Source organism: Chionomys nivalis, chromosome 15 (genome assembly GCF_950005125.1).
Source record: "Chionomys nivalis chromosome 15, mChiNiv1.1, whole genome shotgun sequence".
Taxonomy (NCBI): Eukaryota; Metazoa; Chordata; class Mammalia; order Rodentia; family Cricetidae; genus Chionomys; species Chionomys nivalis.
Window position 1 is genome coordinate 46,132,558 of NC_080100.1, and position 144,179 is coordinate 46,276,736.

Sequence of the window (144,179 nt, forward strand, 5' to 3'; positions counted from 1 at the left end):
GAACACTGCAGGGCTTTTATATGCAAAAAGATGACCAGGTTCACAGCAGCAGAAACAAAGTGTGGCTAGGTCAAAGGGCATTTGCTGGTCGCCTATGAAGATAAACCTCACGGCAATGGCAAACTTCAGAACCAAGCACCAGCAGAACCAGGATGGCTCCAGGACTCTGCTCAGCAGGCCCTAATCTGCCTTCATGCCAATCTACCCAAAAGTAGAAATCCTACGTGAGACAGAGGCTGAATGGTCGGGCTTAGTTCTGATATTTGTCTCTTGATCAGGGAAAAGCAGGGAACCTAACTTGCACGGAGAATAAGACTATTTGTGATGGAGGAGTGTTTATGTTCCTGGGAGGAACTGGGATAAAATTACTCCTGGTGGGGCGGATGTATGATAAACTATGGTAGACTCAGAGATACTCACTACAATTTCCAGGGTTCCCTTCACTACATTTCTGGCTTACTATCAAGTTCTACCTTTTTGCTTAGAATTAAGTGTTGATTGTATTACTTTTATTGACGTGTTTGCTTCTGGGAAAAGGTGTTACAAGTGAGAGACCCGAAGTTTATGAGTACTTCCTTTATCAGAGTTCCCTTTTATCTTTTCCTTATTAAATATGTTCCTTCAAGACCTCATAAGTGACCTTTGACTTGTGTTAGAAACTTACCCTGAACTGTGATAGTCCCTCCAGCCTCTCTTCTCATGACCCTGGTCGCTTAAATTTGGACATCAACAAGAAAGATTAATATGTATACACAGTGGCGCTTTGTCCTTAAAGTTCCTATTAGAATTGGAGATGAACGTGCTTCTCTTGGCCCAAATGCTTTTGTTTCCATGTGAGTTTGTAGACACATGGTGACTGACTTAGGCCAAGATGTGCTTTCTAAACAGCTCCCAACAGACATTATCCTAAACTGACCAGGTTTAGGTTAACTGCAGGCAACATCAGCATAGAACACCAGTGCACACATAGCTACTGAAGGGATAAAGGGAATGATCAGAACCATTGATTCAAAGTCAAATAGGACTTAGTGGGAATGGTTGTAGAAAGCATGGGATTAATGGAAGAATATGTTATCAGGAAAGAACAAATTACTTGAAAATTTTCCTATTTTTTAAAAAAAAATTTTTATGTGTAGGGGTGTTTTGCCTGCAAGTATGCCTGTGGACTATGTAAGCATTTGGGGTCACAGAGGCCAGAAGAGAGCATTAGATCCCCTGGAACTGGCTGTAAGCCACCATGTCAATGCTGGGAATTGAACTCAGGCCCTCTGGAAAACTGGCAGTGCTCTTAACTGATAATCCACTCAAGGCCCACATTTTCCTACCAATGAGTTTTCTCATATCATCTTTGAGCGCTACTGTTTTACAAATCAGAACTGCAAGAGTATTTTTTCAAGCTTTCTGATTTCCAGGTACTAGTTTGAAGATGAGGCAGAGCACACAAATAGTCCCAAATTTAGGAGTCTTCAGCCCCACAAAGGCTAAACCACAGTGTCAGGGTGGGTTGAGTCTCTTGACACGGGGATTTGTCACTAGAGTGACATCTTATGTGGTCATATGAGACTTGCTCATCATTTAGTTTTCATTCTCAGCCATCTATAACAAAGTTACAAGATCCGATCCTGTCCAAGCAGGAGACCAACAATGGGGTCCCGGTCTTTGGCATTCACTAGGCAAAATAGTTTCTAACTGCTGGGTGCAGTCAGACTTTTCTTTTGGACCTCCAACTCACAAATAACAACACAGAGACTTACTATTACTTATGAAAGCTTGGCCTTAGCTTAGGCTTTTCCCCAATTAGCTTTTAAATAAACCTGCTTTTATTAATCTACATTCTGCTGTGTGGCTCAGTTACCTCTCCTCTGTACCATTTGTCCAACTTCTTTAATGTGTGTCTGGCATCTCTCACCTTCATCCCCAGTTCCTTTCTCTGCCTGGAAGTCCCAGCTAGTCTCCCCTGCCTACCTATTAGCTATTCATCTCTTTATTAAACCAATGACAGTGACACATCTTCACACAGTGTAAACAAATATCTTGCAACAGCCAAGCTATGGGTACATAGAAAGCTGAGGGTAAAATACAGTTTAAGAGAGTGCCAAGTGTCATTGTGGGAGAATCTATGATCCAGGGATTCAAGAACAACATAAGAGTAGAAAAGACAGAAATAAGGAAATGCCATTTCTGCCATGAGCAGGACTGGGGGCTTCAGTGCCTTCTCATGATCATCAGGTCATAACTAGGTCAGCCTTGGTTAGAGGTACCAGGTAATTTACATAAGAACCACTGTTTCCAAACAAAGAAACAGTCTCCACATTCTTTATCTGCAGCAGAGTAAATCTCAGTAAGCAGTGCTCTCTAGAGCAGAAGTGGAAGTCAATGGCATGGTCTGCCTTAACACATGCCCAAATCAGTAGCCATCTTGAACATTTTTATAAGTTGGTACTGGGATATCTTGAACATTTTTATAAGTTGGTACTGGGATATTGGGGGTTCATTTAAAGGGAGATTTAGGTGGACTGTGCACTTAATTTAAGATGGCTTAACACTTGCTAGAAATTAGATCAGATGCCAGAGAGAGACCAGGGCCTCTAATTCACCTTCTGTACCTCTGTTTTCCACAACAGAATTCTTTACTTCAGCCATGAGTAAGGCATGCTGGGAAGGATGGAGAGAAGGCCCCGAAAAGGTGTTTTTTTGGGGGGAGGGGGGCTGGGATGGAGGATAGAACAAATGAACCCATTGTCATATTACCTGACCCCAGTTAATATAAAAATAGATACAAATTATTCCGAGAGGATGCATTCAGTTTCCAGGCTGCATTTCTACTTTTACCTATGCTATTGGAAACTAATGAGAAGAGTGGTGAAGAGGACACTGAAATGGGAGTGAGATCACTCCACTTGGTTGAGGAAAGGGGAGAGGGACTAAGCGCTGTGTGCTTCTAAAAGGGATATGGGGAAAGAGTGCCAGGCTCATTCTCCATGCTCCAGGTGGAGTTAAAGCTCATTCTCCATTCTCAGAGTGGAGGAGTTAAAGCTCATTCTCCACGTTCAGAGAAGAATTACTGAGGGAAGACAGACTGCAATCAACCCACAGGGGGATGACAGAGCCAGGCCGCAGACTCTTCTTTCCAGGGGCTGAGCAATTAGAAGAGATGGACCTTCTCTAAGATGGCTCTGTTGCAGCTTCACCCATCCTCAAGAATGCTTGCACTACCCCCTGGTGTGGGAGGTCCATCTGTCTGTGTGTTGCTTTTCTTGATTAATGAATAAAGAAGCTGCTTTGGCCTGTTGATAGGGCAGAACTTAGGTAGGCAGGGAAAATGGAACTGAATGCTGGAAGGAAGAAGGGCAGAAGGAAAGGAACACCATGGATGTCCCCTAGACCTGTTCCCAACACACCAGGTAGAGTGTGGATATAGGGTTGGTGAAGACAAGTGATAGTGTGCATGGTGTCATTAGGGGTGGAGTTTGAGGTTTCAAATGTCCAAGCCAGGCCCAGTGGCTCTCTCTTCTGTTGCCTTCAGATTCAGCTGTAGAACTCTCAGCTGCCACGTCTACCTGCCTGCTGCCATGCTTCCATCATGAAGATAATGGACTGAGCCTCTGGAACTGTGAGGAAGCTCCAGTTAAATGCTCTCTTTTATGAGAGTTGCCATGGTCATAGCGTGTCCTCAAAGCAATAGAACACTGACTAAGACACTCTGTGAGCGTCCATTCCATGAGTAAGCAAGAGCGTCTTTATTGTTTTCTGAGTGGGCTATTCCGCATAGTCTTTCCACATCGAGTGTAGTAGGAAGTGTCTCACTGAATGGACCTAGTGTGCTAGTCAGCCTCCTTTCTCGAACCTGAGGTGATCTAAAAGCTAAAGACACTTTGGCCCATTGTTCTGGAGCTTTCCATCCAAGGCTGATTGGCACTGTCGGCAAGGCAGCACTTCATAGTGGCAGTGTTATATCAGCCAAACCAACATGGCTGACACTTCCAGGTTCCAGGGTCATGCATGTGCGGACAAGCCCTCAGGCGTGACCTACATGCAGTCACATGAGCCCTTGTGTGCATGCGTTAGTTCTGCCATCTGCGTATGACGTAGCCCCATCATCCCCCTGTGCGCATGCGCTAGGCAGTCTTTAAAAGCTGGATGTGCCATTTTCAGCTCGCTCTCTCTGCACACCGACTTCACCAGGTAATTTCATGCAGTACATGGCTAAACTATTTACCACACAGATGGGATGGGGAAAAAAAATGAGAGGTTTGGAGTCCTGTTGTCCCTTTCAATAATATGCCTTATCATGACCTAAGTTATCTCATTAAGTTCCATCACTGGAAAGCGCCGTTTCCTCATGGTCCTTGGGCGAGGACTAAACCATTTACATGCAGGCCTTATAGGAAACATTCCAGATCTAAACTATAGCAGGTAGGCATCATGATTCATTTAGAAAATTGCCCATGGATAGACAGATTACTTTGGTATTTCAAAGTATGCTTCAAAGTACATGTGTGTACACATGCATCTGTGTGAATACATGTGTATAGGTATGTATCTGTGTGTCAGTGTGTCTAAAAGCATTCAAGAAGTCCCTAGAATTAGAATCGTAAGTAGTAGGCTTTCCATCTATGATCTAGTACTAATGTCTAGGAGTTAGCACATCTTTTACCCACCGTCTACCTAACCCTGCTTCTCAACTAAGTCCTGAGACTTCACTACCAGTTTTCTAGACAATTTAGTGTACTCATCCAACCGAAGCTCAGAGAAAACACCTAAAGACAGTCCAAGTAAGTGACGTGACATTAGACTAGCTCCGTTTCAACTTTCCATCACTGCTGTGCCACACAGACATCAGGTCAGTAAAAGTGCCCCAACACTTGCTGGGGTAGGACACAGGTCTGATCTTCACTCTTCAGAGGTCCTTCCTCCCACTTCGTGCAGCAATGGGTAACCTTGTAGTGACATCACGACACAATATGAACAGAAGACATTGAGTGACACCTGCCTCTTATGGTCATACAATCCCGAGTGGGTTTTGTTTGTTTCAATAAAAATGTCACATGTGTGCTTCTCTGTGTCCAGCATTCAAGTGACATTCGAACTGCTTTGACCATAGCCAACAATAAGAAGAACTTTGGCAATGTCATCCATCTCCACTTCCGCATATCCAAAACCAAACATCACCAAGAGCACTTGGCCTATGGTATTTTCTGGTATTTTCTACTGTAGTCTATTTTGTTTTGTAAAAATGTTGCTCTCAACCCACTTGATTTCATGGTCCTTTAACGAGTCATGGATTGCTTCAAAAAACATTGCTATTTATGCCACCCACGGGCCTGACATATAATCCAGGTGTTTGACTATGTAATGAAAACCTTAAAAAGCTTCCACCATCTGCCTGCTAAATTTGTTCTTCCTTTAAAAGTTTAGAGTTCTCCGCCAGAGTTTACCGAGTGTAGTGGAGGCAACATCTACCTGAGACTTTCTCCCTCCTCGCTGCAGCACTGTGCTGGGAGGATCAGCAAGGGCATCTGGCGCTGCCATTCTGCTTGATTGTCTGTCACAGCTGGGGAGATGCGTGTCCGCAGATGCCCTTTGATGCATCTCAAAGGGAAGGAATGAATGCGAATTGGAGCCAGCCCAGCCAGAAATCCTTCTCCCACAGCTGATGGGGCTCAGGACAGAAGAAGGCTTGTGTTGCCATCACTCAGAACAGTGATCCGCTGCAGGGAGAGGCCTGCTGCTCAGAGTGAGAGGAGAAGGCAAGAAAGAGCTGCGGGTAGACCCGTATGGATTCTCCCTTCTGAGGCATCCAGTCCTTAGACTGAGTGGCTCGTGGGTTTTCAGCCCCTCTAGTTTTTTTTTTAGAATGATACAAATTTCCTGGCAATGAATAGAGGTGTTGGTTATACACTATTGTGTGAGTATGCATGATGCCAGTGAACTTTTCATTAAAAATGCTCAAAAAGGTAAACGATATAGTATATGTAATTTAATACAAATGCGTGGTAACACTTAGGATTAAAGTAATTATTCTCCCAGTATTGTATCACCAGTACTTCCAATTGTCTCCTGATGGTACATCTTCCACAGCACGGATCCTAGAAAACAGATGTGTCAATTTTGCCTGGCTACTTAGTTGACTTAGAATACCTGCCTTTTGGCAGTCCTGACCCAGCCACAGAAGAAGCAAGATGTGACTGCCTCGCCAAATAAGGTACTGAGCCACATGGCTAACACAGATATGAATAATGGGCTAATATAAGTTGTAAGAGTTAATAAGAAGCCTGAGCTAATGGGCCAATCAGTTTATAACAACAACAAAAAAGTACCTTTCCCAACAATTTAGGTGAGTTGGGAGCTGCTCAGGTCAACTCCTTCCTGTTGAGCTAGGCCTTCGGATAGGGTGTTAGTACCAATGTCTGACTTCTCAAACATGGTATTGTTTTTCCTTACGGAGTTGGGAGATGGGAGCTATCTCTTGGCTCACTGAACCCATCTTCTATAATATTGAAATGATCGGTGGGAAGCAGGCAACCCCTGCTTCATGTCAGCCTCCCATTGTTCCTACTGAGTTGATAGAGATTTTGTTGAAAGCCTATCTCTTACACTATGCTCAGCCCTTTGGTCAATCACTGGATTTTTGAATGAAACATCTGTGCAAATTTTTCCCTATTTTATTTGATGTCTCAGGAGGAGCAGTGTTTCTAGATTCCTCATACTAGTGTTCTGGGATGTTTACCGAAACCCCACACAGTTTAAATTCTCCATGCTGATGGGCTAAGGATATAGCAGGGTGCTTGCTTAGCCCTGAATCTGAGCCTAGCACCACGTGACATGGGCATGGTAAAGCGTGACTGTAAGTGTCAGCACTCATGGGGTAGACATGGAATGATCAGGTATGCAAGGCCATTCTTGGCTTTATTTCAAAGTTCGAGGCCCACCTGAGCTACAACAGACCCTGTATCAAAAATTACCACTATGAAAGGAGGTGCATTTTTGAGTAGCAGCATTTTGTGTACATCCTCTTGAAGATTTCCGGGTAAGTCCGTACACCAGTCTGTTAGTGTTCTCGAAATGCCCCAGGGAGACTCAGGGAGAGTGGCTGTGGCCAAGGTCCAATTGCTCTAAAACCTGGCCCAGCCCTTTGCCCGGCGAGCTGACTTCTGGAGGAAAGCAAAACATTTGAGTATAAACCTGAGATGGAAAGTTCAGAGTTCCTTCAGCTCAGTGGGGAGATGGGCAGTGGGAGACACCCAAGCCCTTGACAATCCAGGAAATTATCTGCATCTTCAGGTGGGGGCTTTGGGTGATTGCTGAGGGACTCGGCCTCCGTCAGCTGTGCTCTTTTCAGAGAACAGCATTGTCACTTGAGGAATGTTTACTGAACATGCCCTAGGAAGTGGCACTGTCACAAGCTGTTTCTAAAGTTCTGCATAACCTTGCCTTGAGTTTTGCTTTTCCTTCCCAGAAGGAATTTTCCACTGCCAAAGAATTCATATTTCTTATATTTTCAATTGGTTTTGAAAATGTCAGAAATGGCAATTGACTCGAATCTGTATGTACACCGTCTTGCAAAATGACAGCTGGGTGCTTTACATATTATTCTGACTTGAATAACCTGCCAGTCCAAGTGAAGCCATTTTCTTCATTAGACTTGCTCCAGGTTGGAAGGGAAGCTCTCCGTAGACCATGAGTGATGCGGTTGTCTCCGCAAGTCTAGAATGACGGATGGGCTTTCCCTCATCCATCCCTGCGTCTGCTGCAAGGTTGGAGACTGATTTCACTCTTCCCACTTTCTAGAGGAGGAAACAAAATTATTTGTCAGCTTACTACGAGGGATCACTGGCCTGGAAGGAATAGCCTTGCGGTTTTTCCATATGCCTCTTAATGTATCTCTTTTCCTTCCGAAGACCATTCGTTCATTAAGATCCACTATGCGAAAAGACTCACTGCATATGCCAAGCATCATTTAGAAAGGGTTCTTAGGTACGATGCCAGAACAGCCCCCCCACCCCCATGGCCTCTACCATTTATGGATAATTCGGCCAACCCCTCACCCTGTCACCTGCTTTGAAACAAGGGGCATTGTGAGTAACAAGGACTTCAGCTCGGATGACTTGTTTGAGTCAAGCTCAGAGTGTGTTCTTGCATTTCTTTCATCGTGGGATAAAGATGGAGGGTGGAGGGTGGGGAGGTCTTAGAGATGAAGGGCAAACTGAGGTCTTTGATTCCAGGCCATGGCTCCTTCTCCTTCCCTGACAGAAATCTAATTTGACCCGTGTTTCCCTGTGCAAGTCACTTTGGTGCGGCATGACAATACAGCAGATACACAAGGACTTTTCCCACATGGCACTACAAACACAGCCACCCTCTCCGGGGAACAGAAGAGAAATCTTTGGGCTTCCACTTCCCCTCCATTTGTTTGAAGGATCAAGAGAACACAGCCCTCTTTCAACAAAAATTAAAAAGGAAAATCATGAAAAGAGCCAACCTCTTTTTTCCTCTCTTTTCCCTTAATATATTGTTGCATCCAGGGAAGAGGAAGCCCTGAGCGTCACTGATACTGGGCCCCCAGGGACCCCTTACGGGTCACACCCCGGCTACCACAGGGCCTGTCTTCCTCTGCTTGCACAGGGAGTTAGTAGTAATGGGTGTGGAGCTTGCTCTTGGCGCTGCACTGATGTGAAACAAAGAAGAAAAAAGAAGGAAGAAAAAGAAATGGGTGTGTGTGTGTGTGTATGTGTAGCATATATAATGTGTGATGTATGGTGTGTGTGATGTGTCGTGTGTGTGATATGATGTGTGTGTGTGTGTGGATGTGTGGGGTGTGGATGTGTATGTGGGGTATATCTTATATGTGATATATGCTGTGTGTTTGGTGTGTGATGTGTGTGTGGTGTGTGTGATATGTGTATGGGTGTGTTTATATGTGAGGGGTTGTATGTGGGGAGTGTGTGATGTGTGATATATGGTGTGTATGTGATGTGTGTGTATGTGTGGTGTGTGTGTAGTATTGTGATGTGTGATCTGTGTGAGTATAGTATGTATGATGTGTGATTTGTATGTGTAGTGTGTGATCTATGTGAGTATAGTGTGTGTGTGTGTGTGTGTGTGTGGTGTGACCGTGCTTCACATAAAGCAGCTGTGAACACACCTAGGTTTCCCCAGGGCAGAGTCCATGATGTATCAGATGTGAGGCCCTGGGGACGGAGAATGAGCTCTGGAGAATCTTTAGCTATATCCTGCTGTTCTCCACAGTCTGGGTCAGAACTGTGTGTTCCTTAAGGGTGGGGACAAATTTCTTCCACATGTTTTTGCTTTTGTTTCTTCTTAAAGTACCATCAGGATGTCCAGGGACAATTGTCTCTGTGACTTATACCATAACAGCATTGCATTTATTCCTCACCTTACTAAGGTGTAAGTCAACATCTCTGCATAGTTGGGCTTGCAGAACAGATTGGTTTTTGTAATGAAAATGAATTTGGGCAGTGAATTCTTCTGGAAGAATGGTAGTTCCTTCTCATGTGCTTGCTTTCCCAGCTGGATCAGGCGTAGTTAGTAGTTGAGAGTCATGGAATGGAAAGGACTCTTCCCAGCCCCTTAGGGTCTTAGGGTCTAGCTTCTGCACCCTGGCCTTGTGGCTTCTCCAACTCTATGCCCAGCCATTTCTGCCCAGCACTGTGCCTGTGCGATTCTTGCCTGCTTTAGATTCCACCAACTGAAATCTAGAAGAAAACAGAGAACAGATGGACTTAATTCTGCACAGTGCGGTGCTTACTTAGTAAGTGTGCCTTCTGCCCACCAAGGAAATAGCATGGGCACCAAGAGAACTACAGACTAATCAATCCCTTTCATTATTATGACAGAACTTTATATCAAGGGACATTTTTACATTTTATTTTGTATGTGTATGTATGTGTACACGTGCGTGCACATGCATGCATGCTTGTATGTGTGAAGGCTGTTCTTCAGGTGCCATGCAATTTGGTTTTGAGATAGGGCTTGTTATTTGTCTAGTTTGGAGCTTGCCAAATTGCCTAATCTGGCTGGTCAGCAATCACAGGGGTCCCACCCCTCACCACCTCTCCTGCTGCAGGCTTATATAAGCTACATCTAGACACTCACCCCCAGGCCTGCCCCATCCATGAGCTCTGGACCATCAAACTTTGGTATTCATGTTTGCAAGACAAGCCCTTTACCAGCTGACACATCACCCCTGACTACTTTTGGTTTTCGCTATTAAATTCTCCTTGAATATAGTAAGTCAAAGAATCGCCCTAACTCTTCCATCCCCCCTCCCCCTGCCTCTCTCTCAGCTGCTATTGAACTCTCATCATCTTGCCTTAGCCTCCTGAGTCCTGGGATTACAGATATGTGCCATTATATTTATTTTTTAATTCTTGGTTATCACCTTATTGTAATATCGTCTCTCACAGGATATTAAAGCTGCCTCTAGAATATCTCCCAGCATCCTTCTGGCTATCTTTCAAATAGTTCTCTTATGTGATAGCTAAAATGAGTTTCAAAAATATGAATATTACATTCTTTGCTCAACGACTTTTTATATCATCCTCACCTTGTATTCCTGACCCTTTCCTGTGGCCATGTCTTTCCTCTGCCATGTTGCTTTATACTATAGGACCTTTGCCTATGTGGTAGACACCACCTAGAAAGCCCTTTTGTCCTTGTTCCGATGGCTACCTTTCGTCCTTCAGGTTTCAAGTTAAATGGCATTGATTCAGAAGTACAGATGTGGAACTATAAGCCAAATAAAGCCCTCCCATGCTCAAGTTGCTTTGTCACTGTGGTGGTTTGAATAAGAATGGCCCCATAGGCTCAGGTATTTGAATGCTTAGTCACCAGGAAGTTGCACTATTTGAAAGGATTAGAAGGATAGGAGGTGTGGACTTATTGGAGGAAGTGCATCAATGGGGGAGGACTTTGAGGTTTCGAAAGTCCATGCCAATCCCAGAGCCTCCCTCCCCCCTACAGATCAGGGTGTAGCTCTCAGCTACTGCTCCAAAATCTGCCTGCATATAGTAGTTCTCCCTGGCCATGAGGATAATGGACTAAATCTCTGAAACTGTAAGCAAGCCCCAATTAAATGCCTTCTTTTGTAAGTGCTTTTGGTCATGGTGTCTCTTCACAGCTAAAGAATACTAACCAAGACAGCCATGGTATTTTGACACAGAAATAAGAAATGTAACTAATACAGAAAACTTTTGTCAAGAAGTGGGGCTGGCCAGGCAGTAGTGACATACGCCTTTAATCCCAGCACTTGAGAGGCAGAGGCACCCGGCACAGCACCTGCCATGTAATAGAGAGTGCCGCACATTTACCTGTTCTTTTAAAGGGCAGCTCCTTGAAACAGGTGCTAACCTGTGCTAACGTGGCTTTGTGGGCTCCCTGGAGAGGAGGAAGAAATGGCCTCTTGGTTTTCTGGCCATGCTGTTGGTCATTATCATGCCTAATTCTTTCACAGGATAACCTGTGAGCCAGGATGCTCTAGCGTCCTGGTCTAAGCCCTTCAACCCACACAGTAGTAACCCAAGTAAGGTGTAACTCCTAGTCCTGAGCTACAGATGAAGAAACTAACACACTCTGAGGCTCATGGTCTTGTCCAGGTTGCAGAGGTTTGAAGCTGGAAGTCCAAACCAAGCAGCCTGGTCGAGAACTAGAGGTCTGTTCTGAGTACTCTGATTCTGGAGTCTTCTGCCCCTTGTCTCGATTTTATTTTATTTATTATTTTTGGATTCAGATTGAGATAATCTCACCTCTTAATTCCATGAACCTGGAATGGGGCAAAACAATGCGTGCAGTCATCCGTCTGCACACGGGCTGACGTTCATGCTTCTTTTCCAAAGCCTTGGGGCAGGAGACTCTCAAGCCCTTCCTCCAGACAGTCGGCTTAATGACGGGAGTCAGCTAATGACAGTAGCAGCTTCCTTCCCAATTTTCAAGTAGTTGCAAATAAGTAACACAGTTCTTTCCGACATGTTTTTATTTGCTTAAATTAACAAAATATAGGTTACACGCCATTTCCAGGTAGACTGCCTGGAAACAGGAAGCAATATTCACAACTTAGGGCGCTGGACCCTCGGAGGCTTAGTTTTTAACTGGCAAGCCAAAATTCTGTATAAAAAGCAACATTTGGTGTAATGTTGTGAAGGATTTCAAATGTTAGCTTGGTTACATTTTGTTTCAGCAAAGTAGACAGAGGTCATAATTCAAAACACAATGTAATATTTTATTGTCTGTCTTTGGGACTCAATAAATACAATATGCACATTGAGCTTTCTCCTGCGGCTACATATATCCAGATAGACCCGTTAACCCCCTTTGGCTTAGGAAAAGTTGACTCCAGTGTCAGGGCCAAAGGAATATCCAGGTTTTTTTTTTGTTTGTTTGTTTGTTTGTTTTTTTAGAATGAAAGAGAAATACAAAAGCAATACAGAGGACCATCATAAACCTGAACGAAAAGGATAAGAGGCAAATGTGCCACTTGTCTGGACTGTTAGTTGGTTCAAAGTGGCAATGGTCAAAAGCCTGGAAAGTATTCTGCTCTGATCCATTTCCAGAATTCTACAACGCGACAAAGAGCATGGTTTTGCAGTGCTGGTGACCTTGGATGATGTTATTCTTTGGTTCTCCAAGGAGGGCCCCATGAGCCCTACTTCAGCTTTCTATCTGATTAATCACGTCATGGATCAAGGTTGGTCACACCTCTTCCAAAGTCAGGAAACTGACCAAACATACTGGGGTGCCTCTGAGAAGTAAGGGACCGAAGTTGGTGGCTACCTTGGGCTAATAGTCGTAAAGGGGGGCTACTGCCTCTTCCACACATGAAACCTGGGGTGGCTTCACTTTTGCGTCGTGGTTGGGTTGGTTAAAGCCTACTAAGTCTTTTATACCTGGAAATAGAATTTAGAGCCAGGATTAGCGTAGGCTGTTCTATATTGTGGTTACTTTCCCGAGATCTCTCTTTTCCCTTCAGGAAATCTTACTGAGGATGCTAACACCACACAGAGGAAGCCTGCTGGAGTGACAGGACCTAGGGGCCAGGTATCTCTTCCCTTGCAGCTCTGGAGGGCCCTGTGATGAGACCTCCCACTCTCCAAAACATGCTCGTAAACCACCATTCTGGTTCTCTCTCTCTCTCTCTCTCTCTCTCTCTCTCTCTCTCTCTCTCTCTCTCTCTCTCTCTCTCTCTCTCTCACACACACACACACACACACACACTGATTCCTCAAACAGACCTACAGGGTTTGTTTGGGATAGACTAGATTCTGCTCCTCCACATTCTCCTGGTTCCTTCTGTTCCAACAGGACATCCTCAGAAAGCACCTGGAAGTATGTGGAACTGTGAGAAGGCACAGAACCTAGTAGGTCCTCAACTCTTGGTTCCTGAATGAAGCTTCCTTGGCACTTTTACCAAAGGCACCTAAAAGTTTCATTCATAGCACGTGGAAGGAATCTGGCCAATCTGAAGACCTGCAACAGCTCTGTGTCCAGAGTGGTGCTTGTGGCCGTAGAAGCGCAGGGCATTCTCTCCATCATCCATCCTTTTGCAGGTGTTGTGCCCTCGGGATATGCACAGGTGGAGTAGGAAACGTCTAAAGCTTTTGTGTTTCACAGCGGCAGTCATGACATAGGAAGGAATTTTAGGATGTTGGCAGGAGACATGGGTGGGAGGTTCTCCGAGTACAGGAGTGAAAAGATGAGGGTCATGGAGAAGCAGCTTGGCTGATGGGGAAAGCCGCATCCGGTTGGAGCTAGACTGGATCTTCTACAGGAATGTGCTGGGCACTTTGGGAGGAGAGGCAGCAATGCAGTCACTAGATCCTGGCTTTGCCAAGAACGTTGGCACTCCCAACCAAGAGGCAGGCTTTCCACGAGCACAGCCTGGCACCTGCCATGACTCAGCGACATGAACGCAATGTCCTGTTGGTGCTGCTTCCCACAGTGGCAGGGTCTAAGAAGGCCCAGATGATAGGTCGACACAGCCGTCATGAAGCTCGCAAGTCCTGCAACAGCAGTTCAAGCCCCTGGGCAAGAACGAGAGTCAACATGTATCTTCCCACACGCTGGGGGCTACAAACATCACAGGCCTTGTCTTCAGGTGCACATACGCAAAATGTATGTCCAAAGTGTGTGCATGTGCATGCGTGTGTCCTTGGGAGGGTGACAGAATAAGAACAAAGGCAAAAGTCAACATCGTGGTTATAGGTCTCCTGTCCTCTCCAGAGAGTCTGAAGTCAAGATCAGAAATATGTAAGGACAGCGGGAAGGCACCCCAGCAGACACAGAACTGGGGGATGTGAGAACTCTGTGCTTCTTAAGAGGCACCTAGAGGTGATCTGGAAACTCCCAGTGCTGGGGGGGTGGCACTCCAGATGTGTTAAAGCCAGAACCTAACAGGGCGAGGCCCCACCATGGGTGGATTTTGCTTCTTTTTTCTTTCCTTCCTTCCTTCCTTCCTTCCTTCCTTCCTTCCTTCCTTCCTTCCTTCCTTCCTTCCTTTCTTTCTTTCTTTCTTTCTTTCTTTCTTTCTTGAGAAGGTTTTCCTTTGTAGCCCAGTCTGATTTCAAACATGAGGCGACCCTCCTGCCTCAGTCTCCCATGCTCTGGGATTACAGCTGTGAGCTCCCATGCCTCACTACATCAGTGTTTTCTAGAGGTTCTTCTGGATGAGTTTCACATGTAGCGAGCTCTGAGATCATAGCTCAGGTCCTGCTTGTAGCATTAGTGGGTGATCATTCTTTAGCCTAAATAAGTGGAGCTTGTTTTAGGGAGAAGTCCTGAACCCTATTTCGTAGCCCAAGCCCCACCGCTCACTGTGGCAACTCGCCTTTCAGTTGCTCCTTGGATCATGAGGCCTTGGAACAAGGTGGCAATGGTCTCTGTGAGGAAGCTCTTCTTGAGACAGGGATTTGGTCTGAAGACTTGGGACCACCAAGCATTGTCCAGACATCTACGGGGGTGCTCCAAATCTCCCACTGACCAGTGAAGCTGAGGCAGAACAGAGCAACCAGCTAGGCATCTAAGAGCTCAGTCGAAATGATTACCTTCTTCTGAAGCCCTAACTCACATCTGCAGGAACTCCTTGAGAACAGCCTTCCCTAAAGCCCATCTCTTGCATCATTGCCCGTGTTTCTACTATTTAATAGAGGCTATTATTATATACAACTGCTAATATTTTTGTCTATGATACTGTAACCTTCAAATATGCGACTAAAGAGGTACTGCTAAGGTAACATGAGCACCACAGTTCTGCAACTAGAAAGACATTTTACCCTACTGCATGTTAGAAGAAAACCGTTTCTAAAAGCACCTTGAGGTTCAGCTTGCAGTTAGGTATCTAGAGGAGAGCTCTGTTCATCATGTGGGTGGTGTGTAAAATAACACCGAGGGGCCCCTGCACCTGTATGAAATTGCCAAGTGCCCAAGGAACGACCTGAGAAGCTTTTATGTCACCTGCACATTTAGTCTGAGCCATTTGTAAAGACTGGTGCCACTCGCCTGTCCCCAGCAAACGACAATTCGTGCAGAAAGCTATATTTGAACTGCCTAGATCTCATTTTCCAAATGTAATTTCAAAGCCGTCCACTTAGACACCCAAAAGGACTGCTTGTTTTTCCATTTTCCTCTCCAGTAATTCTTTTAAACCCTCATCTCTGTGCTTGAAGTATAAGTAATCGGAAAAAGGGGGGCCCTGCCCACCGCTTTGCAACAGCCTGCTGCCCAGGGGCTCGTCTGTGATGGCACAGTCTATGTCTCTGCCTTCGTGGTCCTCGCCACTCTCCTCCAGCTGCTCTTCCAGAGCATCCTCGTCTCTGCGTCCTTCCCCGGGGCCCCGGAAGGTCTGCTCCTGTTTGGTGGACAGATCCTCAGGCATGCAGGGTTGCTGGCTCTCCTGGGCCAGGCTGGGGCTGTAGGACTCCGCCTCATAGCTGTTGCTCTCGTCCCCATCCTCCTCCTCTTCCTCCTCCTGGCAGAGGTAGCTCCGTGTGCTGTCCACGTCGGACTGGAACACTGGCCCCTTTGCGTTGCGCTTTTGGGAAAGGTCAAATGGCTCCTCCTGCTCCAGGTTCCTCAGGACAGCAGTGGACTGTGCCAGGACGAGTCGTCCCCTGCCCAGACCTGCAGGACCAAAGCAGAATTTACGTGCCTGAGTAAAGCAGTGCCCATGGCTTTTCATGCATCCTGGTTGTCCATTTTATAAACAGAGCAAAGCAGGGGAGGGGGCAGAGCTTGATCCCATTAAGTACACGGTAGGAGAAGATCATAATCCGTGCAACCCTTTAAGGCAAACCTGGCAACGTATGCCCTGACTTAGCAATGCCTCTACTGAGAATTTAAAATATTAAAAAGTGAGGGGGGGGAGGAGCACCATGTATGCATGGATTTTTTTCATTATACTGAATATATAAAAAAATGAGATTCTAAGTTTTGGTTAAGCATATAAACCATACAATGAGTTATGTCTGTGTGACACAGAAGGCTACTAAGGATCATACATGTATTCTCTAGATATTTTAAGTCTTTGTGGCATTCTCTTCCCTATTTTCCTTCTCAAAAATGGAAGGATGTAGGCTCAGATCTCAAAACTGGATGAACTCTGAAGTGGTTACTGCGTTTCCTCTTCACCCCTTATGCATTTCTCATTTTATTTTCACAGATGGCATTAAGATGACAGCAAATAAAGAAAGCAACAACAAAGAGAGTTCATCCTCAAACAAAGACAAACAAACCTAAGCTCTTCCACGTGGTACCAAAAAGGCTGCTCCAAGCCCGTGGTCCCTATGCAGAGAGTAGAAGTTCTCTGAGGAGCTCACAAAGTCCCTGTTTGGAATCACAGATGTCCCTGTACTGGGCAGGGTGATGTTCGGGTACCTAGAAAGATGGGCTTCCTGATCAACAGAGGGCATAATGGTGTAGTGGGAGCTGCAGTGGGCTGTGTTCCTGTCACCCCAGCTCCTGGTCGCCTGGCTAGCTTATGCCCCAAAATAACGATACACAAACTGTATTCTTTTAAACACTGCTTGGCCCATTAGCTCTAGCCCTTACTGGCTAATTCTCATATCCCGATCAACCCATCTCTAATAATCTGTGTAGCACTAGTCTTACTGGGAAAGATTCAGCATGTCTGACCTGGCAGCTGGCTGCATTGCGTCTGCTCTGGAGAGGAGCAGCATCGCATCTGTCTCTCAGAGGAGCTGCCCTGCATCTGCCCGGGAGAGGGGAGCATGGCGTCTGAGCTCACTTCCTCTTCCTCCCAGCATTCTGTTCTGTTTACTCCACCCACTTATGTTCTAACCTATGAGGGCCAAGCAGTTTCTTTATTTTTTAACCAATGACCTTCCTCCATCATAATGGTTCATGTCATCTCGGGTTCAAGGCCCCAGACTATGGTGACCCAAACCAGACTGTGAGACGCAGCAGGGACACTGAGAGTTTGAGAAATAGGAAGGGAAGTCTCTAGGATGTAGCAGGTGGCATGCTGGGGTTGGAGACATTCCTCTTCTGGTTATTATCTCTCTGCTCAGGTATTAGTTAGACTCTGGACTGGCCTGAAAATGCTCCATCAGAGAGATGGATCTGGGGCCGCGCTTGAGTGGACAGAAGGGAAACATGGCCCACAGCAAACGTACTTCTGCTGGGCAGAGTATGAGGACCCGCATTATTTTCATCGTTGTTTGTTTTTTAAAAAATGGAAGAAAAATCCCATGTCATCTAGCAGTATGAGGAGAAGATCTAACAGAGAATGAGCTGGAAAGGTTGGGGTTCAAATCCTGACTCTGGTTCTTTTTCCTTGAACAACTTTGGAAGTCTCAGATTCCTAACGTGCAAAATGGAAATAACAGATATTCTGCAGCTAAGAGTGACTTGGAGGATTTAAAGAGATAAAGCACTCCATGGAGTCTGCGAGACAAAGGGACCAAAAACCGTACCTCCGGCATCATTACTGTGTTCCCGAGTTGCCTCTGTGACCCTCACTCACACCCGCTCTGCTGTGGCCATTAAAACACATCCCCTGTTTAGGACAAGAATCACCCCAGCCCCCCCACCAAAGTGCCCCCATAAAAGCACATCCCTCTTCTATGTAGGCAGGGCTTCCAACCAGGGTGGGGGGAGTACCTTGGGCATGAAGGCCTCGCTCCATCACTCCATGCTTGACCTTCATGTGGCGTGTCAGGTTCCCCTTCAGAGTGAACTTGCTTGGGCAGTAGAGGCACTTGAAGGGCTTGCTGTCGGAGTGCAGGTGCATGTGGCCCATCAGGTTGTGCATGCGGTTGAATTCTTTCCCACACAGCTGTTGGGGACAGAGACCAGGACACAGTGATCTTTCCGAAAACTTATGTTCTCGTTTGGGGGCGGGGACGGACCTGGAGAGCAGCGGCCACACCTGCTTGGTGCTATGACTACTGCCAAAGGCAATGCCCCTTGGCCGTCAGGGAGAAGCCAGGTGCTGCTCAGGCTCCAAAGTGGAGCAGGTGGACTGGATTTCCGAGACACAGGTGTCCAGTATCTCTAAACTCAAGGACCAGAGCTCAAAGCTTGTAAATTAAAGCTTGTTTTGTTTTGTGGAGGAGGGTCATGTAGTCCAGGCTGACCTCGAACTCACTATATGGCTAATTAAAAGAAACAGAAATCCAAGAAAGGAGTTATCTTTTCTCTGGGTAGAGATTTTAAGAAGTGAGATGTTTTTTCTGAGCAAGCATTAAAAATCATGTATCTGTGTGTATGTCTGAGTGTAAATGTGCCTATGTGCACCTAAGTGCACACATGTGACCAGGCAGCTGTGAGCCACCCAGCATGGGACCGTACATGATGGATCTCAAGAGCGAATCTGACAGTCTAAACAGAAAGAAGGGCACAGCAGTGACTCTGGGGCACCTGATATCCCTTTGCTTCAAGAGAACAATGTTTGGGAGCTCCAGCCCTTCCTCGGTTGTGCTATGTGGAAGACAAAGAAGGATTCTGTGTCTGTGCTTAAACTAGTGTGTTATCTGATGGCAGAGCAGTCCCCTCTGTCCTCAGCCTCTGACGGGCAGTGGAGTGGTGACAGTAATATGTGTTGAGAGACGCCACAAGGAAGATGTGCGGTCCGGCAACCCCTGGGGCTCACGTAGGCTTTCTTTTCTTGTTGAGAGAGACCTTCAAGACTAATGTGGAAGATTCTAATCTGATTTTCCATTACCAATGACACTATTTTCTTTAGGGAAGGGCAGGGAAGCTAACCTTGGAAGAATGGGTGGAGCTGGCAAGACTGACCTTGGAAGGCTAGGCAAAAGAATGCTGGGTATAAGAGGACCCAGCTTGGGGTTGCACAGCAGGTCCAAATAATCTACATACAGATTATTAGTGGCTGTCTTAGTATTCTTGAATGGTTTGTATTTGAAGATTTGAAGACCATTTCTCCCCTTTGATTCCTTGCCAGTAAGAATGAATTTGGTGTCGTAGGCAGACCTCTAAACTCAGAGTAACTGAAAACCACACACATTAGAAAACGGGGACCCCCAAAATCTGGGATGCAGCTTGGCGGTGTAGTGCTTGCATAGCATGTGAACTCCAGCATGAAGTGAGAAGGCAAGAACAAAAAAAATGACACCCCAAGAAGAGGAAAGGATGAGAAAACAGATCTAATCCCAGCTTCCACTAGAGAAGCCATGTGAGGGGTCGATTCTTCCGTTATCCCCACTAGACAGAATTCATGAAGACACTGAGATGTACTCAGCCTTGCATGTCTCAAGGTTTTTTGGTTTTGTTTTTGTAAATTTATAATTATTAGCTTAGTTAACCCACTTCTCTATATAACTAAGGAATAAAACTTCAGATCTAAAGACCCACGTTACATTTTAAGGAAAAGAAACACCTCTTATGTTTTGTGGGACAATTCCTGAGTATTTGTAGGTGTGTCCCTGGTGCGATTGCTGGGACCAGTGCTTAGTCAATACTGAAAGTACGCTTCCCGGGGTTTGCGGAGGCTCTGCTGCCATTGCCTTGGGTGTGCTTGACATGCGACAGGTCCTCAGTTAGAAAGTGGGACATGTTGCAGGAGAAGAACTTAAATAAGAGAAAACCTCTAGTGGGAGAGAGAAGCAGAAAGCTGGAAGCTCGGCCCAACACTGGGCAAGTCCAGACACAGACAAGTCGGATGCTCTGCTCAAAAGCAGACAGACATCATTGAGAGGATAGGATGAAGATCTTCCGAACTAGCTTCTGTGGTCGAGACATTCCTCTTCTGGTTATTATCTCTCTGCTCAGGTATTAGTTAGACTCTGGACTGGCCTGAAAATGCTCCATCAGAGAGATGGATCTGGGGCCGCGCTTAGCTGGTAAAGTGCTTGCTGTCCAAGCCTGAGATCCCGAGCCAAGTGCTGAGTGTGGTGGTAAGCCTCACTACACTAGTGTGGAGGAGGGAGAGATGGGCGGGTCCCTGGGGGCTCACTGGACAACCTAAGCTGACTAGTGATCCTTAGGTCCCCGGGGGGGAGGGGGGAGACAGAGAGAGAGAGAGACCAACAGAGAGAGAGAGACAGAGAGAGACTGATGACTCCTGGAAATGACATTTGAGGTTGATCTATGGCCTACACATGAACACACACACACACATACAAGTAGTTTAGGCCTTTCTTGAAGGATGTGTGGTGAGTTCTGCCTTGGCACAAGTATCAGGCATCTTCACGAATATTTGTAGACACTTCAGCCTACTTTCCAGCATGGGTGAGGGACCTGCTGCTGCTGGGGTGAGGACCAACTGCTTATGGCTGTCATACCCATCATACCTGGAACATGGGGCCAGAAAGGGCCCTGCAATCTGTCTGCCCCAAGGTCTCACCCGTCAATCCTCAAAGGACCCACTTATCAATTTCCCTCGCCACAAGTCTACACTCAGAGGTGTGTATTCATTATAATGGCCACCTCCGGGGGTTCTGCAGCTTCTTCTTTATGTTCACTTGGCACAAGCTAGAGTTATCTGAAAGGAGGAAGCCTCAATTGAGAAAATGCCTCCATAAGATCTGACCATAGGACGACTTCATGATTAGTGGTTGATGGGGGAGGGCCCAGCCAATTGTGGGTGGTGGTCCTGGATTCTATAAGAAAGCAGGATGAGCAAGCCAGGGGGAAAAAGCCAGTAAGCAGCCTTCTATGACCTCTGCATCAGCTCCTGCCTCCAGGTTCCTGCCCTGATTTCCCTCTGTGATGGGCTGTTATCTAGAAGTGTAAACTGAAAAAGAAACCCTTTTCCTCCAAGTTGCTTTGGTCATAGTGTTTTGTCATAGCAATAGTAACCCTAACTAAGACAGATAAGCTGCCCTTTTGATCCTTTCTGAAAATTAGTGAATTATTCTGCTGCAGATTTTCTGCCTCAGTTCATTTAATATGAAACTTCTTGGGACATTTTAGTGCTACATGGGGATGTTATATTTATATTGGACTTTAAAATTATATTGTCAGAGCTCTGTGAGTTCAAAACCAGCCTTGTCTACATAATAAGCTCCAAGACAGCCAGGACTACATAGAGAGACCCTGTCTCAAAACATAAAACAAAACAAGACATTATATTATCCTTCAAAGTAATCCCAGTGGTCTAAAGGAAAGTACACCGTGGGGCATGACCGGTCAGCTCTATCCTGTCTGATTGGTAAAGGAAACTAGTTTTTGTCCTGTTGGCAAGCTTAATTTTTTATAATCAAGTTACCCCTGTATGACTGATGGTAGCTACTGGGTGTCACAGTAAAGATAAGTGGAAGCAAGTCAACTCTGAGGTCCCAAATGTGGCCCAGGCAGTTTTCAATTCAAAGGTCACTTCAATTTCCTTTGTAACCAAGCTCGCTATCAGGCACAGAGCTGCAAACATAATACCTTTAATGAGTAGCTAAGCATTAGGCTGGGCGAATATATAAACAAGTCAGGAAATATCATCACCCCATACGAAATCTTAAAATACAGCCGTTACTGCTCCTCCTCATCTCCCCACGAGCCGACGCACACATCGGTTTGTAAACTGCAACCCTCAGTGTCAGACAGGTGGAGTCGGTTCACATCTCACTCAGCTTCTTCCTCCACCTCTGACCCCCACCAATCCCTGTGGTCCTCATCCGGAACACTTGCTCCTCCATTGTTCCCGGAAGAGTGTCCTCACATGACTATGCCCAAGTGTAGAGAGCCACACCTCTTAGACAGTGAAGAGGGGTTAGAGAAAGAGCCTGGGGTCTGCTACTGATGGAGTCCTGGGATGTCCTCGCTGCTGGGGAGGGGCATTAGATTGGAAGGAGGAAGAGTGTCAAGGGAACGACAAAACTCATTTTTTTTTCTTCTGAGAAAAATCAGTAGCTGAAGTGAAGGCTTCCCTTAATCTTGAGTTGAAAATCTAAGTGCCTTTCCAAGCCGGGACTGGGTGGATGACCGAACAAGGTCTGCATCAACGTGAGAGAGCCCTTGGTGCAGGTGCTGCTGGAGGGTTGGAGACTCGACTTCCATCCCCCAGACGTGAGCCACCCAGCAAGGGTGCTGTCCTTTTCAAACATCAAAGGAACGGAAAGGGAATCTTCTGGCTAAATCCCTGCCAGGTGACCTGGGACTGAATAGAAGCTCAGCCCAAGATCCATGGGTGGAAAGCAAAGATTCACGATAGACCACAAGCTTTCGGAGAGTCCACCAGATGGCTCTCTGATGTCCAGGATGCCCTTGAAACAGCTGCCACATGTCCTCGTTGCTTCAGCCTCCTCGCTCTGGCCTCCTGGTGCTCTTCCCATCTGCCCACCCCGCGATACAGGGCCTGAGTTACTTGCTTCCCATGAGCCCCTGAGGCAGCAGCTGCCACCCAGGTCAGCTGTGGGCAGAGATGGAACAATGACAGTAGCAGCCACTTGGCTGAGTCCAGAGGCCCAAAAGGCCAAGCAGCGCTGGACCTGGCTCCAGTTGCCTGAGGTGAGCTTCAGAGAGACAAGATGCCCCAGGAAGCTTTTTGCTATCCTGAGAGGAAAGGTCAGAGAGCTCCAGCCGGTCCAAGAGAATGGCCTCGGCTCGGCTGCCCTTCCTGTACATTCTTCTCCTACTCCCTCTTTAATAAGAAGGGTGTTCCTTTCCTCAAAGGGAGAGGGAGGGAGGGAGGGAGAGAGAGACTGTAAACTGTCCAAAAGGACCGTGAGAAAACAGGAAACTCCGAAAAGTACAAGAGAAAGCAAGATGAAATCTATTTGTAGACGGGCCTCTGGGGACATGCTAGGCATTGTTAAACAGGCAGTTCATACAGCTATATCCTTCCTTCTGCCTAGGAGGAGGGCTGTGCTGCCAAAAGGCCGCTATCTGGTCACTGCCTTAACCCCCTCCAGGCCAGCCTGAAAACCCTGACCCTGGGGGCACTGAGTCCCTGCAAACTGCCCAGCCTGCTCTCTCTCCTTCCGGTGCAGTCCGTTTGGGAGAGGAAGAATAGAGACCCCCCTTCCGAGGCGACAGCACCCTTCTGCTCCACTCCCAGGCCTCTGCTGTAGAAAAGTCTGTAGATGGCCCAGTGATTCATAACTTAGGCAGCTCCGGGCTTCACCCATCTCAAAAGAGAATTTGTCCCGGAAATTCTGGATGGAAGCTTTTCCTGGACAGGCTTCCCAAAGACGGCAGCTGGTTCTTTGCTATTATGGAGTGCAGCCACCACAAGGATAGTATCCAAATCAAGGCCTGTGTGCTTATGCAGAATGTGGGAAGCATATTCGTGAACATAGCTTAAGTCTACAGGCTGGCTCGCTGGACTAACTCCAGCTGGCTCCCAGGAGCAAGGAGTCTAGAAGTCGAGCCAATAGCAAGAGTCCAGAAGGGCAGTCATAAATAAATATATGACATATAAGTGTGTGTGTGTGTGTGTGTGTGTGTGTGTGAAGAAACACAGAATGGAAAACTTCCCTCTCCACTAATTTTCCACCCTGTTGTTAATGCTCAATTCTACAGCCAGCGAATATTTCTGCTCACGGGGGACAGCTGTTTCCAGTGAGAACGCATCTGCGCTACAACAGGAGGAAGGATTTATGTTGAGGAGGGTGTTTTAATGGTGAAGATCCCAAGAAATTAGACTTTATTACTAAAAGAATCTTCCTCATTATGAATTTGGGGGGAGTGGCAGTAGAGCCAGCTCCCTGCTGACGTGAAGCAAGCCGCGTCGTTTTCTTTCCCCAGCATGTCAATCATTGGAAGAGACTAACTATCCTCTGTTATGACTATCAAACTTGGGTGTAACTGCCTAAGCTCGTTCCCCATCATCGCCAATGTGGCTGACCAGACATTTGTCTCAGCTGCTTGTGAAGTGCATAGCAATGAACAAGTGCCCCCAACCCCCCTACCCTCCCAGCCCCTGTCTCACATCTAACCCTGCTGGTCCCGTACAGCCTTCACCCAGGGCCAGATTTCCATCCCGCTCAAAGCAGATAGGAAGCAAAGTCCACAGGACATCTCAAGACCACCCTGCCCTTCCAAGATGTGAACCAATCGGGGCCTTGGACTTTACAGATCTCTCTACCCTGTGGTTTTCATGCACATGGAGGAACCTGCATGACATGCAACCCATACATGCCAGGAAAGTCTGTTGAAATAACGAAGAGTGATAGTACCAAGGGCTAGCTCAAAGGATGCCATTATAAGGAAGTGGGAAGGAGAAGAAAGAGAACCTGGTAGACCGTTTCTGGAGCTTCCAGGAAGAAAGGGCTTGGTCAAGGTGACCTACAGGGCTTGCTATTTCAGAAATGTCTAAGCATTGGGGCAGGGCCAGCTAAGTATGATGAGAATGCCTTTTATCTTCTGAATTGTTTTGCCTAATAACAGACAACACTCTCTAGGTGAGGAGCTGTAGTCCAGCCTTCTGAGAGAACCTAAACACCAGGTAGAAGGGCCACCCCACCTCCTGTTCTCCCTGTAGTGGGTAAACTATCTCTCATGTCAAAGCTGGGAGTTCACTTTGCTACGGAATCTGGTGACATGGGCCAGACATCAAGAGCCTAAGCAACGCGAAAGAAGAGGTAAAATGGAGTTTCTGAGCCACACAGCTGACTATCCATGCTCTTGGGACCAAGTATGATGTGTCACTGTGGAGGAGGAGAAGGGTGTAGTCATCTGTGAACGGAGGCCGAGAACACGTAGCAAGGGTGGCTCACTGTAGCACTAGGCCCGGAGGACACTGCTCTGGGCACTTTCTGCACCCTGGTTCCACAGAGAACTTTCTAGATGCTTGTGTACTTCAGGTCCAAGAGATCTTGCAGATCTTCGCGAGTAGCAAAGCAGAACTGGTCCAGGAATGTCCCTAGATCCCACACTGCTTAGACTGGCTCTGCCCTGACTGCCACTCCAGGCTCTCCCCTAGACTGTACGTCTGCACTGACTTACCCCTTCCATCTCAGGGGCTACCACCCTCCCAGACAGATTTTCTCCGTGACCTATCTCTTCATCTCAGGGGTTTCCCCCGAGACTGTATCTCTGCTCTGACCTACTCCCCTCCATCTCAGGGGTTCCCCCAGACAATATCTCTGCCCTGACCTACCCCCAATTATATCTCTGTCCCAGTCTGCCCCTCCATCTCAGGGAGGAATCTCTCTCTGAGGGATCAGAGGAGATACAGTATAGATGGGGGGATGGCCGAACTGAGTGGGTGTGTGTTTCTTTAGGGAAGAAACTAAGAGGTAGCTCCCTTTATAAAATAACAATCGTAAGATAATTAACGTGATTCGTGCTTGACATCCAAGCAGAAGAGAACCTACCTGCTCCTCCACCATAGGAGACAGAAAATGTTGGCAGGGAGAGCAACTGTCAATGAGGAAGCACCAAGGAGGTCGACAGGTGAGAAGGAAAGTGGGGGAGTGTCAGAAGCGAGAGAGAAGAGGTCCCTGTGGAGTTCCATGACTAGGAACTGCTCACAGGCGTCTTCGTCAGGAGGGTCCTCAGTGTGAGTTAATGCTTTACTTGCTCGTGAAATTACTCGTCCTCTGCAAAGAAGCCTTTTGTTCCATTCCTCACTGGGCCCTGAAAGCGATGCCCCCCTCTGACACTCTACTTTCTCCTCCTTTAGCTCATATGCTCAAGATGGACATAATGTGACTTTCAAACAACAGAAAGCTTGGAGGAAAGAAGGGGAAACAGAAGCGGGTGGCAGGAAAGGGAGTGGGGGGAGAAGGCCCCTCTCTAGACAATGTCCACAAGGCCTAGGGAAGCTCTGGTTCCTGACCCCTCACCCTGCCGAGAAGCTGCCAACACAGGAAAGAAGCCAACTTCACAGGGGGTTCCTTCAAGTGGGGGCCACGCTACCGAGGGATGAAAGCAGCTACCCCTCCTGGAAGGAGGGAATCCAATTGCAGGGATACGGATTTGCAAAATGAGTCACCCACACTCCGGACAACACACAGTAACAGAAAAGGAAAACTTGGATTTCACACAGACAAAGACAACTGTCTGAATGCAGGAGTCCTTCTTTCCCGCTGCTCTCTCTTCCTGAGTGGAATGGTACCCACCCCTCCAGTTCCCCAACTACCTAGGCCTAAGAAATCCTCTTGAAACAGCCCTGGGAAGCCATGGTCTCGTAAGATCTCATGCATCCTCTCAGCTGATATAATAAGAATGAACCAAAGTAGTCTGATACAGGTGTTCTACAAAGAAATGTAGACCCTGGGTCACGTGGTACTTAGGGATAAAGGAAAAATACTGTAGAAGCTGAGCTCACAGTTATTCCTCAGTCCACACAAGTATTTCTCGGGTCCTTTGAAGGACTAGCCTTGGATCCTTTACTACGCTTTCAGGATAATTGGAATTGGCACATAGTAACTACACATATAGGCTGGATATAGTATGATATTTAGATTCATATGTTGAACACATGGTAAGCAGATCAAGATCACTGGTCTTGATATTGGGGTTGCTCAAAATTTTTCTTTTGGAGAAATACTCAATAAAGTCTTGATAGCTTATCACCTTGCTGTACTGGGGAACTCCAGACCACATTCTTCCCGCCTAACTGTATTTCTGCACCCCTACTAACATCTGTCTCCTTTCCTTCCTTCCCTCCCTGGCCTCCAGCAACCACTGTCTCAGCTCTGTTTCTATGATGCCAACTTAGCTCTTACATGTGAGCAAGGAAACACAATATTTGGCTCTCTGCGCCTGGCTTATTGCACTTCACACCGTGTCCTCCATTTCAGCCTCCCATTCACGCTTGACACAGATCAGGGTTTTGGACCCCTTCTCTTCACCTCATTCTTTGATGCGCCCATAGGTTGGTTCCCCGTTTTAGCTGTTGAGATAGTTGTACAGCTATCTTCAGAACTAGTAATGTAACCACTGAGTATATCCAGAGAGAAGGAAGTCAGCACCCCAGAGTCGTCCTTGGGATGTCTGCTTTCACATTATAAGGGTTTAGCCCAAGTGTGAAGACAGGAGGAGGGGAGGCAAGAAAGGGACGGGATGGGAACGGGGGAATATTAGATTTTCAGATTCCTTTCTGTGCCTACCCATGGCCTTACTATGAAAACAGGGCCTGCCTGATTTTTCCACTCTAGACCAGTAGTGCCCCCCGCCATCACCTTCCTCCTCTTCCAAGTCATTCTCTTACGTGCTTTGTACACTCAGACTTTTCATGACTGTCTTGTCTACTCCTTCCCCAGCCCAAGCACTAATGCCACAGTGACATAAACAGGACCAGCTAACAACTGCTGTGATCACATGTGGCAGAAACAGGGGCAACATGATGGATGCAACTTGGACTTGGCCACAGACCTGCTCTGAGCCTCAGTCACACCACTGAAGAAACAGAGCAGAAGGCTCCCAGGAGCTTGCCTGTCCGACATTTGCATAGCCCCGCCCCCGAGTCCTCCCTTCTTCCCACCTTGCATTTGAAAGGCTTCACGTCAGAGTGGACGATCATGTGCGCCTTGAGCGTCTGCTTCTGTACGAAGCTCTTGTAGCAGAGGTGGCACTGGTAGGCGCGGATGTTGGTGTGGATCAGCACGTGTCTCTTCATGTTGGCCAGCAGGGTGAACTCACGCCCGCAGATCCCACATTTGTGCTCTTTCACGCCCTGTGGGGAGGCGAGATTCAGAACAGTGAGTGCTGCCTGCTGCCTGCCAGGCTTTCATGAGTGCTATAGATGGTTCCTCTTCCACACATAAATCCACAGGAAACTTGGAGACAGAAGTGAAGTTCCAAACGACACAACTTTAGTCATGTTAAGTTGTGATTTCCTGGGAAAGTGTTGAGATGAGATAATCTACCTTTTTTTCCCCCTGAACATCATAAATTAGCTCAGCACTAGAAGAAAAGAAAACTACTATTGTTTTTCACTGTTGATGGAGCCAATTCTACAGCATCAGATTGGGGGATTAATGTGATTTGGGTAAGAGCACTGTAGAATGATACGTGAAATGAGTCTATAATCTGGCTTTCATGATGATGAAAAAAATCTAAACTGATATTATCATTTCCCAGAAGGAAGCCAGTGTCTCTCACCAGTTCTCAGTAATGGACTCAAAAATCCCCAAAGAGCCATTCATCCTTGCTTCAATCAATTACAACAAGATAATCGCCCTCTCCAGTGGGTCCCCTGGGTTCCCAAAGGCCATGGGGGCTGTAGCTCTGGAGCCTCCTGTATGTAGTCCAGCTGCTTCTGGTGGAGCATTTTTGGCATGAGACAACCTTCTAAATTGGAAAATAGAAAGAAGGTTGTCTGCTTTCCTCACTATCTATAGAACAGTGTTTCAAGGCTTGCGTGTTGATGCCATTCACTCAGAGCCTTCCCAGGGACTCCCAGATAGAATGTGAGCTTTCTCGGCCACCTTCACTTCCCAGAAAAGTCCAGGGCCAAAGGTGGCCATCTACAATGACTTCAAAACAATGTTAGATTTATTTTATGTGTATGAATGCTTGCATGCACTATGTATGTATGTATGCATGCATGCATGCATGCTTGTATGTATGTATTCCGCCTGCATGCCTAGTACCCGAGGAAGTCAGAATAGGGAATCAAATGCCCCCTGGAACTGGAGTTGCAGATGGTTATGGACCACCACGTGGGTGCTGAGAAGCATGCTCAGGGCTTCTGCAAAAGCAACAAATGCTCTTAACTGAGTTGTCTCTCCAGGCTCCATAGTGACTTTTTGATACAGGGCTTCACTACGTTGCTGAGGCTAGTGTTGAATTGCTGGGTTCCTGTTCCAGGCTCCTGGGTAGCTGGGACTACAGGTGTGTGCTGTTGTTCCAGGCAAGAGACTTTTTAAAAAGAATCAAAGAACCTTGGCACTAAAATGAGGATTAGAACAAGTTACCAAATTAACATCTCAAAAATCCATACTGTCTGGTATCCATAAGTGGCCTAAGGAAGAAAATATACTAAGTTAGCACTGACCCTAGTCATGTTCTCACTTATTTAAGCTGGAGTGTGTGTGGTAAGAGATTAGCACTTTTTAGTTTTGGTGAGCCCGAAGCACTAAAGGGTGGGTTCATGTTTCTGTCCAACCATTTAGTTACCATGAAACCTTGAAGTAAGTTCCATGGTCTTTCATGGTGAAAATTTGTCTTCTCAGGATGAAGTGGTGGGGGCTGGGCCCATAACTCCATTGGGAAAGCACTTGCCTTGTATACTTGAAGCCCCGGGTTGGAGCCTCAGCTATGCATAAACCGGGTAGAGGGGTACACGATGCCCAGGCATTCACAGTGCTCACAGAAAAAGCCACGCCCAGCAAGGCCCGTCTGTAATCCTAGCACGAGGAGCACCAGGAGGCAGAGAACCAAGGAAGCCCGGAGGCTCCCTGGTCAGACTCTAGTCAACTGATGAACTCCAGCTCAGTGAGAGGACCTATTTCAAAAAGATAAAGCAGAGAGCCGCAGTAGGCACCTGACATTGACCTCGGGCCTTTCCGTGGGCATTTGCAGATGACTGCACATAAACACAAAATAAAAAAGTAAATGAATAAATAAAGACTTGGGAGCTGGTGCTGGGGTTCCTGAGAGACCTCATCACATCCCGGTGTGTTCACTTTTCAGTCGGAAGCAGACCCCAGTGTCCCTGAGAATCAGCACGAATGAGTTGGGAACCACTACGCAAGCATTCAGTGAACTTTACCGCTCACTGTTTACGTATGTCGCTACTGAAAACACATTGTGTTTACTGATTCATAGGAAACGCATGTCAGAAAATAGGGTTGTTTTTTTTTTTTTCCCATTTGAGCTTCATTTTCTTTTGCCTTGCAGAATTCATATGGTGGAAAATCAAGAACCTTTGATTCCTTATCCACATACACAGGCACCCCTGAGCTAAGCCTATGGTGCTTTTGTGGCCAAATCTAAGTCGAGGTCCTCTGCCAATGGTTCCTGCACTTGGCAGGCTGTTCCCCTTCGATGGTGTCTATAGGTGTCCTTTGTCCAGGAGGACCTATATCTCTGCTGCAGAGCCGGGAAACACTGTGTGTTTTGTCCTAACCTAACAAATGGAACCCAGGAGACCAAAGTGGCAGCATTATCACCTCAGCTGAGCAGTTCGCTCATGACCTTTCAGAACTAAAGGATGGCTTAGAGACCCTGGCTTCCTAGAAGCTTTTCTTGCCAAGAAAACCACTGAGGTCAAAGGTGAGACTAGAGGTCAGTGGGGGCAAAAGTCACCTTTTGGCATCTCAAAATAGACCCAAGTCAGCCCAGCTGGAGTAAGATTCCAAGACACCACTGGGACTTTGCCTATTTTGGCTTGATGACCTCCAAAGCAATGGTTCCAAAGGAGGCAGAAACTAGAGCCTTGGGTCTGTATTTCTCCGTGAAGATCTGAGCCCAGAGAAATTAAAAACAGAGAGAGAAGTTTCCACCTGCTTCCTACAAGAACACCATAAACTCTGACCCTGAGTGACTAGGACAAACGCTGCTCCAGTTTATAGCCACCTGAAGGAAGCAGGTCTCACAGCAGAGCCAGCCAACAAACCAGAAGCAGCCCCTGCTTCAGATGGAAAGAGCTCTCAGAGAATTCTCCAGAAGGAGGCTTTCATTGGCATAACCCAGGCTGGTGGTGATCCCTAACCCTGGAAACAAAATGCCAGGGCTTCTTGGGGGCTAAGCAGAGATATCACAGCAGCCAGCTGCTTCCTTCATCCTTCCTCACTGTCCTCTCCAAATGTCTGTATTGGTAATTTCCAGTCCCACCTTAGATTCTAAGGCTATTCTGGGAAAGGGCTTAATTGATCGTCTACTGTCGTGTCGCTCACTGTTGGCTATGAGAAGCCGGGATGGCTCCCAGGACCCAAGTAAGGCGAGTATCTTAGGCAGGGTCACACAGGTTTTCCTCATTTTAGGTAGGAGCAGCGAGTGTCTCCCCACCCACTGGTCCCCAGCTCTGTTCCTTTCCTGGTTGGTGGCCTAGCAGCCTAACCCCCTCCCCACCGGTACCCCTCCCCCATACCTTGTGGGTGAGCGAGTGCTGCTTGAGGTGATGGGGCTGCACGAACTCCATGCCGCACTCGGAGCAGATGTAGGGACGGATGTCTTTGTGTTTCATCATGTGGTTCTGCAGCTGGCTTGGGTACTGGAAGGTCTTGTCGCACTCGGAGCAGTTGTACTGAATGGGGCCGCGATGCGTGGTGAGATGCCTCTTCAGCTGAGCCAGGGTAGGGAAGTCGAGGCCGCACTCCACGCAAATGTTTTCACGCCCGCTGGCGTGCTTGGCTTCGTGGGCCTTGAGCTCGCTGGGATAGGCAAAGCCCCGACTGCACACGCGACAGTTGTGCGGCTTCACCTCGCTGTGCTGCATCATGTGGCGCTTCAGGTGGCTGGTCTGGGTGAAGGCCTTGTGGCACACCTGGCATTTGTGGGGCCGCGTACCCTGGTGTGTCAGCATGTGGGTATGCAGATGGCTGAGCTGCTTGAAGAGCTTCCCACAGCGGGTGCAGGCGTGCGGCTTGATCCCACTGTGGCCCAGGATGTGGGTCACCAGGTTGTACTTGGAGGTGTAGGACTTGTCACAGGTGGGGCACTGCCAGCGCTTCTGAGCCCCACCCACGTCCACATAGTAGCTGTCATCTATCTGGACGTTCACATCCACCCTTTCCACCTTCTGCTTGGTCTCCTCGCTTTCCAGGGGCTCGACTTTCCGGGGTAACGCTGGCTCAGGGGGCTGCTTGGGCAGGAAGGCGTGCCTGCTGAAAGGGAAGGGTGAGGACGAGGGCATGAAGAAGGGGAACATGAGTCCCGGGTGGACTTTGGGGTAGTAGGGGAAAGGCGGAGGCAGGAAGGCAGGAGGTGTCGGCTGGGGCCACACGGCGCTGGGCTTCACCGGCTCCTGCTTGACGGGTTTGCCCCCCAAGTGTTCCAGGGTGCGGTAGAACTGCAAGCCCACATTGCACAGGTCGATCATCTGAGAGTCGCACTTAGGGCGCTGTGGCTGCGGGAAAAGCAGAGGCAGGTTCGGAGGGCCCAGGCTCTTGCTCTCCTCAGCAATGGCGGCTTCTTCCGCCGGATGGTTGTAAGGCATCTTTGTGGGCATGCTCTTCCGTTTCCGGGACCCTCCTCCCTCGAAGACCTCGGGGAATCCGTCAAGGTCTCCTGGAGGAGGTTCATAGCGAAACTGGGAAAAGGGGCCCCGGAGAACTTCAGGGAAGAGGTGTCTTTGGGGAACCTTCCCTCGGGGAGCCTCCGGCTGTAGGCAATGCGGAAAGGAGGGGGCGCTCTTGGCAGCTGCGTTGAAGGGTCCATCCTCATCCTTGACCATCTTCATTGCCTTCTGCATCCTTGGCAGGGTCCCTTTAAAGAGAAAGAAACTGTTGTGTGGTTTTGCTTTACTTTGTTTTCAACCTTCTTGTCGGAATTAGGATTTGGGTTACGGATCAATACTAATACTTATAAAGAAATACTTTATAATACTTAGAAAGAGTAATACTTGTTTATTTTGACCCTCTGGGTTCGTCTAAACTCGGCTGCTAATGTGGAAAGCACTGGCCAAGGAGAGTGAGATCCGAGGGCCTATTGTAAACTATAGAACCATAGACCTTCGGTACCGTAGAGGCTGGGAGTGGATCTGTTCTGGAAGAAACCTGAACGCTCATCTGTCCCTTGTGTTGCCCCCTTCTCCTCCCTTCTGTTTAAGGTGAAGGTCCCAAGGCCCCTGGAGATGGAACATGTGTTTAAGCCACACAGCTACTCGGAGGAGGAGGAGGAAGAAGAGGAAGAGGAGGATAAAGAGGAGGAGGAGTCAGAACTGGACGCATTCTGTTGCAGCTGTCAATCTGAGTTGTGGTTGTATCTGTCCAAGATGTCGTTAATGTCCCTCATCCCTCTGTTTCTTGCACCTGAAAACCGGTTTCCACCGCTTGTGCTTGGTTGAGTCTGTGCTGCACGGACTAGGCTGTCCAAAGACTGAAAGGGGCTAGACTGCCTGCAGTGCTGAGCTCAGACAGCCTGTGGATGAGCATCCACCCTGAGCGAGGGAAGCTGCTCAATAGAGGAGACCAACATGAAGAGGAAATGTATGGGCATTTCCATGTTCTGAAGTCATTCTGACAGCCATACATTCTAAATCTTCCATCAGAAGCAATTTCAAGTGGGGGGGATTCCAATGCTATGAATTTCTAAACCCATACATATGTTTTTCCCTTCATGCAAGTTAAGACAAGGCAGTCTATGGAGCCTGCCGTGTCTCCCACTAAGCCAGATACCACACCATGGTGGCCCTCTTGGGCACTGCTGAAAGAACCAGTAAACCAAAGTCTGGACCAAGGACACATTTCTTTTCATGGATCTCCTTGCCATTTCTCTTCCTTTTCCGTAAGGACACTGGTAGAATAAACCAGCGGCTGCTTCTGTCTTTTCAGTGAGGCTTCTTGTTGCACAAACCCTCTGAGTTTTGGTGGTCCTTCCTGCTTACTAGAGGCTCTCAAGGAGATAGCAGGCCTACAACATGTAGCGGCTGAACTAGAGCTACTGGATAAGGGGCTGGAATCGGGACCTAAAGTGGTCGAGACTGTGGCTCAGAGTGTAGGATGAGACGGCTGGAAACATCTGCTCACTTTCCTAGAACCTTTGGTAGGACATTGAGTTTTTTACAAATATACAGACATTCTCAAATTATGTGTGGGATGTTCTTGAGACATTTGAGAAGTATAGTGCAATTAAAATAAAAATGGGTTTTTAATATTTGATTACCAAAACAATCAGTTGAGGGAGAAAATCTCCTTATTATATAAATATTTAAACACTGTTTAAAGCTCTTTAGTGAATTGGCCTGAGAACTGAAATAATAATAACACTGGTGATGGTGATGGTGCTGCCTACGACACTTACTTTACATTTAGGAAGTAGGAGGATGGCTCTGTTTTGTTGTTCTTTCTTTGGGCTTGGGCCTTAGTAATTAAGAAAGAAAGCCTGTGTATCCAGCAAATGCAAGTCCTACTTCCTCGCAAAATTCTTATTTACAAAGTGCAAGAGCTCTAAGCACCCCAGACAACTGTAGGAAGTGACAGGGTTAGAGGAGGGGAGATGCCTCGCTTTGTGGCTCCAAGAACATGTAGGTGGGCATTAAAACGAAAGTTGGGCCATGCTGCTGTCAAGTAACACAAGTCGGAAGTGGGGACAGTAGGGACTCCTTGGTGTCTTCCCATGTTTGCTAGATGGTCAGTAGGTTCCGATCTCTAGATTCGCAGAGCTATAAGAGTGTGATCTAGACCAAGAGTTTTCTAGATTAGCCTTCAGGAAAGACTATAGCATCTGAAAACGCAATAGTGATTCTCTGAAGTTTCGCATTAGTCAGAGCTGCTTTCAGAATCCCTTTAGGGAGAGATTCTCTTTGGCGAAGAGGCCAGCGAGACCGAACAGGAGTCTTGAAGGAGGTAAGTGCCTGTCACTATCTGAAGAGCCTACCCCAAAGCAAAGTGGTTTTCTGTTTTACTCCAATGTGGTTAAAATAAGCAGCTATTCCTAGTTTATACTAGAGAGCTTGATTTGAGAATCTGTAGCTAATGGGCAAGTTAGAACATAATGGCTCTTTTGGTGTGCTTTGTTATGCTATTAAGAAAATACTTGAAAGGACATGGCTGGGGATACGTGGCCCCTCTTCTATGGGGAATCTCCCGGGACAGGAGGCCATCAGTGATTTTGAAACCGAAGATGTTTAATTTATTCCCACAGTTATTGTCTTGTTTAATATTTAGTTTGACATTACGAATTGGTCAGCTCCTTTTTATATATCAATAGTGACACTCCTAACATAACCCTAACCTCAAAAGCACACACTTGCAGTTTTATGTTGCCTCCATTAAACTGGTAAGTCAAAGAAATACTTTGAGCAAAGATGCTGCTATTATGAACCAAAGGGCCACTATTACGTTCCCAAAGGCAGAGATTTTATGTATTTATCCTGATATCATACTTGCTTTAACACTTTAAAATGAATTGCCTCCAGCTTTGCCTCTCTAGTCTCTCATTCCTGAAAGAGTATTTTATGTGCCCTAGAATAAAGTCAGTGACCCCAGGAAGTTTTAAAAGGCAGGGGATCCACCCATGGATGTTTGTTCGAATCTGTAAAACAGCAGGCCCCTTCTGCCGAAGAATCTCAGGGAACCCTGCCAATCCCTACAGAGGTCAAGGAGAATTAGCCCTGCTTCCCCCTTGGCCTTCTTGGAGAGCAATCAACTTCAGCTGCTGCTAGGCTTCTAATGCCCCTGGCTTTGAGCACCAGGTGCTGGAAGAAGCCCTGGGGAGTAGGAGCACAACAGCACAGCTCAGGAGAGAAGCAATGCTGGGAAGGGGCAGTGCTGAAGGGCAAGCTCACCTCCAGAGATCACTCATCTTGAACTTAGTCAAGTTACAATTCTGGGTGTCCTCAGGGAAAAAAAAAATATTAATAGACCCTACAACACCTCAAATGCGTTCCACCCACATGCCCGCCTCTATTTCTAAAAATAGATCCTCAGGCATCCAGGCAGCGGCAGGATTCCTGTTCAGGAGGCAAGGGAGACGGAGAGCAGGCGACTAACTGTGAGACCCGAGTCTGGGAAGAGCAGAAATCCTCTACTTGGTGGCCAGAACGCTGGAGAAAACCAGCGGGCCGTGAGACAGTTTCCCACCTGTCCGCGTGTGTCGAAACACCACGCAGAAAGAAAGAACTGAAATTTTCAAGCGAACACTTGTGGGATCATGAGAGGAGCATCGGTTTGGAGCCTGAGGGGTCTGGGCTTGAATGCTGGGTTCATCAGTGGCTGTGGAAGATTGAGCAAGTTAGCTTTGAGGTCTGCTGTTCCCATCTGTCAAATGGGAGCTTGGATATCCCCATATGGTTACAGGCTTAAAATAGAGTGTGAGAAAGTCTATTAAACAGTGTGCCCTTGAGAGGTAAGAGAGTAGATAGAATGGGAGGGGCAGGGTCCACAATCAGTGGATTAATATTGGCTGAAACTTCCATTTTCCAGATAGACACCACTGTCAGTCATTACCGACTGGCATCTTAGCCTCTACTCTACAAGTTCAAAACCAAGGCTTTACTCTTTCGGCCTGTGTTGGTCTCGTCACAAAGGTGAATATGTACACACTCAAAGGGTCAAAGAGCTTGCTAATTGCATGTATTGACAGCTTTAGAGTTTAGAAATACTTCTCCATGTCTCTTTTCCTGTGCTAACGTTAATACCAGACTGCATAGGCAAGCAGTGTTGAACTGGAGGACTGGGAGCTACCTTAGCTTGTGTTAGAGACTGAAGGATTGTCCCTATCCAACACTGGAGGTCACTTGTCTGGGAAGTCTAAAGCTACAGTTGCTAGGACAGTGCTGGATCAACCCTAACAAACCAGCTTGCTGGGCCTTGTAGACTAATGGTTCTCAACCTGTGGGTCGCAACCCCCTTGGGGGTTGAACAACCCTTTCACAGGGCTTACCTAAGACCATTGGAAAATGGCAGGTGTTTAAATCACATTCATAACAATAGCAAAATTATAGCTATGAAGTAGCAACAGAAATAATTTCATGGCTGGGGTCTCCACAACATGAGGAACTGTATTAAAGTGTCAGGAAGGTTGAAAATCACTGTTCTAGGCAGTAGGGAGTAGAGACCCGATCTGTTTTGTCTGATGCTATGTCTCTAGATTCTACTGTGTGCCTCAAAAGAGCTGCTCAGTAAGATGCTTTGAGAGAAGTTATTGGTTAGCGCTTGTATGTAAAGCCCCTACATGAAGTATAAATGTGTGCAATTATCTTACATGATTCAGGTTATGGTGTCTTGATGCATGATGGACAGGACTGGCAGCACCCTCATGGGTTCTAGGGCCGACCTAGCCCTCCTATACTACCTGCTCCCTTACCCCCCAGAGGGCACAGCGCAGTTACTGAAGGAGATACTGCACACAGCCCCTTGGTGAGCAGTTGGTCCCTGGCTAACCCTCAGATGCAGCATTAGCTACACTGACACTATTCTCCAAGTGCCACAAATTTCTGCAGCCTAGCAGGGAACAGATTCCTGAAAAGCCCAGAGGTTATCAGCCATAGGCTCCTGCATAGAGAACAGTCTGTGTGCCCTCTCTGCACTCCTTCGCCCTTAGGAAGTTAGTCTGCTCTTCGTATTGACGGGAAAGACAACTGTAGAATGCCAATCGCTCAGTTCGTTGAGCAGAGAACAGTTTGCTCTCAATGCTGTGCACTCAGACACCAGACTCAGTGGGCATTGGGCCAGGGAGGGAGGGATGGGGTTGACTTGTCCTAAAGCAGTTTGGAACTTACAGTGTCTTCTTTGAGAGACTGTATTCAGTTATAAGGAAATAGGGAATGGACGAATTTAATAATAATAATAATAATAATAATCATAATAAATTTTTCCATCATGTGGATCAATTAGAAGTGCAAAGCCTAAAATGAAACCACGTGGGATTTGGAGGGAAATGCTTCTAATAATGCCCTTTCATTAGGAATTCACCTACCCTACCAAAATATAAATATTCCCCAAATAAAATTACTGGTATTTTGTGGTTCTCATCTGAACTGAAGGTCATTCTAGAAAGTGGTATTAGAAGAGTCATAGTGAGTCAGCATGCCAGGGACAGCCATAGCCCCACTCTTCCACACCGACTTCTGTACATCCTGAAACAGACCCAAGAATATTCACTCTCTCATGAAAGGGAGGAACTGCGCTCTTCATTCCGTGAAGCTTGCCAATGTTCTGTGGCAAGAGGCTGCATGTTAGCAAGCCCTGTGGTTTGCCTCTGTAGTTTATCTTTGAACTCCGCTCTCAACAGGGGTGAAGCAGGGAGGAGATGGGGAGCAGGAAAAGTGTGAGTATGAGAAGCAGTGCCAAGGGGAAGAAGGAGGGCGTGCATGTAGGAGAACAGAAGACAGGGTGGGATAGTACATCCTGCCTGTTCTCTCCTGGCTCATACAAGGGACCTCCTTACAGATCCCTCTGGAAAGAAGCTCTAAGGGGTTTTCCATTCTTTCTGAATCTAGATGGAGACTTTGAGACTTAAGATGCAGTTTCTAATGAAGCGGGAGTTTGCTGAGTTTCTCGGTGCAGGTAATGGGAGGCAGTGGTTCAGTCTCATGTCCCGGGACGGGCAGGAAGTGAGGGGTCCACACGTACATCCTACTGGTGGAGCAGTCTGTCCTCGGAGCAAAGATTCTTCTGCCTTGTCATCCTCTATGTCTGTAGTAAGAGGGGTCCAGAGCCTCATAGCCAGACCGCAGCACCCTTCCGGATGCCTTTCTACCTCCCATTAGTCTTACAAAGCTCATTTCTCCTACTCGTCTAAAGGAAATGGTTTGTCTGCTGAAGGTCACCAAAATACATTATTTGGTTGTAAAATTTGGTCACATAGGAAACAGTTCATTGTGCACCAGAATGCTTCATTATGGGGCCGGCAAAATGATTCTGTGATTGAGAGCACTGGCGGCTCTCCCAGACAACCTGGGTTCAATTCCCAGCACCCACACAGAGACAACTGTCTGGAACTCCAGTTCTAAGGAGTCACAGGCACCAGGCACACGTGCATCCCCTTTCTGGCCTCTGTGGGCACCAGTCCAGTCATGCTCATGGTGCACAGATGTATATGCAGGTAAAACACTCAAGCACATAAAATAAAATAAAAATTTTAGTCAGGTGCTGTGGCACACTCCTTTAATCCCAGCACTTGGGAAGTAGAGGCAGGCAGATCTCTGAATTTGAGGCCAGCCTGGTCTATAGAATGAGGACAGTCAGGGCTTTGTAGAGAGCTCTCGTCTGGAAGAAAACCAAAATCAAACTAAAACAATTCTTTAGTACAACCAAGAGACAATGCAAAGCCAACTGGAGTTTTTTGTTGTTTAAAATCTCCAGAACCCACATGGATCATGGATATATATATATATATACTAATTTTATAAATATGTAAGAAAGCCCTAAAATTGTTTTATATTAGTTATTGTGTGCGGATATGTGTCAGCTTGCACACACGGAGGGAAGAGTAGCCATCTGTGGATTCGATTCTCTGCTTGTACCACGAGGGCTTCAGGGGTCCAATTCATATTCTAGGCTGAGCAGCAGGTGCCTTTACCCTTGAAGCCGTTATGTCAGGCCCCCTTTCAAAGAACGCCATCATAAACAATATCCTCGCAGTGAATTCAGACACTAACTTGCACAGGCCAAAATGGATGTGGGTTTTAGGTAGTGCTTTCTGGAAAGCAGGGTGACTCCGGTGACTACAGAGGCTTGGGTTCTTGGGCAGGAGAGAGTTTGGGCTTATCTGTGTGCGTGTGGCTTGTTTAGAGGAAGGAAATGAATTGAAGATACGGCTTAGCAGTTCTTTTTCGCCTTACCCTTCTCAGAGTTAATGTCTCTCATTTGGATGGAATTTGCCTTCAACTCTCTGGGAAGAAAATGTCCTTAGAACAGCTGTCAACTTTTTGTTTTCCTCTCTGTTCATAGATAAAAGGCGCTGAACGAATTCACATGCGGCTAAGCAAACCTGCGCATGTGCGTTAGGAAGCGTCATTGTGCCCATCTGCAGGTATGGCAGTGTTACAGAAAAGATTGGAAAATGCGACCCTTTGAGTGGCATTCAACTGTTGTGGGCTCTGTGCAGAAGAAACTTATTTTGAAAATGTTATCCAAGCCGGTATTTCTCTGAGAAAAGCAGACAATGCAATGTTTTACATTTTAATTGTGGAGTTTCACAAGTCTGTCTGTTATTTGTCAAAGTTTGTATAGCTCATATAAAAAATTATCCTCATGTATTTAGGAATACATATATATATATAAAATAACGATTAAAGAATTAATTAATACAACAACTAATTAAAGAAAAAGAGCATAAATTTGAGAGGGAGCAAGGGGGTTGTATAAGATGGGTAGGCGGGAGGAAATATAAAGAAGGAAATGATGTACTTATAAGTTCAAAAATAAAAAGAAATTATGCTGAATATAAATTTCAAATAAGTTTTAAAATATAAAATAAATGCTATTTTGTGTATTATTATTATTAAATGAATAACTAGGGATATTTGTCAGATGTCCAAACAGTAATCATGATGACAAAGACCCCTCTAATAAATTCTTAGTTATAAAATGTGCCCAATAATTTGCATATGGATTGTAGACTTGGTCATAAAAATTCAATGATTCTTATGAATTCTCTGTCCAAAAGGAGAACTTTAAATATGGCATATAGTAGCAATGTGTATACTCGTGTGTGTGTGGTGTGTGTGTGTATCCAATTCAACAAGAATATTGTAAGGCAGAGATGGTGTGCTTGGCTTGAAGGTCTTCTAATCTCATTGCATGCTCAGTAAGCAATCTTCTCTAATGGCTCCAATGCTGTTTTAGATGTAAAGTAGTCTGCCGTGAGCTGACAAGCTCACTCTGGTCATCAGAAAACGTACTTGTGCCCCTTGTAAATCAATGGGCTGATAACAATAGTCAGGCCACCAATCACCTTTCTCCGTTATTCTTCGAATCTGATCAACTGAGATCTGTCATAAGAGTGGAACTCACTTATACAGCTCTACACCCAGAGGCCACATGCTGAGTCCCACAGTCCTCACCAGGCCCTTCTCTCCCAGGCAGCTGATCTGAGCAGCCATCTGCCCTAGTGTCAAAACACATTGCATTTGGTATATCTGGGTTTCTGCAACATTCGGGGGCGGCGGGGGTAAGAGAGAAACTGCCATGCTGGAAATTTCATGGGAATGTAGAGGAAAACCTTTCTTGCCACAATCCCTCTCATCTTTGAATTCTATCACTGGTGGTGGTTCTCTCTCTCTCTCTCTCTCTCTCTCTCTCTCTCTCTCTCTCTCTCTCTCTGTTTCTCTCTCTGTCTCTGTCTCTCTCTCTCTCTAGTGTGTGTGTGTGTAACATAATTTACTCAGAAAGTCAGAAACTGGGTGGTCTATAAATGTGTGGAACCAGCAATTGCTTAGGAATTCACTCAGTAATGCCACATTCCAGCTCCCTTTTCTCCTTGATTCCAAGCAAATTCGGGTGTTCTCTGAAGGAAGGATTAACTGTTCAATTTGTGCTCCTCCGGTCCATCCGTGCTAACCCATCCGAGCTAATCTCATTCAAATTCCCTGCCAAGAACATCTCTAATGAGGATGAAATATTGACCAAAGTGTATCTGGGACTATGGTAGCTCTTCAGAAGCTCCCAAGAGCCTCTGCTTCATCTTGGCTTGAGTTTCTTGGTGAATGTCTGCCTTATTTTTTGGCCTGTAAGAATGCTCTGTCGTGTTAAAGTAATATAAATTGATGTGGATGGTCTCTGGGAATACTCAAGGTGACAGTGGTGTTGAGCCTCTAAGAGAATGTGTCACCACAGAGGGTCCCTGGAGGGCAGGCCACGGTACTCTGTCACCTGTGAGTAACAGCTACAGCTTCCTGTGGCATTGTGTAAGTGCCTGTCAGCTCTGGGGAATGTCCCCTGTCATGGACACAAAGACCTGAGACCCTGCTCTTTCCTTTCATTTACGTGGACTGAACCCCCGCTCTGTTGCTTTTTCGCAATGAGCTATTTGCATGCCTTTGCTCCCTCCGCTAACTTTTTACTTCAATATCTTCTCACTTCCTAGTGACTTCTTCCCAATGACTCTGCTCAACAAGCTCATTAAAGAAAATATATACACACAAAACATATATGCACATCTTCTCAGGTACACGTATACATGGCCTTTCCCCGGAAGTAAATACAAAAACCTGATGTCTCTGAGGAGGACTGAGTGGCTAGGAAGGGGTAGGTTTGGGAGCTAAGCAACAGAGTTACTGACATTAGAAAGAGCTGTTCCTATCAGGGCCCATGGGAAGGTGGCTCTGCAGCTGGGCCCTTTTCCAACCAGCACTTTCAGACACCAGCCATGGCATAGCTGTTCAAACACATATGCATAAAAATGCAAACCCATGTTGGTTGTCAAGGATCAAACATTGAGACACAGTAAGGTAGCATCCATCCCATTGAGTAGCTTGGGGGAATCGCCATAGAGGACTTTTTCAGGCGGTTTGATTTATCTCTGATTTTTTCCCCCGGTGTCTTTGGTTGGCATGATAGAGTCCATCATGGTTTATTTCTTGAGTTTACAGTATTGTGATTCAGGCTCAGTCTATCAGGGAAATAAGTATAGATTACAGCTAAGAACCTCTCCTTAGACATCTGTTGAGCAAGCAACTCTGCGCCTGCCCAAGGGTGGGTGCCAGGAACACAAGGCCCTATTGGCTGACCATGTTCAGGGAACTCCATGTCGGGGGAAGAACAGTGACGACCAGATGTGGATTAAAATGTAGGAGCTACCGTGGAGGAATCTTGACCTGGAAGCTTGATTTTTTTTTTAATACAACAGATCCAGAAGCGGAACTCTGTCCCCTTGACTGGCTCAATGAACTGTCTTTCCAAGTGTTCCCTTCTTTAATCTTAAACTATCAGGACACCCAGCAGAGGATGAAGGATCTGTGCAGACGTGAGGGGGAAAGAGGTAAAACCTCTTCTTCCCCAGCCAATGCCCCAGCGTCACTGCCTGCGTGCTCTGGGCAACAGAGGAAGACCTGAGAAGTGGGGCCCCCTCAGGAAGCCATGTTTGTATAAGGAAAAGGACGACCTGTGCTCAACCCTGAGCATTCAGACAGATGAGCGCAGCGTGAAGATTCTGGGTCATGGCAGAACTGTGTACTAATCCAGTTCCCCATCACTCTCATCCTGGAGCTTCTCCTTCCCAGACAGAACTCTGCGAGGCGACCGGGACACTCTCGGGTCTCTCACCATGCCAGGTCATCTCCTGGGCCCCCAAGATGCTTTGGAACGTCTTTCAGGCTGACATAAAATTCCCAACTGTTTGTGCTAACTGCTGAAATGTTAAAGAATGAAGTTTGCTTCGGCCCTCAGCTGGGTTAGTTCCTCCTTCTGTCAGCTTCCACAATCTTTTTCTCACTGGCCTGACTGAGCTTCTGCACTGGGTACTGTGATATGCTGCCTTCTTGTAACCCTGGGTCTCCCAAGGCCAGAAGAGCCTCTCAGCCTATCTACCCTCTCTAGTGCTGTGGTTGATACTTTTAAGGGACATATTTTCACAGTCCAAAATTGTCTAGCCTTCGATTTGTATTCTGTTCTTGTATAATTAACAAGGAAATAAAAACTACAACAATAACAGAGAAGTCTGTGGGATCCCTTCCTTTTCATCTTCCCTTTGCTCTGATTTTTGCCAGCAGACCTAGGGATTTCTTTGTGGAGGGTTAGGGTTGGTCACAGAAAGGAATGTGGGTTCTTCCCAGGCCTGATTCTTAAGCACAGATGTATTCTAGGGGTTTGGCCTGCTGTGTGATATGCAGATATTCCTGGAAAGAGAGCTCAGCCTCCAAGAGGGAGGATTCCTTGTAGAATCACCTCCTTGGGCCCCCTCATCCTTTTTCTGCCCCTCAGATGTTTTCTGTGTTAAAACACAGTAGCACCCCAGGGCTTTTTAGTGTTGCAATCTTTCTGATTGCGACAGTTTTCTTTACCAACTTCTTCCTTCTAGTAATTTTCTCCATCTATCTCCACACGTTAGCTTTGTGCAGAGCAAGAAAATAGCAAACCAGTAAGTGGGCTTATCAACACTTTCCATCTTGCCCACTGCTGGGCAGTTATCACAGACTCTTGTGATTGCTCCTGGGAAGTGACTGACACCTTCCCTCTTCTTTCCGTCATTGTACCCAGAACTCTAGGTCAAATGTCCACTTCACACCCAACTCCCTCCCAACGACTTCCAACTGTCCTCCTGGGTATTTCTTCCCTTCCCTTCCATGTATGTCCATTTTGTATAATGTCCACTCCACCCATAAATACGTGGTTAGTTTTCCTAAGACAATTCTGCTCAGGAACCTAGGTAGTAGCATATCACGGCAGCTAGACATACTGTGTGGAGACGCTAATTGCACTCAGAATATCTGGATGACCATTCAGAATTTTGTTTTTAATTGATTCACTACATTCTCTCAAGATGACCAGAAGCCTTTTCTATGCTCATGCCTAGTTACGTCTCCTCTCTTCCAAATCCTGTTACCTGTGCCCTGTGACTGAGCCCAATATTAAATACAAGTTTCCCTCATAGTTTATTTGGATTATTTCATGGGTAATTCCGTTTTCCCAACGGTTGCCTAAGCTCCCAGCAGCCTGACATTCATGGATTGTGATCCCCGCCTACACCCTTCCTTGTGCTGGTCACAGTACTGTTGCTTGACTCTGGTTGTTTCATTATGTGCTGTTCATAAAGCAGTTCTCCCTGTGGCTTTAAGAGCCTATATGAATTGCAAGTTGAATCTCCATCTGATAAGTTAATATTTGCATTGATTGACAGTTCAGAGTCAGAATGAATTAACTGGCCATGTGGAGAAGTTTGCCACGGCCAACATTCTCGCTGTGTGTTAGTTCTTGCAGCGAGAAGTATGTTTGGATTCGCATGTTGTTTATAGAGCAGATCTTGATGTTGACAATAAACCTCTAACTCCTTAAATCTGGGTTTTTAGCACAAAGAGGAAGTGAGATCAAGACTATGGCATCCTGACATTAAAACAAAAAACAAAAAAACCCACAAAACCATTTAAAAAATTCTCAGTTACCTGGCTCCTGGGTGGGCCTGCAGCAAGACCACATTGTTGAGCCATCGATTTCAAGAGCTAGGTTTTGTCCTTTATGCAGAGGAGCAGAGAAGAGGAGAGGGGACAAGACACAATGATTGAACCTGTCAGCTGAATCACTCCGTAAGCTGATGGAAATTGTCATAATCTTGACATCTTAGAGAATGTTCTTTTGTCCTCAGGTTATCAGGTTATTGCAACTTCTTAGTTTTCTGCTTTGTTTTCTTTTCAATGAAATAACACCATAGTCCCACCCTCACTTTCTTCTTCTCTGTCTCAGATTTGTATGCACACTTGTTCACACACACGCACAAACACATACAAGCCTTAGGAAAAAAACACATTTTACATAACCTGCCACACTGTTTGTGTTAAACTAACAATTTTTTTTTATTCCCTTTGAAGACAAGAACCTTCCCTGAACTTCTTTCTGTGTGGAATCCTCTGCCATCTTAAGTATAGAACATATTTAATTGAACTTCTCAATCTGCCTTATTGAATAATGATTCCTAACCTGAAGATTACAATGACACTATTTTGTGTTTTAATCTCATTTTTTTAAAAAAAGAAAAAAGTGTTAGAGAAAGAAAGGTTGCAAGAAAGAATGTTTCTTTTGAAATTTTCTTTTCAGGGAACAAATGCCCACATGAGTCCTTTCTAAACACCTGTGAGGTGCTCTAGGACAAGGATCGTCTGTAGAATCTCAATGTCTTCTGAGGGCTCCCCTGAGAATCTTGCCATCTTTGTTCCAACACAGAGGATCCTGTGAGGGACACCAGGACCTATGCAGAAAACCTTCCTGGGGCTTCAGGGACTCGAGAGCAACTATCAGAATTGGGTGGCCTTCATCACCACAAGCAAGACTCCCGATGGGTAGGAGAGAAGGACATCTAGATGAAGTGTGTGAGGCAGATGCCTTTCCTCCCAGCTGGGGAAATTGACGAGAGAGCAAAGGACCACAGGTTCTCTGAGTTGGAAGGAACCTGAAAGGTTTGAAAAGCTAAGCAGAGTCCTAAGTTCCTGAGTGAGCTCAGTTTCCACACTGACCAAAGCTGGCTCATTATGCCCACCTTAGCGGTGGCTGAGTTGAGTGAATTGTCGCGCAGTGTGCCCACACATGATAAATAACCCTTTGATAGTTACAAGACAGAAAATTGTGTTCAATAAATGTTGTCAATAGGACATTTCTTCAGAGGGTCACCAAAGACCCTTGGATTAGTGGAAGAAACAAGTGGAACTCACTTTTTTAAAAAAAAAAGCAGACTAGTTCAAGATATGCCCTATTGGATGAAAGATGTGTCCACTGGGTAGAAAGGTAAGGGCAGAGGCATCCTTGAGCCAAGGTCTGCCTTGTGAGAGTACCCTCACTACCATCCGTTAAACTGTGAAACCTAGGCTCAGAAAAGGCAAGGAGGCTAGCCATGCTGGACTAGAAACATGGTCTGGTAGCTGGTCCTGAACTCTAAGAGAGCTCACCAAGCAAAGAAGCAAATTCTGAACCAAGGACAGTCTGAGTAAAATTACAAAATACCCTTACCCCAGCCCCATTCTTTTATAGCCTCACGTGTGTTGCACTGTCAGAAAAGAGTATATAGACTATTCAGACGTTTATTGTCTGACTTGCCCCACTAGATCAGACAGTTGGCCAATGTTCTTGTTTTATTCCTCTAGAAGAGGGACCAGCACACAGTACGGCTCGATGCGTTAGAACCAGCACATAGTAGGTCTCGATGCGTTAGAATCACTTGGAGAGCTTTAAAGGTACACTACTCCTTTTCTCCCTAGACTTGATGACCTGAGGGTCTTTGGGCAGAGGCTTAGGCATCCATGTCTTTAAAGAGCTCGGTAGGTAGGTGACCCTCGTTGTCACCATGGCTGGGAACTAGTGAAGGGAAGCACTCACTGGATGTACATGGCAGAGTTCAGGCAAAGGGAAAGCAAGTGTGACGAGATCTGCCAGTGGGCAATGGGGGCAGAAGAAGCATTCCGAAGGGGAAAGCCCTGTGCCAGCCCACAGCCCCTGTCTTCCCACCGCCTACCCAGAACACTGGAGACTGGGGGTGGGGAGAGGAGGCCATGGCTGTGTACCAAGTCTGAGTTAATGAAGCATATGCAGTGGTCACTGTGGACTGTATGATCCACAAATGGACATATCCTGCCCAGCCTTGCTCTACCCCGACGGTGGTAGAGGGTGCCACAAGTGTGTTGCTCTTGTATGCAGAAGTCTTCAGCTAGAGACGTTTCCTGACCCACACATTGATTTCCCTCCAGGTGTCCCTTCTTCAAGGTCTGGCCTTGCACATGCTAGGAAGCAAGCCTGGTTCAGGTTGGTTGTTGTATTTTTTTATCTGCAAAGGTTGACAATGAGGAAGGGCTCCAGAAGCCTTCTCTCTGCATGACTGCAATACTTCTGAAAGGTTGGGCTGTGGGGTTTTGTTTTCTTTTCAGTTCTCTCTTGGAAATCACCCCCATCTGTGGCAGCACTTCAGGATGGAGCATGTGTTCTATGCGGAGCAAGCGTTTCCCACTGCGCAGAGGAGGTGAAGGGAGGCTGCTGGGTTTTTCAGCTCCCTAATAGCTTTCGGTACCATTTGTCGAGAGGTTGATTTTTCACTAAAAATTTTTACTTTTTCCCCTCCTATAACAACAGCAAGTAAATTCAAAATATTCTCTGATACTTTGATTGATGGTTCACACTTTTTGGAATATTTAGCTCATATTTTGAGAAGGAAGCAGCTGGCAGTCTTGACATTTAATTCTAGCAGAATGTCTCCCTCAATTCCCCTTCTTTCAGATAGGATGCACAGACTACTGGGGAATATTCAATGACACTCATCCAAATGTCTCCATGGCGTGTGGAGGAACGGGACAGTGTGCCGAGCTGATAGCGTTGAAATGGTTGATCTTAAGAAAGCACACTGGTGGCAGGGGAAGGAGACGAATTTAGCTGCAGTGATATATATGCACACACGCTGGCTGGGGGTGGGGGTGGTACTTGAAAACCTACCCAGAGTATTTTACCCAAAAAGATTAGCTGACAATCAGTGGCACTACTAATAATTGTGATAGTTACTGTCAGCTGAGGATTATCACATGCAAGTCTCTTTCATGAACTATCGAGTTTAAATATCATACCTCTGATATTACCCATTTTTTATTTATTTATTGAGACAAGATCTTGCCATGTAACTCAGTTTGCCCTCCAACTCAGCAAGAAGCCAAGAGTGGCTTGAACTTGTTCTGCCTCTTGAGAGCTTGGATTATAGGTGTGAGTTACCACCTCAACCCATCCTTTTTGAAATGCATTGGTAATCTGAAACACTGTGGGTATAAATAATTTGTGTAAGGTGGCATAGCCTGGAAGTATGTGGTCTTCACCACAGGCTGGCGAATAGTTGCTGTAGGAGGACAGATGGTAAATATTTTTGACTTTATGAGACACACAATCTCCTGTTGCAGATAATATCATTGCCATTGAAAATAAAGCAGGGATCAGGTAACTCGATGGGCGTGTCTGTGTTTTAATAAAACTTTATTTTCAAAAACAGGTAGTGGGCTGGATTTGTCCTGAGGGCTGTAACTTGCTGACTTCTTTCTGCTTTTAATCTGACCTCAAGTTCTCTTTGGATACGTACTTCTAGAATCTTTCATCTCAGTGGGGATTTTGTACATCTACTTGTGAACTCTTGTGAGCTCAGTACACAGTGTCTCCTACTCCGGTAAATAAATGAGCTCTTTCAAGCATGTCTTATTTCTCAGTGGGTCAGGCAACAAGGTCTGAGTACAAAACCACACAAGCACCTATCCAAGGAAAGTTTCCAGCACATCTTGGGAATTCCATGCAGCACCGACTGGGGGCCAGATTCCATCTCTATATGATTGATTCTCCCTAAGTTTCCAGACATCATTCAAAACTGCAGAACCTCAAAATAAATGAATATAAGAATCAAGGGAAGTGAGATATTGCATAACTGAGGCCTCACATGAATCCTGCAAGAGAGGAGCCCTTATTCCATTCTATAGGAGAAAAGCACAGAGGGGAAGCTACCTGCCTGAGCCCAGAGTATGTGTGGTTGAACTACGTGTTTGCTGTGCACCTTCACTTAGGTCACATAGGCCCTCTAGAATGGGTTGCACACTTCACCTTGTCTATCTACTCAACCACCGCCACGTGAGCTCAGAATGTCAGAGTTGAAAGTCTCTCTCTCTAAAGAACAGAAAGCCCAGAGGTTCCCTATGCCCTTCACATGGTTGCTAGAACAATCAAAGTCTGGCATGTGAAGGATCTTTGTGGGGCGGGGGGGGAGGGGACTTGGTACACATGTTAAGTAGGGGATCTGCAGGGAATTGGCCACAGGACCCAGGCCAGCCTTTTGCTTCCTCATAACATTGCTGGCCCCCCAAAGGACTTACCCACTCACCCCAAGAAATCCCATCACTGAATCATTCCGGTTATTTAAGTCTGGGGAGAAGTTGTCCCTCTAAACTCTGCCAAATACTCAGCAGTTTGGTAAAGGTTATAGGACAGTCATTCAGTTACGAGTCACATACCTGACTCTTATACGCACATAAATTCTTAGAGTCATCACCATCACTGCCTTCCCCCAGAGGCCACTTCCCACTTCCATTCTTTCTGTTTCAGGGGGCTTTTCCTCCTAATCCCTTCTCCGAGACCCGCCCCCTGCCCAGATGCTTGACCAAGAAACCCACGATGGAACAGTGTACTAGCTCTGCCCACAGAGGACTCTCTGATCACTGAATGGCAGACCACTAGGGTCTTTGACTTAAAACTACGATCTCCTAAGCCTTTCACTGATGTAGGAACTAGAAAATTGGATACATAAGAAAAAAACTCACATATGCCCCAAATCACATAAAGTTCATCAGAGATTAGCAGACAAAACTATGTTGACATCATTTGACAAATGAAGGAGCTCACCACGTACAGATGTTTAGGTCAGGAAAGGCCTTCTGTTAGTTCTACATGATTATATTGTCTGTTGATGTTGTAGCCACACAGGCTTATGAAAGTATGCATGATGATGAAACTGACAATATCTTTTTCAGGAAATATTCCAAACATTAATGGATATGTGACAGTAATATTCAACATCCAGGTCAACCTGGATTCAAAAGAAAAAACAGAAGGAGAAAGAAAGAAAGAAAGAAAGAAAGAAAGAAAGAAAGAAAGAAAGAAAGAAGACCATGCTGCTAATATCATCTGGTAGAGCATTTCAGCCGTCCCCTTTCAAGGTTTTATATTGATTTTTGCTGACTGAAGATGGAGAAACTAACCTAAGACAACTAATTCAAAGGATGAAGACATGTCTATGGAGCTTCTCATGTGGTTGAGGGTACTCACTTGGCGCTACTTGTTACTAATAAAATACTACATTCTGAGTTTTCACAGTTTGTTAAATGTCTGAAACTCCTGACATTTTCAGAGTAAGTGGCTATTTGTCAACGTGAAATTCAATACGAATGTAGAAAGTTCCCATTTTAGAACTTCTCAGGGAGGACTGTGCAAAGTGAATTTTACAATGACTGTCTCATGGAGGGTTCTACCCTCGAAGAAATGGGCTATGAGCTAATTAATAGCGTATGAACCTCGTGTGCAGGAAAGGTGTGTACGAAACCAAAGGGAAAGCCACACTTAGACACCCTACGATCAACAGGACTCAGCTCTTTGAATGTTGGAAAGCTGTCGAGGGGACAAGCTGCAGCATAAAGCCCACGCTGAGTGATAGAAAAGGGAATTCCAGAAATGCAGATGAGATGCACCAGCTATTGGCCATGACATATTAACCCCCAGAATATGCTGGCACCAACATTTGATTATGGTAAAGAATTCCACCTAATTTGCTTTTAATGACTTTTAAATAATATAAATCCATTAGCATTGAAAAATTTAATACTGAAGGAGAAAATTAAAATAGTCAATAATCCCAAAGTAGCTATGTTAATATTTTGGTTAGTTTCTTTTACTATGCATGGATGCTTACTTTGACAGCACTAGTAAATCTAAATCTCTGCGTAGTATACAAATAAATATACAAAATAAACAATGTCATTCATAAATCTCTTTTGAGTATTATTTCCTGAAATTAGATTCTTTAGAACTAGAGTTAGAGAGTAAAAAAGTCTATGAGTTTCTGGGTCTTAGCACACAGTGCTAAATTGTTTTAGGTCAATCTAATTCATCTTTATATCATTTGTCTCTTTAGATGTATCTTTTTATCCTTTTATGGCTACTTCCATGGTCCACATGAGATCAAGTAAGCTCCTAAATGCAACCCGATATTGAAGTCACAGTGCCGTGGCAACACTGAGATCATTCTCAACATTTTCAGGAACTATCACGGCCACGATCACGTTCGCTTCTCACAAATCTTCCCTAGAAGAGGCCTGCTCAGGGCATGGGAAAGGGTTCCTGATACCATCTTGTTCAGATTTAGGGTATGTTTCCATCCGACAGCGACATACAGAAGATACGAAAGTTTTAATATTCTAGAACTCAGTTTTTAGAATCTCTGCTCATTCATCACCTTACAGAGGTTCTTCACCTGTGCATCGAGTATCAGACAGCACACATACCAGATAGTTACACTGCGATCCATAATTACAGTTATGAAGTAGCAACGAGATAATTTTATATTTGGAGTCACCACAGCATGAGGAACCTTATTAAAGGGTCGCAGCATTAGGAAGGTTGCTAACCACTGCCCTAGATCGTCGCTCTAGCTTGGTCCCTGGGAAGTTCTTTGGTATTTGCAGTTCCCTCCTCCCCCCACTGACTAACAAATTCACCAGGAAACACTGTGTGGCTCAGATGAGTCTCAGCGTAGAGCCAGCCCAGCAAGGGTGAGACTTCTCTCTCTGTGACAGGACTGAGAAAGAAACTGGAAATCTGGAATCAGAGTCACAGAGGTTTAGCATTCTCGAGATAAACGTTTTAGCGTGGTGTGGACGATTTCCCAGGAAGATTCCCCCAAGAACAGAGGACAGTCAGCCAGCAACAGCCAGGAGGGTCAGATCTGAACTCAGAGTGAACTTAGTCAAAAACAAACTGCTCAAGGGAAATTTTGGAAGAACACATGTAGTTTCAGGCCCGGCGTGCTTGAGTGTCAGACGGCTGACCACAAGGACGGCCAAATGTTGGGTTTGTGAGACACAGAGGAAGTCCGCGCTTCTCACTAATTTTCACCTGGTCATCCAACTTATGTAACACAAATGAGTTCTTTCAGGAGGCCGTGGGATGAATCGAAACTCTCGACGATCCTTCCAACCCAAAGTCCTGGGCCTTGGTTCTGTGCAGAGCTGGAGGTCTTCTTCTGAATAATTAATAATGGAATGAAAGCCTGTGACTTAGAAGACCAAGCAGCACACTGCCCATTCTGGACACTCCGCCAGGGATCCATCCTGAACTCCACTAAGCAGCTGCCTCATTTTGTCTTAAGAACCAAATTCCTTTTATTTAGAATACCCATGGCTTTTTTGTGTTTGGTTTTAAATTTGGAGAAATCGTTTCTGAAGACATCTGACATTTAAGAAAATCTGGCGCTACGTTGCTACCACTGGAGCCAAATGTCCCGCGTGTAGAAAGTAACGCAGTTCACTGTGCTGATTTACGCCAAATTATCCTTAACATTAACACTTGTGCCGTATGTTGGTACCCTAAACTCAATACTTCTGTGGCTGAATTACAAAAGGAAAACATTCAGACTGAGTCCGGTTCCCTTTCTGTGTAGACAATGCTCTAAAGAGGTCAGCAATAGGACTCCTTCAGGAAAAGGAAGGTCAGCTCCTTCAATCTCAGTGAGAGCTGCAGCACCGAGTGTGCGGGTCACAGAAAACCCAGGCTTGCCGGCCACGTTGCCTGAGATGCCTGGCCACGTTGTCCTCTGTTCCTAATTAACTGGTACAGTTCTTCAACTTGGTGGCACAGGCCGGCCTCCTTATCCCCCACTAAGGCGTGGGGAGAGAGCAAAACCAATAGGAAGGCAGAGTTCTTTCACCGAAAGGCCTTACGCTAGACTCTCAGACACCGCGCAGGCGACTAGGGTAAGAGAGTTCTGAGCAACACTCCGCTAGTCCCCAAAAGCTGGTCCTCCGAGACTCTGAGCTCACAGTCCTCCTGAGTTCCTTGTTCAGTAGGTTCTACCCATCTCTGTAGCATGTTGTTCCAAACGGCAAGCAGGAAGAAACAGATTGGTACCATCCACCATACCAGTGCCATTCTGAGTGCAACGGGCTTTGCCCAAGTCGGTGCGACAGTTTCTTGGGCACCTGTGTGGCTCTGGAGGTAACCGACTCTCCTTGAATCATGGGAGCATAGCCCCCCAACTTTAGATATTGATCTGAAGCAGTACCAAGGGAAGGACAATGAGGATAAAGTCATACTATTACTAAAATTAGCAGCGATATTTAAACTATGATTGTAGTCTGTGCCTGGGGCTTTATTCTGTGCTATAAGTAAGGATTGTGCATTCCTGGAGTCCCTGTGGCTGGCTTTTTGTTTGTTTGTTTGTTTGTTTTGTTTTTGCTGTAACATGAGGTATATGCAACAGTAAAGGAGAATATTTGAAGCCCAACAAGGGGTACAACCTAAAAAAAAAAAAAAAAACATAGTCTGATTTTTTTTTTTTTTTTGTGGTTTTTCGAGACAGGGTTTCTCTGTGGTTTTGGAGCCTGTCCTGGAACTAGCTCTTGTAGACCAGGCTGGTCTCGAACTCACAGAGATCCGCCTGCCTCTGCCTCCCGAGATTAAAGGCGTGTGCCACCACCGCCCGGCTCCATAGTCTGACTTTTAAAGAATTGTTTTATTGTGGAAAAAGTCAACCTGTGAAAGCAGAGAGAGTGCTAAGATGGATCTCCTATTCAGTTTTCAGCCAGGACCAATTTTCTTTCATTTCTATCTACCCACTCTGCTTCCCAAATAAATATATAATCTGGAAGTAGATCCATGACATCATATTCACCCAAAAAATATAGCTGCCCCTAGATTTCGGGGAAAGAAGTAAAATTTTCATTCACAATTACCCTATGGATGATGGCATAATGAAATAATATTTGTAACTTATTGAGTTCAATAAAATAGTTTATTTGAGTTATTTTCACCAGGGACATACAAGAGTAAATCATGGCTTCCCTGAGATAGTATTTTGGGTGGGCGCAGCTGTTGGAGGCAATATTCTTTGATAGCATCTAACATGTTATGGGGTAGGGGAACGGCTCAGCAACTTCATTCCTCTCTTTGTGTGAGGTTGAATACCACTCAACCGGAGACTCCATTTTCCTCTTAAATAGTGGTTAAAATATATATTATGGTTAAAATATATGTGTGTATGTATGTGTATATATACATATATACATACACATATAGATGTTATTCTGGGGCTGGAGAGCTGGCTCAGTGGTTAAGAACACTGACTGCTCTTCCGGAGGTCCTGAGTTCAATTCCCAGCACCCATATGGTGACTCACAACCATCTATAATGGCATCTGATGCCCTCCTCTGTGTGCAGGGATACATGCAGATGGAGCACTAATACCAAGAACATATATATATTCTAACATCCCTGTGATTAGTCTAATACAAGAAGGTGAGTTCTGCACGCAAGGGAGCCACAGACACAGTTGTGCTCTGGAAAGAATTCCTCAGTTTCCACACTGTCAAACCTCATGACCAGTCTGAATTTGAGTTCATTTCCTTGACGGTCTTTTAGACCTTAGCATGGGTCCCTTATCATGATCTTATTTCCGACCATCTACCTGTGCAGCCCCAATTAGTTCACGACCTATTCCCTCCTACTCCACAGCCATAATTTATCCTCCATAGCACAGCCATGGTGAGCTTGCCCTAAACATGCATATCTCATGCAAGCGTGACCCTGCCATTCCCCTCTCTCCAGTAGCTCCTTGCTCATCTGGGGATAGAATTCAAAATCCATCCAGGAATGGTGGCTAGAGCCTGGAGTTCCACCATTGGCAACTGAGGCAAGAAAATGACTGTGGTTTAAAACCAAAAAACAAAACAAACTTTAAATATAACCTGCAAGCCTCACCTGGTCTGACCACCACACCGTCTTATTCCCCAATCCCTGAATCCACTCGGGGCATCAACAGTCTTGGTCCCCACCACACACACATATACACATGTTCTGTTCCCACTCCTTCAGAACGATTGTAGCACTCTTCCCACGGTCTACAGTACCATCCCTATCTCCCCAGCTGCCTTTGGCTAGGATGACACACGTGTTCAGATACTAGTTCAAGCATCCCTTCCTCCTGAACCCCCAACTAGGACAGACACACTTACACAGCAGAGTGGGGACACAACATTAATTTGGGGGATTGCTTACTTAACATCTGGTTCTCTTGGTAGACAGTTTGCTCCATGGGACTAAGGGATCTTGTCAGTTCAGGGTCGTTTTCTGATACATGACTGACTCTCAATTAACAGGAAGGGACAAAGGAAAGAAGAGACTCCCTCCCCACCACCATAGCTAATGTACCCTCTTTCTTCGTTCCTTGAGTGAAAAGGGGACGGACAGTTGTTGGGAGCAGTGAGACCCCAGATCCTGAATTTCTTGTAAACAACTTGTTTTCCCCTGATCTGAGTGCCTACAGCTGCTCTGAGCACGAGACCTTCAGGAGTTCCTGATGGTAGGAGAGTGGTTTCTGGTGGGTTTGGCTGGGCCGTGGCTATCTCTATATAATCTGCCCCTGAACACAATAAAGGGGGCATTCTTGGGGAATTCAAGGATGACCCGTGTCGCTGTCTCTCTGTCTGTGTGTGTCTGTGTATTTTAACCTCCAGCCCCCTTGCCCGAAGCTCGCGAACTGGGTGCCCGCGCACAGAGCGCAGACACGGGGGCGCAGTGCGTGGCAGACAGCCTTCATGGGCATTTATCCACAGATCATTAGCCTGATTCTGGTAAGGCACCTGAGATCCTCTGTATACAGGTTAGCAGAGCCTACAGACTCTATTTTCATGTCTTCCAACACCCTATGTCCTCACTCACTGATACTTTGCTAGAATGTAGGCTCCATGAGCACATGGAGATTGACTTCCTGACATGTCTCATCTTGGGTTTAACTTCCCATCCTAAACACGCAGAATGGGCCTGTATCTTCAGGGAGACCCACTTCAGGAAACTTGGCAACTTCCTAAGCTCAGGTTGGTTTAGGAATCTCCCAGGACAGCAGTGTGCTAATTTCATTCCAGACAGAGTTTAAAGGACTCCTCCCCACATCCTGACCAGCTCCTCTTCCTTTTCTAATTCCACACAAACACACCACACAACTCCCTTCTTCCCAAGGACACAGCTCAAGCCATTTCTAAAACCGAGATTCCGATCCAAACAGTAGCCAACGCGCCCGCAGTGCATCTCACTGCTCACAGGAAGACAGGAGGCCTCTGAGCAATTTCCTGGCCCTAGGTTTTTCCATTCCAGTAAATGAAGCCTTCTTCGGCTCAGGAACCTGTCTCTGAATGCAGCCAATGCCTTATGGAGCGTGTCAATTGTTACGACCCGCCTGGTGTCTTTGTTCTTATATATTTTTCCATTTTTAGTGATCAACAATTGGATCCTCTGCCCTGGAACTGGAGCAACTGGCTCTCCTAAGTGTCGGTGACTCGTTAGGGCGACAGAGTGTGACTGGAGAGCTTCCTTTTTAAGTAGACATTTTGTTTAATAATACATGATCCTAAATTGCACTCTTCACCTTGAGAGATTTCCATGCTTTTATGCTTCATTATGTTGATCAGCCCCTGAGTTATGGCTTGGACACTGGCAAGGTTAAACCATTTGCCTCAACCCACAGCTTGCTTCACTTCTAACAAAGTACTTTGTTTTGTTTTTCTTTTTTAAATGCACAAAGGAAATATAATGAATAAAAATGTAGTGCTCTAGTAACTACATTAATCAATAAATTGGTTCCAAGCTATTTCTATAAGCTTTTCTCAGCCATGAGGTGGAGTTCTCCTTGTCCATACTGACTCCTCTTTGTCTTCTGATGTAATTTCAAGCTCCTCCTCCTGGTCCTCCTCCTGGCCCTCTTCTTCCTTCTGCTCCTTCTCCTCTTCCTCACTCTCTCCTCCTCTGCTTCCTAGGGTGTTTTAGCTGCTAAGGGGTCCGCTCATAGACCACAAACCTGACAACAACCTCTGCCTTCCCCAAAGCCCCACTTTCAGTGATGAGTATATTGCAGATGCTGAAGGAGGGATGGTGGGGAGCACAGAGCACCATCTTCTGTAGGGTTAATGAACTTGAAATGTTTTCATTGGGAATATAAGTATGTGGCCAAACAGAACAGTGGGCACAAGGGCAGTTTAAAGTCTAATTCACCACTTACACGACTCGGGATTTCTTCTCAAGTTTTGTGCTTCCATTAGGGATGCTTGGACTGGAAAAGTCAGAGGCAAACTGACTTTAGCTGAGCACTTCCTGATGTAACTGTGCCCCAGGGAGACTGAGTCTCTAAGAGCTGGTCTTGTTTTTGTTTTACTGTATCTTTGAAAAGGGGTCATTTCCCTCTAGAGGTTTTTTTTGTTTGTTTGTTTGTTTGTTTTTTTTTTTTTTTTTTTGATTTTCTAGACAGGGTTTCTCCGTAGCTTTTGGTTCCTGTCCTGAAACTAGCTCTTGTAGACCAGGCTGGACTCGAACTCCCAGAGATAGAGGTCTTTTTTTTAATCCCTGAAAACAACTTAAGCCTTCTGGATCTCTTTCTTCTGCATCTTGAAGATCCACTGGGCAGAAGCCTTGCTGAACTGAGGAGAAAGTGGCTGTCTTCTTGCTACTTAGCAAATAAAAGCAGTATGCAAAGAAACTTATGACACCCGAGATTTGAAAGAAAACCCTGCCACATTTTCAAACTAAGAATTCTGTTATATAACATACTAGATGTGTTGAAACCCTCAAAAGGGAGTCAAAGATGGGAAAAAGCATGGATAGTGGCTGAGCTTCAATGATTTTTGAGCTAGCTTTAACCCAGACCTTCTCAAGTACATGAGTTCCTATCTCAACGATAACATATGGAGGTGGGGTAGGTACCATGTATGCAGCGCTCTGTAGAAGGCACCCATCGCAGAGGAGCCAAGAGCTCAGGAGACAACATTACAAAATATGGCTTTGGAAGCCTTTTCTGTATGTACCAAACAAGAATCATAACTCCCCAAAATACCCACCCCCTGGTGTTTAGGTTGGACTTCCTTATCCTCATTGATGGTAGACATGAACATGACACTTGATGCTATAAGCGCAGGTGGTACGGGACACTTCTTTAGAATGTTTGAGAAGCAGTCCATGATCCCGCATCATTTTCTTTCCCCCTACTGTAGCCACATGAAACCTTTTCAGTGACAGCTACTATATTGGTCTAGCGCCCAAAGTTAAGATGCCAAGGTCAAAGCCAGGGCTTATTCCTTTGATTGATAGATAGTGAAGCAAAAATAAATCCGTGTTTTCCTTTCTCTTTCCCAGTGGAGAACTGGGACTTTTTTGTATTGAATCATAGCCTTATCTATCCTGACAAATACCCTTTGGATCTGCAGAAAAATTAAAATGCAGTCACTATGCATGACAGAAGGCAAGGGCTTAATAAGCGTCAGTGCTTTCTTCTGTTAACAACGTGGTCGCTGCCAGCCTGTGTCCACTAGCCACAAGCTAGACTGCTCTTCGATGTGTTTTCAGGAAGAATGAACATGAACCCTAAGACTTGTTAAAGTATTCTGTAAAACCCTTTAACAAAATGAGAGAATCTTAAAGGAAAAGGGTTGGGCATTCCCTCCCTGGGAAGAGAATTTTCCCTTTGAAGTTTGCCAAGGGGATAGGAGCTGTGGGTCTTCCTAAGAGGTTACTCAGAAGGTGAGAGTCAGATCAACAGATGCTGAAGATACCACAGGCGCTCGCTCACTGTGAAGCGCCATGCCGTGTGGCCCTGGGCTGAGATCAGGTGCAAGCACCTCAGGGGACAGAGTTCTGTCTCTTCCCTGTTGGTTCATCTGTCCTGGGGGAAGTGGGTGTCCTTGGCTGGCTCAGCACCTGATATTCCAGAAATCACGGTGAAGACAACCAGACCTCAGTCTGCATTCCCTGGGCTCCTCGGAGGGAGAACGAGCAGGGTCACTGTTGCTGCTTTAGATACATCACTTCCAGTCATCGACTTATTCAATGACCAATATAGTCAATTGAAAGATCCACTCAATAGCTTTTTAGTGCACTTAAATCTACTTTGGAGAGAAATCGCCCGCCTAAAAATTGCTCTACAAAGCTGTGTCTTTGATCTGAGAAGGGTAGCCTCAGTCGATCAGTTTAGAATACACAAGCTTGTGTGGTGGATCTCAAATTGGTGACACGTTTGAGAATGGGGGAAAGAAGAACGGAGTGTGGATACGACTGCTGAATAAGACATCTACTTACGAAAGTAACGCCAGACCTCAGAGGCAGAACCTCTCTTCAGAGACAAGTAGAAATGTAGGGAGGTGACAAAAGAGGATACTCACTCAAGCATCGTCCCAAAGAACCGTGAGGGAGCATTGTGTTCAGCATGGAGGGCATTGCTAAGCGGACAATGATGGCCCTGACGTTCTCAAGGGGACTTGTTTTTCGCCATATCAGACTATGGTGTACATGAAAAATATCTGACACCACAGCCCACTACCACCCACGACATGCCAGCTGTATGCCTTAGGTTTTATGTCCCCCAAAAGCATACATCTTACTCCAACATGTCTCCACGGGGTGCTACCTACTCTTAGTGTAGAATCACAAGTCTTGAGTACGAGAGTCCTTGGAGGAGAAGTAACAGAAAGCTCCCAACAGATCATAAAGGACCACACTGAGGAAGAAAGAGCCAAGGAAAAGTCCACACTAAGATGACCTTCGTTGCTGTCTGCATCTTGCCCTGACCTGTGAACTTGGAGTTCAAAGAAGCAGAGCCAGCATAAAGTGCCATGCACTCAGAAGATGGGCTGTGGAATGGAATAGAATGGCCTGGAGAAAGGGGAAAGGACAAGCAGAGGGGCTCTTTAGAATGAACACTCTGACCTTCCTTAACCACCGTAGCTGTTGCAGGAACATTGTAGGCTGTGCCACAGATCACAGAAGAGACTCAGTGGCGAAAAGTTTCCCTTCAGCATTTATAGCAACTGCCCACTTGGGCATCTGCCATGCCCTTTGGAAACTCTCTCCCTGTGTGTTTGGTTGTTGTGATATTGGGGAGGAGAGAACAGAAGATGAAGGAAGAGAAAGTAGCGTTTACAGAGTACCTGTATGGCCAGGCAGGGTTCTAAATACGCTCAAGTGTGTTCTATCACAGAGGTTGAGAAATCAAGAAGAAACATACATTCGAAAGGCAGAGACCACAGCTCCGAACTCTGTCTTCTTACCAACTATAACAAGTTGCTTAATCTCTGAGCCTCAGTTGCTTTTTTCATGCAGAAAAAAAAATGAGTATTATAAAAGCAATAACTGCAGGATTATTACAATATTATAAAGTATGAAAGATAAAGGCTATCAAACAAGGGAGTAGCTAATGCTAGCGTTTCATCTTCCTAATAACGCTGGTCAGATAGTCTCAGGGCTATGCAAGCGACAAAAAGAGACTGGAGATGAGGTTAGGGCTGGAGACTAAAAGCAAAAATCCCTAATTTTCATTCATTCCAAGCTTCTTGTTTTCCCACTCCAGTGCACTTCACCTGGGCTTTTTAAAAGACAACCGCAGTGGTTGCTCTCACCTTGACAATGGACCCAGGATGCTCTTTACTGGCTAAAACCATCAGGATGACGGGGGTGGGCAATGTCCTGTGTCAGCCGTGACGGACAGGACAGGGAGCGCGCACATGAATGTAATCTGCTGTCCAGGAGACATAAAGGCAGACCTATGGACAAGGCTGAGATCACCTTATGTATAGAATCATGACAGAAGCCTGGGAATTATTTGAAGAGATGGACTTAGAAAGAATGAACGGCAGTGGGCGGAAACAAGGCTGACAGACACTTTCATTCGAATTCCTTTCCATATTGGTAATAATTTTTCTGGAAGGCTTGAATTTAATCTTTTTTATTTCAAGGTCCTAGCTCCAACATAGAACCTCCTCCATATGGGGTGGCTAAGGACAGTAGCTACCACATTGAGAATAATTATTCTCAGAGAAATGACTAATTCCCAGAAACAGGTTATTTCTTCATTGTCTGACTTGCCTGACAATTCTGTTTTTAAAAAACAATGTCAGTCTGCACCAAACTCAGGACCAAGTGGTCCATTTTAAACTCCGCCTTCAGGTTCCTTTCTCTTATATTCAAAAACCTCAAGTCACGTAACACCCCAGTAATATGCACAATTTTTATGTAACAGTTAAATAGATTTAATTAATAATTTAATGCCCCTTGCAAACACTATAACCCCCAAGCCAACTGTTCTGTTAAGCCAGAAGGTTGCTCATAATAATAAAGTTAAATATCCATCCGTGCGATGATCTAGAAGTGAAATTATCAGCTGGCTAAATACTGAGTCTGCTGTGAGAGTTCCCTCGAACTTCCCTTTGGTCCTCTGATAACTGTGACCCTCAGCATTTTGGTTTGTGGCAATAGAGCACTCTCGGCTTCTCTTCTCTGGTGCAGAGGGGCTCATGGTATTTTTCCTTTTGCAGCCATTGGTGATGGAGAGAAGAGTGTCCTTTACACAAACTCTAGGCCCGAGCTCAGGCTACTGTCCCCTTAGGTGTGGGTTTCGATGCATCAAATGTATTATGGATATGAACACGGAAAGTTGGCTGAAGCTGAAGACCCAGGAGCATGTCCGTCCTCTAGCCTGAGCTCCCTCAAGTGAAGAACTCCCCAGACGAAGCATCTGCATGACTCTCATCTTCACTACCCGACTGGGACCACGGCAACATGGGTGAGAAACTGCCCGTGTCCAGCTGCTCCGCTTCCTCCTTGGCAGTTTCTCTGTCAGCTCAGCCTCAGTAGTGTGTCAATAGCAGTGACAAGTGGTGCCTGAGCAATCTTGGCTGAGTGTTTCCGGGGTGACAAGACCGTGTTAAAGACATCACATGTGCTCGTTCATATGACTGTCACAGCATCGCAGGCAGTAACATTCTTTCCTTCACTTTTTTTCAGTGAAGGAACTAAAACACAAATAGGATAGGAAGGTTGCCCAAGGTCAAAGGGACAATAAAAGAAGGAACTATGACTTTGGAGATGGTTGATAGATAAAGGAAGAAACAGGGCAATAATAATGAATACTAATCGGGTAGTGGTGGCACACACCTTTAATCCAGCACTCAGGAAGTAGAGGCAGGTGGATCTCTGAGTTTGAGACCATCCTGGTCTCTGGTCTACAGAATGAGTTCCAGGACAGCCAAGATATACCAGACACCCTATCTCAGAAAACAAAAACAAAAGAGAGGGAGGGAGGGAGGGAGGAAGAGAGAGAGAGAGAGAGAGAGAGAGAGAGAGAGAGAGAGAGAATAATAACGAATACTTTATAAATGCTTTATCAAAAACACTAAGATGGAAGCGCCCACTGTCATCAGACAGAATCCTGACCCCAAAGCCCCTCTACAGGTTTGGTTCCAGAAGAGGATCCCAGATTTCTCAGCATGGGAACACTTGACAAAGTTGAAAAAGAAAAACCTATTTTACAAATACCTAATGAGCCTGGAAAAAAAAAAAAAACAAAATAAATAAAAGCTATTTACATCGATTTCTAGATAATAATTAATTGCCACGAGGGCACCAGATTTGAGTAATACACCTGCTTCTCCTTCGTAAGCAGCCGGTTTGTAGGCACTGGGAACCTGACCCTGTGTACATTCTGAGATCCCCTGTGCTGTTGTCCCTGAGCCTCAGTTTCCCCATCTCTAAAGTAGGGATGATACGAGATGTTTTAAGCCTCTCACAGAATTAGTGTAAAACCATCAGGAACTAAGAGGGCTTCTGTCTGGGACAATAGAAAAATGGTTTGCCATGCAGTCCCTGGCCTGTCTAGTTTTCATGTGGTTATGGGGGACAGCAAAGACCCTTGGAAGATGGGTTCATGGAGCAAAGCACTAAATGTGATCCCTAAATTCTAGTTCAAGAATAGGACAGAGTGTGTGCCAAAGTGGTTCACTAGCCTCACAGGTATATGGGGACAGTCATCTTTAAGTCATCAAAGACATTTCAACAGCAAGGTGTGTGTCAGGGTGGGGTGGGGCATTGCTATGCATGGCCAAGATGCTTGATGTCACCGGCTCTCAGAGAGCTGTCAGGTTTGGATGGTTTCCTCTCTGTGAACTAAAACTGCAGTTGAAGCAGGAGATGTATCCCTCATGGTGCGAGATTTTGGGCTTGATTCCATTTGATTTGAAGACATATTTAGATTTTCGGGTGACACTCTGGAGAGGAGGTTCCCTGACATTAATATTTGACAGCATGTCATGCTGATCTAATTTAAGACACATTCAGCTTGCAAACTGAAATTCATGGTAACGTAGTGGTCTCAAGGCCCCGCACGATGCCATACACTCATAACTTCCAACCACGTCTTCAGGTCGTCATTGACGCCAGCTCCTAGAAGATGCTTACCTCGGTGGCATTAGCTTAAGGGGAGCAGAACATATTGCAGCCTCTCCCATTGGGTTGTCAGAATGAAAAAGAAGGAGGAGGAGGAGGAGGAGGAGGAGGAGGAGGAGGAGGAGGGGAGGGGAAGAAAGAAAGAAAGAAAGAAGGAAGGAAGGAAGGAAGGAAAGAAAGAAAGAAAGAAAGAAAGAAAGAAAGAAAGAAAGAAAGAAAGAAAGAAAGAAAGAAAGAAAGAAAGAGAAAGAAAGCCAAACTGAACTTGAGGACTCTCTTTACCCTAGGAAAGCACCCATCTTATGAACAGGGACAGCTCCACTTCATAATCAAAGGGTTCCCGCATAGCACTCAGGTGTGAGGTCCTAACTGCACTAAGTGATCACAAGAAGCGGTTCTCTCAGCTGGCACCGAAAGAGCGCTGTGCCATCCAATCCCTGCCATACAGGAGACACCCCAGCACTGGCAAGCAAGGTGGCGGTGATTCATCCCAAACAGTTAGCCTTAGCATGTGATTGGGACTGCTCCTGAAACCCGTCTTACCGCCGTGCCCTAATACCTTCTTAGGCTGCCATCTCACCCAGATTTTACGTGTTGCCAAGAGGATAGGAACCAATAAACGAGGAGGCTTTGCCTGCCTTTAGATGTGGCATTTTGTGACAAGTTGGCAATGGACTTATAAGAGGAAAAGAAAACCATGAGGTCATTCTGAAAGAACGACAGGACTTTAAACCACATGCATCCTTAGACGTTATTGGTCTAGTCTGTTTCTTTTTCAGCAGAGGGACCATCAGCTCTGTCACATGGTTAAGGTTCTATTGTGGATGGCCTGATATACCTGCCTCGGGACTCGAGATTCCTTCCTTCCTTCCTTCCTTCCTTCCTTCCTTCCTTCCTTCCTTCCTTCCTTCCTTCTTTCCTTCTCCCCCCCCCCAAAGCCAAATTCCATTAGCAAGTCTACCATATCTTCCTAAAGATATTCTATGCAAATTGCAACTAGACTCTGGTTTTCTGTTTGCTTACAAACTGATTCATTCTACACCATCAAGGCACCATAGTCTTTCCCCTGAACCATACAGGTTGGATATTATTCCTTTAGGAGAACATATAGATTTGCATCATCCTCCCTGACTGGCTAGTTAATCAGCTTTCTGAGGTATGATTTACATAGTATAAAAGTAAGTCTTTTTAAATATTCAGTGTGATGTATTAACTCCGGCCATCACTAAAATCCGACTTTAGAATAATTTCGTCAGTCACAAGCCTTCCTTCATAGTTAATAACTGTCCTTCTGTAACTCCCATCCCAGCTTCAGACAACCACAAATCTGCTTTCTGTCTCTGTCATTTTGTGCTTCTAGAACTTCCGCACAAACAGAAGCTCTCAGCATCTCTTGTGTGTCAGCCTCCTTCAGTAATGCTGTGCCTGACTCCTCTAATGCAGAGGATGATTCGAAGACTCACCCACAGTGGTGTGTGTATCAGAAGTCCCTTCCCATGCCTGGATGCATTCCATTCCATAAACAAGCCAGAGTCTATCTAAATCTGTCTGCTAACCAACCGATGGCCCTCTGCATTATTTTCAGTTTGGAATTATTACAAACAATTCTACTGTGAATATATCAAGTTTTCACGTAAACATATTCTTTTTGAAGGCAAGTTGAACTGTATGGTGGGTCCATTCCATTGGTGTGCAGTGAGAACCCAGCCTGCGTATCCTGGTCCGCACTTGGCATCCCTGCACAAGTCTGCATCCTCACACCGTAGCAAGTGCTTTTGCGTTTTCGCATTTCCTCTTTACTTACACATTCAGAAAATTTCCCCATCTTCAGTTGAGCTAGTGCATCATGATAAAATTCAAACAGTTCTTTATATAGTCTGGAAATAAAGACTTCACCAGATAAATGTTTTGAAAATATTTTCTTCTTAGTTTTTGATATTTCATTTTTCTAGTGGTATCTTTTTTTCAAGAATAAATGTTTTTAGTTTTGATAAGTCCCATTTATCCATTTTTTTCTTCTTGGTGTTGCGTGTGTGTGTTTGTGTGTATGATAATAAGACATCTTTTTCCCCAACCAAAGATCTTTTAATTTTAGGTATCTAACACTTTTTTTTTTTTTTGAGACAGGGTTTTGCTGTAGCTTTGGAACCTGCCCTGGAACTAGCTCTTGTAGACCAGGCTGGCCTCAAGCTCACAGAGATCCGCCTGCCTCTGCCTCCCGAGTGCTGGGATTAAAGGCGTGCGCCACCATGGCCCAGCATATCTGACACTTTTAAGTCACCGTCACACCAGAGCCAAGACACAGTGCTAGTGCCCCACGTATTTATCTGGGTCTGTCGAGTGGATGAAAACTGACGTCTGGGTTTAGTTTGTATTTTCCTATTATAAAGTGGGCTGAGTACTGTTGGTTTTTTACAAGCTTACACGTCAGCTCCATTTTTAAAAGACACCATGTTAATGTAATCTTAGCGTCATAGCATCCTTTCATTTTTAACATTTGATGTTCCTGGTCTATTTGAGATGTATATTAAGAAACACAGCATGTTGTCAGTTTATTACACAGGGCCCTAATTCCCATGACTCCTGCTCTCCTCAACTGCACACAGTAGGCAGATGGAACACTTTATGAGTTGTTCACAGGAGCCCTTAGCTGTCTTTCACCTTCTCCCTCATGCCTCCTGCTAATGAAATTCAAATGCTAGAGAACACCACCAAGAGAAACACGTGAACATGGGAAGGCTTGGGCATGCAGCGTAGAGAATTGGCTCACCTTCGATATGATGTCCTCAAATCAAATAAATAATTGATGGCCAATTGTTGGGCTCTCAGTCTTCTATGAAGGCCAGTGGTTTTGAATAGGCTGTGTATTCACACAGCCTTGTGTAGGACGCTGTGGCAAAGCCAATAAGGGGCAGCATTTTATTAAGTAAACCAGTTCTCCCTTCCAAAACAGCCAAAGCAATTGAAGAACAAATATACTTAGTACTTTACATCCAGAAGACAAAATGGGATTGGCTCCGCATGAACCTTCCTCTCCAAGGAATGCACTAAAATGTGAGACTACCTCTGTCTCAGGAGAGCTGGAGGCATGTAAGCCACCATACTGCCCAGTGGCAGGGAAAGGTTTTGAAGAAACAGGGAACGGTTTCACCTTCTTCCAAATAATGCGGTGTTGGCCAGGGCCTTCTGTACTAAAACCTAGGCTTCAACCTCCATGCTCAAACCTAAGGCCTCAGCTACAGCCAGGAGGCTCAGGGAGAATTATCTGCTTCTCAAGTCTTTACCTCGTGACCAGACTCAAGAGATTGTGTGGGAAACAGCTGGTGTAGCACGAGGGCTATGGGCCACACGGGAGGAGATGCCAGCGTGCATTACCAGGGTCTCTAGAGGGCCTAAAAGATGATCCACACAGATGCTACGTACTGCCTTATAAACCCTGCCAATGAAGCCTCAGCACGTTTTGCATGCTTCTTGACCCCACGAAATCCAGTTCTGGCATTTCAGGACCCTCCTCAAAAGACTGAACACAGAACTCCCGAGCATTCAAAATGGTTCAAGATAGACTTTTTAAAAAAAATCTTCATGCCAGAAGATCCTGCTCTGTGCCCTGTCCCCAAAACTTTGGGGGTTAAGGGGGATGTCAGAGCTAGGAGAACAGTCAGCAAAAAACAGTGGCGGGCACTGCTGCAATAGTTTCTCCAGGAGATGGCTGAAACCCAAAGTTCCTCCGCTCCCGGCACTGCTATGGAAGGGGCCAGTGAAGGAGAGAAGCCACCGGGTCCTTCCAGGCCCTCTTGGGTCCCAGCTGCAGCAAACGCAGGCACTTCCTGTCCTCTCCCTCGCTCGCTCTTTCCGCTGTTTCCTTTCCCCACCCCTCCAACAATAGCCCCTTCTTGATTTCTGTTCTGAGAGGGAACGGTGAGTCCCCAGCCAAAAGGAAACTCTGAGGATTCTTTCCGCGGACTTTTCTAGATGAGGGGAGTGAGGTGTGTGTCCTGGCAGCTCCCCTTTGGCTCCCGTGCTGGACACAGAATCCCCGGAGACACTGGCTGACAGCGGAATTTCATGAGTCATTGCAGAGCTTTCTAGAGAAGAAGCTGGGATTCTGTGTGTGTGTGTGTGTGTGTGTGTGTGTGTGTCTCTCTCTCTTTCCCTCTCCTTCCCTCCCTCTCCCCCTCTCTCCTTTCCTTTCTTCCCTCCTTCCCTCTCTCCCTCCCTCCCTTGTTCCTTTCCTCTTTCCCTACCTTTCTGTCCCCTTCCATCCCCCCGACCCCAGAATTTAAATGTCTTTTTTTTCTGTGCTGGAAATTAAACCCAGCAGCATTATTTAATTGGTTCTCAGATTGCTGCAAAGACAGAACTTTTTTTTTTTAAGAGTATTGTGTCCCCAAATCCACCGCCTGACCTTTGGGTTTCTTCATCCTGAGCTGTTGACCTGGGTAAGCAGCAGAGCCTCACTTTGGCTCCTCACCCCAGATTCCTGCTATCTTCCAGAACCAGGGATCTACCCTGACTGACTTTGATTTTTCGCACCAAAACCACACTGGAAATGCAATACCCTGCAGGATAGGGATCTTTGGGATGGAGTTTGTTTGCTGGCAATACCATAACAGACATGTCAAATGCTGCTCTGAGCTGAACAGAGCAGAAACTAGTCTGGTAAGGCCACCGCTAAAGGACAGTCCATTGTTGTAGAGTCACAGTTGGCAGATGGCTTTGTAATGCCTTGAAACAGGGACCTACATCACCCTGTGTCCCGCAGGCCAAACCCTTATTGGTGTTGCTTGGATTAGAACAGGTGGCAGAATTGTGTGGAACTGTGATTTGGGGTTCCATGACGGAAGGACGTGTCTCATCCAGGAAGTCTGGGTTGGAATCTGAGGCTCCCCACTCCTAACATTTGAGGGGTCCTGCCTGGAGGGATGTGCCCCTTTCAAAGGTGTATCAGCTTCGGCTGCCCCCCCTTTCTTAGAGAGGAAGCAGAACACTAGCAACTTCAGTTTGGGGGAGCATGTCACTTTCTCCTCAGTTTGGGGGAGCATGCCACTTCCTCTGGTTTCTCTGCCTTTCTGCGAGTCAGAGATGGGAGAGCACACACAGCCTCCTACAGCAGGAGACCCTGATGCATTCAGGCCCTGGGAGGGCCCCAAACCTGGTAAGGGCTCTGACCCAAGCGCCATCTCTGGTTACATCATCATGCCCTGACTTGGTAGACACAAAGAATGAGGTCAACGTGGGGCCACAATACATAGAAGGAAGCAGAGGGGTGGACCAGAACAGCCTTGTGTGTGGGCCGGGATCTAGGGAGACAGGCAGGCTTCATCAATAGGGACAGGCAGAGCTTTTTCAGGCTCCACTGCAATAGCAGAAAGCCTGGACACTACTGTCAAATGTAATGACTGTCAGCTTTCTGTTAGGCATTTATACTTTCCCCACTAAATTTGCCAAATAAATGGAAGACTGGCGCAAGCCGATTTTGGCTATCTTCATAGATTTTAATGAAGTGAAATACACTCAAGAGGGGCTTCCCGTGTCCCTCCCTGAACTCAGCCCACACGCTCTGGGCTCCCACCAGACTTGGCTCTCCTTTCATTTGCATGCACAGCCTTGCCTACAATCAACTCAAGAGTGCGGCCATCATTCTCCCAAGGCCGAATCCTGGCCCGTGGCTCTTCAGCCAAGAGAAAACAAAGAGTTGTTCTCGCTCTCTTGCCAAAAACAATTTGCTAACCCATCATCTGCCCAGAAAACAAATGGAAAATAAAATGCTACCAACAGTCTTCCAGTGTATCTCTCTGACAAATGTTTATCCTCCATGAACAAGTAGGCGGGTTGCCTGCCAGCATGACACCTGTATACATGTGTAGCAGCCCCATACGTACCAGTAGAACGAGCCCATAGAATTCTAGTCAATTCCAGTGTGGAATTGCTGGCAGTATGGGATTAGCTCGACCCTCCCTTTGCCCAAAGCTTGACCTGTCCCCCCTCCACTTAACTAATTAATTGCTTCATTTGGCATTATATAAAGACAGCACATTTCACTGGACAGCCCATTTATTCACAATTCACCTATTCAACAGATATTTATCATGCGTCTATTTTATGTCATGTGCTGTTCTAGCCCTGGGCATTTGACAATTGACGGAAACAAGTCCCTCTCCTGTGGTTCTTCTCACCCTCATCCTCTCATCACTGGTTTTATCCAGCCCTGTCATCTCCAAACAGAAAATGGAGGCCCACACAAACAAACAAACAACAACAAAAAACACCTGTCAAGCATTGCTCGTGGAATGGCAGAAGTTGGGTCTGTGTTCTGGCTCCTGATCTAGCCTTTTCCCCAACACCACGCCACACGGAAAGGCACCTTTAGCACAGCGGCATAGGGTGCCCAGGCTCCATTGTATGAGAGCCTGTGTTCTGGTGAAAGAATCCCAAGAGCTTGGACTCTGGGTGGTAGAATCTGGGTCGTTTTCGCTGTTGCACGTTTTGTTTTCGGAAAGTGGAAGGAAGTTTGGGAGCTAAATAAAAGTATCATTTTTACTTGATGAGCTAACAGACATGCTGGTTACAAAGTTTAGAGTGAGAAACAATAGTTGGTGCAGGCATGCCTCCTCCCCCTCCCAGTACACACAGCGGGTACTGGCTGACACCCTTCTCCTGAGGAACCCATCACCACGTGAGGGTGAGGGCTTGCTGCGAAAGCTTAGGGAGAGGGAACTCCACTTCATGTCCCTTCCAGTGTTTTGCCTTTTGCCTAAGTCATGACACGGCCACCATCCTCTTCAGAATGAGTGAGTGTCTATACTCCTCCACAGCCAGGGAAAAGGTCACCCGCAGTGAAAAGCTTGAACGTGGGGAAGTGGGTGAAAGGAAGTACAGATGGCTGCAGCATCATTCAATGCCCTTCCCACAGGCATCTAAGTGGAGAAGTTTGGTCCCAAAGGAAGCCTCTCCCAGCAGGGAACGCTGGAATGCTGCTGTCACTCTGTCAGCTAAGATCCGAATTTCTGTCATCCAGGGAGATTGACAGCCGGCTGGTGGTAACGCACATCTTTAATCCCAGCACTTGGGACTCAGGGGCAGGAGTGTCTGTGAGTTTGAGGCCAGCCTGGTCTGCAGAGGGAGATCCAGGATAGGCAAGGCTACATAGAAAATCTTGTCTTGAAAAATTGGAGAGAAAGAGGTGGGGGGGGGGGGAGTTGGTTTGGGATAGGTGTGCTTGGTGTGTGCCCAACTTGAAAATTATAAGGAATAATCTCTTTTGCTAAATCATTGGTATAGTATCAAGCAAGAATAATTACTTCCCAAAAGATGGGAATTTTAGTCTATTCTCTCAATTTTCAAAACACGGGCTACCTAAGTATGAATATATAACTCTGAAAAAAAATCATGGCTGGCAGTGATTGCCAAGGTGACTTTCCCAGCCTTGCGCTACCTGCTGCTCATCCACAATTCTACTTAATTGTCAGAATTTATTGTATTAATGCAGTTTTACATTTGGGGACACAGACTTAGGACCTGATCTGACCTGAACCCCACAGTCAGTAAGTGACAAGACTGAAATATTCAAGCTCAGTTTGTATCTCTGGAGCCTGTGCTATTGGTGCTCTGCCTGAACTCATCCGAGTCACCCATGCACACACAGCCCTGGGGTACACATAGCATGACGAGACCCAAACTTATTTAATTGAGGGTGGGGCATGACCAATGGAAGAACAAGCGCCTAGCACACACCGTAAGTTCAATCCCTAACACCGCTCCAAATATTGATGACACATCGGTAATTTAGTTATTGGTACTGTTTTGGGAGGAATTAATTGATGAAGTCTTGTATGAGTTCTGGATCATTCCAAATTGGAATTTCCCTAATGAGACCAAAAAGGAGCCTATGATGTCCCTAAAGGAGAGTCACTCTGGAAATTTCCACAAATGCCAACACGCTCTTTGGAGTTGAATAAAAGATAAATTGAGTAGCAGTGACCTAGGCTAAAGTCCCTGGAGGATTTTTTTTTCCTGAGCCACTGCCCACCCCCACAGTATCCAACAGTTATCCTGGCAATGACTTCACTACCCCAGCTCCTTAGTCTTGGCCTCCATGAAGGGACATGTGAACATGGTCCCCCCACTTTTGCCTCACTCGTCTTTAAACAGATGACCCTGAGTCATTTGTCTCCCATCATATCACATCTGAGACTCGTTCTCCATAAGCGAAGTCCCCCGTGCTGTTCTTTTGCTCGGGACATTAATAATATCAGGAGAAATGAAACCGAAAGGAGCCAAGCAGGGTCCTGTGCAGCCCTGCATTTCTTCTGGGGTCACACTGGCCAAGAACTCATGCGAAACGCCCAAGAGGACCGGGCTTAGAGCCTGCTGCCCTGAGGTGGGTAAGATGGGGTGGCTGGGGTGGGTGGTAGGAGAGCTGGGCCCCACTGGCCACTGCTGTCACACACTCATCCAATTCTTTAGTGGGCAATGCCACTCATGCCTCTTCCGTGTAGCGCATTTTATAGGAATTCTTAGGAAAGCATTTTCCTTTCGAAACAAAGAAAAATAAGCCTGTTAATAACGTAGGACAAACCCTACATTAACCGTCCAGTTCTATTAGATTTTTCTCACCTTTATTAAGAAGATGGCTCAGTTTTGAATAAAGATTAATTATCTGATCATGGTTAAAGCATAATCTGAACAAATTAATCTTAAAACGACTAGCTAGCTGTGTCGCGCTCTTCCTGCCCTGAGGATTTCAGCCCGTACCCACCATCGAAATGAATAGTTCGAGAAGTGTGCGCGGCCACTGCCTTCTCCCCATCTAGCACCTCACTGAATTAAATTATTGATATCAGCAGCCACGTACCCATCTTGGCCCGACCTTGGTGACCTGTTTTTGACAACATGATCCTGGCTCCCTCATGGCTTGCCATAATAAGTTCTGGGTAACATTATCCTCTGTGACAAATGCAAAAGAGACGACTTGGACGGTTAAACACCCTGGGGGCACCGTGTGTCTATGCCCGACTACTTTGCGCTGTTCTGTATGGTGCCTAGAAGAGCAGGCTCCGAGAGACTATTTTTCAACTGCATCCGTGTCTTAGCTTTTCATTCTCCCTGACACAAGCAATCAATCAAAATCCTCCCATTCCAGTCACACGCGGATTTTCAAAGCCAAAGCTATATGCCCTCGAATCTTTACCTTCTTTTGTGTAGCACATGACACCACCCCATTGACAGTGTACGTTTACATTTACCCCACATGGGCGCCTCTCCCAGAAGCCCCCCACACGCAGCACTATTGCAGAGCAATGTTCCCCTCCTCCTCCTCCCTCTCCAGTGTCAGAGAGACAGTCACACATGAATAGTTCTCTGTGCGGACCGTGGAGTACAGATTGGAAAGGAGAAATCAGAAAGGGACCTCAAGACAGACAATTTAACAAAACCCCTGAGCAAATTGCAGTTCTCAACAGACACCCCAAGGGGGTTCCCAGGATGCAGCCCTGGGGAGCAGTGATCCCACCAGTGGGACATTACCACATGTCCCAGTGGCTCCTAGTTAACCCAACCAAGTAGTCTGTGCCAAAAAAATAATTCAGATTTCACACAGCGTCCTCCTCAGCCCCGATGCAATTCTATTTCCAGTTCTGCCAGCCTCAGCTCTGCCAAGCGTTCATATTCTCTTCTGCAAAGAGGCATGAGTTCACATTCTGGGCCATCCATCAGTCACAGCTTTTGATTAAGGAGCAGCCCAGTGGTTTCTGTGCAAGATGCCGGGTGAGCCTCCATTGCAAGGACATTGAAATGAAGGGAGAAAGGATTGTGTGGTCACTTACCAGCTCCTGAGGGCTGAGAGGCTGCGGCCCCACCGCTTTACCTGGTCTCTGGCTGTCTCTGTCTTTCCCTCTCTCTCTCTCCCTCTTTCTCTTGTGTACAGACTGCAGGGGAACTTAAAGAACTCGCAGGGACAGTGTTTCAAATGACTTAAGAAGGAGAACAGGAACAATACTTCGTTCTCTTTTTCTCAGATGAGTACCTTCGGGAAGAAGGAAGGAAGGGAGGGGAGAGGGAGGAAGTCAACAACCCTTCGCTTTCCTGAAAAAAAATAAGGAAACAGAAGATAGACATCTCATTTTCTCTTAAACAAAAATGTTGGGGGGGGAGTGGTGGGAAGAAAGGAAGAAAATCTTTACGAAAAAGAATGCCTCAAATATGCGCTCTGCCCTGGGAGCTTCAGTGAGATAGAAACTCCTGAGTGGCCCTATCCTGTCCAAACAAATGCAGGCTCTCCCGAGTCGCAGGCTCTGGTGTCTGGCTTGCAGAACTGACACAGCCCAAAAGGAACAAATCATGTCATGCCGACTCTCAGCTGGGGAACGTTTGGGCTGCTGTGCTAACCAAAGAAACCTGCAGCCTTTAACCAAGGGTGCGGTAGCTGGTCACCCAGGCCTTTTGGCTTCCCCTAGCTGCTTCAAGAAACCTCTGGTGCTACAGTTCCCTGGCTCACTCCAGGTTTCCTCGAGTTCCTCATGATTGAAAAGCAGATTTATGCATTTCTCATGGAGCTCTGTGCAGTGGACCAAGTCCGGCTCCATCTTTGCTGATGGACGAAAAAGGAAAAGAAGCCACTGAGCACAGTGCTGCCAGCCAGGCCATGGCTAGCTCCGACTGTTGTTTACACCGTCCTGTCTTTCTTGGATGTAGTCACCTCTGGAACTCTAGAGGAAGGGTGTTAATTTGTTTTGAAAATACCGTGAAACAGCTGAGGTCTTAGATAAATCAATCTCTGTTTCTGAAGGAGGGTGGGAAGGCTGAGTAGGGGCAGAAAAAAAATGGACTGAGCATCCTTTACTGAAGATGGAGCTGGTGCTCGGTGGGCAGGCCTGGGCTCCCTGAAGCTTGCCTGCACTTACTGAGGGAGCTGGGGGCTTGGTGGGCAGGCCTGGGCTCTCTGAGGAATGTTTGGACTTCAGGGGAGGGAAGGAGCTGGAGCTCAGTGGGCAGGCCTGGGCTCTCTGAGGAATGTTTGGACTTCAGGGGAGGGAGCTGGGGCGCAGTGGGCAGGCCTGGGCTCCATGAAGCAAGCCTACACTTACAGAGGGTGCTGGAGTCAAATCCTGCAATTATCACTGTGAGTCTCATGCCCTCCGTTCATTCAGTTGAGACCATTGCCACCACAAACAGGAACCAGCAGTTGTGGTCCCTTTTGGTGGCACAAGATATATTGTGTAGAAGTTGCTTCCTCGATTCACTTGATAGTGGAAAAAAAGAGGTGGGGTGGGGAGTATACCTGCTGGATGGCCATGGGAAAGGTGACTTCACAGAAAGCGAGGTTTGGGTTCAGAGTTCATATGACAATTTCCCCTGGGTACTATAGTCCAAGGCACTGAGTGTTTATCCCACGTCTTCATTCTACATCTGTGTCTCTGTCTACCTGTCTGTCTGAACGTGTGCAAGGTCAGAGAGGGCCTAAGAACAGGTGGTCTGGGTGTTTATAAGAATTGGGGTGACCCCATTCTTTGCGGTTGTGATGCATCCAACTCTCCTTCAGAGACTCCAGCCTATGAGGCTGTCCCCACAGGTGAGAGCACCAACAGCCAGCAAAACTCCAAAGGCACACAAAGCAGTGGGGAGCAAGCACTCATCTGCCTCCTGAGTCCTCTCCAGGGCTCTTGCCCTCTGCTGGCCTTCCTCTGCATCCTGCCTCTGTGGGGAGGGGAGAAGAGGAAAATGGAGAGCCAGGAAGGCAAGAGAAACACAGCAGAGAAGGAAGCTGGCAAGAGGAGAAGCAGAGGCTTCAGAGGGGAGTTACCAGTGGACACACCTGGGAGGAATCCTGCAGCTTTGGAGCACAGAGGCTTAACATACCAAGTGGGTCATGAGATTGAGGCTGGTGGGAGCCACAAGGAGAGGGTGGGCATTGGTCATCACAGCAATGGATGTGGGCGGGGGGGGGGGGCGGCAGGAGCCAAGAGTCCCTGCAGCCAAGAAACCTTCACCTGAGCAGCCAGTCACACCCCATGGCCCTTCCTACTTGTTATTCTTCTTACAGCCTCAGGCCAGGCCAGGCTGAGCCCCAGGAGTCCAGACCCAATCCAAAGGATTTCCCTTTCAAGTCTTTAGAATGTGGGGACTGTCACGTTGAACCCTGTTGTTTTCTCAAGGCTAGCTGACCCACCCAAGAAAGCCTGGACAGGGACATGTCCACTCAGTGTGCTGGGCTTGGCTTCCAGGCATTGGCCTCTAGTGGGCTCTTGGGATGCACACAGGGCTCCTGGAAGTTGCTCCATGCAGACACCTGGCTGTAACCTGCCTGCTGGAGTCACAGTGAGGCCTCTTCCTCTTTCCTGCAGTGCCAGTCATCTGGAAAGTCACCTAGGAGCCTGGTCCCCTCACCACTGAGTGTCAGAAACTGAAACTTCCTCGGTCCTGAAGAAACCAGGCCTCCTGAGAGATCTGGGTCAGTCTCTCGGGTCTAGTGAGCTCCTGGAGGCTGCTGTGGATCCCACTGAGGGAGAAGGGACTGGGAACCTGTGCTGAGCCACTATGAGGACACCTATGTGACATGGATGTAACCTGGGTATAGATTCCCACCTCCATAATCTCCACGTAGCACGACTCATTAGAGATCATTTGAGTTGGCCAGACAGGGCTGGAGACCCGTGGGACTTGGAGAAAACAACGATGGGACCAAAACAGTAATCTAACAACTCAACATCAGCACCAGCTTCCTCTCTCCCCATGTGAACTCAGCTCATCACAGCTTCCCACTTTTCAGCCATCCCAACTCACGGACACCCTTGGCTACGGTGACAAGAACTCGGGGGTCTTCTGTTCACCCCGGGAGCAATTTCGTCCCAGATCCTGGAGGTGGGAAGCCAGGGTGGAGGTGGGATGGAAGCAGAGTGTACATTCTGAAAAGTGAACCGGGAGTTTTCTGTACCGCTCAGTGAAAGTCCAGAAATATGTCGGTCTGAGCAGTCAGCGTCCACAGCCAGCAGGGATTTCATGCTCCTTCTGCCATACCTGTCCTCAGGGGACATCATCTTAATGTCTAACAACATGCTATTGAAGTTGCATACGGTATGAAGCTGGCTTTTGTTTGTCTGCTTGGGGTTTCTGGGCCTTGCCATTCACAAGATTCCTCCCCAGTGTTGGGAGTGTTAGCAGGTCATTCCATCTCTTTGCTGCCTGGTGCTTCAAGTTGGAACTAAACCACAATTTACATGTCTGCTGCTCTGAGTCACTTCTAATATACAGCATCACATCTGTCCCTACCAGATGTCTTCTTAAAGGTCAGAGGCAGGTCTCATTTCTCTCTGGGAAGAGAGGTCTCTCCAGTGACTCACTATTTTTTGGTTGGCTGGTTGATTGGTTGGTTTGACTTCCTTTGGCATCCAGTTCCTCGCACCTGGGATATACAGCGTCACGGTTTCTTTTCTAATCATATGGATTTGATTTGAGGATCTGGTGATAACCGGAAACACTGACAAAGTGCCTGAGAAGCATGAATGGGCCATCAGGGTACAGAGACCTGGATACGATGGCTCCTGATCTCCAGCCTCAATGGTGGAATTCATGTCTTGGGGCTCTGTGGACTACAAGTCTCTATTGCCCTCTGGGTTCCACGAGGATAAGCAGAGTTCTATCATCCTACGGTGTCAAAGGGTTGTCTGAATCTCCAGCCTGAAAATGCTTTGAAATAGCATTTTTGATTTATTGTCTCCCTCTGCCAAGCCCTGAGGTTTTTCAAAATGCAACTCTTAAAATCTCGGCAATATTCATTTATTTCTTCCTTTTTCATTTTAGTTTGCTTCGTTTGCCTGGAAAATGATATGGAGGATGCATTTGAACAGGTTACTGGAGAAGGAAGTCTATCATAGTCATCATACACTTACTTTGCACTGGGGTGGCACTGTTTATTTTTGGAAAATCATGATCTATCTACCTAAGGACACAACGGCTCTGTGAAGGAGGTACTGCCACCGGCCACCCATCCCTGTAGCTGAGAATGTGTAGTCATGGCACGGCCACACCATTTCAGCATCACGCCACCAGTAAGATTACAAACCCCTCAATTCTCGGAACCCTAATTTTAAGCCATGGAAACAACTGACTTTGCCCTCTACATAAGCAATCCCCATCAAGAAGTAAAAACACAATGAATGGTACCTAAAATTGGGGGAAACTGTACTTTACTGTAGAAGCGAAAATGGATGGCCAAGAAGCTCACTAAGCGATCGTTTAGTGAGCAAGTCTGTGCCCCTTAAGGCTCCAGGCTCCATGCTGTGAACAGTCAATGTTCTTCTGGATTTTGTTTGCCTGATAGCGGCAAGAGCTATATTAAGCAAATTAAACAGATCATGCCTGGATACCTAAACAATCTTCACTGCTTAGATAAAGAGTCTTTTCCAGGGAAAACTGTGTGTCAGCTGAGGCCCAAAGAACGAACATGAGCTGATGGGGAGGGGAAACTTAGGGAAGGGCAGCGTGGTCGGTCACAAGAAGGATGGAAAACCACTGCAGTTTTCACGCTAGATGTGGGATTTCCACGTAGCTTGATCCCTGTGCAAAGGTGGAGAGGCAAGAGTAAATGCGGACAGGCAGTTCTTCTAATGTATGGGCTGTGTTGATGGTCCTGGTGAGGACTATCAGAAATCCAGCCAGGCATGCTGACGACTAGAGTTGAGGAGAATACATGTTAGCTGTTCTGTGTTAGAGCCAAGGTTGACATTGTCTAAGCCAACTCTGCAGCACACGGTGAATTGGTAGTGTTAGAACTGGGCCCACATAGCTGTACGGCGTATCTGAGACTAAAAAGAAAATACAAACCCAGCTTCTCTGGCTACATAGAGCACTCACTACCCTCGCGATCACACACACTTCCCTACACACCAAGCAAGCAAACGTCTCTGAATTGGATATCAGTATCCTCTAACTCAGTTCTGTTCTGACACTGTCTATAGAGAGAACCCATTTGGCCAGAAGCTGTGAGCTCAGTCTCAGGAACCTGCTCACAGTTCCAGGCACCAATTGCAAAGTGATAGGTTGTTTCACCTGTGTTTTTAACCAGCTGCCTATGAGCTGGGCTTTCAGAACCCTTTCCTTGGCTTCAATAATTTGACAGAGCAACTTTCAGAACTCGGGAAGCACCAAGCTGCTCACTACTTTGTCCCGAAGGATGCTGCAAAGGATGCCTATGCACACCAGGTGGAGATGAGCAGGGAGGGATGTGTAGAAACGCAACAATGCTCCCCGCCTCCATGTTAGGCTATCTACAAGCTTCCAAACTCATGGGAGCTTATTTCATGTGACCATGGCTAAATTATTGGCCACTGGTGTACTTGATCTTCAGGAAGAATTTTGGGATATACATTCAGGAAACTAAAGGAGGTGTGTGTGTGTGTGTGTGTGTGTGTGTGATTATACACATGTAATCTGTATATAAAGGTGTACCCATCTGCATTCTAAGGCTGTAGAGTCACTCCAGAGGTTAGCACTCGAGTCCTCCAGTATTCACAAGTAATTCAGAAGAGCCAACCTCATTATCCTCTGCTAAAGTGGTGGCAAAGCCTGTCTTCTCCTCACAGACGCTCCAAGAGCATCCAGGAGCCTGTGCATATACCACTCAAGAAACAACAAAAGACTTCTTATATAGGCATTAAATCGGCTGGCGGCTCTGTGTCAGCAGTTTTCATGGATCCCACACTCTTCAGTTAGTCCTTCCAGACAGAGGATACAAAGCCCTGAACCTTGGCCTGATCTGGGTCACTAAAGCAGGCTGGCTTGTTGGTGGCTCCATGCCTTCATTGTCATGGGGACGTGCATTCAGAATGCCAAAGAGCTATGAATTAGCCCCAGAACCCTTTCCCCAGAGAAGAGCACAAGGCCACAGCTGCTCTAATAAAACTCAATTTCCAGTTGAGTTTCTTTCCTCCATCTTCTGAGCCTCGGCTCACACGACAGTCAGGGCCCCCTCTTCTTCAAGCCTGTCATCTGGCCTCACTACCGCTGCACTGTATTTGGACACAAATGCAAATGCATGAAGGCGCCTCACAGCTAACGCAAATTTGTAAAATAACGTTTGTGTGTAGTGTAGGAGGGTGTGAGGGAAAGCAGGGTTAACTGATCAGTCACAAACCACCAAAGGTCTGTAACTATGTGAGAACACAGAGCTGGTGAGATGAGACCTTATTACTTCAAAACCTTTTAAAAGACAGAGCTGGGCATGGCGGCGCATACCCGAGGCCAGCCTGGTCTACAGAGTGAGTTCCAGGACAGTCAGAGCTACACAGGGAGACCCTGCCTCAAACCCCATCCCGTCCCCGCTGCTGCCAAAACAACAAAAGACCAAAATTAGAACTTCTATGTGCAATCCTGTTTTCAAATGTCAGAATCACGGATTACTTCTTTAAATACTGTGGAACTAGCACTAACTAGTTTTGCTGACTAGAGTAACGAGAGGGTGGTTTTGTTTTAAAGATATGCAGAAACGTATCAGCAGATAAAGCAATATTTCAGTGCTGGAGGGATGGTTCAGCAGTTAAGGGCACTTGTTTTTGCAGACGACCTGAATTCAGTTCCCAGCACACATAGAGCAATTCACTACCATCCACGACTCCAGTTCCAGGGGTTAGGACACCCTCTTCTGACTCTGCATGTACCGGGCATGCACGTAGTATACATACATACTTGCAAACAAAACACCCATACCCATTAAATAAATGTTTTTAAATTAAAATTAAAAATGCTCCTGCGCCGGTAATGTGCTATAGAATTCTCTAAGAAAAATAAACTCTTTATGTAAACGGAACCTAAGGATACTCTTAAAATAGGCCCACAAACTCTTTGATATTACTTTATTTGATCAAAAACACCCGATTCCCTATCCTTTCCCTGTGGCAGGAATTGGTGGTTTAGTCCTAAAGGAAAAACAAATTAGGCAAAAGTGACAGTGAGGGACCTGGCGACAAGGTCATCAAAGGCACTAAGGCTTCTCACGTCCACACTCTTGTACTATCGCTTGCTCTGGGGAGCGAGCTGCTTGTCACAACACCCAAGCAGTCTATGGAAAGGACCATGTGGAAGAGAGCCGAGGCTGTCTGGTATCTCTACCGGTCATGTCACTGTGGTGCCTTCAGATGACAGCAGCCCTTCCAGTCCTTGCCATTCCCACTGTACCCTCGTGAGAGATTCTGAGATAAAACACCCACGCACTCTGAATTGCCGAGCCACAGAATCTGCAAGACAATAACTTTTTTGTCTCCATTCATTGGTATATGTAAAAGAACGTTCATTTAGCTCAGGGGTCTACCGGTTGTAAGTCCAAGTTTGGGCAACGGTAGCCGATGAGGACCTTTCTGTCTCGTATGACGGAGAACCACAAGAACAAGCAGGCACTTCTGGAGGAGACAAAACACGGGGGAGGTCTCAGTTCATGGTGGCCCACTCCTGTGATGGCCGATGAGAACGCCACTAACCCATCCACGAAGGCTCCCATGACCTCATCACTCCTAAAGGCACCACTACCTCATATTATTGTCGCACTGGGACGAACTCTCTAACGCACGATTTCTGGGGATACGTTCAGACCACAGCACTGATACTTTGTTTTTGTTTTCGCTGTTACTGGTGTTAGCACTAAGTTTTCATGCAATTTGCTATGCAGCGACAGATAGCTAATGGAGTTAGCATCCAGGAGGCTTCTAGTTTACAGCTTTTGGCTTGAACTTTTCCAACCAGATATCCCAGCTGAGAATCTTCACAGGTTTTTCTAAAAGTCTGACTCTGACACTAAGAGCTGCTAACCATTGCATCCTGAACACCAACCAAGGGAGGGTGAGTTGAAGATCACAGTGTTCAAACACCTGACCAATGAGACAGCAGGCAGATGCAGTGGGGACCCTTGGGAGACAGCAGACCAACACCCACACCATCTTCCTGCTGCTTTGTTTTCTCCCCTGCATCTGCAGGGCTGGAGAGGGTGGAGGTGACATCTAGGCAAGTCCTTTAAAAGTGCCTTTCCTTGGTAGGTTTGAAGTTGCGACAGATTTATTGATTTGTTTCGTACGGTACAAACTATATACCCATTTTATGCATGCCAGTTAATGCTCAGAAAGTTAGACATTAGAAATGTCTATGTATGAAAAACAAATCCACAGAGCCCTTTGTCCAAAGGCTTACATGACTTAAAAGGGAACGTAAGTTTCACGGGAATTGAACAGGATCGTCTCTGCGGGGTCAGGAAGTCACTTCTGGGCACCAGCTGTTTCATAACCATTTGTTGAGTGGCTGGCTGAATAAAAAATAAAAATGACACCAGAAAGAAGTGGCGTGGTGGTGCTCTGTCCGCCACTCACTCTCCTGACTCCCCTGCAAGCCCTGTTTCTGAGATGTCACCGGTGCTGAGCCTCCTGGAGAAACAGTTTTAAGTCCAAAGAGCTGGAAGAACTAGACTAGATGCACTCCCATCTGCCTTTTGCCCCTATCTTCCCTGTACCAGCCACCAGGGCCTGGCAGGGGCTGCCACTGTTCTTTGGTTCTTATTTCTTCTTCTTCCAGCCTTAATCTCACAGGTTTTGTAACTCTGGCCCAGGCTTCCTCTTCTTTGAATACCCACTCTGAAGGAGGCGAGTTACCACTTGCGCAGGGCTTTGAAGCTAACAAACAGGGAGCCCTCAGAGGGATGTGACCAGAGGCGCACAGCTTGGCAGGTGACCCGCTCTGACTGATGTTCAAAGCAGCTGTCAGCGAATGGAAGGTAGCCCTCACAAAGGAGCCAGCCAAAAATAACGAGAGAGGTGAAGAGAGAAAGAACAAGAAGAAAGAGTCACAGCAGGGCAGCCGCTGGGGTCATTGTGTCTCCTCTGGTCTAGCCTCCTCCCTCCCTTCCTCCACCTAGTCCTCAAACAACCCCCTTTCCTCCTCCACAAGAAAAGTTAAAAGCTTTCTTTTGGGAACAGAGAGGACTGCCCAGATTTCTGCTGTTTACTTTTGGTAGGACAGCCATTGGTGGCGAGTTCAAACACAGGAAAAGACCTCTAGTTACAGGAAGAGCTGCAGACGGACTGGGAGGTTGGCCTTGGTTCTGTTGGACCCTGAGTCTCCGAGGTGGTGTTCAAGTCTGGGAGCTGACAGCAGGCTCTTGTCTTGATTGACATCAGGTACTCAGCCTACAGCTATTCCTTGGATTATTTCCTTCCCATAGGAATATTACTAAAATACAATGCTGGTGAGAATTGGAGAGGTGAGGTTGGGGTAAAGGTAAAGAGCCTATATCACACACAAAAACATCGTTACCTTTTCCAGTCTGTGTGTGTGTGTGTGTGTGTGTGTGTATGCATGTGAATGTGCGTGTGAGTGCATATGTGTGAGTATGTGTGCGAGCACATGTGTGAGTCTGTGTGTGTGTGTGTGAGTGCATGCGTGAATACATGTTTGAATGTGTGTGAGTGCATGTGCGTGTGAATGAGTGCATGTGTGTGAGTGTTGTGTATGTGTATGGGCACATGTGAGTCTCTGTGTGTACATGTGTGAGAGCATGTATGTGTGTATAATATATGTGTGGTGTTAAGGTCACAACTCACGCTGTGCAGCAAATGCTCTCACTCCTGAGCTATGTCCTCAGCCTCTTTCCCGGTCTTCTATTGAAAATAACATCAGAAAAGAGAGCAAATTCAGGAGTTATATTCGACAGTATGCAGGATGTTTTCAGTCTCTAAAATCGGGCTCCGTTTACAAAAGGGGCCACAATCATTAAAACGGGGTACAACTGAGGAAAACTGACTTCTCTGAATTCACCCCAACCTCCACCCCCCGCCCCAGCTGTAATTTGTTGGGAGAAGGGCAGGGAGCTGGCCGCCCTCCCACAGTTCAAAGCTCTTGTGCAGGAAGGCTCCCCAGATGAGGAGGGCGCGCTAACTGTGGACGGGAAGAGAGCCCACTGAGACACAAATGCCACGAGGCCATCAGAACTTCTGGGCTTTCCCCACCCCACCCCAATTTCTTTCCTCTGATTCCATTTCAAAAATCCCCCTGGCTTCAAGAAGCACAAGACTTTCTGGACAGGTCATTCTTAAGCCAATCACGGGGATCTCACTTCTCTTTCCTCGTTTTCCTTTTTCTCTTTCTCTTTCCTTCTCTCTCTTTCTTTTCTTCCCTTTCTTTCTTTTGTAAAGACAAGTTTTCTTTATGTGACCCAGGCTGGCTTCCAGCTCATGCTCCGCCCGCCTTGGCTTCATTTCTGGATCGGAATCTAAACATTTGTTTTAACAATCACTACTCCGTCTTCCGACAAGCTCCCAGCTGCCTGTCACCACTGGAGGACATTTCGCCATCAGAATTGAAGGGAGGAACTGTGACTCCTCCCCAACCGTGCTTACCTGGCCCACCTGGGCCTGCAGGCCTGGAGGCCTAGGGAACAGCGATTTTGCTTCCATTGATACACTCCGGAGCTCGTCATGCAGTATTGTGTTTGGCACGGGATAAATCCACCATGTGAACTTCTGTGTTCCTTTAGACTCTGGGCCTTAAACTCGGTCCTTAGCAGTTTACCCCAGGTATCAACTCCTCCTGTTTTGCTTGGGGTTTTCTCTCCTTTGGGAAAAAAAAAATGTTCTTTTGAGATTTCACTTAATGTACATGAGTGTTTTGTCTTCATGTCTGTCTGTGCACCGTGTGTGCAGTGTCCTTGGAGGTCAGAAGAGGGCATCAGATTCCTTGGAATTGGAGTTACAGACAGTTGTAAGCTGCCGTGTGTGTGCAGGGAATTAAACCCCAGTTCTCTGAAAGAGCAGTCAGTGCTCTTAACCACTGAGCCATCTCTCTAGTCCTCTCTCGTTATGTTGGTTTTGATATCTTTCTCTCCATGTGGATCTTTTTCATTTCAAGACATAAATGTTTCAGGGTTTCAAACGAGTAAGCGTGGGTGTAACAAGGCCACTCCAGATCTCCCCGGAAACACACACAATGTCATTTCCATTGTAGGATAGTTTGGACATGGTGTCCCCACATGGTCAGCACACACAATGTCATTCCCACTGTGCGATAGTTTGGACATGGTGTCCCTGCGTGGTTGGCACTTCATGCTATTTTGGAAGCTGTAGAACCTTTTGGGAAATGGGACTCGATGAAGGAACTGGGTTACTGATGTCTTGGGATTTGTGGCCCAGCCCCGCTTCTCTGCTTCCACTACTCCATCCTCTATGCCGTCTCCACCATGCTAAATTCTCTGTCCAGGAGCCGAAGAAAATCTCCCCCCTTGAGTTGGTTCTGGTGATCCTTTGTATCTGAACAATGTCCATTAGGGACCGGCAAGTTCACAATCATGAAGTGGAAACAGAATCATAACGCTTTTTCTTTAAGATTATCTATGGGAGTAGAAACTTCTGTTTGCAGTAATCAACACTAGGAAATCTGAACTTTTAACAACTTAAAAGTGGCAAAGAATTAACCAGATAGTGAGAGTTTACAAAATGAAAGTGAGATGTGGAAAACCTAGAGAACAAGACTAACATTCAAACACGATTTCATCCTCAGGGTATTTGCCAATCCTTACAAAACCGGTTTGTAATGCAGTTGCATTGTTGGTGGATATTGGTGTGAAGGAGACTAAGTCAAGACCTGCTGTCCCCCAGATGGGAGGACTCTACTAGGTCAACCTACTTAAAGCTGGGATTTCCAAATGACTGCCACTTCAGACAGCATGAATTGTAAGTAAACAAATTCCTGGAAAGAATTCCTGTCTTGATTTACATCACAGAGGTGGTCCAGGGAGCCACTAACCTCAGACTTTGGTTTGAATTTGAAATGCTTCAACTATCTATTAGAAGAAAATGAAAATTCTCTTTGGAAAAAGATGCTACTACCATCTTCACAAATATCTTAAAACACATGTGTTGAGAAGAATCATTCATACACAGGTACAAAACACACTTAAAAAACTAAAACAAGACAGCAGAAATAACACAAACAGATCCAGTACTGGGGATGGCAGCTGCTGGGCTCTTAGTCTCCAACTACAAGGCAATTTAAAAACTGATGAAAGACATAAATCCATAGATTCAGGAAGATTAGCATGTTGCCACACGGCACTTCTGGAAGCATCAGAGTGAAGCCGCCGGAAACTGAGGGAGTGTGTATGCAGAGGGGTAGAGAACACATGACCTTCAAAGGACTCAAAAAGCTGTTTTTTCAAAGTCAAAAGGCAGTAACACTGTGTTATCAGCCCAGAGAAAGAAAACAGATGCCCACTTAGAATCCTAAAATTATATTATCAGAAATTCTATTATCATTTGTTTAAATGAGTTTTGGAAATCCCAGAACGTATACTGGAAGGAGAAATGAAAAGATTCAGATGGAAGGGCCAAGATGAAAAAAGAAATAAAGACAAAAAAGTATCTTTTGGGATTTAAAAATTGTGCAGAATTAGAAACTGCTAAATAACAAATTAGTTGAGATGAGAGTGAATGGGGTTTAAATTTTTGATGTTTCCAAATTACATAGGATAATGGTAAAGATCGATATTCATATTATATTTGCATAAGTTAATGCAAAATTAAAATAAAATAATAAATAACAGCTATAATTTTAGGCTGCCTACCAAAAATAGATAATTCCAAAATACCTAAATTTCTAAGCAAAGACTAATGTCTAAAATAATGCTTAAAAAGTTTAGTCAATTCAGAAGCAGTCAAGAAAAGAGAGAAAATGATAAATTAGGTAGTACATTTCAGAATCATCAAATTATATGATAGCCTAAACCTCTAAAACATGAGTAATTACATTAAATGTAAATGGGCTAAGATTACTCTTGCTTAGTAAATGCACAGAGGGCTGTGGGCGAGCATGAGAAGATGCATTGAGTAAAACAAGAAGATGCATTGAGTTTAGAAGCCTAAACTCTAGTTCTTAGCTAGGCATCACCAGAACACGGAATTCTGAGCAATGGTCACACCGGAAATGAGGCCATTAGGTTGGATAATGAGTGTGCTTTAGCCCATCCTTGCAGATTTTGAAACTGTTCTTATGACCTCGTTTAGAAGGCCCCATAGCTTATGCCTTTGTCTCCTGCGACTAAGAGCTGGTTCTGTTCCCAGAAGGAAAGGACGCCCTCTGCTGGGATGAAATGGAGTTGTTTTAAGACTCGGGCAAGATAACCGAGGAGGCATATGGAAATTGGGTATGGAAGAGGTGGCTGGGAGGAGCATTGCAAAGATGCCGTTGCTGTTAATGAGGGAGATAAGGAAAGGCAATCTGCATAGTTCTGTTTCCCCTGGGCATTGACTGGATGTGAACCTTAAAATGTTGCAATCTCCTGACTTTGTGTTGTGCCAGATGAGGGCAGAGTGAGAACATGGCAAGCGTGTGTCAGGACCCATTGAACTGCTGGGTCAACAACCTGCATGTTCAAACCTTGAGAACATCACGGCTTTGTTCTTTTATACTACACTGAATGCGGATTGTGTGCTATGGCCTGGAACCCTGCTACCTGATGCTACCTGCTTCCAAGTGACCAACAGTCAGAGGGTCATCAGCCTAATGCTGTTGGATAAGAATAAACATACGTGATCTATATAGAGAGAGTTTGTTTTAGTGGCCACATTAGAAAGAAATTAATTTCAATTATGTATTTTATTCAATATTGCGTGTGTTAAATATTATCATTTAGAATATTATTATATATTATGTGTTAAATATTATCATAGAATCAGCACAAATACTGTAGAGATACTTTGCAATCATCTTTACATTAAGACTTCAAAATCAGATGGACATCTGATTTTGCACATGTCTCTGTTCAGGCTAGTCAAGTATCAGGGGCCTAAAAATCGTATGTGGCTGGTAGCTGCCCATCTAGATGGCTCTCCACAGGCCCAGGTGGTACTGCAGCTGCCCCTGATTGCTGCACACCGCGCCTTCGTGACTGCGCTCTGTGTGCTGGCACCCAGTTACCGAGCTTCGGGCAAGGGGATGGAGGTTAAAATACACAGACACACACAGACAGAGAGACAGCGACACGGGTCATCCTTGAATTCCCCAAGAATACCCCCTTTATTGTGTTCAGGGGCAGATTATATAGAGATAGCCACACCCCAGCCAAACCCACCAGAAACCATCTCCTGCCATCAGGAACTCCTGAAGGTCTCGTGCTCAGAGCAGCTGTAGGCACTCAGATCAGGGGATTACAAGAAATTCAGGATCTGGGGTCTCACTGCTCCCAACTCCTGGTGCTGCTGCAGGGTTAGCAATGAATGAGCAACGTCAGCATTCAGGGTGGAGTTTGCCTAGTCAGCCTTGGCATGCCTCAGAGGCCAGGGTGTGCTTGAATTTCAGCCTCCTCAGAGTGTCTCCCAGAAAACACCGAGGCTGACACCAAGGCTGGAGTGTGCCCCCGCCACTGGGGGGCATCTTCCCTGACTGTGGCTTTTTCTAGGGCGAGTGACATGTCCTGCCCACATACTGCAGTCCTGACCATGAAATTACAAGGAGAAATGATCTTGCCCCTCTCTGAAAACTTCTGTTATGGTTAATTTCTCTTGTCGATTAGAGAGATTTGAAAGTCACCTAAGAGACAGACCTCTTAGAGCATGTCTGAGCATGTCGCCAGGGCATTTCCAGGGACGATCAACAGAGAAAGAGATGCAGCAGCACTGTCCTGTGGGCTGGGATCTTAGACTGAATACAGGGCAAAGGCAGGAGACCAACATTCATCTCTGCTTCCCGAGGGCAGAGGCGGTGTAACCAGCTGCCTTCTGTCACCATGCGGGGAAGTCATAGGCCCTAGGTGGGCATATCCCTACTGTTGCTTCCCTAAAATACATTGTATAAAATTTCCTTCTAAATATTTATGTTCATAGCTATATTAGTACGGCTATCATAGGGGGTCAAATCCTTTCTTTTATACATATACATACCCTTTATTAAGTAGACTTTAATTTTTAAAAATTATGCTTTCATAATTTCGAAAGTATATATTTGGTTATATCCTCCACCAGTTACCCTTTTTTACCCCGTTCCCCTCCTACTAAACCCTTTCTTCCCAACAAGAGCCCCCCTCACGTTCATGTCTTTCTTTGTGGCCCACTACATTTAACGAAGGCTGCATGGGTGGGAGGTTATTTATTTGAACACAGATAACTTATCCCACTGGGGACTAGACCACTAAGGACTGTGACGCTGCCCCTCCGGCACTCACTATAGCTCCTTGGGTAAGGATAGGGCCTCTCCCATTCATAATGGAATGTTATTGTAGCCTGTTTAATGCAAGTCTATAACAACCCTGTCAGATCTACAGAATAGTATTCCAAAACACTATTTCCCATCCTCTGGTCCTTACATTCTTTCCACCCCTCTCCCACAAGGGTCTCTGGGTCTTTTAGGAAGTAATACAGATGTCCTATGCTGCGGAACAATCGTTTTGTACACTAAATATGTATTACTCCTATTGGTTAGTGAAGAGCTGACTGACCAATGGCTAGGTAGGATTTTCAGGGCAGCGAGAACACTGGGAAGAAGGGTGGAGTCTCAGGAATAGCAAGTGAGAGGCAGAGGGAGCTAGAGATGAACAAACCATACCGAGATAAGGAACCGAACCACAGGGTAGAACATAAATAAAAATATGGCTTCATTTAAGTTGTAAGAGCTAGTTAGTAACAAGCCTAAGCTACTGTCTGAGCATTTGTAATTAATATTAAGTCTCTGTGTGGTTATTTGGGAGCAGCTAGCAGGACAGAGTTGACCAAGCGGTCCTGATGAAAAAACCTCTGATTACAGTCCTATTTAAGGCTAAACAGTCAGTGGTCACTTATTCTCATAAGTTAACCCACTGCAAACACAAGCTTCCCTAACCAAGGCTGAAAGCCAAACTAACATGGCTATAACAGTCATGCCACTACTGCACCAGGGGTTCATCTTTCCTGGCAGATTGATATCGTAGTTTCAAGGGTTCACATCTGGGTGAACTGTTGATAACTTCACTCCCTCAACAGCTTACATAGTATCTCCTGGCACTACAGAAGCTAGCACAGCAGGGAGGAATCTTTCAGTTCAGTTGCAGCTTGATTTCTCTATGTCCTCCCTTCAAAATGCATGATGTCTTCAGCAACAGACTATTATCATCTAGGTCTAGTGTTTAATCAAGGACAATAGCGACAGCCTGTGTGGTTTGGGGGTCTCTAGGAGGACCCACACAGAGCATTGGGATTTCCGTTTAATAACATGACTTTCGGGAACAGCATTGTCTGCTTATGCAAGGTTTACCTCCCTTCAAGCTCTCTTCTTCTTCCTCCTCCTCCTCTTCTTCTCCTTCTAATAAATTTTTAAATAGCTTATCAAGTAAGGTTCCAAATATCTTTATTTTTGATTGGCTTTCCCGCTCCACCTCCTCATCTCTCTCATCCTTTGCTTCATCCCCATTTACATTTTTGCATCTCCAATACCACTCTCCTCTCCTTTTGCACCATAGTGCTCTATCCCCTTTCCCTGAAGGACTCCGCCCCCCTCCCCCCATGGCTCCTTTCTGGCTTCATCACCTCTACAGCTACTCCAAGTTAAACATATAAATCTAAAAGTTCAAAGGCAGGCTCTACATTGGAGAAAGGACATGCAGCATTTGTCTGTACGGGCCTCAGCTATCTGATCCAGTAACACTATTTCCCATATCTATCCATTTCCTGCAGATTTAATGACTTTATTTTCCTTTACAGAGGAATAAGATTCCATTGTGCATGCGTAGCACATTTCCATTTTCTGCTGGTGGATATCTAGGTTGATTCTACTCCCCAGCGCTGGTGAGAAGAGCAGTGAGTGTGAACGTGCAGGTACCCTGGAGCAAAGTGGATCTCAACCCTCCTAACCGCCACCCTTTAATACAGCCCCTCATGGGGTGCTAACCCCAACTGTAAAATTATTTCATTGCTACTTCATAACTGTAATTTTGCTACTTTTATGAATCATAATATTAATATCCGATATGCAGGACCCAAAAGGACCGTGACCCACAGGTTGAGAACCATTGCTATAGTAGATTAGAGTCTTTTGGGTATCTTAACAAGAATGGAAGAGCTGTGGTTGTGGTGGTGGTGACTGTGTTGTCATTGTTATTGTTGGTGGTGCTATGTAGAGGCGTGTGCATACCATAATGTATATGTGGAGGCGTGTGCATGCCATAGTGTGTATATGGAGGCGTATGCATGCTATAATGTATATGTGGAGGCGTGTGCATGCCATAGTGTATATGTAGAGGTGTGTGCATGTTATAGTGCATATGTAAAGGTGTGTGCATGTTATAGTGCATATGTAGAGGTGTGTGCATGCCATGGTATATATGTGGAGGCGTGTGCATGCCATGGTGTGTATGTGGAGGTGTGTGCATGCCATGGTGTATATGTGGAGGCGTGTGCATGCCATGGTGTATATGTGGAAGCGTGTGCATGCTATAGTATATATATGGAGTCGTGGCATGCCATAGTGTATATGTGGAGGTAGTAGACAATTTTTGTGAGTCCGTTCTCTCCTTCCATCTTGCTAAGGCTGATCTCTGGTGGAGATTCTGTCTTGCCGTGTCCTCTAAACTAGCTGATCCACAAGCTTCAAGGATATTCTGTCTCTCCCTTGCATTTGGTTGTAGGAGCACTGAGATTATAGGAATATACTATGTAATCTGCATTTTTTTAAATTTTGACAGTCAACATTCATTTCTACTTTTTATTGTATTATTTTCTTGATTTTAGTTCTTCCGATATTCTAGTTGTTATCCTTCTGACAGGGATAATCCAGTGACTGTTTTCCCCCATGCTCTAAGCTGGCTCTTCACTCACTTGCCTGCTTCCTTTGCTGTATGAAAGATTTTTAGTTCGACGAGGGCCCAGTTGTTCCATTGTTCATTATGAGAAGCTGGAGGTGAAGTGAGGACAATTACAACAGCTGGACCATGAGGGATGAAATTCTTGTGAGAAACGTCAGAGAGGAAGAGTCTCAAAATCTGCTTATAAACTCAGTTCAGAGTCTGTCTGCCTCCCAGCTCACTCGTGTGCACAGACACAAAGCAATCTGATTAAGGCTAAAGCTTAATGCTTTGCTTCTACACGCTTAAAAATAAAAAGTCAATATCCTTTGGAGGAATACAGCAGAATCAAGTGTCCTAGTGATGTGTTTCTCGTGGTATTGAGTATTTGATAAAGATTATTGGATGTATAAAGAAAGAAGAAATTAGAATATGAATCAAGAGAAAAATAAGCTAAGGGAAGCCAACTAGGGTAACAAAGGTGAAACTCAAAGGCTTTGAAACCACCATTAAATTAAAGTTGCTTGGCAACTTAAGGAAACCATGCTCGCACAAGGAAAGGCATCCAACTTTTGGCAGTCCTGTATTCTGAACATGTATAGACTAGGAAAATTTTATCCGAGATTATAGTAAACCTAAAATTTCCTATTGTAGAATCCCACTTTGCTAATATTAACCAACCTTTTACCCATCTTCAAAAATCTTTTTGGTGTTGTTGTTATTGTTTAAGTCAGAGTTTCTCAGTGTAACAGCCCTGGCTGTCCTGGAACTCACTCTGTAGACCAGGCTGGCCTTCAACTCACAAAGATCCCCCTGCCTCTGCCTCCTGAGAACTAGGATTAAAGGTTTGTGCCACCTTCACCATCTGGCAAAAAAAAAAAAAAAAAAAAAAATCTTAATCAGACTGATATCTTGATCAGCTGTTTGGATGGATATATGGGGACAATATGATTTGAGTATAAATGCTCAAACACAGGCTTGTGCATTTGAACACTTGGCTCCCAAGGGGTGGCTGTGATTGGGGGTGGGGTGTAGAATCTTTCGGGAGTCAGGCCTCACTGGCAGCGGGTCATTAAAAGCAATGTTAGTATTCAGAAATCTGTACTGGCCTTCCCTTGGGGTCCTGACAGGATACATTCTCAGCTGTAGCCACTAAGAGCAGCTCCTGTGCACATTCACTATGTTCCCTTTTAAAAGGGCCCTGTCCACCTCCCATCTCTTCTCTCTCTCTCTCTCCCTCTCTCTCCCTCTCTCCTTCTCTCTCTGCCTCTCTTTTCTGCTGCTCCTGTCTCCAGAAGTCAGTCTCCTCCCTCCCCTTCCCCTTTTTATGTTCCCTTTCCTCTAATAAACAAACACCCTCCACGTGAGTTCTGTCACATGGCATCTTTCTCTCTCACAATGCTTTTTAAAACTACAACAGCAAGCCTGAAGGCTACTAACCAGACACATTTCTTCATCTGTCCCTACTTCCTGATCCACCCAAATGTGAGCGAGCAGCTTCATGCTCCTAAGACCTGTTCTGGTCGCCATGCCTTTTCCCAGGATGATGGACTTTCCCTCCAAACACAAGTCCAAACACACACTGCCTCCTTCAAGTTGCTTCTTGTCAACTATTTTGGTGACAGCGATGAGGAAAGAAACTAACAGAGGGAAACAACAAAACAGACAGTGGTTGGACTGGGTCCGGGTGCCAGGATTGGCTTCTAAGGATCGAGTGTGTGCAACAGACAGCCTATCTTCGCTATTGTCTCTACCTCACCCCTATGAACGAGAAAGAAGAAGAAAGGTGGAGGATGGGAGATAAAAAAGATGCAAAATGGAGAAGAGCTGAAGACAGCAGCAATGGCAAGGGCAGTGTTTGACGCCGTGTCGCTCAGCTCTTCAGTCCTATGACAAAGTAACTGAGAAGAAAACTTCCAGGAGGTTCGTTGTGGTTCGTAGTTCAAGGTGTCAGCCAACAGCTGCTGGATCCCTTGTTCCCAGGCTCATCGCAATACAGAATATCATGGCAGAAAATGTTCAACTCTTGATGGACAGAAAGAGAAGCAGAGGGAGAGAGGGAAAAAGAAAGGTAGGGAAACCAGGAGTAGGGGATGGGAAGGGAGAGAGTAAGGGCTGAAGGGGCAAGAACAAGATGTACCTTTTAAAGACCCCTTCCTGGGGGCTGGAGAGATGGCTCAGTGGTTAAGAGCATTGCCTGCTCTTCCAAAGGTCCTGAGTTCAATTCCCGGCAACCACATGGTGGCTCACAACCATCTGTAATGAGGTCTGGTGCCCTCTTCTGGCCTGCAGACATACACACAGATAGAATATTGTATACATAATAAATAAATAAATATTAAAAAAAAATAAAGACCCCTTCCTAATCTCCCATCCAGGGTCATGAAGTCGTCAGTGGATTGACCCACTGAGAAGAGACTAGCCTCCTCATGATTTCCTCACATCTCACCCTTATTCCACTTTTCTCCAGACTCTGCTGAAGGAGCCCATCCTTCAGTGCCTGAGTCTGCGGTGGACTTTCATACCCTTCTTTTAACTGGCTGTTATACTCACCAATGTTAACATTTAGAAGGCTTATATTGATCTGAGTGGACTGTGCTGCCACCAGGACCATGGTGATGGCTGGGCCAATGCTGCTGTCAGGCCCAAGTCTGGGTCCATGGTCCTTTGGTGACCGGGGTCTGTGTTGACATCCTAGCCCAGGTTACCATGGAGGTCCTAGGATCCAAACATATTGAAATCCGAGGGCTGTGCTGAGCTGGTCCTGCCCTCACTGGCCCAGAGATAGCTGGCCCTGCCCCTGGGTCTAGGAGAAAAAAAAGATTATTAACACCAGCCCTAAGAACAGAGCCATGGGAAGAGTGAAGACTGTCAGAAAGAAATAGAGATGATCCCTGGTTGTTCAAAAGAGACACGGGTGAAAGAGCCAGACATGAGAGCAGATATGCCCTTCATTGGGACATTCTGGAAAACTGGAGTGTGGAGGGTTCCAGTTGCTGGACAGACCATTTTTCCTGGGTAGGTGCCTGCTTGAGCCTGGAGAGGTGGTACCAGCACACTGTCTGTTTGGACGGTCTGTGGCCCACCAAGTCAGGGGATGATATGTTCCAGAAGTACTTGAGCTATTTCCCTGGAAGTGGAGAGTAACCCCATCCATCCCGTAAAGGTGTCAACCAGAGTTAGGGGATAGCAGAGCTATTTATGGGGTGAACATGTGGGTTAAAAACAACCTGCCGGTCCTCGCCTGGTTGGTGTCCTCGGAGATGGTACAGGGGCGGCCATATCTGGAGGGTACCCTGTGGGTTGGTTTTGGCACACATCTGGCAGGAGGAGTCAACCTGTAAAATACAGACTTGAAGATGGGTGAGATCAAAGAGGGGCTCTAGAGGCTGATATTAGCTTCCACCAGGCCAGATTCCTTGATACAATAGCAGGAACATGCAGGGTTCCAAAACAGCTGGAACAGATTTACAGCCTCGTGTCATAGCAAAGACTATGGCTTTGAGTTAAAAGGCATGGACATTTTCCCTATGGCCTGGGTTTAGCCCCATCTAAATCTGTACTTAGAAGACAACCAGAGGAAATACACTGAACAAAAGTGGTTGAGCGAGGAAAGGAGCAGAGGGAAAGAGGCTGGGGAGCAAGGAAGGAGGAACAGAGTTGAACATGCATGAAGACTTCCATACCACCTTCAATGTTACCTGTTTCAGGGCAGGGATGGGGAGTCAGCAAGAAGGAACAGTGTGGCTTGTTGAGTTGTTACCAGCTCCATGCTTTTCAGCAACACTTCAGCAGAGTTTTGCCATGTGTGGTTGGAGACAATACAGTAATGCTGAAAAAGCCTCAGGGTAGTTCTGTTAGTATTGTGAAGAACCTAAACACTGGGGCCAGTAAAACCCACAGAAATTTAAGAACTTCTGAAAATTGTAGTCAGTGTTCTATCAGTTTATCAAAACTCCAGTTTATCAAAACTCCAGAAGTCTTTGACCTGGAATGGGTCAAGTGGGTCAAAGATTCAGAAGAGGTACCAGAGTCCATGAGCTGATTGATCTGTTGGAGCGCCAGGTAAAAGTAAGAGAGGCTTCTCACGTGGTGGGATGACCCGAGGGGAATGCTCAACTCTACCTGGGCTTGGCACCAAGATGATAGGTTTTTGTGCCCCGATAATAGGCTTCAAGCACTCTCAGGTGACTTTCCAGACCCCAGAGGTGAGGCGGCTGTGGCGGCGAGGACGAGGGGGGAGGGCGGGGGGGGGCAGGAGAAATCACACTGCCAATCTAGAGGAAAGAGACTTTAATACCCTGTCAGGGAGCTCTTGAGCTTTGGGGAAGGAGCCTGGACTTTTGGCGGTCTTTCTGAGGGGGCAGGGTCTGGAAAGGGAGGAACTGGAGACTCCAATCAAACACAGCTTTTTTTGGTTTGGTTTGGTTGGTTTTTCTTTGGGGTGGAAGGTTGCAAGGGCGGAGGATAGATTCAGGGGGGATGGAGAGATGGGTGGGATCGGGTTGTATGATGAGAAATCCACAAAGAATCAGCAAAAGTGTTTTTTGTTTTGTTTTGTTTTGTTTTTGTCCTTTTTTTTTTTTAGAAAGAAGGAAAGAAATACATTCTTAGCCGGGCGGTGGTGGCGCACGCCTTTAATCCCAGCACTTGGGAGGCAGAGGCAGGCGGAGCTCTGCGAGTTCGAGACCAGCCTGGTCTACAAGAGCTAGTTCCAGGACAGGCTCCAAAACCACAGAGAAACCCTGTCTCGAAAAACCAAAAAAAAAAAAAAAAAAAAAGAAATATATTCTTGAAAAAGAAAAAAAAATTAGAACGCTTACCCACAAGTTCAGGGACAGACTTGGAGAAACAAATGAAGTAAGGTCTATTGTATACACTATCTGAATTCTTTTAACCTGAAAGCTTACCTATTTTATTTAAGCTAAGTTAGTATGGTGTGTGCTTGTCAGTCCAGAAGAAACTAGGACTAATGGCTATCTGTGGTGCCTGTTAGCATACCAAAGCACACACTGGCCTCCGGGTTATCTCAGCATGGCACATACCTGTTCCAGGATCCATGCTGGCATACTGGTTCTTCTCACTCCCCACCCCACCACAAAGTCTCCAGCTCACTGACTTCCGTTTCCCCATCTTCTCATTCCCATACAGCCCTGTCATGTTGGCCGTATGCTCTCTTGGCCCCCTCTCCCTTGGCCTTCCTCTCTCACTCCCCCACTACCTGCCCCCTCCACATAGCCTGGTTCAGTTGTGCTGGTCATGTTTAGTCTACTACTTTCTCTCCCTACTCTGGACTCTTCCAGATGTCTCTGGTTGTCATCTCCCCCATAACCACAATAATAAAAAAAAAAAAAAACAACCTTCCCCAAAACCATACCTTAGAGGGGTCACGTCCTCACTTTTTATACAGTCTGTGCACGCAGAATAAAATCTTATTAAATCCACTTATGAGAAGTGCTGTGCTGGTCCTTCTTTATAAAACTGTATAGCATTCATAAAAGATTCAGGCGTGGGATTAACAAAGGAGTCCTACCTTCTCGAGCATCCCACAAGGACAATTGGAATGCTCAATGATTTGATGGCAGATTAAACGGCAGCTTTCTCAGGTGGGCTCATGAGAACGTATCTTTTCAGTCTATTATAATGACAATTGTCCAAGTCAGTCTGCTCAACAGAGTAGGATCTGCCTGCAAATTTGCCTTGCATTTCTCAAATAAGGATGCTAAAAAAAACACTAATGGTAAGAAAATGAGTCGTAAATAAAGGGTTCAACGATCGAAGTCCCAGCGTGAGTTATTTTCAGGATGTTGTGGGAAAACTTTCATTCAGCTGACTCCTCAGCCGAGGAAATAGGTGAAAACAATTAAATATATAATCACAGCGGTGGCTGGGCAGGGGGCGGGGATGCTACAAAGGAAACAGCATAATGAAGCAGGGGCAAGCAGTGCCTAAGCAGCGTGCTTAGGCTTCTAGGATGTGACCTACAACCCAAGGTGAACAAGAAAGCTGGGGCATCTGCAGAGCCGAAGGAAGAGGTCAGGGGAGAGGAAGCAGTGCAAGGATGCTGTGTGACAGGAAATGGCTTTGTGCGCTGAATTTCCCGGGAGGGGACCGGGTGGTCAGAGCAGGAGAGGTCGTCTATAGGATGGAACGTGTTCAAAGGCGGAAGTGAGAGGGGCAGACAGCAAGTAAAGGCTGGCTCTACTTAATTGCCAGTTTTCTGCTAGTGGCAACGTGAAATTCTACAACTGCGATGAGAAAATAGTTCACCGTTTACCTACAAAAGTGAGCGTTCGTCTCTGATTGACAGGAGCCAGCCGTTTCACCCGCTGGGATTTGCCAAAGCTCATGTCTGCATAAGCAGTGTCAACAAATGCTCGTGGTAGCTTTATAGCTCAAAATACACAGTAACCCAGTTTTTCTTATCAAACACTGTTATGCCCAGAAACCAACAAGGAGTGTGAGTCCCGTATGTAAAAGCAAAGAGCCTTTGTTTTATACAAGTTTGCAAATTCGGTCTCTCCATGTGTACAACATATTGGAGTGATGGGAGAGCCCCGAGCTCAGTTAGAGTTGGGCTTTTACGGTAGTAAAAGTAGGGGTGAGGGGTTTCTAAGGTTCAGGACCCTTGATTGGCTGACATTTGTCTAGGGGAGTCCTGGTGAGTGTGTGCTGGCCGATGATCCTATCTTACAGTAGTTGGAACGTTAGGAATTTTCTTTGGATGATCTGTTCTTGGATGGTGCCTGAATAATCTCAGTTTGTGGTCCTTCCAGCAACCAGGTATTGCTTCAGGGTAAACTACTGAGACTCAGGACTCCGTTAAACTTATTATGGCTGGGTTCTACACTAGCAGGTGATAATGGTTTGAAGTTAAGAACTTCCTTTAGGTGGTCTGCTGCTATTAAGCTTATCATGGTTGGCTGAGTCCTACACTAAAAAATATTTTTAAAGAAAGAGCTTTTAAAGAAGGAATATTTTTGAGAGGCACATTAGTGGGATGGAATAATAGTAAGCAATAAAAGGTACAAACTAATGCACACATACAAAAAAGATATTTATAGTGAACAGTTATGCATATAGGAAATAGAAAAATGCTAAAAATTCTATAAATTCATGTGTATTTAGCAAGACCACATGCTTTAAAAACAAAAATCATGTTTATTTTACAAAGTAAAAGAAAATAGAATAGTAAAAATTTTAAAAGTGATTCTGAAATATTATCATTCAGTCTCATAATTGCATTAGCAATAATAATTATTATTTCAATTTATAGTGATCTCTAAAAGCATGAAATACTTTTTGATCAACTTAACACAGCATATATGATACCTATATACACCAAAATCTAAGACAGACTGTCAAGAAAAATTAAGGAAGATTTAAATAATGCAATATTATGCATACCCCAAACTGGATGTGAGGTGAATTCTCCTCAAACTGATATACAAACTCAGTGAAATTCCAACTTTACTTCTGGGAGGAGCGGGGAAGGGGCTAAAAAGTGAGCAGTTTGTCGTTATTTACTGGAAATGCAAAGAGCCTACAGAAATCAAAGCGATTAGGGAGGCGCACAGTCAAAGGACCCGCACTAATTAATTATTCTCTGTCTATGGAAGAGCCACAGAAACCAGGAAACAGCAAATGTACAAACCTAACGAAGAACTCAGAAATCGGCCTCGTTCCGAATCAGTGATAAGTAGATTTTTTTTAAGTGTCGTAGTTCAATGTGGGGAAAGTTAATATTTAGCAAATGATTTTTAAAACAGTCGAGTTCAGTAGCCAAAATGAATCTTGACCATTATCCCAAAAAATCACCTCAAAATAAGTACAAAGCTGCACCCATGTGGTGACTGGAAGTGGTTTGTACCCTAAGTGTTCCTGTTGATGGCCTGAACCGTAGTATAGTTGTGTGTGTGTCATTGGGCGTTTGCCATGAGTTCTCTCCAGAGCCTGTGGTGTGCTGTTGGCCAGCGGTGCTTACAGTGCCACCTTGAAGGGCTTCTGTAAGTCTTGCCATGGAGTCCGATGGCCAGCATACTACATGTACACCAAACATTCTCAGAGCCTGCCTCCCATCACACTGCACTGCAGAGACGGAGCTGTTTATGCACCAGCTCGAACTCTTGACCTAACTCCAACACCCGTTAGCCTCAAACTTCTTGCCCTTGCTTTCCTCAGTTGTGAATGTGGCGTTCAATTTCTACTCTCTACCTCAAGTGTCAGCTGCCAGCATTGATGCTCAGTCTGTCCAGAGTGTTCTCTTACAGGACTGTGAACCCTGAATGGTGCAGAGTCACTTAAATTAGCCAAGAAGCCTTGGTGGAGGCATCATTCTCTGTGGGCTTTCTTTGTTCAAGTCTTGGTAAAGTTTTAAAGAACTGGCTGGTACCAAGTGAGCCTGCTGTGGTAGAGGGACAAAAGAAGCAACTGCCTGTTGTTGGTTCTTACTATGTGTCCAGTGCTGCTTTGTGGCCACAAGCTGATGCTTCAGTTCTTGCCTTCGGGACCATACAGTGTAGTCAAGGTTACACATCACGTGAAGCAGCTATCAGCCAATCACTGTGCATAAACCAGGAAGATCTAATAGGATATTATCTTGGCAATAATGAGATGTATAAGTTGTTTCAAGGAACGTTTTAATGACATATTAAAGAAAAGAGGACTCAAAGTATTGGAAAACTGAAAGATGAGTTAGATTTTTAATGTAAAGTCAATATGCCTATGTCACAGTCCATGAAGAAATCCATGAAAAGTCACTGTTGTCCGTGTCAGTCTCCATGTAGAATTGGTATCAAGATGCTTCCTGCTGGATACCAAGATCCACCATTGCTCAAGTCCCTTACATGAAACTGTTGAGATTTGATAACAGGTACAGAATTCATTAGAATAGTAACTCTTAGCCGGGCGGTGGTGGCGCACGCCTTTAATCCCAGCACTCGGGAGGCAGAGGCAGGCGGATCTCTGTGAGTTCGAGGCTAGCCTGGTCTACAAGAGCTAGTTCCAGGACAGGCTCCAAAACCACAGAGAAACCCTGTCTCGAAAAACCAAAAAAAAAAAACAAAAAACAAAAAAAAAAAAAGAAAGAATAGTAACTCTTCCGTATATTCTATTTTTTCCACCATTAAAAAAACAATACAAAGTGTTAGGTATTTTCTTAAGACGAGCCTCTCTGCTGACATGAATGATCCCAATCAGATCAAATCAGACTGAATTAAAGTGAATTAAAGATGCCCATGTTAATAGATGACCTTACTCCTGGGTGGCCCTGGGGAAACATGGAGAGGGGAAGACCATGGGTAACTGGGAGACCAAGTGTTGATTCTCTGGGGTGCAGTTTAAATAGCCTGTGGGAGTGGTCCTGATCCTTCCTGGGAGGGGTCACTGTTTGGTGGGCTTTTTTGGAGGTGGAGTTTGGACTGAGGCAACTCCCAGGGGAGGGAGCTTATGCCAGGAGCTGGGGTGAAGCCCCCAGGCAAACAATCCAAACTTTTTGTATAAAGGGGTGTTAGGGTGCTTCCGACAAAACATTCCAGACTTTTTGGATAAAGGGGTGCCAGCAAGCTGAGGGGAATCCCCTCAACCAAACATTTTAGACTCCTTGGGTAAAGAGGTGCTGGCTCAAGTGTGGCTGCTTCCTGTGGGCCTGGGGTGACATGAGAGAGGGGAGAGCTGGAAGTTGCTGGACTCATGCTCAGCCAGCAAGAGGCGTGACTGGAGCAGCACCTGGTTTACTGTCATCCTAGAGACCTCAGGCAGCTGTTCCTTGAGGGAGATGAGAAGGCAGATGGCTAGGATAAAAATATATTGTTATTATTGGCCCTATGAATGGGGCTAGTCATGGGAAGAGTCATGAACTGCCAGAAAGAATGGGACAGAGAAGTGCCCTGGCTGTACAGGTGAGGCTCAGGTGTATAATTAGGAATAAAACCAGATTAGTTAGTAGGTGTCCTTGAGCCAGGAGGGTTGGTACCAATGGTGAAGACCAAGGAGCTGGTGCAGGTGGTGGCGTTGTCTAAAGGGCCCTTTCTAAGTTGGTCTTGGCCCAGACAGCAGAAGTGACCTGTAAAATAGGCTTGAAAGTGGGTGAGGTTAAAATAGGCTCTAGAGACGTTAGTTTTCACCAGACATGATTTTTGATACAGCAGCAGTACTTTTTTTCCAGGAAACTCTTGGTGTCATAGCAAAAGGCTATTGCTTTAGGTTAAAAGGTATGAACATTTTAGAACATAATTAAAGGGAATTGGAAATTCTGAACCTCTGAAGATACACCTAAAACCTGTTAGTCCTGGACTATGAAGCCTGTTAAAGAGGCACACCTGTCTGTATTTTTTTTTTTTTTTTGAGACAGGGTTTCTCTGTGGCTTTGGAGCCTGTCCTTGAACTAGCTCTTGTAGACCAGGCTGGTCTCGAACTCACAGAGATCCGTCTGCCTCTGCCTCCCGAGTGCTGGGATTAAAGGCGTGCGCCACCATCGCCCGGCTCACCTGTCTATATTTTAGCAGGAAACTTTACAAATGAAGTAATGAGCTACCAGTACCTTAAGTCATCAAATGCCATTAGACAGATCTGGGAGGGATAAATGAGCAGAAACAAGACAGCTTTTTTAGCTACATAGACAATTCCAAGTCTTTCCTTAACCTTTGGAGAACACCAGCCTAGAAACAGTGCTTGCCTTTAGCTGATGAGTACAAGAGGCCCAAAGATTTTCCTGGGTGGAGCTGGGGGTGGGTGGGATTTAGTCTACCTGTCATGGCAGGATGAGAAGATTCCCCGGGTAGCATCCAGGAAGCTGAAGAGGTGGAAGGCTGCTTTTTGCTGTGCAGGTGGCTTTGCCAAACCCAAAGGCAAGACTTGAGGCAGAAGGTCTTTTGCAACCATATATCTTCTTGGAGGAGCTATAGGGTGCTGCAGGAGCTGGCATGTCTCTGGGTTAGAAGCTCTTTTGTTAAATGCCATACTCTCAGATCTGTAAAGACACTTGACAATTGGGTACCACTACCTGTTATATTTAAACTAGACATACAAGCTAAATTTAGACATGTATTTTACCCAATTAGTTACAGCTTACCAATGCTAGTACATGAAAGACGATTAGAAGGAATATTTTAATAAGTCAAAGAATACCAGCATTATGTGGGTACTCTCACTCAAGAAGGTGGTGGGGTCAAAATGGAGGTCACCCACATGTTTGTATTTTTCCAGAGCTGTTGTAATCTGGAGTTATAAGTTTTACGGATCTTAAAACACACACATACACACAGACAAATAAAACAAGCATACTGTGAAATTAAATACACATACTCACAGAGACATAAAGCAAGCATACTGTGGAAATATACCCATATACTCACACAGACATAAAAACCAGCATACTGTGGAAACACACTCATATAAAACAAGCATACTGTGGCCACATTATTCTAACAGACAGACAAAACACTTTTAGGAACCTGTGTCAGCTGACCAACTCAAAAATCCCCATGTAGTTAGGCAGTAGAAACCAGGGAAAGACACAGGTGGTCCCATTAAGGACCAGATTATCAGAGAGAACAAAGACAAAGAAGGACACCTACAGAGTTTCAGGGTAAAAGGATGGGGAGGAGGGATCTGGATCCATTGTAGAGAACAAACAGCTAGAGAAGTGGGGAAAGGAGTAGGGAATGGGAATGGGGGCAGAAGAAATGAGTGGCAGACATTCCTGTCCCCTCAGTCTCATTTCAGCGGGGCCTGGCTCGCCACTTGAATTGGCATTTGGCATAATCGTGACTCCCACGGAAAAGCCTGAAAATCAACAAAAAACTGCAAATGGGTTTCCTGGCCCTAGAGGCAGTACTCAAAAAGGAAAAGTCACCTAGATGAATCTGATCTTAGCCTGGTGGAGAATATACACCTGGGTCCACAGGAAAAACAACCCTTACTCCAGGGTGTCCCCAGGGAAACATAAAGAGGTAAAGACCATAGGTAACTGGGAGACCACATGTTCATTCTCTGGGGGGCAGTTTAAATAGCCTGTGGGAGTGGTCCCAACCTTCCCAGGGGAGGGGTTTCCATATGGCAGACTTTCTTGACCCTCCCTGGGGAGGGGTCACCTTTTGGTGGGCTTTCTTGAAGGTGGAGTTTGGACTGAGGCAGCTCCCAGGGGAGGGAGCTTAGGCCAAGAGCTGGGGTGAAGCCCCAGGCAAACACAAAGAACTTCCAATGGCCTAAGATAAAACAAGGTCTCACTCTGTAGACCAGGCTGACCTTGAACAAAGAAACAAATTCTCCTGCCTCATCCCACAAACACTGGGATTGCAGTGAGCCCCATGATGCCCGGCCTGTTACTTCTAATAAATACAATACAGTGCTGTGTTATTTCCTTATATGCTATACAATTCCCCTCGATGCTTTCAAGCATCTCTATACTGACTGATAAAATGCTAAGTAGTTAGTTCTTAAACCACAGTGTTTAGGAAATAAATTCAAGGCAAAAATCTGTGTATGTTCAATATAAACATGTGTGTTTTTCTAATACTTTTGACTCATCATTGGTTGAACCATTATCTGTGGAACCTGCAAACATAGAAGACAACAGAAGAACTTTGTGGTAGAAAAGAATCTTCCATACCTGGGAACAGATCTGAACTGGAACCAGGGGCTACCCGGTCTCCAGTTCCCACACTCAGTCTTCTTGAAGTATGGACATGCAGGCTTCTACAAGCATGGCCACATACTTAGCAAAGACAGTCCCTTTGCAAGATTACTCACAGCAAGGAGGATTTTTAGCTCAGGGCAAATGGTTACAATCAGATAGATTTAAACACTATTTGCTTGTATTTGTATTTGCTTCTCTCTCTCTCTCTCTCTCTCTCTCTCTCTCTCTCTCTCTCTCTCTCTCTCTCTCCCCAAGCATCCAGAAGGGAATGAAATGGAAATCCAGACAGGCATTTATTTCAGGCTGGTTTAACAGCAGTGGGCAAAGAGAACCCTCTCGAACATGGAGGAGTTCACAGCAAAGAGCTAGGCAATGAAAGACCTGGATAAATCCAGACCTCCCCAGCAAAAAGAAAATAGCCAAAAATCCAAGCAGGAAGAGAAGAATCAAAAATCTAGGATTAGCTGGTTAGTGACTGTGTTTCAGGAACTAGCTGAAGATAAAGTTAGGTTGTAATCTTGAGAATAATCTTGAGAAACAGGGAGTTTCCCCCTTGTGATTGTCATTGTACTGTGTTTTAGGAACTAGCTGATTATGACCTTGGGAGTGGTCCTGAGAGGCAGGGGGTTGCCCCCTTGTGATCTTCACTGGTATTTTCGGAATTTTCTGTGACACACCCCCAGCCAATTCCAGATCACTGGGCTGTGGTTTCTTCCCTTAAAAATCGCTTCTCCCGGCCACTCGGGGTCGAACTCTCCCCCTGCGTGCGCGTTATGAGTCTCGGCCCCAGTGCACTGGTTCCCGTCTCATCTCATCATTAAAGCCTCGTGTGATTGCAGCAAGGACGGTCTCTCGTGAGTTACTGGGGGGGGGGGGGTCGTGTTATCCCGAGACTTGAGTGAGAGTCTCCCCAGCACTGGGGGTCTTTCAGCAGTTGGGTCTGGGCCTTTTAACTCATTACTTCACTGTTTTATTTGACCCTGGAATTTTACAGGTTTCTGGTTACTTTCATAAACAAATGAAAATACTAAGATATCTTTTAAAGTTAACTTGAAAACTTTTAATTACTTTAAAATTTAAAGTATTACACCTATGTATCCAGCACTAGTACGATCATAACAAAAGATGCCACGCAGAGGAAATGTTATCTTACATAGAATCGGAAGCAAGGATTGGAAGGAAATATCCTGGGGACACTCTCGGTCTTCTAGAAGGTGGTGTCTGGCGTACTTAGACTCCTGTCAATCATCCGCAGAAATCCCAGTGGAGCCCAGAAGAAGGACAAGGTAGTTCGGGATTCAAAGGATGACGTGGGCAGCTCCCCATAAAAGGAGAAGCTGGTTTCTGGGGATCACCCTGGCCTCTACAGAAAAGGAAAATAAAGATCAGAATAATGACAGAGAGACTTAAAATGATAGTTTCTTAGCAAATTCAGAAAAGAAGTTAAGATCATTCTGATGCCAATGAAAATGAAAGCGACTGTGGTGAAGCCGGCCAGCGCGCAGGCGCATGGATTTCTCACCTCTGGCCAGCTGCCCCAGGCTTTTCCTCACCTTAACTGCTGTGTTTTCAGTGCAGCCCGGACTTTTCCTACTTTCCCTGGATTCTTACGCTCTGGTCCAGGATACATTCCTAAGTGGACGGCATCTGACATCTCCATGTTCTCAGTTGGAGTCTATTTCCTGAGAAGCCCAAACACTTCGCCTACAAAAGACTCCCCGATAGTTTCATATCTCTGAAATCAGCATGCTCCTCCAGGAGGGAGCACTTACTGGTTTTGCAATAACCAGGCCACTGGCGTTGCATAAGGAACAAAGGAACCAAAAGCTGTGTTAATGGGGGGGAGGGGGGCAGGGGTGTGACTTGATGCTTCCCCAGGGAATGGTGGTTTCAGAGCATGGGTCATGATCTTGGCTGGGGATCTGTAGCTTCTGTATAGTCTCTTCGGGGCTCCACATCTTTAAAGAGGAAATAAAAATGTCCCTTCAGGAATTTATAGTCAGAATCAACTAGATTGATATAAATCAAGTACCCCACGCAGAAATTAAGACTTGCATAGTTTCTTCTCCTTCCTGCTAGAGATTGATACATTTCATATTAAGGCAGTAAGTGGGGTTGCAGTGCGGCCTGGAGTCCAGAATAAATCTGATATTCCCTGTGCCTTGGGTTCTGAGTATTGACACGGACATCTCCATTTATATTCACTCCTTTCTCCAAAACAAAATCCCATCTCTATGTAAATCATTCCGAGAGAGAAATATTTATTCTCACTCACCCTCGATGTTTGGGGGTAATCAGAGCATGCTCACATGTCAGCTTCTAAAACATAAGAAGAATCGATGTCTGGTCAAGCAGAAGGAAAATGCCCATTTGGGCGTAGAGTGTAGAGGCATTTACAAGGTACAAAGTGGGAAGGAGGTGGGGCGAACCTGAAAATTTCCAGTTCCTCCCAATGTTCTTTGCTGGAACATTCCCATCTCTCCCTCCCTCCCTCCCACCCTCCCCTGCTTGCCTCCTGTCTGGTTCATTTCATACAAAGTTTCTGCTGTCCCGGCTGACCTTGGACTAACATTTCTCTTGCCTCAGCCCCCAAGCACTGGGACGCTGGCGTGCCCCATGGTGCCTGGCCCTGAACTTCTATTTCTTTCCCGCCAGACACGACTCCAGAAATCTCTTGATTTGCTTTGATTTACTCACCCTGGGTGTCGTTGTCACATGCTTGGCCTGCCTTAACCACTGCACGGGGACCAGGAATGAAGCCGGCCTCCCGTGAGCAGCAAGAGAAAACCAGCCTGGGGTTGTTCTTTGTTTCAGCGATTTCAGATCAGCAAGTGGGCTGCGGGTTAAGCCCTACAACATGGAGCTGCCGAAAGGAATCAATGCAAGGATGCGCTCTAACTCACCACTATGTGCCAAACAGACCAAACAGACCGAGATACAGGGGACACAGAAACAGAGGCCACACCAGGGTCTACTTTGCAGGACAGAGTTCTGTTCTGTGCATTCCCCCATGGTTTACAAGGCAGAGGTTGGGAAAACTCCCAAACAAGGGCTCAGGTATTAAAGGCCTGGAGTTTGTAGAACCTTAGAAGGTCAGGCTTAATGAACGGGTTCCCTTAGGTGACTGCGCATGTGCCTGAGTTGGACTGTGGGGCCCTTTGGCTTTCTGGCTGATAAGCAGTTTTGCTCTTCCCCGTATGGCACTATAATTCGCGACCTCATCATCAGCACAAAGCAATCAGAGGCTAATTATAGAGAGGATTCTTCCAAACTATGAGCTATCTAAACCTTTCGCCTGTCTAAGTTAATAGTCTTGGGCATTCCAACACAGTAACAGAAAGCCAACGAATACATGCTTTGGCACAATCCAGGGGTTCCCTCCGTGAGTGAGCCAACAGCCAACAAAACTCCTCTGCCCTTCAACCAAAGGTACACAAGGCAGTGGGGAACAAGCACTCACCTGCCTCCTGAGTCCTCTCCAGGGCTCTTGCCCTCTGCTGGCCTTCCTCTGCATCCTGCCTCTGTGGGGAGGGGAGGGAAAGGAAATTGGAGAGCCAGGAAGGCAAGAGAAACACAGCAGAGAAGGAAGCTGGCAAGAGGAGAAGCAGAGGCTTCAGAGGGGAGTTACCAGTGGTCACACCTGGGAGGAATCCTGCAGCTTTGGAGCACAGAGGCTTAGCATACCAAGTGGGTCATGAGAGAGAGGCTGGTGGGAGTTGCAGGGAGAGAGTGGTCATCACAGCAACAGGCGAGGAGGGGGGGAGCAGCCAAGAAATCTTCACCTGAGCAGCCAGTCACACCCCATGGCCCTTCCTACTTGTTATTCTTCTTGCAGCCTCAGGCCAGGCTGAGCCCCAGAAGTCCAGACCCAATCCAAAGGATTTCCCTTTCAAGTCTTTAGAATGTGGGGACTGTCACGTTGAACCCTGTTGTTTTCTCAAGGCTAGCTGACCCACCCAAGAGAGCCTGGACAGGGACATGTCCACTCAGTGTGCTGGGCTTGGCTTCCAGGCATTGGCCTCTAGTGGGCTCTTGGGATGCACACATGGCTCCTGGAAGTTGCTCCATGCAGACACCTGGCTGTAACCTGCCTGCTGGAGTCACAGTGAGGCCTCTTCCTCTTTCCTGCAGTGCCAGTCCTCTGGAAAGTCACCTAGGAGCCTGGTCCCCTCACCACTGAGTGTCAGAAACTGAAACTTCCTCGGTTCTGAAGAAACCAGGCCTCCTGAGAGAGATCTGGGTAAGTCTCTCAGGTCTAGTGAGCTCCTGGAGGCTGCTCTGGATCCCACTGAGGGAGAAGGGACTAGGAACCTGTGCTGAGCCACTGTGAGATGCATGTGTGCAGGCATGGGGTCACAGCTTACGCATTTATACTTTCTGCCCGTCAGCACTGTGTGAGTCTCCTCTGCACTGATCGTCACTGTAGCTTGCTGGCTTGCAGTACATCATGAGTCCTCTGTGTGACGAATTAGTTTGGGACACTCTAGACCTATGCACACACATTTTAAGCTGGTGTCATTGTGCCTTTTTCACCAGTTTAAAGAAATACAGTTAGTGAGCATTCTTACTTTGCTGTACGTCAACGCTTCCAGTAGTTTTAAAACTTTGGAACAGTGAGAAATAGACACTATCTATCATATTACATCATTTAAAAAAAACTGTTCTCAAGGAGCAAAATCAGACTCACCTTCATTCATAAATGCCTTTTAGGGGCTGGAGAGATGACTCAGCAGTTAAGAGCACTGACTGCTCTTCCAAAGGACCTAGGTTTGATTTCCAGCACCCACATGGCAGCTCACAACTGCCTATAACTCCTGTTCCAAAGCATCTGACAGCTTTACACAGGCATATATATAGGCAGAACAATGATAAGCATAAAACACAAATAAATTATTCTAAAAAATAAATGCCTTTTTGTTATTGTAAAAATCATCTTGAGTCCGGGCGGTGGTGGCGCACCACTCGGGAGGCAGAGGCAGGCGGATCTCTGTGAGTTCAAGACCAGCCTGGTCTACAGAGCTAGTTCCAGGACAGGCTCCAAAGCCACAGAGAAACCCTGTCTTGAAAAACAAAAAACAAACAAACAAAAAAAAAATCTTGAACAAATATATTAACATATATCCTTTGGCAAACATAATTCATAAAAAGTATAAACTTTATAGATGGACGAAAGGATAATGAGTGGATGGATGGAGGGTAGGTGGGTATCTGGGCGGGTAAGTGGATGGGTGGGTAGGTGGGTGGGTAAAGGGTAGATGGGCGGATGGGTGGAGACATACAAATTCACCAGATCATTTTCACCGAAATGAAGCAAAATGTTGTACCTTCAATATTGCCTTTCTACTTTCCCTTCTCTTATGTGAGTCTCTAGAGGGGATGCCTCCCCAATTCCTTGTTTTGGCTGATGTCCAGAAGTCTCTAACCGAAGGGCAACAAAATTCCACAATGACACCCGGAGTGAGAGAAGAATCTCTTTTCCTTGACTCTAAGGTCAGGAAGGGCCAAGAAAAGGTTGGTGAGAAGCTTTGCTCCACACCAACTTGCTCTATGCTTTTCTAATCTTTTTAAAACATGCAAAAGAGAAAGTGATTGGCATTTTGAAAATACTGGTCACTTTATTTTCTCATGCTTCCAGGCCAATTCCTGACCCTGAGTTCCGGTATGTCAGCTGTGAATGACCCATAGCATACAGAAGCAGGACAGAGGACCAAGCGCCCCAAGAAAATGACAGGTATGGGGTTTCCTAACCACATTTGTTTCCCTGCCAAATTTGGAAGTTTAAAATGCTCCATCTGAATTATTTATCCATTTTTGTTTGTTTATACTGTGTTCAGGTGTTCTCTAGACAGTGTTAGAATCAGTGCTATTACTGTTTTATAATTATCTCACGATTTTTATTTTGTTAATTACTTGAGGTCAGTTTTTAAATTGGGTTGACTTTTTTGGAAATTTAGCACAATAAACATCTTGACTCATTTGCCCCCTGCCGCTCAACCGGTTTGAGCTTATGGAATGAAAACTAATTTTGAAATAAGCAAGGGACTTTGAAAGGCAAGCTTTTGCTGGCAAAGGAGGAAGGGGTGGGGTGTGTGGAGAAAGGAGAGAAAAAAAAATGAAAGAGCACAGCATTAATAGCCTACTGGTATTCCTCAGACATCTGGTGCACTCCGTTCTTCAGAAAAACTGCAAACCGAAGAATCCCCCAAAAGGCCTTTGGGAGCGAGCGCGGTGCACTCTGGGAAGGCGCAAACCTTGAAGGTTACAGAAGACGACAAGTGGCAAGTGACTCGTCCCCCAGGACAGCAGCACACTGGCAGAGCAGGGTCTCCGGAGGCCGCGGAGGACAGCGAGCATGGTGAACACCATGAGTGACAGTGGGGCAGAGGAGGAGTGGGGAAAGGGATGAAAAACGAGATGAGAGCAGCAATAAAAGAGAAACCAGAGCAAGACATAGAAATTCTGATGATTCTGAAGTAAATATAAGTTCCCCATGAGTAAGGAGGGGTTTGGGGAATCAAATTTGGCTATGGACGACTCACACCTGTTCCAAGACAGTCGCAGCAGATAGGAGACAGCAGCTGTCGGATTCCCAGAGGCCTCCGTGTGTAGCGCAAAGTGTCAGAGCCCTCTTTCTGCTCTGCCTGTCTGTACCTCAGCCTCTCGCCAGTTGGCACCGTTCCTGCTTCACCTCAGAGGCTGTGTCCCCTCACAGTTTTTCTCGCTGATAGACCATCATGGACTCTCCAGCCCCAACTTTCACGTCTCCAGGGTTTTACTTCGACGTCTACCACACATTCCTACCTCTTCCCATGTTTGCTTTGACCACAGAGCCCCCTATTTGTACGGATGAACTTTTGAAGGCACACCGTGGGCCCCCAGTCACTAACCCGCTTGTAGATTGGCTAATGTAGGAAGAGGTTTCCATTTTTAACCAATCGCTTGTAACCAGGTTGGGCGAATCATATCATTCAAAACATGTCCACCCCAGGCTGCCACTGGCAGAGACAGAATTGAGGAGGCGTTGTAAAATATCTCTAGTGAGATCCCGAACCTCTTAGAAATGCTAATTTGGTTTAATGCACACTGTCTAACTGTAAAAATGGCAAAATAATCCGATGAAGATTAAAGTTAAAGAAATAACCTCAAATGATGTAAAAGTTGGCTTCCTCCAAGGACCATGTGCCTGAGACAGTGGTAGCTATCCCTTCCTGGGGATTCAGAAAATACCAGCTATGCTTTCCGGAGATTCAGGAGGTACCAGCTATGCCTTCCCAGGAACCAGAAGGTACCAGCAGTTTTTCTTTCCCTGTAAACTGAGCTAAAGTAGCTGCTGTGGTGTAATGCTCGCTCCTTTTCTGCTTGCTGCTGCTCCCCTCCCTTCCTGCCAACGTTCCCAAGTCCATGTTGCCTGCAGCTTGTCACAGCTACAAGAAACAAGTCCTGTGCCTTTATTGGCACCTTCCATAGGATAGGGAGGGGGCTGACCCTTAAAGTTTTTATACTATATCAAATTAGTGTTTCCATCAATACCTGAACATTCTAATTTGCTTGCTGTCACTGTGGCCAAAAGCAACTTAGAAGAGGGATGGGTTGATTTCAGCTTACACTTCCAGGTCACAGTCCATCCCTGAAGGAAGTAAGAAAACAAAGTCCAGGGTTCAGAGGCAGAGACTGAAGGAACAATGCTGCTAACTGGCTGGTTCCCTCTGGCTCACTCAGCTTGATTTCTAATACAGCCCTGGAGGCCCTGCCTAGGGATGACACCGCTCACAGTGGGCTGGGCCCTCCCACAGCAATCATCACTTTCTCAGTTGTTTCCTCCTTCCCAAATGACTCAGTTCGTCAAATTGACAATAAAAACCAACCAGTATACTGACCAATATGGTAACACATTTCTCCTCATCCTTAAAAAAAAAAAAAAAAAAAAAGGATGTTCTTACTAAAAACATGAGCATGATTTAAAGGCCAATGAGAATGAAGCTGATATAAAACATTAGTATTCCCCTGCTTTCCCCCTGTCCCTCTGCCAAGCCACAGCTTCCAAGGCCAGCCAAGTGTAGCTGGCCTGTAAAAGTCCTAGGATGGTAATGTTGAAATGAGAAGCACAAAAGGGAAAGACATTAAGGAGAAGTTGGTGGCAAGGAGAGGTTCCCAAAGTCAACAGTAAAGAATGATTCAAGGGAGTGTCTTAGTCACTATTCCATTGAAGAGACACCATGACCAAGGCCACTCTTACAAAAGAAAGCATTTAATTAGGGGCTCTCTCACAGTTTCGGAAGCCAAGGCCATTATCATCAGGCAGGGAACATGATGGCACACATGGTGATGGAGAGTTAGCTGAGAGTTACATCCTGACCCATTAGGAGAGAGAGAGAGAGACTGGGCATGGCGTGGGCTTTCGAAACCTCAAAACCAACCTCCAGTGTCACACTTCCTCCAACAAGGCCACACTTTCTTTAGTGTCACTCTATACATGAGCCTATGGAGGCCATTCTTATCCAAGCCACCACAAGGAGCTAGGTGGTCAACATCAGGAGAGATCTCAGTGGGAAGCTGGAAATGCCCTCAAGAACAGCTGTAATGGCAGTGCCAATCTTGAAAGTTCTACAAGAGAAGGAAGGGGAACCTGAGAACCAGGCTACTTAAGCAAGTTCATCAAGTAAAGGGATGCAGATCCTGGTCTGGAATACAAAGTCAAAGCCAGAGCAACAGAGATGGGGAAAGGATGCTGGGCTTGCTAATGACCAAAGCCAAAGATGAACAGACACAGGCTATGGAGTCTGAAGTCCGGTGGGCAGAAGCAATGCAATGGGCTGCTGTGGAATAATCCTTCTGTACACTGGATATGCATTACTCTCATTGGCTAATAAAAAGCTGACAGGCTGGTAGCCAGACAGGAAGTGTAGGTGGTTAGCCAGACACGGAGGACTCTGGAAGGAGGAAGGGCAGAGTAAGGAGACACCAGAAAATATTAAAAAAGGAGGTAAGAAGCTATGAGTCACATGGCGAAAAATAGATAAGAAATATGGGTTAACTTGAGTGTAAGAGTTAGCAAGTAATAAGCCTGAGCTATCAGTCAAGAATTTATAAGTAATATTAAGCATCTATGTTGGTTATTTGGAAGTGGCTCCCAGGACAGGAAAACTCCACCTATAATGGGTTATTTGGAAGTTTGGTTATCTTCCAAGTTTGAAAACCAAAAGTGTAGACAGATGGAAATTTTCCTGACCTCTTTTCTCAGAACTCTTGGATGTTCTTAATATGAAGTAACATGTAGTTTAGAACTTACTAAATCTCACTTTGTCTCCTAATTTAATTTGGGTACTTGATTGCAAGGGCCTGTAGGCAGAGACTGCTTGTTTGTTCCCAGCCACCCAGACCCACAATAATCACTCAGAAACTATATTAATTGTAATACTGTTTGGCCAATAGCTTATGCATATTTCTAGCTAGCTCTTATATCTTATATTAACCCATTTCTATTAATCTGTGTATTGCCATGTGGTTGTGACCTACCAGTAAAGTTGTATCTAGGTCCTGCATCAGTCTCCAGCTGTGGCTACATGGCTTCTCTCTGACTCCACCCACTTTTCCAGCCTGGCTATATTGTGTTAAGTCATTGGCCAAAAACAGCTTCTTTATTAACCAATGGCAATAAAACATATTTATAGCATACAGAGGGGAATTCCACATCACCTGCCCTTTTATGTCTAACTAAAAAGGAAGGTTTTAACTTTAACATAGTAAAATTACATATAACAAAAAAGGTATCAAACAAGAATTACAGTTATAATGTTTATATCTATTTATCTTCTTAATAACCAAGGAAAGCTATAATTATAACTATCTATTCTTCAACTCCGTCAAAGTTCCAAGAAGGATATAACATTACCTAAGTTAACAGGAAGTGCACTGTAAGCAACTTCCAAAACTTTAAAATTGACAGAGACATCTCACTGCCTGGACAATCACCCAAAGTTCTTCTATATCATTGCAACCTCCAACTTCAACCTACAGGCCCATAGTATCTGGCAGACTTTTCCATGAAGCGGTTGTGCTTTCATTGTAACAATTGTGAGGCTAATTAACTCAGAGCTTTGATAGGAAAAAAATAATAGTTTCTATGAAAACCAATTTGAGTGCTTTGAAAAGACTCATTAAGTTGAATTGAACACATATACAAAAGCTTCGCTATAAATTAGGTGTGGGAAAGACAGCTCTTAAAATATTGAAGGGAATATATAAAGTATATGACACACATATACTCTGTACTCAGATTACTTGAAAACCGTTTGTGAGTTATTGAATCACTTGAGAACAAAACAAAGCAAATCATTGAATCACTTGTTGCCAATAGGATTTATTATAGAGCTCCAACCCGCTGCTCTAGAATTAAAGCAAAAATTTCAGCCTTCACGAAACTGCAGGAAGTAGATTACATTATATGCGTTTTACATGAATTTTTGTTTTGCATTTTCTACAAATTGGTACAAATTAATCTTGTACAAATTAATTTGAACGCATATTGCTATGGTTTGGATGTGAAATGTCCCCCATAGACTCATGTGATTGAACACTTGGTTCTCGGCTGCTGGTGTTGTCTGGGAGCTCGTGGAACCTAGGACTATGGCCCACCAAGCAAAAGTGAGTTGCTAGGAATGGGCCTTAAAGGTCAAACCTGCTCCTGGCTCTCACTGTAGAGCTTCTGGTCCACCAGGATGTGAGGCACCATGTCTCAAACTTCCACTGCAGAAGATGAGCTACTCCAGCCAGCGTCCCTTCTGCACCATGATGGATTGTCCCCTCCAAAACTGTGAGTCAAAATGAACCTTTCCTCTCTGGAGCTGCTTCTGTCAAGTATTTGGTTATAACAATGAGGAAAGTAACTAATTTATCTAGATACAGATCAGTCTTTTATTACCATTCACTTCAATAGCCAGAGAGCATCACTGCGGTCAGGTTCACTAGGCAGACTTCTACCGACACTTTAATCTTAGTGCTAATATCTAACAGTCACCAGTGAATCCTTGTTCTTTGACAACCTTAAAACAAGTGCATAAGCCAAACCATGAGCAGCAACACTTCAGTCATTTTCACAGCCCAGTGGTTCTCAAGAACTGAGGCGGCTGCCAATAGCAGTCAACTGTCACATGGGGGTGGGGGTGGGATGGGGTGGTAGGCGCCTCTTGCTTTGGATTCCTTGTTAGAAACACCTACCCTAGCCAGGCGGTGGGTGGTGGCACATGCCTTTAGTCCGAGCACTCGGGAGGCACAGACAGGTGGGTCTCTGTGAGTTGAAGGCCAACCTGGTCTGTAGAGTGAGCCCCTGGGCAGTCGGTGTTATATAGTGAGAATCTATCTCAAGAAATAAAAAGGGAAGGAGGGAGGGAAGGAGGGAGGGAGGGAGGAAGGGAGGGAGGGAGGGAGGGAGGGAGGGAGGGAGGGAGGGAGGGAGGAAGGCAGGCTTACCCTTTATCTTTGCCAGGAGAGGAAGAGTGCCACCTTTAAAATTGAAGCTGTCTCCACGCCTTTTTCACCTGCAAGGCAGGCTTTGGGGATTTTGATCAGCCAGTCAACCAAAGACCAAGTGGTCCCTCTGCTCCTCTCCCTGTGGTCATCTAGTAGCCCCAAGGTCCACCCCAACCCTTCATTCTGAGAGCCTTTCTGCCTCTGAAGTCCTCCAAGACTTCCAGAGGACTCAGTTTCTTTCCTTTCTCGGGACAAGTCTCCTGGCTAAACCATAAAACACAGGTAGAGCAGCCATGAGCTCATTTCGCCTGAAGCTTACTTTTCTGATTAAAGTGTGTCTCTAGTTTCCAGCCAGTTGAGCTCAGAGCAGTGGCCCTGCTTAGTCGCTCCTTGTGTGACCTTGAGAAAATCCTGGCCAGATAGTTTTCTCGTAGACAAATGAGACTGCTTAAGGCCCTGTGCAGCTTTGAAGTTAGGAGATGTTCCAAGGAGAACTAGCTTTGGTTTATTGTACAGGGCCACTCTGGTGACAGCATATTGGGGTGGTTGCAGGGGTCTCTAGAGGGTGAAATCCACAGGGAATCACTAGGAGAAGGGGATCAGTCTTGATCCCTAGTTTCCTCTGTCTGGGAAACAGACTCACTATCTGTACCTGGTCCTTCATATACACATGGCATCCTAATGCTGGCTGAGGTGGAGGAAGAAAACAGCCCTTTCTGTATGTTTAACTTTGAAAAGAAGTTTTTAATTTATGGGGCACCAAAGCACTGATGTATTCCCTCAGAACATGTCTTTTTATAGATGACTTTAATAAAACACAGATTTAGTATTGGCTAGCAAATTTTAGGCAATCTTGGATCTAGGTCATTTCACTGAGCTGGCCTATGAAGGGAAATAAGATCCACACCAGAAATAACACGGCTTCAGAATCATTTACGAGTGAACCTGACTCCACTTCTGTCATTCTGTGCCTGGCTGACCTTTGGAAACTCTTGTAACACCGCCGATTCTCTTTGTTTTCTGTTAAATAGGAGTAGTGTCTCTTAGCCCATATAGCTCAGTTGGGACAGTGCTCGCCTTGCGAGCTTGGAGCTCTGGGTTCAATCTGCCAGTGAACCAGGCCTAGCAGTGACTGCCTATAACTCAGCACTCCTGAGGCTGGAGGATCAGCAGTTCAAGGTCATCTACAGCTGTGCTGTGAACCTGAAGCCAGCCTGGCGTACACAAAACTCTTTCTCGGGAAAACTGTCAAAAGGGGCAGTGAGGGGAGTAAAGGAAGGAAGGGAGGAGAGAAGGCAGGTCCTTCAGAATTGTTAATAGCAAATAATTTACCTCTGTTGATTTACCAGAACAGCAGTCCACTGAGGGATGCTGAGGAAACACAACCCTGGGAGGACCAGGGAATCCAGCCTGGAGGCTTCCCTAGTTACACCAGCCATCGGGGCTCGCAGGGACCGGTTTGTGCTACCTGTCCTATTGTTGACTTCTATCGTTCCTGCAGCTCTCTCACTGGCTCTGGGACCGCTCGCCTCCTCCAGCCTATTTTTCTCCATTGCTGTTTGCTTCGTTCAGGACAGTCGCCTGTTTTTAAGACTCCTTCTATCCCTGGGTGAAACTCGGCACTTCAGCTCCTGTCTGGGAGCAGCATGGTGTGGCTTGGGCGGAAGGCACGTGCTTTCCTTGGACCCTCTCTGTGTCATCCCTCCAGCCCCAAGTCACAGCCTTGCCTCCCCTGCTCTAAATCTTAGGCTCGACCTTTGGACCACTAGCTGAATTCCCGCCTGTCAAGTTCCTTTACCAGCTGAGTCACCATCTGCCTGGGGTTTTGGTTTATTTTCTCAATACCCAAAGGTGTCTGAGGCCCAGACCCATGGTCCTAGCCCTCGCTGCAAATTTAAGGAGGAGAATATAATCGAATTGGTCTTGAGCGAGTCCATGTGCGAGCATTTTTAACAGCTCCTCAATTTATTTTAGCATGAAAACTGTCTCCCAAAAATCCCATCAAAGTTTTTTTTTTGCCTCTAACACCAAAGGCTTTAAGCAAAGAGGAAAAATTAAAAATGTAATATCAAACAAGAGTGGAAGAGGGTAATGTATTCCCAGCCTTGCATAACTATCCGCAAATATTAACTTCTGAATTGACAATTTTGAAAATAGGAGCTGCAAATAAGCTTTTTCAGGCTTTTCACCTTCTGGATGTGAAAGTCATTTGAATTCTCTCAAGGTCATTGTTATCTATTAAGATTAAATTTAAATGGAAATGTGGATGGGGGGGTGTTACTTGCTGCTCTTCCAGTGGACCAAAGTTTTGTTCCCAGCTCTTACATTGGGTGACTTTAACTGTCTGTAACTAAGACTCCAGGGACCCCTTTTCTGACTTTTTTCAGATACCCACACATATGTGTCACACACACACACACACACACACACACACGCACACACACACCTTAAGAAGGAAAGGGGAGATGAAGGGAGAATGGGCCCTTAAAAAATGTGATATCCTGTTTGGTTATTCAGTCTTTCTGAGACAAGGAAGGAATCACAATTTTTAAATTCTGCCTATTCAAATATTCACTCATTAGCGGAACTATCCAATGACAAACATTGCGATAAAAATCTTTGGCGGCTGGGAGGCCCCTGTACTTCCCTTTCTCAGCTCCATACACCCCATCCATTTAGTTAGATATTTATCCTCCGGAAATATCAGCCATTGTGAAAGGAAAAGAGCAGAAGGAGGGATCAATAGGTCCTTACCTATGGGTTACGTGAGATGAAGCAGAACAATCGAAAAGTCCAGGAAGGATATTTGGACATGGCCGTTCATGTACAACAACAGAGCTCCCAAGTTATGAGGGTATAGGGTGGTAACCATGGAAACCATGGATCGTCTATGCGGCTGCTGTTGCTGCCACTGCTGCTTTTGAAACCCCTGAGAGCGCTTTACCTCAAACTGCGACCTGGAATATAACCTGGAAGAATACGGACGCTAAGAAGCAAAAGTGTCCCCAGGAGGTGGACGCTTGTCACTGTACCCTGAATTGGAAACTGGGGGAGTAGTTCATACTTCCGTGGACATTTGTTAACTGGCAAACTGTTACGCCATCACGTGACTGCACTTTCCATGCTTTGATCTTCTCTTGATGGAAGAATAACAACAGCAGTAAAGAGAGGAGGGTTTGTTTGCTTGTTTTTTTTTTTAATCCCCAAATTTTCAAGTACCTGTTTTGACTAGTGTTTACCCCTCCAAGAGATAATGCACCAAGTGGACCTCTGCCAGGGCCTGTGGAAAAGGTCAGGCCGGCTGAGCCCTGACAAGGCTCACCTGTGAGTTCACCTGTGAGAGCCTTGTCAGGTGAACTCGGGACGGTTGAGATCCCATGTCTTCATTCTGGTGGGTAGAGAACCAGCATCCGTCTTGACAACTACTCTCAGGACTAACCTTGGCTTTTAGCAAAGCGCCCCCCCCCCCCATCCCTTTCTGGGCACCCAGACAGCAGTACCTGCCCACTACCTCTGTCCCTGGTCTGTTTCACAGGCCTTAGCACCATGTACCACTGTTTCGTTTATTTCCACTTTCCTTTGTTCAACCCGCGTCCTCGGCCCTCTCCCCCAACCACGTGTGCAGATGCCTTAAGTCCCAGCAATTGTCCCTCTTGCCCCTAGGTCCTCAGCATCTATCTCAGCTCTGCTTCTCAACAAGCATGAGCAAATGCTGGATTAGTTTACCATCTCGGCTCTAAAATGGCGGGCCTTTTTCTTTTCTTTCCTTTTTCTATCGGCAAGAAAAGGGACGAGGGTAGAACTGAATAGCAGAAAATGGACAAACACGTCCGTCACGGCCTCTGCGATTTCCTGCCGTCTGCCCATTAGCAAGGCCTCACGGTGCTTTCAAGACTGCTGAATGAAACTTTTCCACCTTAAATGTGGCCGCCAGCAGTTACAGAGAGGCCGCTGAAGTGCAGAGGTCAGCGCCAAGAGCTGGGGGGTCAAACACGGCGAGATTTTCCTATCCTCAGAGAAAGGGGAGGGAAGCTTTCAGAACAGATCTAAAAAGCTCTTGATCTCTTTGAGGGGAGAGAGGCTGGATCTTTTCTTCTCTGCCATTTTATCATTTTGATTTCAATCTTGAATTGTTCCCTCGTCCTCCAATTAAACCACTGTCTGTGCCCCGCGTGCCCCTCCCCCTCCCACCTCGTCAGCAGCTCTTAGGGCCAAACGATTTTGAAAAGAATCTTGTCAATCAGTCTTTTTTGTTAAAGAGGATAAAGAAAGCCCGGCTATGCTTAGATTGGGTCTTGGGTCTCAGACAAACTCCAAGGTCTCTAGACTCCCATTTATTCGTCTATGGTCCATTCAACTCCCATTGACCCTGCCCCTCCTGAACGGGGCCTCATCCACATCCCAGCCCCAACACAATAGCTCAGGAGGCAGGAGGCAGCTGGCCCTTGCCCTGTCTGCTCTGAAAGCCAGGACGGCCTCCCAGATGTCAGCCAAGAGGGTCCTTTTTCTGACAGCACTAAAAGAGCCTGCCTTTCTCCAGTCGGCAATTAGCATCGTCCCATCCAGGAAACCCGCCCACGCTTGAACACACTTCTCTTTCTCCTTCATCAAGCTGGTTATCTGGTGGCCTTTGGAAGTGTGACACACAATGGGAACAGGTGTAGGCTCAGGAAAGCCCCCATCGTTTACACCCTAGCCAGAAAGCCTTGCTTTGATTTCCCCAGATTGCCAGGGCCAGGTCATTCCCTACCCCAGAAATAAGGCAGAAGAAACAGGCTCCCACAAAGGCTTTGGTAATGAGCATTTATGTAGAGGGGGGGAGAAAAAGACCACGTTCCCCTTAGTGGCTGCCCTAAAGGGCTGCTATGGACTCGCGTGGGCCCTCAAGTGTGACAGACAGAGCTGCGGCCCTGCCTTGTCCTCCTTTGTCTTCGTTCCTAGAGCGTGAACTGAGAAGAAGCTCACATCTCTTCCTTTCTAGAACTCTGCTTATTTCCAATAATGTTCAAGGGCAATTAAGAGATTTTGTTCGTTTCACATGGTTTCTTATAATATCTAGTCCCACTATCATCTTGAAGTTTAGTTAATCGGTTTGGCATTTTTTGAGAGGGGTGGACAAGTAGGAATCGACCGTTTAAGACAAAGTTTCTTGATGCATATATCTAACTAATCTTTATCAATAAAAACTTGAGAGTCAAATATCAGGGGAAGAACCTGAAGGATCAGAGAAGCGGCAGAAAAGTGGCAGAGAAGCGACCAGCGACCTCCTATCCCTTTTGTTCCTCCATTCAAAAGGGCCAAGACTCTTTCTAAGCCCTGCCCTACTGCTTCCTGTCTCCCCGTCAGTCCTCAGTCCTCCGAAAACTCTAAGGTTATTTTTGGTCAGCTAGTAGCTAGCTTCGCCCTCAGATTCAAAACAAACTTTATTGTCAGTCTCTGCAGCGTCAAGATGCAATCGAAATATCACACAACATTTCTCACCCTGCTCTCAATCCAAACTGTCTGAACTCACGTTTGTTTTGCTACTCTGACTTGTGAAGTATTTGGAGGGTTTTACTTGCTTTAATGTTCTTTCTTTTTTTTTTTGTTTTTTTTTTTTTTTGTTTTTTTTTTTTTTTTGTTTTTCCGAGACAGGGTTTCTCTGTGGTTTTGGAGCCTGTCCTGGAACTAGCTCTTGTAGACCAGGCTGGCCTCGAACTCACAGAGATCCGCCTGCCTCTGCCTCCCGAGTGCTGGGATTAAAGGCGTGCGCCACCACCGCCCGGCTTTAATGTTCTCTTGTTCACAGGTCTCATGTTCTGTTTCCTTTTTGTTGGACGATTATTGATTTTCAGATAAGTGTACCTGCAGCTCACCTTCCAGAGCTGACCGTGTCAGGATAAATGTAGATTTGGCTCAGAGCTCTGCACACTGGGAAGTCTAAGTCTTCTGGGGTCAGACCATCATGGTAGTCAATCAGATGATGAGACCACAAGTGTGCTAGTTCAAGTCTCTCTTCATCTTTTCATAAAACCACTAATGCTACTTTCATGATGTTACCCAGCCACAATGACCTCCCCAAAACCATCCCTCCAAACAACATCATCAACAGATACATTTCGGATTAAGTTTCCAACAGTTAACTTTTGAGAGGCACCTTCTAAATTACATGTTCTTCAAGGCTCTGAGCCTCTGTGGGGTCCATGTTTTCATATCCTCTTGGTCTGCAAGTTGGGTCATCGTCCACCTTCCTCCCCTTCTCCTTGCTCATTCACTCTTCTTATCAGGCTCTCAGAAGAACTTCATTTTAGAAACTTCCAGCAGCTCCGTATGAGTCACAGATTTGAGGCAGCGTCAGCATGAATTCCAGTCAGGATGGTGTTGTGAGCTCACAAGTTGAGGCTTTGTTTTGCTCCAAAAGCACTGTGGTAACGGGAGGGGGACACCAGAAAAAATGAAAACTCAAAATTCACTACCACGTTTAAACAAGAAGCTTATCCCAGCTAGTGTAACCAAAAGAAAAGCAAACAGTGTCTGTGTTCTACTTCCTGGGCTGGGGTAAGGGTTGGAAGCGGAAGTAGGATGGAAGCATAGAACCCTGGACTCTTCTGTAGGGATAATTCTGGGAAGCCGTATTTTAGCCCACATCACTTTACTCTCTCCAAAACTATCAAGTGAACCAAGAGTGGGCTCTTTCCCCATCAGGTCCAGAGGAGGCACCAGTTCCCCAAACTCCAGAGGCAGTCCATATATTCAGAAATGAGCTCAAGCTGGACTGTAGGATTTCTGATGGCTAGAGAAAAGCCAGCATTCCTCAGGAACGTGTGAAACGGTTTCCCTCTACCAAGAGGAGTCGCTCCTACGACTGTAATTCCAGTACCTACGTTCTGAAGAGACACGGTGAAATGGATGTTCAGACCAGTTCTCCAGACTTCTTCAGACTGGTAGTGTTTCTCCAACGCCAAGCCCAAAAGAATGCCTTCCTCAATGTGTTTGGACCACTTCCAGTCACTAACTATGGGTCACCCACCATGCCACTGCTCCAAAGACCAAAGTAAGGCCTGGGGATCTCATTCCTGAGGGCTGTTCCTGGCAGCACATCCCTAACCCCTGTTCCAACGCTGCTCCTATCTATCTAGCCCTGGACTTTCTACTAAAAAGGATTCTCCATGATGAGAATGGGCACCATTGGGGCAGATTGGAATCTCAAGTAGCTCAACAAGCATGAAAGTATACAGTCTTTTCCCAGCCCTGGGTTTCCTAGTTTCCCCTGGCCTCAGTCTCGGCCCTTGGAGACCTGTTCTCTCAAGGCAATCTAGCCTAGCTCTGGGGTTTTTGTACCTTCTCCCACTCTCCCTCTCTCCTTCCCTCCCTCCTTGTTTCCTTCTTCCCTCTCTGCAACATTCTTAGATTCCTACCTAACTTCCAAAGCCAGATGGTTCCTTCTAAGGCATATATTAATATTATATGTTGAGCTGGCTATGGTGGCTTATACCTGTAATCCTAGTGCTCTGGGGGCTGGAGGAAGAAGGACTAGTTTGAGTTCAAGGTAGTTCTTGGCTACAGAGTAAGAGCCCGTCTCAAAACTCCAAAATAGATAAATATACACAATTAGTGTCTCCCTCTCTCACACACATGCACACCCACTCACACACACACACACACACACACACACACACATACACTCCTCCGCTGGTCATCTAATCAATGTCTGTGTCAACCCTGAAAGCCATAATCTGCTCAGTGCTTCACTGTGGTCTAACTTATTACACCATGCTGAACTCACCGAAGTCTAAAAGAGGGGGAATATCATATTTTTAAAAATAGAAGTTCAGCCAAAGAGAGCAGAAAGCTCATATCATCTTCCCTGAAAAATCAAAGAAGAAAAAAAATGTATCAAAGAAAGAGGTATCAACTTTATAGTCTTTTTAGTCTTCAAATAAACCCATTACTGCTTCCCTGACTTCAAATGCCCCTGCACCTGCTCTGGGCCTGGTAAGCACTACATTTGGTCCATTTGTGGGTAAAGACTGACAGTGCCAACATTCTGTTAGCAAGTATGTGATTGGAAATATGTTCGATTCTTCGGATTCCCAGCATGCATTGCCTCACAATCCTGGAGAATGACAGTCTACACCCCAGACCACAGTTGAACTATCTTTATGAAACATGTAAAAATAGCCCTGTCTTATTGCAAAAGTTGGGTGTTATCTTCAGCATCTCCTTCCCAATCCCTCCAGCAACCACCTCCTACATCCCATCTGCCTTCTCATCTTGTGGGATTTACTTTCCTCCCAAAGCCTGAGTGGTTTCTCCCTTCTTTCCTTTTTTCTCTCTAAGGAAATTTTGGTGTTAACAAAGACTAAAATGGATGGCCATATGTCACAGAGGATGAAGTCGCTGCCTACTCTGTCTCCTGACCTCAATGAGAAAGCAGCCTTCCACTCAGAGTAGACTTGCAAGAGGAAGGAAGGCCCTCACCCAAGTCCTGCCCCACCCCCACAAGAGCTCTCAGGGCCCTGCAACCCTGAGTCTTGGGGAGATTCTCTTCAGCCTCCTGCCTGAGTCTTTGATCATATGTCCGTTTAGAACTGAAAGACCTGGATAAATCCAGACCGCCCCCCAGCAGGAAAAAATAGAGCCAAAAATCTAAGCAGGGAGGGAAGAATCAGAAATCTAGGATTAGCTGGTTCAGTGACTGCTTCAGGAACTAGCTGAAGATAAAGTTAGATTGTAATCTTGAGAATAATCTTGAGAAACAGGGAGTTGCCCCCTTGTGATCATCACTGGTATTTTCGGAATTTTCTATGACGCCCTCCCTACCCCCTTCGCATTACTGGGCTGTGGTTTCTTCCCTTAAAAACCCCTTCACCCAGTTACTTGGGGTCGAACTCCTCCCCTGCGTGGGTTATGAGTCTTGGCCCCAGTGCACTGGTTCCTGTCCTGTCAAATAAACCTCGTGTGATTGCAGCAAGGACGGTCTCTCGTGAGTTACTGGGGGGGGGGGGGGGGGTCGTGTTATCCCGAGACTTGAGTGAGAGTCTCCCCTCACCGGGGGTCTTTCAGAACCACCGTCTTTCCTTGATAAGAGCTGTCACAGGTCATAAATGTACCCACGTCTGTGCCCACTGTGGGAGTGCCCTAGATCCACAAGTGCATATATCCCTAACTACATTTATGACAGTGGAATGATGGGGGGAGGTGCTATTGAAAGAACTGGGAAACATTGTATTAAACCAGGCTAAGCAAATTTCGTTATTGGTGGAGTCCACAAATTTCAAATGCTGTAATATTATACTATTCAGGAAACTTGTAATAACTAAAAGTATTATCACTTATATTGAATAATTATAGATCTATGATTATAACTATAGGTCTATGATATAATAATAATAGATCTATGAGTCTAGCTTCAATTTTAATGGAGAAGTATAGAAGTACATTATTTCAAGTGACTCCCCCTGTGGAAAGGGACTAGAAGACGGTGAATCAATTTAGAAATAATAATTTTAAGTTGAGTGGGTAACAATGTTGTGACATTTATGAGTTTAGTAGGCAAAAAATTATCTCCTGGAGAGTATCTAATGCAGCGGTTCTTAATCTTCCTAATGCTGGGACCCTTTGATATAGTTCCTCTTGCTGTGTTGACCACCAACCGTAAAGTTATTTTCGTTGTTACTTTATAACTGCAATTTTGCTATTGTTATGAATCATAATGTAAATATCTGATATGCAACCCCCATAAAAGAATCATTCAACCCCAGAGGGTTTGTGGCCTGCAGGTTGAGAACAACTGTTCTAGCAGGTAGTATTTCTGCCTGTTTTTGTCGAGCTTCACTATTCAGCACATAATCCCATGTGTATAAGGGAGCAGAGAACAGAGAACTTATTTGGAAATAAACATTTGGTTTATTCGGTTTTGCGTTTCAGCTGCTCAACTCAGATGGTTGTTTCTGTAGTCAGGACTCAAAACAGCAAAAGGGTAAACTTTCCTTTTTCACATAAAAAGAGAGACTCTAGGAGTCATTTGTGGGAATCCAAAGGCTCTGGGCCACTTTGAACCTGCTGTTGAAAATGCTTAAGGACAATGTGAACACAGGTACACAGCATCACAGTAGGAAGATGAAGGAGTTCTGGGAAAGGTTAGACCCTGTGGATTGGGCTTAACTGGCTATCTCTGCGGTCCACCCTGCACTGTGTCTTCTTCAATCCTTCTTGAACTGCAAATGGAAACAACCCTGGAAAGTGAGTCTTGACACTTGGTTGCAGAGGATGTTGGGAATAGATTTGCTTTAAGCCTCTGTGTTCATGACTTGAGGCTGTTTTTTTGGAGGACTGAATTGAAAAGCCCACATTCTAAGTTAGAGTGCGTTCATTCGTCTGGATCCTGACATAAAGTGTCTCGAAGGAAGGAGGGGTAACTTGATCTGATGACTGAGTCTGCTTCCTCATGCTTCCATCCATCTGCCTCTCTCCCATCCTCCCATGCTCAGGGAATTCCATCAGTCCTGCCTTCTGGGTTACCACCCTTGCCACAGTGATGGAAGACCCCACCTTTTCTCCACCCTTGACTTCCAGGAGTACTACCCAGTCTGAAACCCCTGGAGAGTTGAAAGTATGGATACCTCCCCTGCCAGGAGTATGTAAACAGTTAAGCAAATACAGCATACATGTATACAGGGCATGCACATGTGATTTTATGTGTCATGAAGGCATCTGTGTATGTATTATTCAGACAGTGTATGTGCCCTTGAACATATGCGGGCATGAATATGTGTGCGTGCATGTGGACAGACTGTGTGCACTTGGTTCTTCGGTGCACACCTTTACAAAGAGAACCACGGCACTCGAAGGAAAGAGACATTGGATGCAGTAAGGCCTCGCCACCACTTTGCGTCCCTGTTAGAGGAGGAATAGGTGCTCACTGTGTGTTTGTTCCCTGGTCTCTAAATAGACTTCACCATCCACTTAGCTGGGCTCCAGGAACAAGCAACAGTCTGCCTCAGCCTCCTGCCCGGCAACCTCCATCTTTTGGACATTTCTAGTTTTCTCTACACGTTCATCAGACCTGCTTGCTCCCAAGCTTTGGAAACACACCTCTGGATGTAGGCACAGTCTTCCTACAGACACAGTGCCAGAAGGGTCATCCAAAGAGCCATAGCTGTGATGAGATATTCTAGTCCCTTTCAAGAGAAGCAGTCTAAATTCCTTCCAGAACAAGGCCTCCAGAATAGGAAGTGTCTAGGTCATGTCTTCAGGAAAAGGATCACCCCGACTCCTCCCTCCTTCATTCATTGACCTCCTCCTCATCAATAATTTGATGTCAAGCCCCATGGTCATGTCTGAAGCATCCTGGGTGTTTCTTATGCCTCCTAACCCTCTGGAGACAGCCCCCTTTGGAGCAAATCAATCTTCCCTCTTCCTCTTATGTTCAGCCTGGCTATTCAACACAAAAGAGGAAGTGAGGATTGACGCGTCTGGCGTTTGTATTTAGCCAGCAATTCTACCTCCCACTTTCTCATCCAAGTCAGTTGTGGTCAAATCATCCCATGCTCTCCAAAGTTCCTTTCAGATCATCTTAAACCTTTACGTTTGAGATGCCCACTGAGGAACATGTCACTGCGAGGGCCCCTTCAGCTCAACTAGCTGAGGACAACACTGGTTTCTCAGCCAAGCCTCTGTGGAGACTAGAGACAGGATTAGGCAGGTTTTCTACCACAGACTGATGCCAGAGCCAGGCCTTGAATGCCACAGTCTGTTTTCTAGTTTCCTAGTCTTTATTCAGTACCAAGCTGAGAAATATTTGTTTGTTTTTGTTATGCATGGGTTTCAAGTCAGCAAGTTAAGTATTTTTATACCTATATTTTATGCAAAACGAGTATTATTGCTTTCTATGACTATCCAAGAATGTATATTCTTTTGTTTTAGCTTAGTATAATGCGTAAAATTAAAAACCAATGATAATTTGTCATGGCCTTTTAGGTGCCAAAGGTCAATAGATACCTGTGTGAGAAGAACAATGTGTATATAAAGCTCCGGCCTTTCCCCTCCAATGGAACTATGGGCACAATGGGGCAGACCAGCAGGCCCCTTCCATCAGATGAAACCATTGTCAGCATGCTTCGAGGGAAGTCAGAACATTCTCCCAAGCCCTTGCTCAGGTTATCATTTCCTTCCTCAAAACTCCAACTCTGGGGCATTATAAAAGTCACATGGGAATCAAGCTCCTGGGGCATCAGGACTCTGGCCCCAGCCTGGAACTGTTCCTTCTGTTCGTTTTCTAAGCAGAGTGGCTTCACCGTCCCCAAGAAGAGACATGGAGACCTCACTGTACAGAAAAAGTGACTTCCTCCTTCTATTCTGTCCCCAAAGGGCCTTACTGTGCACTCCAGGAGAAGAGACAGGGAGCATTCGGAATTGAGATTCCTGGAGCTATCTTACTTTCCACGGAACCTTAATCCTCTGACTATCTTAATAAGTTTTCCAACATTTCAATTCATTTCATTTATCTCCTTCAGATAAGATGGGGAAAGTTTTGAAAATGACCTCAGGGCCTTTTGCACTGGATAGATAAATGGTCAAGTCTGTGAGAGGTTAATACCAGATAGAATTATCTCTCTCTAGCGTCCCATCGGGGCACTTGTGACCCGTCTCATATCAATGGGATGGCTACCGTGCTTTGAGAGAAGCTATCACCTAATTTCAGAACAGAGATTAAAAAACAAAAAATTTCTCTGAAATATGCAAAGGCTCCTTACTAATTAAATATTTTACTGAACAAATTTTGTTAAAATTGAGTTTCCCTTTTTAGAACCTGGGCTAGCTAAGTCCCTCGTGGAGGTGAGGCGGTGGGTGATAAATGAGTTTAGGCGACCGTATTCGATAACGTTCTGCTCACAGATGGTATGGAAGCCACCTGGAGAGTTATTAAAATAGGTGTTTAATTACGTTTTGGCTGTGTTTCCATTCCAAACACCCTTTACAGAGAATGGGTGCCGGCCTGGGCCTGTAGAGTGGGGAACTCCGAGGCTTCCCCTCTCTTAGCTCTATTCTCACCCTTCTTCCTAAGGGCACAAACTGCATTTAGGTAGACCCCTGCCTTCTGCTCTCGTCTCCCTACAGAGTGCCTGCAACAGAGCCAGAGTGAGGCGTGCTGTAGTGTGTCAGTCCCATAAAGGCACGGGACTTTCATGTGTCTATGTAGCGCATTAAACACCAAATTCAATGTTTAAAAAGTGAAGCAGATAGTAGAATCACTCCAATAAAATCTCTCTAATAACCCTCTATCTCACCCAGAGCAAATGCATGGCCTAAAGACCCCCAGGGCCTTCCTACTCTGCTCTCGCTCTCTGTCTCTCACTCTGTCTGTCTCTCTGTCTTTCTGTCTCTCTGTGTGTCTCTGTCTCTCTGTGTGTCTCTGTCTCTGTCTCTCTATCTCTGTCTCTTTCTGTCTCTCTGTCTCTGTGTGTGTCTCTCTCTGTCTCTCTATCTCTGTCTCTCTGTCTCTCTCTGTGTCTCTGTCTCTCTCTGTGTCTCTGTGTCTCTCTCTCCGTCTCTCCCTCTCTCTCTCTCTCTCTCTCTCTCTCTCTCTCTCCCCCCCCCCCTCTCGGATCTGACGTCATTCCTTCCACTCTGTCACCTGACTCTCCCTGCCTTCTTCGTTTTCACAGGTTTCCTTTTAGAGGTCATTTCATCCTTAGACACCCCTCCCTCTCCCTGCCACGCGGCACACCTTGTTAGACGTAGCACCCTTCTGGTGTCCTCTAACTCACCTCTTGCTTTGTTTTCTCCAAAGCCCTTTAACACAACCGCTAGCTTGCATATTTGGCCCTACCTCCTGCATGCCCTGCCCGCCCCAATCTTCTGCAAGGACATAAGTTCTAGAGGCAAAAGTTTTGTTGTGAACACATGGCACGTGGGGGCAGGGGTGCCCATGCTTATGCAGTGGTCAGAAGTCAATGTTTGGTATATTCCTCAATCACTCTCCATTCTATTTTTTAAGAGACAGAGCCTCTTACTGAAGTCGGGATCATTGATTCAGCTAAACTGCCTGGCCTTTAAGCCCTAGGGATTTTTGTCTCTGCCTCCCCAGAATTACGGGTCCCTGCTGACAGGCCTGGCTTGAGTTCACAGATGCTAGGGATCCAACTCAGGTCTTCATGCCTGGACAACAAGCACTGTATTCCTGAGCCATCTCCCCGGCCTTCTGCTGGATTTCTCAGCCATTTATCCACAAGGCTTTATCTGCACTACTTGATGTAAGGTGGGCATTCTTTAAATGTCTTTTGAATGACTCAGCCTCTTGGGGCCTGAACTGGATACCTGCAGATTTTGCAAGAAGAGTAAGCAGAGGGTAGCTCTGACAGTTAATATTGACTGCAAATTTGCATTCTGTGGCCTGGGGGCCTGGACTGAATCAACAAGGGGAAAGTCAGGCAAGCAGTAGCATTCACTACTCCCTGCTTCCAGGCTGGAGCTGCTCTGGGACCAGCTACCTCAGGCTCCTGCAGCCATGACTTTACACCATGGTGGGCTGCATTCCTCAACTGGAAGCCTAGATAACCTCTTCCCCCTTAACTGCTTCTTGTCAGGAGTCTGGTGGCAGAGGACAAATGTAACTAACCCAGTAGCCAAGCAAAGAGAAACTGTGAATGAAGCTCAGAGAGATAGAGCCTTGATCCCCAATTTTTCAGTTCCTTATTCTGATTCTCAATAGGCCCCCTATGGCATGGAACTCCTTTCCTGTTTTTGAACTGGCCTGTCTGCCCATAATGTTATCACTTCGACACGCCTTAATTTTTCAACACTCCTTAGCTTGCACTAGCTTGAGCGGGAGAACAGAGAGAGATGCTAGAAAAGAACAGACAAGCAGATCCTAGAGCGCCAGGCAGCCACTGTAAATCCTGTGGCTTCCGGTCTGTCTGAAATTCGAGGTCATCCAAGCGGGTTGCCATTAGACAAGCGACATGCTGGTTTTCTCTTTCAGAAGCTCTGTGGAGAAAGAGATGCTCATCAAAGACCCAGAGGACAAAACTACTATGGAGGGAAACACAGAGAGAGAGATTAAAGAATTATCTCACTCAGTTGTGGAAGCCGATGATGTAAAATGCATAAAGTGGAGCCACAAGCTAGATTCACTCACCGCAGAGTTGGTGATGTGAGTTCCAGGGCTAGACTTCCTGCTTCAGACTGGAGTCCCAGTTCCTTCCTCTTCAGGAAGTTCTGGTCTTTGGCCTTAAGCTGGGTGGCTATCACTCACATTTTGCGTGGAAATCTGTTTTACTCAGAGTCTACTAATTTAAATGTCAATTATATATACTCTTTAATGCCGGAACAATAACACCTATACTGACATTTAGCCACAACAATTGGGTAGAACAGCCTAGCCAAGGTGCCAAGTTGAAACGAATGCTCTTTAGCCATGATGAGGGGAGGGTAAACTCAAGCTAGGATAATCCAGATGTGCAACAGCTGCTGCTCTGACCACAGAAACAAGCAGCAGAGGAGACGCAGTTAGACTGTTTTGCTGGTCAAACTGACAGAATCCGCTAGTAAGGTGTGTGTGTGTGTGTGTGTGTGTGTGTGAAAGAAAGAGAGAGAGAGACAGACAGACAGACAGACAGACAGAGAGACAGACAGACAGACAGAGACAGAGAGAGAGAGGTCTGTGTGTGTGAGGGGGTGTGTGCATGTGTGTGGTATATGTGCGTGGATGTATGGTGGGTGTGTGGTGGGGTGAAAGTCTGCATGGGAGTTTGTGGTATGTTTGTGTGGTGTGAAGTGTGTGTGGTGTGTGTGCATGTGTGGTGGATATGTATATGTGTGGTGTGCTTGTATGGTATGATGTGTGTGTATATATGTGAGTGATGTGTGTGGTGTAGTATGTGTCTGTGGTATGTGTGTATGTGTATGGTGTGGTGTGTCTGGTATGGTGTGTCTGGTATGTGTGTGTGGTGTGTTTGTGTATATGTGTAGTGAAATTTTGTTTGTGATCTAACAAATAAAGTTTGCCTGAAGATCAGAAGCAGAGCTAAGATACTAGTTAGCCATACAGGCCAAGCAGTAGTGGTACATACCTTTAATCTCAGGACTCAGGAGACAGAGACAGAGACAGATGGATCTCTGTGAGTTCAAGGCCACCCTGGGCTACACAAGATTGAATCCGTCTAAAAGACAAGCAGAGCTCACACAAAGGTGATCCCAGACTTGGGATCACACACCTTTAACCCAGTACTAGGGAGGTGGAGACAGGAGTGATATGACTGAGCAGAGATAGGAACATAAGGTGGGAGAAGACAGGAGCTCAGATTCAGCCTGAGGTGTCTTTGAGCATTCAGTCAGAGGATTCATAGAAATAGGATCGCCCCTTTTGGACTGAGCACTGGTAGAGGTAAGAACTCTAGCGGCTGCCGCTCTGCTTCTCTGATCCTTCTCTGACCTGGGTTTTTGTTATTAAGACCAATTAGAATTTGTGCTACAAATATGTATGTGTGGTATATTTATGTGTTGTGATGAGTGTGTATGTGTGTGTGTGTCATGTAATGTGTGTGTGTGTGCGGTGTGTGTGTATATGTATCGGTGTGTGTGGTGGGTATGTGTGTGTGTCATGTAATGTGTGTGTGTGTGTGCGGTGTGATGTGTGTATATGTATTGGTGTGTGTGGTGGGTATGTGTGTGTGTAAAAGAACAAGACTAAATGCCTGAGCAATTCATCAGATATGGGGAGAAATCTGAGGAGCAGCTTGTGGGGAGGAGAAAATACAAGAATCTGAAAGCGATGTATTGAAATGCCCCACAAACATCCAGGTAGCAGGCTGGATGGTTAGATGGACAGTCCTCAGTTTAGAGAGGTCTGAACTGACAGAAAGAACTGGGAGCTACGGGACATGGCTGCAGTACTGAGCCATAAGACCTGTGACTTCCACAGCAGCTGGTTGGGGCCAGAGATGGACTCAAGAGCTTGCCTGTGGAGACCCAGAAATAAGAAGAGAGGAATGGTAACGAGACTCTTAGTCTCAAAGTATTTCAGAATAAACAAATTTTAAATGTTCACCAATATGAGGAAGGGACTAGGCCCTGTTCGACAAAAATGGAGTGTTTTAAAGAAAGAGAGCAGCAGATCTGAAGTCCCCGAAGAGAGAAATTAACCATGGAAAGAGCTGGGTTTTGTTGTTTTGTTTTTATAATAAAAAGAGAATCCTCGCTACAGCAAGGGAAGCAGTGGCCAGAAAGAGCTAAACTGTGGATTCCCGATGGCCTTAGTGGGTTGTGAATGTTTTCAACGCATGGGTTTTTCCTAATTCCTGAGTCCCAGATAGGTTTTCTTGACAGCCTTCCTTCCCATGGGGCAACTGGCAGCTCCCCCAGCGCTCACGGCTTGCAGGGATCAGGATTGTCTCCTGTTATATTTAGACTCAGTCGTGCTTATTTTAAGGCCCCACTCTAGCCTCATCTCTTCCTGTTTCCCTGGCTCTTCGGGTAAACAAAATCTGCTCTTCACAGTTTGGTCTTTCTTCTGTCTTCAACATTTTTCTCCTCTGTCTTTCAGGTTTTGCCCCAGCCTGGTGACATCCAGAGGCAGCTGGTCTACAAATCTTATGGGAAGTTTCCTGGGCGGTGATCAACCCCCTCCTCGCCGAACTCCATTCTCAAAGGGCATCTCTTCAGGCTCACGGGAGGCACACACACCATTCTTCTCCAAGTTATCTATTCCACCTAAAACCCATAACAGAACTGGCTGGGTGTGGGTCTGTCCACAGAAAGGGCAGAAAGGATTGAACCTTGGAGCCTCCAGGCCAATAGCATCAGGACTGGGGTCTAGGGATTAAACCAGACAAAAACACTGTCTAGATAATGACTGTGGCAAACTGTTCACAGGGATGCAAGAAATGACCATCTTCCCACTAACCCAGTGCGCCTAGGAGAGTGGGCATTCAGAGCCAGCTTCTCAAGGGAGAACATCCAAACCCAGGGGTGTGACTTGCCCATTCGTAGCTGCCGAGAGACACAACAAGATTCTAATCCGGATCACCAACATGCACTCTACTCTCTTCCTGCCTGGCTGCCTTCTCCTCTGATCCATCTGCGTCCCTCTTAGCCTTTATTTCAGAGGAGATATGGGGTGGGGGGAGGGTGGAAAAGGAACACATAGTGATAATGAACGGAAATGATATATGTAAAACATGTTGCAAACCATAGAGCCATATAGATGCTGCCAACTATTGCTATTAAATGTGGAAATGGTTTATTGAATTATTTTTTTTCCTACAGTGCTGAATCACTTTAATTTTCTTGTTGTGTAATATTTTTGCTCTTGCTCTTTGGGCTCTTTTGTTTTTTGGACTTTTGTGGGAGCCCCCACCCAGTTCCCAAATAAATCATACAGTGAGACTTATTCTTAGTTATGAGTGCCTGGCCTTAGCTTGCCTTGTTTCTCACCAGCTTTCTTAAATTATTCCATCTATCTTTGGCCTCGGACTTTTATCTTTCTCTATTCCTGTATACCTCTTCTTTCCTTGTTACTCGGTGTCTGGCTGTGTAGCTGGGTGGTCAGCCTGATGTCCTCCTACTTCCTCTCTCCTAGATCCTTAGATCCTCAGCTCCCAGAGTTCTCTTATTTATTCTCCCTGCCTGCCAGTCCCACCTCTTCCTCTCTCCTGCCTCCTATTGGCCACTTAGCTCTTTATTAGACCATCAGGTGTTTTAGACAGGCACAGAAACACAGCTTCCCAGAGTTAAACAAATGCAACATGAACAAAAGTAGAACGCCTTAAAATAATATTCCCCAGCATTTTCTATCACCCCATGACTGACAACTGAAGGAGAACAAATGGGGACTTAGGATAAAGGGGAATTCTCAGACAGGAGCGTGGTAAAAACAAGACTGCAAAGAGATCAGAGCTCTCTCAGAAGCACGCCACTGCGGAAGAAGTGTTCATCATTCTGCGAGAAGCCCGTTTCCACAAAGGCAGCTCTGTTTGTTTGGTTGGTTGTTTTTGGAAGTGATCTGATTTGGGACGGGTCCACCAAGCAAAGAAGTACAGGTAGAGAAAATCTAGGAATCATTGAGATGAATTATTTGTCTCTAAATTGAAGACCTAACTGGGGGGGGGGGGGTCATGTGTGAAAGGAAGAAAATAGCGTTAGCCCAAAGGAAAAGCTATGAGTCAGAGAAACCTGGCTTCCTGCCCCACCCCCATCCTCAGCGAGTCAACAGGGAAACAGCACAGCGCTCTTTCAAAGACCTTCAGATGAGGAAGCAGGTCACCCATCCTCTCTCCGCTGAGGGCTTCTCTTGAGGAAACAGGCATGTTTGTCAGGCAGGTGTGCTTATGAGTAGTTATCTAAATGTGACCCCCAGTGTCCAACCTGCATGGCACTTGCAGAGAAAATCTCTGTGAAAGGAGGGCTGGGAACAGGAGCCGGAGAGCCTCGTAAAAATACGGAGCTGGGCGGGACTTGATCTAGCTTCCTATTTTGCAAACAAGCAATGAGCTGGGGAGTGATGACTTGCCAAGGGACACATAGATTGTGACAAAGCTGGAATGGAGCCTGGGTCTTTTAAGGCCCAGTCTAGTTCATCTTCTGGAGACTGTTTGCCACAGAGTGTGGTTGGCACTGGGAAGTTCGAGATAAGACCCGCCCACAGAAGACCACGAGGATCAGTGTTTCATTGCGTGGGCTGGAGTACAAAGTGGGCATGGATATCATCGGTGATCCATGCTAGTCAGTAATGAAGTTTTCAATTGCTCATCTTAGGGTTTATTTCATACATGTGTATGTGTGTGTGTGGGGGGTGAGACCATGGTCATGTGGTTGCGGTGTGTGCAAGAGTTAACCTTGGTGTCGTTACTGGGGTGCTGTCTGCTTTATTTCTTAATATTGTTTTTTTTTTTTTTTTTGGTTTTTTCGAGACAGGGTTTCTCTGTGGTTTTGGAGCCTGTCCTGGAACTAGCTCTTGTAGACCAGGCTGGTCTCGAACTCACAGAGATCCGCCTGCCTCTGCCTCCCGAGTGCTGGGATTAAAGGCATGCGCCACCACCGCCCGGCTTATTTCTTAATATTGTTAAAGTTTGTTTTTTTCAGTGTATTTATTTTACATATATGAGTGTGTTTTGCACACCACATGTGTTTAGTGCCCACAGAGGTTAAAAAAAAAAAAAAAAAAACAGCATCAGATCCCCTGGAACTGGAGTTACCAGTGGTTGTGAGCCACCATGTGGGTGCTGGGAACTGAACCTGGTCCTCTGGAAGAGCAATAAGTACTCTTAACCACCAACCTACCTCTCCAGTCTTTATCCTGTAATTTTTAAAAAAGACAAACTTTCTCTATGGCCTGGAGCTCACTGAGTAGGGTGGGGTGGCTGACCAGCAAATTACGGGTATCCCCAGTGCTGGGATTACAAATGCTTGCAACCCACCTGGCTTTTTTATCTGAGTTCTGAGGGTTGAATTCAAGTCCTTGAGCTGGATCGACTAAGCCATCTCCCCAACCTTGGGTAAGGAACTGTTAAAAATTTAGACACTTTCCATATTTTTCCCATTAAACACCACACATTTCAGTGACAAATTATGCCATTTCTTCTTGGCCCAAGGTTCATAATGATCTTCAAAGGAAAGAAATGATATCCTATAACTGGAACATTCAGTCAGAATGGAAATCAGATGGACGGAGTCTCCTGAGATCTCTAGCTACAGACGTTTGTATCCACAGCAGTTACATTCCATCCATTTCCTGTCCTTCTGCTCCCAGCCTGCTGAGCGATGCCAAAGGACACCATGTCCCCAGGCATGCTGCCGCTCCTACACACCCAGACGATCTAACTCAACTCTGAACATCCAGAGAGGTATTTGGGTCACTCCCTGTCAGCGTCCTGCCAAAAGTCTTCCACATTCCCTTGTCCTCTAAGCTCTTAGCCCTTTCTCAGTCCCTGTCCATAAAATGATCTCCCCTGGAGTTCACAGAAAGAAATAATCAAGGTCATTCAATGCGACTTAACAAGAAATAATCAAGGTCATTCAATGCGACTTAACAATGTTTCCTTACCAGTCTGTCTCAGATCTCTTTTCACAGGCAGAAATGCTCCTTTCTTCCCAAGTTCTTTGAAACACCCCTCCATCAGCACCAACACTCCTCCCTCCAGTTCTGTTTTCTTTTCTCTTCCCAGCCTCTCTTGCCTAAAAATAAAGCAAAACAAAAAACAAAAAGAAAAGAAAAAAAAATCTCACTTTTTCTTAAACTTAGAAAAGAATATTTAGCTAGTTCCTCAAGTTCAACCCTCTCTGCCTTTTGTTTCATTAGAAGTTTGCTTGGTGAGCTATGCTCCCCAAGTCTTTAATCTGTGCTTCTCTCTATTTTATTCCAAGGGTCTCCTGATAACACATAGAAAATTCAAATAATCCAAATTTGATCCCGTATGGTCAGAGGGGCTGCCTCTTGCAGCGGTGGCAATCGATGCAGAGAGGTGTGACTGGTCCCTGTGTTGAGAAAGACTGAGTGCTCGCCCTGAATGAGACGTCTTTACCAACCTTACCCCTGACCCTCCATGACTCAGGGGACATGGTGGAAGAGGAGGTGGAAAGAGAGTAGGGAGTGGAAGATAAGCAGGAGTGCAGCACAAATAATAAAACCCAGAGACAGATATTGGGGTCCGGCTGAAGATCAGAAAAGCAAAGCAGTCAAGCACGAGAGAGCTCTTACCTCTACCAAGGCTGGGCGATCCTGTCCTCCGCGTGACGGCAGACTGAGACCCTGAGCTCCTGTCCCCTCCCGTCTTACATTGCTCTGTAGTGCTGGGATTAATGGCATGCATGCATCACCACCGCCCAGCCTCTGTGGCTAACTAGTGCAGCTACTAGGATTAAAGGTGTGTGCCACCATTGCCTGGCCAGTATGGCTGACGTGTGTGGCTAGCTTTGCACTCTGATCTTCAGACAAGCTTTATTTATTAAAACACAAATAAGATATCACTATAAAGGAGTACCGTGAAGTGTTGTCTTTGGGTAGGATGAGGCTGATGCACTCCTAATCACAGCAGACGTGACTCCTGAACAAGATCATGCCACCCAGAATTCAGGCACAGATTCAGGGGTGGGGGTGGGGTTCTCCAGGCCCCAACCCTTACTGAGGAGCTACTAACAACTGATAGCCACTGGGAGAGGAAGAATTGTTATTTTCTGAGGGTGTGGCCACTGGCAGGTTTTCTATCCCCAGTGGATGGCCACACACCCATGGACATAGAGACAGTACTAATCGGAGTTAGTGGGAAAGGAGGAGGAGAGAGAATAAAGTTAGAGGAGGTGTTGGGAGGACGTGGGGAACATAGAATGATGAACAGGTGGGCGGGATCAGGTCTCATTGTATGCTCGTGTGAAAGTCTCAAGACGAGAGCTGAGTATCTAAGTGAACTTGAGAAACAACTCTCCTCACACTCCATGACCTACTACTGTTTTAGTCTTTGCTGACCTTGCCGTAGACTTTTGCCAGCTTAAGAAAATCGTTAACCGTCTGCTTTGGCGAAGTTCTGGACTGAGCCCCGGAGGGAATGAAGGTGAGTGACGTATATCTGGGGATGAGTTCTCTTTGCTGTCCCACAGATTTGGCTATGTGATTTAGCGATAGTCCTCATATTCTTTACATACGTGTCTAATAACCCAAGTTAGATTGAGTTTCTTTAGGGTAGCAGTCTCAGCTTCTGCTCCCAGCTGTGCCCAAGTGGCCTTTGTAAACTTTTGTGGTCATCAGCCTCTGAGGTGGCCCCATGATTCACCACCTAAGGGTCATGACTGTGTGTCACCCTTCACATACTGAATAGAGCTGGCCTAAGCAACTGGTAGGATATTAAGAAAATGATTACCAGCCTGGTCTACAGGAGCTAGTTCCAGGACAGGCTCCAAAGCCACAGAGAATCCCTGTCTCAAAAAAAAAAAAAAAAGAAAGAAAGAAAAGAAAAGACAATGATTGCTATGACCTTTGAGGCAAAGGTTACAAAAGACATTACAATTTGGTCTTGCTGTCTCTTGGATCCCTCTAGGGGAAGCTGACTTTAAGGAGAGCCCTATCACACAAGCTTCTTAGAAGTACCCAAGGAAGCCATCTTGGCACTGGGCACTACATCCCCTTCAAGTCTTCTGATGACTGCCACCTTAGCTGGTACCTTGGCTGCAATAAAAAAACATGAGTGAGAAGCTCTTAGCTTCTCAAATTCTTAACCCAGAGAAATGGGTGAGATGCCGGCTTCTTGTCTTCAAATGCTAGGATTCTAGTGCTTTCTCATATAGCAGTAGGTCACTCGTCCAGGTTTTGGTAACTAGTGTGCAACAACGCTGCCCTAACCAAATCCTAAGTCGCTGGGATGGTATTGGAACTGGGATGCAGACAGCAGTTTTAGAAGAAAACTGTCAGCCAAGTCCTGGAGGTCCAACAGGAGAATCTTGGTGGTCTTCAGGTGGCAGCAGGGGAAAGTTTATGAAAATTGATTGGAAATGCAGGGACACGAATTCTTCCCAGGAAGTGGCAGTAAATTCAGCAGTGTTTTGCAAAGTAGAAAATGCAGGGGTGAACTTGCTCATCTGGCTAACACATGTGAAGATCAGAGGACAGTGTGTGGGAATAGGCTCTCTCCTCCCACTGTGTGAGTCCTGAGGATCAAATTCAGGCTGTCTAAAGCACCTTTACCCACCTAGTCATCTCATCCCCTCCCCCAGCTGAATTTTAACTGAAGTTCTTCTGAAATCCTGACCCTCATATCACGTGGGACAATAGATGTTTATTTTAGGTCATCAAGTTTGGGGTCTATTTTTTAATACAATATACATAACTAATATAGTACTTAATAAAAATTTGTTAATGAAGAAAAGAAATAATATCTCATAAAGACACCAAGACCTCAATGAGCTCAATAATTAAGGCCCCCAAAGCCTCTTCAAGTATACATTTCTAGGTCCTTGACAGGGGGAAAAAAAGTTGTCTCTTAAAGCAATCATGTTTGCTATGTAACAATTCTTTTCTATACTATGAATATGCATCACTCTCATTGGTTAATAAAAGGCTAGCAGGCCAGTAGCTGGGCAGGAAGTTAAGTGGGAAAGCCAAACTGAAAATGATGGGAAGAAGGAGGGCGGAGTTGGAGGAGATACCAGCCAGCTGCTGGGCAAGGAGGACATGTAGAAAATGAGATAACAAGCCATGAACCATGTGGAAAAGCATAAACAGAAACATGGGTTAATTTAAGTGTAAGAGTTAGCTGATAATAAGCCTGAGCTATTGGCTGACCATTTATAATTCCTATTCAGCCTCTGAGTCAGTTATTTGGGATTGGGTGATCAGGACAGGAAACATTTGTTTACATTGTATCATATAAGGAGAAAGCAAGCAGAGCTGTTGGGATTCCCTGCCCTGTTGACCAGTGTGGACGTACATACCAACTGTGCATGGGATGGTCATGGAAGACAAGTGTAGTGTAATCAGGAGATGGGATCCCGTGAGAGTTAAGACATCACTCACACATCCTCCCTCCTTCCTGCTCTCTTAGGCCTGACTTGATCTTACTGTCATGGCTTCACTTTTCAAAATTTCAAGAGAGCAGGCTAAGAGCAAGCGCTGTGACTGCCAAAGCCAGTCTTGTTTTCATTCATTTGGATGTTCTCTGGAGGAGGAGGGGGTTTAATGTGAAATCCCTGGACAGAGCTGGCAAGGCAAAGCAAACCTTCTTTATCAGACTAGTCCAGTGGGAGAGCAGGAGGTGGTCCCCAACAAGGAAAACTGTCTGATTGACAGACTGGAGAGCCAATGAGTCCTGCGTTTACCTCAGTCCGCACTCACACATCCTGCCTGGTGCTCTCCAGAGAAGCCCATGTGTGAAAGCTATAAAGGGAAACTGGTACCCATGAAGGTACAAGGGCATGATTTCCCTACTACACTCAACAACCTTACTTGGAAACCCCCCTCTAAGATGAAAAGTCCTGAAATTAGGCTGGTATTTGAGTGCAAGCTACACACATTGCTGAAAATGCTTTCCAAAGGCAGAGCTTCTCCTCTCAGGTGTCAGGGCAGTGGAAGGCGGAACCAGGCCTGCCTGGCTTCCTGTGCCACCAGCCTTCAAGCATGGCTACCTGGTCTCCACAAGGGTGTCTTGCTCATTCATGTTCAAAGCAAGAAGAAAGAGGAGGGGGAGAGACAAAGGCTGGCGTGCATGCGGAAGCTCTTCCCAGCAGCTCTCACTAACATCCCATTGGTCAGAACTGGTCCCAGGATGACTTCCCTCCTGTAAAGAAATCTGCAGAGCAAAATGAAGAGAAAGGAGGTGTGAATCACTGGGGTGGTCACCTCCTGCCTCATCTGCACCCACAGCCACAAGAGGTCCCGTGTAACTCTGTAAATCTGGCTCTGGTGGTTTGGTTAAGAATGCCCCCATAGGTTCATGCATTGAATGCCTGGCCCCTAGTTGGAAGAAATGTTTAAGGAAAGATTAGAAGTTATGGCTTTGTTGGGGCAGGTGTGACTCTGAGCTTTCAAAAGCCCACCCAGATTCCCTCTGCCTCCAACTTGCTAATAGGAGCTGAGCTCTCAGCTTCTGCCCCAGCGCCTGTGAGCTCTCAGCTACTGCCCCAGCGCCTGTGAGCTCTCAGCTATTGTCCCAGCGCCAGTCTTGCCTACTACCCTGCTCCCAGCCGTGATGACCGTGGATCATCCTCTGGAACTGTAAGCCAGCCCCCAATTACATGCTTTCTCTTTATAAGATGCCTTGGTCGTGGTATCTCTTCACAGCCATAGTACATAAGGAAGGCAATTAAGAAATCAAACAAGATTTCTCTTCATACATGACTTCACTACTGCGTGGAGTTGGGATCTAAAATCCCTACCCCTTCACAGAAGAACAAAACAGTCAATTTGCATTTCAGAAGACAGATGTCTGGGGATTTGCTTCACTTGGGGCCAAAGCTGGGCTCTCAACAGCAAAGGTGATTATTTTTCTTAATTACGATTGCTTTGCATCTTGCCGTGTGAGCCGTCGGCGTCCTGATTTAGCTGACGACTCCCAACAATCACTTTAGATTTATTTAGTGCCTAATTTACTTAACCATAGCTTTGGCTGCAAACATTAATCAGAGGTCCAAAAACTCATAATAAGCTCAATATTTTACATAGAGTGCTGCCCTGAGAGATGCTTTATGAAAACGATGACAAAGCACAGAGCCTGTAGCTTTCGGAATCCATAGGTTACCGACTAATGAACTGAGAAGGCTCAGACTTGTAGCAGATGCACAGCATTGGCACTGCTGGTTTCCCTGCAAATTTCCCATGAGTCTAGGAGCCACGGGTGGGGGATCGCTATCGTCTTATAAATAATGAGTAAAGAACATAGACCAGTCAGTGGGAGAAATGAAATTGGCAATAATAATGTGCATTGGGGGCTAGCTCTTTGCATTCACCAGTTAGAGATGAAAATACTCCAAATGCAAATATCAGTCCCCGATCTGGTATAATTACGTATGCATTTGCCTTCCACTCGCATTTCTCAGTACCAAAAAAGTGCCCTTTTGAAAAGGAGGCCAAGGAATGTTTGTTGAATGAATAAATGACGTCAGCAGTGGAGTGGAGGATGGGCATCAGTTGGTCAGTTGTGTTCACCACTCTTCTCCGTCCTGTGACAAAATACTTGCCAGAAACAACTTCAAAGGGGGAAGCTTTATTTTGTCTCATGGTTTCAGAGACATCTCAGCCAATCATTACAGGGAAAGCCTGGGGCTGGGAATGGCTCTAGACATTTGTTGCTTGCTATCTATGGCACAGAAAGAAGGCAGAAGGCCCAGGCTAGAACCAGGAACAGGGATGGTATAACCTTTAATGGCTCACCTTAGTGACCCACCGCCAGCATCCAGGCCCCACACCCTACAGGCCCCACAGCCTGCGAGCCTGCTGGCTTTTGAACAGTACCACAAGCTGGAAACCGCTGTTGAAAATGTGAGCCAGTGGCGGCCTCAGGTTCGAACTCTAACAGCATTGGGCATACACACCTGGGAAGCCTGGGCTCTTCTGTTTCTCCCGAGTAGAGAAAGAATTATGAAAATGCAGAAGCGAAAATAACAATAAAGAGACTCTATCTCTAGGGGTGGGAGGACGGACACCAGGCCACGCTTGTAGGCTCTAGTCTGAATGGTACGGAGAATCTAGGCGTTCAATCACTGGCACTGGGCCAAGACGAGAAAAGGGAGAAGCAGAGCAGCCGGGCAGAGTCACGGAAGCAAGAGACGCCTGGATTCGGGAGCTCCGCCCCTCATCCCCCAAAGTAAGAACAGGGCCATGCTTGCGCTACCCCTTTGGAAGAGCTCGTGAAGACTCAGTGAAATGGTGTGTCAGAAAGTCTTCCAACCCTTCAAGGCATTCTGCTCCTACAGTGAGTCCCAGAGAAACTAATTTCAGCCGTGAAATAAGTGAACGTGTGCCCACCCCTAGTGACGCACTTTCTCCATCAAGGCCACACCCACTCCAACAAAGCCATCCGCCCTAATCCCTGGTAAGTAGTGGCACTCCCTAATGATCAAGTTTTCAAATTTATGAGCCTATGGGGGCCATTCCTCTTCAAACCACCACCCAAGACTTACTGGACACACCCAGGTCCTTAGCTGCAGAGCTGAGACAGAAGCTCCGGCCCTGTGGTATCTAGTCTAAAGCACCAGTTATTCCAGGAAGCCCATCAGCGTGAATTAAACCCACTAGCGTTTTGTTTCAGATCCATACAAGTTGAAGGGTGAGAGCTAGATCCCGTTACAACCTCACCTGAGAGATGTTTGCACCTCTGCACTCCTTCTAATTTGGTTTCCAAGCCATGCTCACCTGCGCTGTGGGGAGAACTATGAGCGCCTGTGACCTCCCTGCGGCATGCAGCATGGTGGCAGTGCCGAGAAGAAAGACTCACTGTGAGCCAGCCTGCACACAAGTCTTGGGGAAAGAGCTAGGCCTGTACTCACCTGCAGGGCTCCCTCTGCTTTCTAGGTTAGCTACATTGAGGTAGATACTGTTCTTCATCTGAAAGCTGAGAAATACATTGATTTAAGGCGATGCTAAGGGGTCCTGGGTGGGTTTCCCCCCTGGCTTTGTCTGTTTGTGCTGACACTGACTATCTCTGTTTTATAGCCCTCTACAGGGTGTGAGCCATGGCCCATTTTTTTGTTGTTGTTGTTTCAATTACAGAAAATAAACTTCCTTCTGACTGAAAAGAGAATGTGATGAACATGTAATGAAATAAGTGGTTTTATGAAACAAAGTGATAAAGACATATTGTCTGAGAGGTGACCTCCTTTCCCCCTTCATGATGTAAATAACTGTTACCAGGGCAACTTTGTATTGTAAACTTTGTATCAGGGACTTCCACATACATAATTTATGAGTGTGTATATATCTGTAGACTTTTATGAGCCTTAAAAAAACCACCAACCTGGAAATAGATTTCATATTGCTTTTATAGTCCATACCACACAATTAGGTATTTAATTATGCAATAATTCTTTTCATACACTAGCTTTGAAAGTCCTTAGAAGGAAAAGGTCAAACACAAAACTTCTTTTATGCTCTCCACAAGACCTAGCACAGTCTTCAGCACCGTAGATGTTCAAAATATTATTTTTAATTGGAAGTGATGACTGAAAGATTAAAAATACTTTTTAATATTTAAATATACTGTCACACTTTGATTTAGTGTGACAAAAATACAGTAAAAAT

General features: G+C 45.9%; 1 protein-coding gene across 1 annotated transcript; it reads right to left on the reverse strand.

Moving 5' to 3' along the window:
* Positions 1 to 14,560: 14,560 nt before the first annotated feature.
* Znf366 (zinc finger protein 366) lies at positions 14,561 to 73,558 on the reverse strand. Its single transcript, XM_057789782.1, has 5 exons — positions 73,424 to 73,558; positions 31,406 to 32,742; positions 27,854 to 28,045; positions 18,130 to 18,304; positions 14,561 to 16,131 (listed from the first exon to the last, which is right to left on the reverse strand). The coding sequence occupies exons 2-5, from the start codon at positions 32,726 to 32,728 to the stop codon at positions 15,599 to 15,601; spliced, it is 2,223 nt and encodes a 740-aa protein (XP_057645765.1). The 5' UTR covers positions 32,729 to 32,742; positions 73,424 to 73,558; the 3' UTR covers positions 14,561 to 15,598.
* Positions 73,559 to 144,179: the final 70,621 nt, after the last annotated feature.

Coding starts and splice junctions, on each gene's coding strand:
- Znf366 (XM_057789782.1), bottom strand. CDS start 32,728: ATGCAGAAGGCAATGAAGATGGTCAAGGATGAGGATGGACCCTTCAAC. Junction 28,046..31,405: donor AGCACTCGCTCACCCACAAG/GTATGGGGGAGG, acceptor GCCTCCCCACAG/GGCGTGAAAGAGCACAAATG. Junction 16,132..18,129: donor GCGAGGCCTTCATGCCCAAG/GTACTCCCCCCA, acceptor TTGGTCCTGCAG/GTCTGGGCAGGGGACGACTC.